Below are 121,896 nucleotides of genomic sequence, written 5' to 3'. Positions count from 1 at the left end.
AGCTTGCAGCCCTGGCTGCCCATCTGACGAGTTTGAGTTGATTTTTGCAAGCCATCAAAGGCCAACTATCTGTCCTCCTAGATCCAGGCTTGAGTGGGCCAAGCCCCAGTTGGCTGGTGGTCCCAGGGGCATCTCCAGGGCCCACTGTTGGCCACCGGGTATGGGGAGCAGGGGGCTGAGGCAGGAAAGTCAGTGGGGGAGTCTGTGTGGAAAGACGGGTGTATTTTCCAGGCCAGACACTGGGCTCCAGCCTTGGGTTGGCGGGGGAGGGATGGTCCTCTGCCTACCGTGACAGCGTTCCACACAACAGCATTCAGACAGTGTCCCTTGGGGGTCTGCCACGTGCGATCTGTGAACACGTCCCTCCCAACCGCCAACATGGGGGCGGCACCTGCATTCCCACTCTGCCCCTCAGCATTCCACAGGCATATGAGCCCCAGAACATCAGAGACATCACAGAGCAGCCCCTCCGGCACCCCCTACCCTCCTGTTCCTTCCTCTTCTGCCAAGAGGCAGCGGCCTGTGGACTCAGGCAGCCAGACCAGAGTTGTCAAGTAAGCAGGCTAGAACCATTGCAGGTCCTCTCCTGCAGCATGGGAGTTGGTCGCTGGGATGATAAAGTGGCAGAGGCCAGGGCTGGAGGAATCCAGCCTTCAGGCTAGAGATGAGGGAAGCAGATACCCAGGACCCAGGCAGAGGCCAGGAGCACCAGGATGCCGACAACGAGGCTTGAGGTTCAAGGGCAGTCCCCACCCCTGTGACTGAGGGGGCGTCTTCCACCCTTACAGGTCATGAGACCAACATACCTTCCCTCGGCCACCTGATGCCAGGTAGTGGGAGCATCCTCCCAACACCTGACGCTTGACGGTACCTTCCCCGTGATCTGGGCACTGTCAACATCTTTCTGCTGAATTGGGCATTGACACCTCTCCACATCTGGGGAGCCATGTCCCCCAACTTCTGGGTGGTGACAGAATCTCCTTCCAACCCCTATCTGCCTGGCACGCTGCCTCCCTGTGGGCCCCCGTGGGTGCTGCTTTTCTGTCCACTGTCCTTGGGCCACCGCTCTGGGGGAGAGGTGAGCTTCCCTGTCCCTCCTGCTTGGCGCGTCCAGACCGGTGTCTTCTTCACCAAAAAAGCCCCAGCTTTGAAAGCTCAGCTTATTAACAGACCACCCCTTGCTTAACAGACCACACAGACTACAGTCGACCGCAACCGTGGGGTCGACCCCGGCCTTCCTGAAGGGTTTACTCCTGGTTCCCCGTCACTTTCTCCAGACACTCTTGTCACAGTTCTTGGTGATTTCAAAATCCATACGGATGATCCTCCAACCTTCTGGACTTCCTCGCCTCCATGGGGTGTCCTGGTGTAGTGTCAATAACTAAGCTCCGGATGCCAGGTGCTGGGCGTTGACTGTAGCTCTCCGTTTCCCACCCACCCTGGAGGCCCCACCCACCGGAAGCCCCGCCCACAGGGGCACAGGTCTGGGCTGGAGCCTGAGGCGGAAGGTACAGCGCCCTTCGGCCGCTGTTCTAACAGCGTCGCCTGGGGTCCTGCCTCCTTCCTCCACATCCCCAGCCCTTTCTCTCAGGTCCTGTCTCCCGCCCCTCGTGACTCAGCAGGGCCCCAGCTTCTCCTCGTGCCTTTCAGTCCTCTGGTACTTGGGGAAGAAGTCTTCACACTAAGTTTTCTGTCCAGACAGCTGGAGAGGTCTCTGCCCGGTGAGGGAGCCTGACCGAGGCTCCAGCCTGCTCTGCATCTGAGCCTCTCCGAGTTCTCAGACCAACATTCTGCCAGCATCCTTGACCCTCGGAGTCCACTCCCAATGCTTCCCCATCGGGTCCCACAGCATCTCTGTCTCCCTGATGTGTCCGAACACCCACTTCTGACCTCTTGCTGTCTCACCGCCGGCTGCAAGCCTCCACCACCTTCGGCCTGGATTTTTGCAGAAGCTCTTTGCCACGGCAAGGAGGCCAGTGTTGGAGCCAAGCGCTTGGTGGGGGGAGGCAGGCAGGAGAGGAGATGAGAGGCCCAGCAGAGTCGCCAGACGAAGCCTAAGCTCCTCTGGTCACTCCGAGGGTGATGGGAAGCCATGGGAAAGAAGGTTGTGTGTAGGTCACTCGGCTAATGGGCCAACAACAAATTATGGGGGGCAGAATAGAAGCACGACCTCTGGGATGTATCCGCAGTAGCCTGGGCGAGAGGGGATTGTGCCCTGGATCAGGGTGCACGGGTGTGCGTGGTGAGGACTGCGAACTTCTTGGGAGGGTTTTTTGTTGTTACTGCGGCTGTTAGATCATTGAAGGGCTTAAAAATAAAAGCAAGTGTGTTAAAAAAAATAAAAAATTTTAAAAAAGCAAGCGGGGCTTCCCTGGTGGCGCAGGGGTCAAGAGTCCACCTGCCAATGCAGGGGACACGGGTTCGTGTCCCGGTCCGGGAGGATCCCCCATGCCGCGGAGCGGCTGGGCCCGTGAGCCATGGCTGCTGAGCCTGCGCGTCCGGAGCCTGTGCTCCGCAACGGGAGAGGCCACAACAGTGAGAGGCCCGCGTACCGGAAAAAAAAAAAAAAAAAAAGCAAGCGTGTTAAACATGATATAGATACTGTCTTAAAGGTTTAAGGAAGTTTAAGTTACTTTGTAAATGAAACCAAATATTAACCAAAGACCCCTTTATAAGTGGCTGTTGTAATTTCATAAATAGGATATTCAGGCAGGTTTGTGACTAGAACTTATATATTTTGTGGTCATGTTATTAGGTGCATACAAATTTAAAATCTTTTTTTTTTTTTACCGTTGAACTCAACCTTTTATTGCTATGCAACCTTCTGTATCTAATAATGCTTTGACTATAAGATTTCTTTGTTAATCTGTTAATAAAATTGTTAATGTAGCCACATTGGCTTCCTTTTAGTTAACATTTACCTGGTAGGTTTATTTTCATCCTTTTACTTTCAGTTTCCCATATCCTTATATTTCAGATGATTCGTGTCTTCTGTAAGCCACATAAAATCAGATTATTTTTAACCAGGCTGACAACCCTGGTCATTTTTTTTTTTTTTGCGATATGCAGGCCTCTCACTGTTATGGCCTCTCCCGTTGCGGAGCACAGGCTCCAGATGCGCAGGCTCAGTGGCCATGGCTCACGGGCCCAGCCGCTCCGTGGCATGTGGGATCTTCCTGTACCGGGGCATGAACCCATGTCCCCTACATCAACAGGTGGACTTTCAACCACTGCGCCACCAGGAAAGCCCCAACCCTGGTCATTTAGTCCCCCTGGGTTTCAGACCTCGGCTCTGTAGAACTGTGAGGGAATAAATTTCTGTTGTTTTAAGCCACCAGTTTGTGGTGACTTAAAAGCCACCAAGACACAGAGACACGTGCTTCCAGGTGCTATCACTATGCCTGCCTAAAGCCTTTGTGTTTAGTTTCTCTTGTCAAAAGCAGGTGACATTCAATGAGGTAACTAAAAGAAAATAAAGATTCTATTACTGTATGTCAGTAGTAAGAAATCAGGAGACATATATGCCATGTTTTTGTTTTCTCTTTTTAAATTTAAAAAAAATTTTAATTTTTTATTTCTTTTTAAAAAATCTTGTTGTATCTTTGCCATGTTTAATAATGGTCATCTGGGGACTTCTCTGGTGGTCCAGTGGTTAAGACTCCTAGCTCCCAATGCAGGGGACATGGGTTCGATCCCTGGTCAGGAAACTAAGATCCCGCATGCTACACAGCATGGCCAAAAACAAAAACAAGAACAAAATAATGGTCATCTGAAGGAGATTGAGAGAGTTTCACATTCTGTATTCTTTGTTATGCTTCTGGTTTTCTTTTTATAATACTAATATTATTTATGCAAGGAATAAGTCAAGATAGAAACTTAAAATAATATAAAGAAACAATTTTTTAAACTGTTTTGTGCATGTTAACAACTTTGGTGCCATATGAGATTATTTTGGGGGAGGGGAGGTGGAATGATCAGTTCATATGCAAAACAATTTGCTTTTCTTTCCAGTCTTTTACTTATTTATTTAAAAATTTATTTATTTGATTTTTAATGTATTTAAAAGTATTTATTTTTAAGTATTTATTTTAATTTTATTTATTTATTTACTTACTTACTTATTTATTTTTGCTGTGCCATGCAGCATGTGAGATCTTAATTCCCTGACCAGGGACTGAACCCATGCCCCCTGCAGTGGAAGCCTGAAGTACTAACCAGTGGACCACCAGGGAATTCCCTAAGTATTTAGTTTTACTTTTAGCTAACATATGCCTGTGATGTGCTATTTGTGATAGTAAAAACTTGGGAATAACCTACATATTCAACAATATGGAACTGGTTAACTAAATTACACTCTATTCTATAATGGACTCATTATACCATGGGTAACATATGCAGCCATGAAAACAACTTGCATAAAAGTATCTATTTATATGGAAAAATGTTTGTGATATACTTGTGAATGAAGCAGTTTACAAAATGGTGAGAGTAGCATGAGGGTTTCTTTTTTTTCAGTTTTCTTTTTTATTGAGGTGAAGTTCACGTAACATAAACTTAACCATTTTAAGGTATATAATTCAATGGCATTTAGTATATTTAGTACAACCATCACCTCTATCTAGTTCCAAAGCATTTTATCATTCCCAAAGGAGGCCGTGTCTCCATGAAGCAGTCACACTCCCCATGCCCCATACCCCCCAGCCCCTGGCAATCACTAATCTATTTTCAGTCTCTATGGACTTGCCTATTGTGGACATTTCTTTTTTTCTTTTTTTCTTTTTTTTTTGCGATACGGGGGCCTCTCACTGTTGTGGCCTCTCCCATTGCGGAGCACAGGCTCCGGACGCACAGGCTCAGCAGCCATGGCTCACGGGCCTAACTGCTCCGCGGCATGTGGGATCTTCCCGGACTGAGGCACGAACCCGTGTCCCCTGCATCGGCAGGCGGACTCTCAACCACTGCACCACCAGGGAAGCCCTAATTATTTTCTTCTTTAACTTTTTTTTGGCTGCGTTGGGTCGTTGTTGCTACGCGCAGGCTTTCTCTCTAGTTGCGGCGAGCGGGGACTACTCTTTGTTGCAGTGCGTGGGCTCCTCATTGTGGTGGCTTCTCTTGTTGCAAAGCACAGGCTCTAGGCACGTGGGCTCAGTAGTTGTGGCGCGCAGGCTCAGTAGTTGTGGTGCACGGGCTTAGTTACCCCTCGGCATGTGGGATCTTCCCCGGAACAGGGCTCAAACCCATGTCCCCTGCATCAGCAGGTGGGAAGTCCACCAGGGAAGTCCCTTAACCACTGCACCGCCAGGGAAGTCCCTTGTGGACCTTTCGTATCAGTAGAATCACACAATATGTGACCTTTTGTGTCTGGCTTCTTTCACTGAGCACCATGTTTTCAAGGTTCATTCACATTGTAGCCTGCGTCAGTGCTTCATTGCTTTTTACGGCTGAGTAATATTCCATTACAAGGATGCCACACTTTGTCTATGCATCCACCTGCTGATGGGTTTGGTTGCTCCCCCAGTTTCTACCATTCATCTCCTGTGAATAGAGCTACTGTTAACATTTGTGTGCAAGCATTTATCTGAACACCTGTTTGCAGTTCTCTCGGGCATATCCCTAGGAGTCGAATTGCTGGGTCACGTCAAAATTCTGTTTAACCTTTTGAGGAATGACTAGACTGTTTTCCACAGTGACTGCACCATTTCACATTCCCATCAGCAATGTATGAGGGTTCCATTTTTTCTACATCTTCACCAACACTTGTTATTATTCCCTTTTTTTTTTTGCGGTACGTGGGCCTCTCACTGCTGTGGCCTCTCCCGTTGTGGAGCACAGGCTCCAGACGCGCAGGCTCAGCGGCCATGGCTCACGGGCCTAGCCGCTCCGCAGCATGTGGGATCTTCCCGGACCGGGGCACGAACCCGTGTCCCCTGCATCAGCAGGCGGACTCTCAACCACTGCGCCACCAGGGAAGCCCATTATTCCCTTTTAAGTTATTATAGTTGTGCTAACAGGTGTGACATAGTACCTCACTGTGGGTTTGTTTGTTTTTTAAATAAATTTATTTATTTATGGCTGCGTTGGGTCTTGGTTGCTACGCGCGGGCTTTCTCTAGTTGCGGCGAGCAGGGGCCGCTCTTCCTTGCAGTGCACGGACTTCTCATTGCGGTGGCTTCTCTTGTTGCGGAGCATGGGCTCTAGACGCACAGGCTTCAGTAGCTGTGGCACGTGGGCTCAGCAGTTGTGGCTCACAGGCTCTAGAGTGCAGGCTCAGTAGTTGTGGCGCACAGGCTTAGTTGTTCCGCGGCATGTGGGATCTTCCCGGACCAGGGCTCGAACCCGTGTCCCCTGCATTGGCAGGTGGATTCTTAACCACCGCGCCACCAGGGAAGTCCCTCACTGTGGTTTTGATTTGCATTTCCCTAGTGACCAATGATGTTGACCATCTTTTCATGTGGTTGTTGGCCATTTATATATTTTATATTTTAAAATGTCTATTTAAGTCTTTTGCCCAACTTTTAATTGAGTTGTTTATCTTTTTGTCGTTGAGTTGTAAAAGTTCCTTGTATATTATGGATACTAGACCCTTATCGGACATGTGATTTGCAAATATTTTCTACCATTTTGTGTATAGTTTTTTTTTCACTTTGTCAATAGTGTCCAGGAGTTCATTTTTGTAGAAAATAAGATACATCTCTTTCATTGAAACAATCAGAACAGGGACTTCCTTGGTGGCGCAGTGGTTAAGAATCCGCCCGTCAATGCAGGGGACGCGGGTTCAACCCCTGGTCCGGGAAGATCCCACGTGCTGCGGAGCAACTAAGCCCACATGCCGCAACTACTGAAGCCCACACGCCTAGAGTCCGTGCTCCGCAACAAGAGAAGCCACTGCAATGATAAGCCTACGCACAACAACAAAGAGTAGCCCCCCGCTCGCCGCAACTAGAGAAAGCCCCACGCAGCAACGAAGACCCAAGCAGCCGTGAATTAATTGATTGATTGATTGATTAATTAATTAAAAAACAATCTGAACAAATATTGTCATAAACAAATGGTGGTTATCTCTGGGTAGTTCAGATTGTCACTATTTTATGTTATTTCTGAATTAACCCTGGCAATGATTTCCGAGTTTACTAATTTTGCAGATTGGTAAATGGAAAGTGAAAGTTTCCAATTGTTAGCTCATGTCATGATGTGTGTACGTCTTGCAAAGGACCCGAGGTGTTGGACATGCGGGGGGTTTCTGAACACACACCCCTGGAGGCCGGGACGCTGTCACAGTCCCCAGGCCCCGCTGGCCAGGTGGAAAGCCCCAGCTCACCCCTACCTCAGTTCCTTGTCATTGTCATTCTGTTTTGTTTCTGCTATTCACTCCAGGGCCCGCCTTGGGAAAAGGAAACCGAAACTGAAGCTGAATTCGGCTACTGTGTGGCTGGCTCCCCGACACCGCCCTCTGACGTGGTTGCTCAGGCTTTAAAAGGGCTGAGCTGCCAGGGCTGGAGAAGAGCTGAGAGCGGAGAGGCAGCCAACCAGCGTTTGCGGAGGACCTGGCGCCAAAGCCCACAGCCATGGTGAGGCGGGTTTGACAAGTGGGGCAGGTGGGCTCATACCCCTCTCCCTGGTGGCATCTCCCAGGGGCGGAACACCTACATGTGTGTGCAAGGCAGGCAGAGCTGCTCAGAACCCCCAGGTTCTAAAGCGTGAGGGGAGGGACAGGGCTCCTTCTGACAGCAGGGTCTGGGTCCTCAGAGGTGGGTTCTGCCCAGTGGCCAACCCTGAGATCCCTTGGGATCAGCACAGGGAGGCATCTTAGCAGGTGAAGGGAGGCAACATGATGGTTGTGGGTGGTGGCTATTCTTCTAGAAATGCCCGCATGCACTCTCCAGCACCTGGTGTGCCCCTCCCGGTGGGTGGGGAGGCTGGAGAGGAGGGAGCAGCAACCCCGGGGTCTAACAGCTTGCCCCACTGCCAGTGTCACACGTGCAGTGGTCCCAGAACTGGTGCCAGGGTCTCTGAGCCTGTGTGATGCCCACAGGGTAGGAACCTGAAGGTGAAGATGCTAGGGGGCCAGGAGATCCTGGTGCCCCTGAGGGACTCCATGCTGGCATCCGAGCTGAAGCAGCAGATCGCCCAGCAGATCGGCGTGCCCGCCTTCCAGCAGCTCCTGGCCCACCCGGACACTCGCAAGGTGCTACAGGACGGGGTGCCCCTGGTCTGCCAGGGCCTGGGCCCCGACAGCGTCGTCCTGCTGATGGTGCAGAGCTGCAAAGAGCCCCTGAGCATCCTGGTGAGGAATGACAAGGGTCGCAGCAGCACCTACGTGGTCCGGCTGACGCAGAGGGTGGCCGAGCTCAAGCAGCAAGTGTGCCAAAAGGAGCACGTGCAAGCCGACCAGTTCTGGCTGACTTTCGAGGGGAAGCCCATGGAGGACGAGCGCCAGCTGGGGGAGTACGGCCTCACCACCCTGTGCACCGTGTACATGAATCTGCGCCTGCGCGGGGGCGGGGCAGGGCCAGGAGGGCCGCGGGGAGGGCGCCCCATGGAGCACCAGGAATACAGTTGTAGCACCCTCTGTAGCACCATTCTGCACCCTTCTGGTGAGATTGGGGGAAGGGTAGAGGAGGGAGTGGTAAGAGGGGACCCAGGGTCGCTGGGGGAATCAGCAGGCTAGGGTGGCCAAGTTAAGGGACAAGCCTAGTGGGATCAAAATCATGACCTCCGCCTGCCCCCAGAGAAACTGAAAATGTGTCCCCACATCTTTGGGAAATTAACTTCTAGAGAAATAAAAAGAGGCATATCTGCTGGAGCCCGTCCCTGTCTTCACATTGAGCCATGGTCAGCCCAAATGGTCTGCACAAATGGTCCCCACTCCTCACATCTGGGTCAGCAGATAGCACAGGGAGGGGAAGGCCTGGCGAGGTCCCAAAGGCCACAAGGTGAGTGTCCCTGGAAGCGGTGAGTCCGTAGGGCCTGCCTGGGCCAGTTGTGAGGGAGGCTTCCGCACACCAGCTGGGGCCTGGGTGCCTCTTGACCCTCCAGGAACCATCAGCCTACACTGTCCAGCCTGCGTTGGTCTGGGGAAAAGTGGTGACAGGGCCTTGGGCACTCACATCACCATCAGGGCGAGCTGCTGAATCAGCAAATATGCCCTCCTTCAGGGTTGTTCACGGAGGGGCCGCAGCCAGTAGGTGGGGGGGTGTCTGGGATGGGGGTCCTCCCATCCACGTGGAAGAGTTTGTCCCAGATAAGGGGCACCTCATTTGGCAAAACTACAGCCACTTCCACACCGGATGCATCTTTCTGTGCCAGTTTTCCACATGAGCCACTCGGGAGCCAGGCTGAGTCAGCCCTGGACACGGGGGTGGGGGTGCGGGGGAGCATAGAACGTACACCTCTCTGGGCCAAAGTCCATGACTCTGGGGACACTCAGTCCTCCGCCTTCAGACTCTTCAGTGGCATTTGGCTGGAGACCCAGAAGCCCCCTTTCTGGTCTGTGGGGGTCCGTATCTGAGCTGGGGGACCCCCCAGGTCTGGCTTGCCTGTGGCAGATATGTGTAGACATGCAGGTGTGTGTCGGGGAGGGCTCCTGGCTCCAACCTCATTTCCTGGGCCCCCAACCTCACCTCTTTGTCATCCTGTAACTTAACAAGTGTAAGCACACCCCCTCCTTTCTTGAACCCCCCCCACCAGGGTCTAGGCGACGTAGGGTCCTCCCGAGGGGCCTCCGCTGCTGCTCACCCTTCATTGCCTCCGGCTCACAGATCTGGGGCTGGCTTGGGTGAGGGGATGTGCGGCAGGCCCGGCCCTGAAGGCACAGAGGGATCTCCTCTCCCTCCCCACCCCCACCATCTTCAGTTAGGTCGGGGTCTAATCTGGACCCTCTGGATCTCGGTTTACCGCCCTGGACCCTGCGGGAATGTCTGGAGAAGCGCCTTGGGGGAGCTGGGGAGGGGGCGTGGCTGGCCGTCCACCGCAGACGCGATCGCCGCCTCGGACAGCAGGGGGAGCCCGCAGCCCTGCAGAGGGTCCGGAGCTGACCCGGGACCGGGAGGTGGGCGGGTCTGCGCTCCGTTGCGACCAATCGCCGCAGCCCCCGGCCCGCATTGGTCCCGGCAGGCCGGGGGTCCCGGGCCGGCCGAGCTTCCGTCCCCAGTTCCAGCGAGGGGCTGGGGTCCCCCGTCAGGTCCCTCCTGCCGGGGGAGGGGCGCAGCCCTGCAGGGCTCGAGGGGCGGCGGGGCCCCGGATCTGGCAGCCCCTCCCCGCGGCCGGGGAGCCCCCGCCGCCCCAGCCCCGGCGCAGCCTGGAGCCCCTTGGAAGTCCCGTCACGTCGCTTCCAGATTATGCATTAACCCGATTTCAGCCGCATTTCCTGGCGGGGGTGGGGAACGTCCGCGCAGGCGGGGGAGGGGCGTCCGTGGGGGTTGCGCCGCAGCAGGGAGAGCACCCTCGATCCCGCCCCGCCCCCGCCCCTCGGCCGGGCCCGGCCCATCACGCACATTGTACCGACCCAGACTGGCCCTCTCCCTCCCCCAGCCAGGCCTCCGCCCGGCGCCGCCGTCCCGGCGCTTTGTTCGCGGCCGCCGCGGGTCGCAGGGCGCCGGGCGGGCCGGGGGCGGGGGGGGGGTGGTGAGGCGGGAAGGGGGTGGTGCTGCCCCCGGTCCCGCCCCCGTCCCGCCCCCGCGCCGCCCGCGCTCCCGCCGCCTCCCAGGAGCTGCGTCCCGTCCTGTCCAGTCCAGTCCCTGGCGCGGCCCGGCCCGTGAGCTTGCTCCGGCCGCTTTCCGCCGTCCTCCGCCCGCGCCATGGCCAGCCTGCGGCCGTCCGGCCAGGCTCCCCTGCAGCCACTGCTGCTGCTCTTGGTGGTGGCGGCGCGCGCCCTGCCCGGCGCCGACGGGACGTGCCCCGAACGCGCGCTGGAGAGGCGGGAGGAGGAGGCGAACGTGGTGCTCACCGGCACCGTGGAGGAGATCCTCAACGTGGACCCGGTGCAGCACACGTACTCGTGCAAGGTGGGCCCCCGCGCGACCCCCGGGACCCTGAGCCCCCTTCGGGCCGTCCTGGAAGCCTGGGTTGGGGGCCTCTCTCCCGCGATCCCGGCCCCCTCGCCCGGAGGTCCTCCCATCGCGACGCCGGCCGCCCCGCTGAGACCCCCGCCCCGGGCCGTGGGAACGAGCCCCAGACGCTCCGCAGCACCCGCGCCCGCTCCCTTGGCGACCGCCGACCCCCGCGTAGGGCGCCGGGTCTGGGAAAACTCGCGAGCGCTGGAGGGAAAGTTCTTGCGGTGCCGCTGCCATCCCGCCTCGCGGTGCCCAGGCCCCGGAGACCTGATCGTGTCTGCCCCTTCAACCCAAGCCCACTCCCTTACTGGAAACAAGTGCGCCTCCCCCCAGGGAGAATGTTCGGCTACCGCACCCCCTACCCACCGGCCAAAGAAAAGGAACAGGGGCGAGGGGAGGTGACGCTTTCTGCTTGGGGTGGAGGTGGGGTTTTGGCCTGTGGTCAGTGCTGTCGCCCCCCTCCCCCCAGAGGCGAGAAGGGGTGGTCAGGAGAGAGTGGAGGGGTGCACATCTTATCTCCCAACCCCAGGGCTCCTGGTGGGGCATGCTGCAGTGATGGGTGTGGGGGCCGGAGCAGAGAAGTGGGCGGGGCCGTTGCTGAGCCTCAAGTGTCGGGGTGCAGGGCAGGTGCCCCATCCTGCTCCTGAGAGACCTGGATCTCCTCCGGCCACAGGGAGGGGGTACTTCCCTGGCCTCTCCTTCAGTTGGATCTAGGAGCCCCCTAGGATAGGTCTGGTGGGGTTTTTCCCACAATCTGTTCCTAGGGAGGGCTCAAGGGACCCAGGGCCCTGCCCCCCCTCTGGCCCCTAAAACCACCTCCCGGACCAGAAATCGGATCATTCCTCTTCCTTGGAGATGGGGAGGGGTGGCAGCTTCTTTCAGCCTGGCCTGTGCGGGCTACAGCTGGGATCCCCCGCCGGGCCCCCTCCCCTCCACCACCGCCAGGGCACTTTGCCAAGTCCCTGCAGGATTTTCCCGACTTCCTCCCCGCTGCTCCTGGGTGTGGCTGGGGTGGGGGGAGGCGATGAAAGCCACCCAGCCCTCCCCTGCTAGTTGTCGTCCTTCTAGAGCCTACTGTGTGTCTAGGTGTGGGGGTGGGGAGTTGGCCAAGGCTCCCCCACCTCCCCTGAGCCACTGGAGGGTGGAGGGAGTCCCTGCAGATTTCTCAGACCCGAGGCTCCCAGCAGGGGCAGGCAGGTGGACGGGCCACCATTGTCTTTCATTCCCCATTCTGGAAGTCCTGGCCCCCCAGAGCTCCCGAGGAAAGGGGTGTCTTCCGAGGCGCAGCATGCATGGGCACGTATCCCCATGGACCTTTTCCTTTAGGGCCGCCTGTTCTGACTGCAGCCCCTGCGACCCTCCTCCCCCCACCCCCAGCAGGCCGTGGGCGTCCCAGGGCCTGGTTTGTCAGAGCAGGTACCCTCGGGGCCCCAAGAGCAGAGTGGGGAGGGCGGGGCTGCCCTGTGCTGCCCAGGCTTGATTTTGAGGTTCACAGGCTGCCTTGACCGCACTCACTGTAGGAGCCTTGCAGGAGGAGGGCGTTTCACCTGCTGGGGGGCATGGTGTCTTCGCCCACCCACAGGGCTGCACGGAGCCAAGCTGGCCCGGAGCCCTGAGCTCAGAGCTCATCACCCTGGAACTTCATCATCCACCTTAGCTGCTCCTGGCTCTGCCCAGGGGTGGGCCGGGGCAGTGGGTGGGTCGATAGGGAGAGTGGGGCATGGAAGGCAGGCACCCCAGGCCGGCTGGGTCCCCTTCCCGTAAGCAGCCTGAGCCGAGATGGACATTATTGGAATTGGGGTGGCTGGGGTCACTTAGACCTGGCGGTTGGGGGGCTGCTTCTTGAGGAAAGGGGTGTGTTTGCAGGCCAGGTGTCCTAGTGTGTGACACACATGGGTGGGCAGTGGCATCCATCGTGTGTGTGCTTCCCTGCAGCTTCCTCCTGGGGGGCTGACCCAAAGATCTCCACACATCTGCCCAGGGTTTGGGTCTATCTACTCTGGACATCTGGCCTGAGCAAGTGAGGTGGGAAGAGAGGAAAAAGCCCAGGTGCCAGTCTGGTGTTTGCCTCTGGCCTCTGCGGCCACCCCTCCCCAGTGGGAAGAGGATCACTGACACCTGTGCACCCCCCACGTCCACCCCAGGTTCGGGTCTGGCGGTACTTGAAGGGCAAAGATGTGGTGGCCCAGGAGAGCCTGCTGGACGGAGGCAACAAGGTGGTGATTGGCGGCTTCGGAGACCCCCTCATCTGTGACAACCAGGTGTCCACCGGGGACACCAGGATCTTCTTCGTGAACCCTGCCCCGCCATACCTGTGGCCGGCCCACAAGAACGAGCTGATGCTCAACTCCAGCCTCATGCGCATCACCCTGCGGAACCTGGAGGAGGTGGAACACTGCGTGGAAGGTGTGTGAAGGGGCGCAGGGCAGAGGCGGCGCCTGGGGGGCAGGAGAGAGTTTGCTGCAGGCGAGCACACTTGGCATCTTGTGGTCCAACCTCCTTTTCCGAGTCCCGGCTCCCTGGCTTCCCAGCCATCTCAGCTCCAGTCTCTGATCTAAGCAGCGCTCCCCACCCTGGCCCTGGAGGTGCCACCATTCTTGGTCTTGGAGCCAAGTGAGTCCAGCCCTGCAAAGGGACCGGCCTCCTCTTTCCTCCCCTCCCCCTCCGTAGTGCTGCATTGCCCCTTCCTGGAGTTCCCTGTTCTAGGAGAGAGGCTGGGACCAGGTGAATGAACATCAGTTGTTTGTGTTCTGCAGAAGCCCAAACATCTGTTTAGACAGGGCCCAGATGTTGAGCAAACCCGTTGGGGTGGGGCTTAAGGGTTGTGCTGGAGGTGGGGCTACCTCGCCATGTGTTCCAAGAGGCCTGTCATTTCTGGGAGGGGCAGTTATGTGGAGTGGGCTGCTTCCAGGAGTTTGAGTGGGGGTGGGATCCCCTCACAGAGGTACAGAACCTTTCCTTGTCCGCTCTCCCCACGTGTCCGTTCTGAATGGCCCAAGAGCATCCCTCCCCCACCCCAGCCTCTGAGAGGTGAGCAGGAATCACATGACCAGGGCTCACCCACCCACCTCAACCCAGGAGAATCCCAGTTGGGGGCTGAGATCCTTGGCTGAGGAATGTAGCAGGGAGAACAACGTAGGAACTGCCTGTCGCCCTCACATCCTGTCTGTCCCCTCATGGCTGCCTGGGAAGGGATGTACCGGGGAGGGTGGAGAGAGGAGAGAACGCTTCCTCCCAGGGCAGTGGGAAGGGTTCTTGACTTCCTGTCCTGGGAAGGTGACCCTGTCCCTCTGATTTGCTCTGTTGGCCAGCAGGGAAGTTCCATCTTCTACCCAACTTACTGCTGTGATGCTGGCTTGGCTCTTGCGGGGTCCTGGGTGGTGGACCCATCTGGCCTGGGGTGGACTGTGCAGGGCGAGGGGCAGGGCCTGAAGTGGGGAGCCCTATAGCATCCTGCTCAGCCTGTAGTCCGTTGCTCCTGGGGCTGTGTCCGGGGTCCCGGCCTGCAACATCATACAGAGAGGCTAGTGGGGCTGTGTCCCTGGTCCCTTGCATCACCAGCTTGGCTGAGGAGGTCCCAGCATGGCCCTCCTACCAGGCGAGGACTGGAGCCCCTGGCCCTGCTCTGGAAGCTTGTGGTCTAGGGAAAAGATGGGAGGGTGGCATGGAGATGGGGCAGGCTGTGGCGTGTGATGCCCAGTTTTGAAAGATGAGTTGGGGGCTAAGGAGAGGGGTCAGGTCCCTGTTTCTGCAAGATCAAGAAGGCGCATCATCAACTCTGCAGCTGGACGGGTCCAGCCTGAGGGTCCACGACTCAGTAACTGAGGCCTTCTGTGGGGTCAGAGGGCACGAGGCAGGAGGGCCACCCCGGGCAGAACAAGATTTGCCGTCTCGCCAGATCCTGCTCTACCCAGGCCGGGCCCTGGTTCCGGATACATCAGGCTGGGCAGAGGGACACCTGGGAAGGAGGGCCCCCAGGGAGAGCTCCCAGCGAGACTCCACCTACTGTATGCTGGCTGCCCAGGACAGGGACCAGGCTAGGCCCCCAGCTCCAGTGGGGCCGGTGGGGGGTGAGTGGTGCTGGGACCCACAGGCCAGTGTGTAGCAATGGGGTGAGCACCCAGAAGGGGCCGAGGCCACCAGACTCTTCTGGGGTGGGGCTGCCAGGAGGAGGGTCTTGGGGAAGGAGGTTCGTGGAGAGGAAAGGAAAGGAAGGAGCCTTGACTGGAGGCTGGAGCCTTGTGGTAGAGCCAGGGTGGAGGGGAAGCCCCCAGGGAGGGGCGGGGCCCAGAGTGAGAAGCTTGGGGTCCACTGTAAGGGGCCGGGGAGCCCTGGAAGTTTTGAGCCCATTACACGGATCCCTTCTTTGGAAGCAAACCGGGGCGCCTTGAGGGGCAGGGGCTGCGGGCAGGGTGGGTGCATCCCAGGGACCCCAGTTAGATGGGGGTGCCTCCCCCTGGAGCCTCCCGAAGGCCTGAGGAAAAAGGCCCCCTGGAGCTGGGGCCAGGCTTGAGGAAGAGACAGTCGTCTCCCCACCTCCCCCAGCAGGATGCGGCTGGGAGGAGGGAGATGCGGACCTCAGACCCCAGTCCAGGCTCTCCAGGGAGCCAAGGCCTCACCCTAGTGAGGAGTTAGGGTTAGGGATGGGCAGGGCTTGAACTAAGATGACCCCTCCCTGTCTGATTCTGACCCTGTTCTGTTCCTGGGAGCCCACAGCTGCCCCTGCCCCACAGGGCCCAGAGTGAAGGCTGGGCAGCCACTGATTTGTGGAGGTCACCCCAAGACCACCCAAGACCCCTGTCTCTAACACACCTCTCCCCGGCCCCCAAGAGGCCCACAGCCGCCAAGGTCAGGGGCACATCCTGCCAAGCCCGCCTCCCTGGATGCCCCCAGCTCATCCCCACCTGGGCCCCAGCTCTACTGGGACTGCCTTCCTCAGTTTCCCCCCCAGGGCCTGCAGGGTCTTCCTGGCTCTGGGCCGCTTCCCCAGCCTCCAGCCCCCAGGAAGCTCCTCCCCTGTCCTCCGCCTGGGGAGCCACATTCCGAGCATAACTGAGACAGGTATGTGTCCCTCCCTCTGCACTACCTGTGGGTGAGGGAGACCGCTGCTCTGCTGCAGAGCAGCCTCTTCAGGAAGGAGCCCCTCGTCCCCTGCCTTGTCAGGGAAGCGGCCTGGCCTTTTCCAGTGCCAGCCGCCCACGCACCATGAGCCTGCCCAGGCTGGCAGCTGAGCAGGCATCTCCTCCAGCCTTCAGCCACTTTGCCCTGGTCTGGGCAGCACCCATACACTCCCACCACCCTCCCCTCCCCCACCTCATGAAGACTGGGCCTGGGGCCCCCTGAAGCCCCCGAGAGGGACGCAGGCCTGGGGCCCTTTCCCAGGCCTTTCCCTGCCCACTAGAAGCCAGGAGCAGAGAAAGGAAGTGTTGTCTGCCCTCTCCAGGTCTGGCACAGGGACAGGGTCGGTGAGTCTGGCTCTGGCCCAGCTCAGCCCTGCCCAGCCCTGAAGCCCGGGGTCCTGGCGGCCGTGGCCTAGCCTGGCCAGCCTGATTCCAGTGAGCACCTTCCCTCCCTTCCTCCCTGCCAGGCCAGCCTTCTAGGGCCTTTGGGAAGGCAGTCCTATATAGCTCAGGCTGGAGAGGTGCTGGGTCCTGGGCCGCCGGCCCAGCACTGGTGCAGGCCCTGTGGCCTCGGAGCTGGATGTGGGCTGCAGACACCCCCAGACAGGGACTGGCTGTCCCTGAAGCAGAGCGGGGGCCGGTAGAAGTCCAGGGGGCGTTTCCTGGGCGGGCCCCCTCTGCTGTCTGGCACTTAGCTGCTGTACCCCAAGTCCTCTGAGCCTGTCCCACTCCCGCCACATTCCTCCCTGAGGTGGGAGGTGGCTGCTTCCTGTCCCTGTTTCCCTCTTCCAGACTGTAGGTTCTCACCCCACCCCTCCAGAGCCGCCTAGCGCCCTCTCGGCCCCTCCCCCAGGCAGGTCCTCGGAGAGAAGGCAGGCCCAGGCTGGAGGCTGCCCGCCCAGGCTTTCTCCTTCCTTCCAGCAGCCAGGGGTGGGGCATCAGCTCAGGTGGGGCGTGAACCCCCGCTGCCTGTCCTCTCCCCACCTGGGGGTCCGTGGTAGATAGTCAGCGCTAGAATGGACCTGTGCCGGCTTTGACTTCCCCTGGGCCCACGGTGGGCTGGCTGGCGTCCTCCCTGGGGCAGCCCCGGGGGCTTGGGTGGGGGGCTGCTCCTGAAACCAAAGGCCTTTGGATCGTGTCCCTTCACTGTGCCGGACTGAGCTAGTGGAAACAGCTCTTGGCTTTTTCCAGACCCCACCCCATCCCCCTGCTCCACACCCAGAGAACAGCCCTGGCCTCCATTCTCCCCTGCAGATTGGAAATGCAAAAAAAAAGTTGTTTTGAAACTGTCCTCCCCTCTCCTGCTGTCTATACTGGCCTCCCCCAGGGCGCTGAACAGAGTGGATTCCGGTGGGGCCTGCCTGTTCCCTTACAGCATCTCTGGGGGTGCTGGGACCCATGTGCACAGAGGAGAAATTAGATTCACCTGGTCAGGGATAGCTGACCCAGGTGTGGGGCTACAGCCCCCTGCCCCACCAATCCTACAGGCTGAGGTGGGGGGAGTGTAGTGGGTGGCATGGGGCTGCCAGGTAAGGTTAGCAGGGGAGTGGGCCCAGACTTCAGGGCCGTGGATCTAGCCAGAGGTCACTCTCACCATCACCCTGCTACAGTCAGGCCGGCACAGCCTCTTCCAGCCGGCTTTGCTTCCTTCCTAAAGGGTTAACTCCCCCCAGCCCCCTGAGAAGCAAAGCCTGCCCCCACCCCTATCACCACAGGAAGGTGGAAAACAGCTGCAGAAACAGGCCTCTCTCCTGCCCCTGCACCCGCCCCAGTCCTCTGCCTCCACCTGCGGGCTCCAGGCCAACTGCCCCCCTGCCGCAAGTGCTACCCTTGTCTAGAGGCCTGGGGCGGTGGGGGGAGGATGAAAAATGGGCTCCCTTTCCTGTCCTGTTCTGCTGGCCCCAGCCCCCCCTCACCATTGAGATAGGGGAACCATGGCTCCCCACGCAGGCCCCCAAGGCCCAGCCGGGCTGGGGGCTGCAGGCACAATCACTGAAATAGCCCCGGTAACCCTTGACACCCCAGAGTCCCAGAGAGTGCCCACCTCTCATTGAAGAGAAAAGGGGATCTCAGAGCTGAGACAGCGCCCTAGTGACAGTGACCCTGATGACAGTGAAGCAGCTCACGAGAGGGCCCTGTGCCCCCACGGGCTACACTGGGGCTCAGGAGGGATCACGTTCCAGGCCCAGGCTGTGGCTGGGAGCCGGGCAGGGGCGACCTAGGCCTCTGGTGGAGTTTCCAGTGGGGAGGGAAGCTCCCCTAGGAGGGGCCTCTCCTCCCAGAGCAGATCCTGAGAACTTCCTCTGAGGAAGGCCCCCTGCCAGGGGCTGCTTACAGCTGGACCTGGGAAGGGCAAGAGGGCCCCTCCCCACTCCCCTCCCCACCAGGGCACAGAGGCACGGGAGGGGCACGCTCTCTGTCCTCCCAGGCCGCCTGCTGTTTCCAGCTGTGTGGCCTGCACGTGCGCCTGCAGCCTCGGGTGTACCAAGCGGCACTCGATTCTGATTGAAAGCCCAGCTGGGCTGTGGTTCCTGCCACCCTTGTATCAGCCGGGGGAGGGGACCCTGCAGGCGCTCTGCCAGCGGGCTGGTAGCAGGCAACCTTGGCTTGGGCCCCAGGGGCCTGCCCTCCTGTGGCTCCCGGCTCCTGCCTCCTGCCACGCCCTCCCCCCACTCCCCGTACCCGGCCGAGGTCTGGGCCCCGCCTCCTGTGGGCTCTGCCTCTGGGTTCCTCGATGCCAGAGGTGGAAGGACTGTGGTAGGGACAGGAAGAGTCGCTGGGGCCACTCGGATTCCCTGTCCCATCTCGTGCCTGCTGGACCCTGAGTCTGGCACCGTTAGGGGTTAGGTGTGGCAGGTCAGGAGAGGCTGTCTGCCTCTGGCCTGAGGTGGGCCTGAAGCTTCCCTGCCCCTCCCACGGGCAGCTGCCTCTGGGCCGCCCCGCGCCGGCCCCGGCAGAAGCAGGCAGTCTGTCCCTCCAGCCACAGATGCGGGCTTCCCGTGTACACTAGGGCGAAATAAGAGCACAGCATCTGGGCCAGACTGTGGCCTGTCCCTGACCCTCCAGTGGGGAGCAACGTGCGTCCACTTCTCTCCCTGGAGGGGAGGCGGTGAGGGTCGCTAGGGTCCATTTGTGAATCCATCCGTGGGTTCCTTCCTCAGCCACCCGTCCGCTCATGGCCCAGCAGCAGATCCTCACAGGGCCCTTCGAGGTTCTGGACGGGCTTTCCAAGGAGGCCAGGTGTAGCTGTGTGTGGAGGAGTGAAGGCCAAGGGGGAAGGGTATTCCGGGCACAACAAGGTCTGAGATGCAGGGAACAGCAGGTAGTCCCTGTAGCTTGGCTGAGGGGTGGGAGAAGGCAGCTGCGGGCGTGGTGCGGGCCAGAGAGCTGGAAACCTGCACTCGAGAGCTACAGCCTACTGGCTGGGAGAGGGGGACCCTCCCCTCTGAGCAGGAGCCTTCCCACCTGACGCTGCGCCTTTGCTGCTGGTCCCGGTCACCCTCCCCCACGGGAGAAACTCCGCCTGCACCCTGGCTGCCTCTGCAATCTCCTGTCCTGCGTCTGGTCTTCCGTCTTTGCGGCTCTCTCCTGTCTGGCCGGTCTCTCTGCCCTTTTGTCCCCTGCCTTTCTGGTTCCAGTAGGTGTGTCTGTTTGTCACTCCTCTTCATCCTGACATCCAGCTGGTCAATACTTCTAGGAAGCACTGTCCCCCAGCTCAGACCGTTGTGCTGGACTGTGCATCCCTCACTGCCTGGCGTGGCCCTCAGCAGGACACAGGGTCTCCACTCACCAGGCACTGACCACACGTGGGTGCCACCCTGGCTCTTCCAGCTTTCTCTTTCCTCCCGGAGATGGGCAGGGCCTGGCCGAAAGAGGTGGATTTGGGGCTGTCCTGGAGGGGAGGGACCGAAGGCATGGATCAGCTCCACCGCGTCCCCCTTTTCTGCAGGTGCCTACCGTCCCCCTCCTCTGTTCGTCTGGCGCCCCCTGGTGGCTTCGGCCTATGTCTTGGCAGGTGTCCAGGTCCTGGACTGGGCTCCCTCCTCCCAGCGTTCCCCAGGCCGGAGGACCCGCCCATGGCCCCTGTCGGCCTGAGGCCTCACCAGGCTGGCCCCTCCTGGCCTCCTGCAGCCTCCTGAGCCCGTTCTCACCTGGGCCTCTGTAGTTGCCTCTGTCCGGAGGTGCAAACCCCTCTCCCCATCCTTCGGGTTTCTGGACAGATAACCCCGCCTCCCCCGACCCTCCGATCTCTAGTGCACCCTCTGTCCAGGGTAACCTCCCAGGGTGCAGAGAGCCGACCCGACTCGGGACACACCTCCTGCACTGAGCCTACCCCCGCAGGAGCTCAGACGGGCTGCTGAGGGAGGCTGGGCCCCGGACAGGATGAAGGCTGAGTAATGAGGGAGGAGGGGAGCCAGGGGTCAGCGGCCGCAGCTGCCGTCCAAGCAGCCAGCGGTCGCCACCCTACGAGCTGGTCCTGCTGAGCCCCTTCCCCAAACTCTCACTCAATCCCACCGCCCGGCGGCGCCGGCTAACCGGCAGAGTGTGGGCCCTGCCCGGGGGGCTGGTGGGTGGGCACACAGCCAGCGGACTCAAACCTGGGCGCCTCCCGGCCTCGGCCTCACCTGAGGCGGCGATCGGGGCCCGGGCTGGACGCCGGCTCCTTCCCAGCGGCGGGCCCGGGTCCAGCAGCGACGTCCCGCCGTGAAACGCCCATTGTCTGCTGAGGCCGAGGGGGAGGGGACGGCCGTAGCCTGAGACCAGACACCAGGAGGCCGGGGCTGGGGGAAGGGGCCGCCCTGCCCCTTCCTCTTCCCCTCCCCCACCGGGACGGCCAGACACCTGTGACTCCGGGCCGCCTGGCGGCCGGCGCTCGACTGTTCGATGCGCTTCACACACAAGCGGGGTACCCTCGAGGTCCCGGCGGTGGGGACAGGCGGACCCCGCGCTCCGCGGGATCAGCCGAGGCGCCGCCGGCCGCGAGGCCCGACATTAAAGGTGTGTGCGCACGCGCGGTGTGTGCTCGCCGCCGGGAGGGCGGTGCCGCCCCACCCCCACCCCCTCCTTTCGGGGGGAGCTAGGCCCGGCCCCTCCGGTGTGAGGGAGGGGTCATCTGCGTAAGAAAGGGGTCGGCGGGGGGGGGCGGGCAGTAGGTAGGACTTCCCATCCTCTTTAGACTCCATTCCCCATCTTCCTTCTCAGGGAAGCACCTGGAGGGGCGCAACCACACCGTGTGCTTGGGGGCACACCCAGTGTGTTGTGTGACTGAGGGGCAAGTTTTGCATTGCATGAGGGCGTGCAGTGTGTATGCACGCAGGTGAGTGTGTGACACCCAGTGCCTGTGCAGACTTTAGTGAGTGGGTGTACATGTATCTGCGTACGTGAGACCTGGGACATCGAGTGTGTGTGTACACATGTGAGCAGTAGCATGTTGCTGTGTGTAAGCCCAGAGGGGGGCCGATTCTTGGCTCGGAGCACCCTCTGTTCCTGGGGTCTGAGCCTGCTGTGGCCTGGTCAGGGCTGAATGATTTTGAGTCTGAAGATCCCAAAATAGCCCGGGTAGCCTGAGCTCCCCTCCCCCAGCTGGCTCTGAGGCCTCAATGGCCCTTTGTCTCTCTGAAGGCATCCAAGCCCTGTGGGGGCTCAGGCTCGGGCTGAGGCTGGGAGGGACCGGGCTGCATGCGGGTCCCCTTTCCAGGCCAGACCTGACAGGCCTTGAGCACCGCCGCCACCACCACCACGTGAGCCCTAAGGCCATCCCATTTGCTGGCAGAGTCCAGGGTCTCTGCCTGGGGGAGGCCTGCCCTGCCAGCACGGGCTCCCCCTGATCCCAGGGCTTGCCCCTCCCACACTCTGGTCCCCTTGCCTCCCCTCCTCCAGCAGGGCCCACCCATGATGTCCCAAGCTGCATTGACAGCAGACAGGGCTCCTGTGCGGGCGTGTGCCCAGTGCGTACGTCTGTGCTTTAAACCCTGGCACTGTCCGCGGGCCCCTCCCTGAGTCAAGGGATTCAAACTGCAGTCCTGGGGGCTGCAGTGAGAAGTAAATGGGAAATGTGTCACTGCCTGGGCTCACCACACCAAGTTCTGGGCTGTGGGCCAAGCTCTGCCCGGAGGAGATAAAAAGTCAGACCCTGCCCTGGGTGCTCCAAGTCCGGGGCATCGCCACTTTCAGTGTGGTGTGGGCAGTGCCAGGGTGTGGTGAGGTGAGGTGAGGGGGTGGGAGGCTCCCCTGAGGAGAGAGTGAGGCCAGCCAGGGGCCGGGTCTCCAGGAGGCCTGACAGATTGCTACTCTGGGTCCATCGCAGCCCAGGGTTAGGGGGGACCACTTTGTGTATTGACTTTTCCTGCAAGGTTTCAGTAGACCCTCAGGTTCCAGGGCTCCAGGAGGTTTGAAGACCTCCGCTGTGGGTGATGGGGGGCCCGGACAGGGTGGGCTGACCCTGCTGGGGTTTGGTACTAGTGTGCCTGGGCGCAGAACTGAAAGGAGTCCAAGGAGATGGGCCTGAAGAACTGGGTGCTGGCTGGCAGGTGGTTGTCCCAGCCAAGGAAGGGCGGGGGAGAGCCCACCCGACGGGCAGGGAGTGAGCGAGGCGTGTGTGGGAGGACCCCAGGGACAGGTTTGTGAGGCAGCTGCACTCGTGACGGGGGAGGACGGGAGTCCCAGGTGGGCCGCGCGCCCTGGCCCGCTGTGACGTCAGGGTCTCGACGTTCCCGGAAGGCCTCTGGGGGGCGCTCCAGGCTTGCGGTCGGCCTGGAGCCCCGCGACTATTTGCATAACGCTCATTTACATGGGGCTCATTTGCATGAACCTGTCACCTCGCGGACGCGAGTTGGGGGCGCGGATGGTGTGAGGTGCGGCTGTCAGTTCCTAGGGTGGGGTGGCGCACCCTCTGAATCGAGCCCACTCCCCACCTGTGCGTATGTACCTGGAGACGCTACCCCCACAGTGCCTGGGTCGCGCCAGCAGGAGCAGAGACATTGACACGCGCACGCGGTAACACGCAGACCGCAGCCCAGAACCGGGTCCTTCGTGCAGGCCGATCCCCCCTGCGGGGACACAAACAGACCCTCGGACACTCCGCCGCGCCGCCGCTCACACGCACAGCCCAGCCCAGCCCGGCCGGGTGGGAGCGGGAGGGGACCCTGTCCCGCCCACCTACTCGCCCCCACCCCGCAGACCCCCACCCCGCCCTCACACCTGCCTTCTCTCCAGCGCCAGCCTCCGCTCCCCCTCATCCCCGACCCCGGCCCCCATCCCGACCTGCGCCCTCCCCAGCCCCAGCGCCCACCTCTGCGCCCTCCCCGGTGCCCCCAGCCGGCCCCCAGCGCCCGCAGCCCCTGCGCTCTCTTTTGTGCCGTCGCCCTCCCGTCCTCATCCGCCCGATCCTCCTTGCGGCGCGAGCCGCGACTCCCCGCGGACGCTGGGGTCCCCGGAGGCGTCTTCCTTTGTCTCTGCTCCCCGCCCTCCCTCCGCGGCGCCCCTCGCCCCTCACTCACCGCCTCGGCCCCGGCCTGGGCGCGCGGAGCGGGCGCGGCCCTCCGCGGCCGGCTCTTTCTTCTCTCCCTCCGGAGGCGCGCTCGCCCCTCCCGCTCGCAGCCGTCGCCGCTCCCGCCTCTGCCGGGGACCGAGCAGCCGGGACCCGCCGAGTCCCGGGCGAGGGGCCGCTCGCCGCCCTTCCCACTCCGACCGGCTTCTCCTGGGCAGCCGCGCGGGCAGGATCGGGGCTGCGGGACTCCCCGAGGCTGGCTCCGGGAAGCCCGAGCCCCGCGGGAGCCCCGCGGGAGCCCCGCGGAGAGCTGCTGGCGCCTCCGGCCCAGGCCCTGGCCGGTGTGGACGGCAGGGGCGGTGCTGGCCCTCGGTTCCTCGTCCGCCTCCCTCCGAGCCCAAACTTGGGATTTCTACTCCAGGAGAATTCTGCACACCTCCCTTTATGAGCCTCAAGGGCTGTGGAGGGGGCCTGGCGCCCCCCCCTCCCCAGCTGTGACTGGAGCTGAACTTCGAGAATATAGCGGCTGTCAGCTGGCCCAGGGGTCCAAGAATGGGGCGAGTGGCACCGAAGAGGCCCAAGGGCGCCCCGTGAGGACCCCCACGCCTCAAGAGTGGGGGCTGAGGATCCCGGGCCATGCCTCCACTGCCGCTGGAGCGGGATCCCCGGCGGCGCGGGGTCTCCCTGCTGGTGCGATATTTCATGATCCCCTGTAACGTCTGCCTCATCCTCCTGGCCACCGCCACGCTCGGCTTCGCGGTGCTACTCTTCCTGAACAACTGTACGTCTGTGGGTGTGGCAGCCTCCTGGGCCCAGGTGACCCTGCCTCTCTGCTCGCTGAGGTCCCCTGCCTCAGCGACCAAAGATGAGGGGACAGGCAGGGTCACAGAGAGGCCACCAGCTGTGACGTGGCTCAGATGGGCCACTGCATCTTCTGGGAACACCATGGGTCATTCTCTGGACGCCTGGGCCCCCCGAAGGCTGTCTGTGGGCTGGCGGGGGGCAGGGGCCGGCCCTCATCCTGAGCTACAGAGACAACTTTCATTGGGGGGTTGGGGACAGCTGGCTACGCTGGGAATGGGGGCTTTGGCAGGGCCTGGGGCTCATCTCGGGAATAGGTGGCCGCCCACACCCCTGCCACTGGGCCTCCCTGACAGGTGTCAGACCACGATGGTGCAGCTGGAGGGGCAGAGAAAAGCCAGGGCCTCTGCCGTCTTTGTCCACCTTCAGGGCTCAGAGTGGAGCCAGGGAAGGGATGTGTGCAGGCAGGGGTGACCCTTCCAGGCTGGACAATGGGACAGACTATGGAAGGACTGGCTCGGCCCGGGGAGGGGGCGGCGCCTGACTTGGAGATTTGTTTTTTTCCAGACAAACCTGGGACCCACTTCACGCCAGTGCCCCCAACGCCTCCGGATGGTGAGTGAGGGCTCAACTGGTGACAGACTGAGCTTGGCAATCTGTGCCTGGAGGGGCGGTGGCACTCTTGGTGGTCAGGGGATCATTCTTGGGGTGTGTACATCAGACATGTTAGCAGTGTCTGGAGCAGGAGGAGGCTGGATGAGGGAACCTGGGTCCTTCCTGGGGAGTCCACAGTGGTGGACGGCAAAGGGAAAGTGGGGTCCGGAGTCCCTGGGCCTGGCCCCATCTTGGCCTCAAAGTTGGGACTGGCTTAGTCCTGGAGCCCAAAGGTTGAGAGATGGGTCAGAAGATGTGTACAGAGGGCGTGGGCGGCCAGGGGCTCAGGGAGAGGGCCTCAGCAGGACCAACGACAGCTGCCTGAGGAGGGATGGGCGGGTCTGTTCCTGGACTGAGCAGGCTGGGCCTGGCCTTCTTGACCTGCTTTGTGGGCTGGGGCCTGGCCTCCCTGGGGGGCTGCTGTAATTAAGCTAATGTGAGAGGGGAAGAGAGGAAGCTGTCAGTGCCTCAGGAGGGCAGGGGAAAGGGGTGGCCTGGGGTCCTCTTGGGAGAGGAGGCTGCTCCCAGTTCTGCTTTCAGTGCCTGGGCCCCCTGCTCACAGGCACGGCGCAGGTCCCTGGAAATACACAAAGGGCCGTCCATACATGGGATGGGCCGCGGGAGGGGGCATGTCTGCACTGGGCTGGGGGTTTGGGCCCAGGACTGAGCCTCTCACAGGCTGTGGACAAGAGGCCTGGAGCTGGCTGGATTTAAACACCTTCCTCTCTCCCGGCGTCCTCAGCCTTCTCTCCTCAAGCCCCAAGGCCTGCTGTGTCTCTTTTCCTTCACACATGCGTTGGCTCGCCCCACAGCCTTCCGCATGGGCCCCACACCTGCCCTCTGATCCCACATGGGCCCCACACCTGCCCTCTGACCCCATCACACATTTCGGGACAGCTACCCCACATGACCATCGTCAGCCCTCCCAGGCGCACACACAGCACACATTCTTGGTCACAGGCAGGGCTCAGGGCATGCGCTCCACCCTCCAACCTACCCAAGTCTGGGGAGAGAGTTAAATATACCCACTCCAACCGGCGGCGGAGGCTATAAAAAGCCACCACCGCCTCCGGCATCGCACATTTTGAGGGAGCCTTGGGCCAGGAAGGAGCGAGGCTCCTTCAGGAGGCCAAGCACGGCAGAGCCCCAGAGGTGACGCTCAAGGGCCGTGAAGCTGGCAGGTCTCCGGGCGCCCCACCTGCGCTAGGGAGGGGCAGCCTGCATGATGCGGGTGCAAGTCTTGGGGGATGAGGAACCTACTGGTCATACAGGAGTAGGTGTCCTTGGCCCAGGGGTGAGGACCTTGGGTGGTGTCCGGCTGGACCAGGGTGACCAGAGGGAGAGAGAGGCTTGAGCCCCAGGGCACAGACAGAGAGCAGCTAGGCAGGGAGCCCGAGAGGCTGTGCGGTGACCAAGTCCTCGGCCGTGGGGTCATGACCCTGGGAGAGACCTTGCTCGGCAGGTCCAATTGAAGCCAGCTAGAGCAGCCAGCCAGACGGGGCAAGTGCCCCTGGGTTTGGCCGGGGGTCCCCAGGGCCTTGGGCAAGTGAGGGCTGAAAGTGAGAGGAAGTGCTGACGGGAGAGAGAAGGAGACCGCGGGAGACGGAAAGTGAGGAGCGGGGCTACGAGTGGACGAAGGGTTGAGCCAGGACGGAGGGGTGGCCCGGATGCTGGCAGCACTCACTGCTCTAGCCATCGCAGCGGCTGACCCCCCGCCCGGCACGGGGTGGAGTGCTGGGCCTCTCCAAGCCTTTGCAGGTAGTGGCCCATTTAGCCTCACAACAACCCTGGAGGGTGGGTTCTATTGTCCCCATTCACTGGAGGAGATGCTGAGGTAGGGCGAGGCGATCACTTGGCGGGTGAATGCAGGTGGGGCAGCCTGGCTCCAGGATCTGATGAAGCATCTGCGTGGGTGCCCAGATGAGGTGGGGGGAGGAGAGGGGGGTCGCAGGGAGTTCAGGCTGGGGTATCCATGCTGGCCCCTCCCTTGCCTCCAGCCCCAGTACACTCAGCCCATGGTGGGTGGGGGCGGGGATTCCCAGACAGACTCGCGGGAGCCTGGGCTGGGCTGTTGCTATGGTGACAGCGCCAGCTCCCTGTGCTGCTCCACGCCCCTCGGAGTTGAGGCTGCTTCCTCCTGCCCCACTGCCTGAGCCTGCTGGGAGGCGATGGGGGGGCGCCCCCCGACCCCCATAACTTATTCATGATAAGTGGACCCAATTAAACATTTATTGGATCCAGACAGCCGCAGCCCGTAAAGGGCCTGACCCGCCTGTAGGGATGTCACCCTGGGTGGGAGTCCTGAGGAGTCAGCCTGCCCGCTGCCCTGACACTGTGCCCAGGAGGGCCTGTCCTGACGGCTCTGCAACTCTGAGCGGGTGTGCTCTGGCGACACTGCAAAGTTGAGAACTAAAATGTTTAAAGAAGAAAACAGTCGGGTCCGCAGGGCCCGGTGTGCTAGGGTCCCTGAGGAGGTCATGCTGAGTGTGAGGTGGCGCGGCAGGGCCTGGGGAGGGGGTGGGGGTGGTGACATTTCCTGAGGTGGGGGCCCAGGAGGATAGGTGAGGAAGGATGAGGTGTGTGGGTGCCCGCGGGGCCCTAGCGAGGGATTGCAGCTGGGAGGCCTAGGAGGGAGGGCAGGCCACGAGCCACGGCAGAGCATGGACCTGGGGGAGGCTGGCTGTGGGCACGTGGAAGGTGGGGGAGTGGGCAGACAAGAGCCCAAGTGGGGACAGGCCTGAGGAGAGGGGAGGCCTCCAGAGAAGCAGGAAGGGGAAGCAGTGAGAAGAGAAGGGTGGGGGCCGCAGGGCACTGGGCTCTGGGCCGAGGGTGGAGCATGTGACCCGACCTCAGATAACCCCACCCCCTGTCCTGCAGCTGTATGACCTCAGGCCGGTCCATGAAAGGCAGAGGAGCTGGTCCTTGGGGAGGTGGCAGGGGCCAGGTGTGGGTGGGGACACTGGAGCAGCTCCCAGGGAGGGAGCGGGGGTTCTGAGGGGTAGGTCACAGTCGGAAGAGGGGCTTTGATTCTGAGGTGGGGATGCTGATTCCCTGTGATAGAGTCGGCCTGGGGGCTGTCTGTCTGTCCTCTGTGTGGGGAGTGGGTCAGGAGCAGATGCAATGCCCCTTCCGCAGTTGTGGGGCTGAGGGGGGCGGGGGCAGAGAAGGCTCTGCGCGGGGGGGGGGCGTTGTTGAGAGGGGGAGGGCATGAGGCCCTGGCTGTGATGGGCGCACCCGGGGTTCCGGTGAGCTCCAGCACGAACGCATGTGCATGTGTGACCGTCCGTGCAAGATCCTGGCAGGTGTGCGGACGTTGGACTGTGTGCATGATGACCGTGGGCCTGGAGGCGGCAGGGGCCGGGCCCCTACCCACCCCGCCGCGTCTTCCGCCCCACCTGCAGCGTGCCGAGGAATGCTGTGTGGCTTCGGCGCCGTCTGCGAGCCCAGCGCGGAGGAGCCGGGCCGAGCCTCCTGCGTGTGCAAGAAGAGCGCCTGCCCCAGCGTGGTGGCGCCCGTGTGCGGCTCGGATGCCTCCACCTACAGCAACGAGTGTGAGCTGCAGCGGGCGCAGTGCAGCCAGCAGAGGCGCATCCGCCTGCTGCGCCGGGGGCCCTGCGGTGAGTGCGGGGCGGGGCCTTGGTGAGAGGGATGCGGGGGGCGGGGACTGTGGTGAGGGGGGTGGGGCCTGCAGTTGGTGGGGGCGCGGCGGGGGGAGGTGCTGGAGCGGGCCTTAGGAGGGATGAGGAGGGCGGGGCCTGCGGTGAGGGCGTGCGCGGAGGGCCGGGCGCCGGCCAGTGTGACCCCACCCTGCTCCGCCCACAGGGACCAGGGACCCCTGCTCAAATGTAACCTGCAGCTTTGGCAGCACCTGTGCGCGCTCCGCAGATGGACTGACAGCCACGTGCCTGTGCCCTGCCACGTGCCTGGGGGCCCCCGAGGGCCCCGTGTGTGGCAGCGACGGCACTGACTACCCCAGCGAGTGCCAGCTCTTGCGACAAGCCTGCGCCCACCAGGAAAACGTGTTCAAGAAGTTCGATGGCCCTTGCGGTGAGCGCTACTCCTGCGCGTGTAGCATGACCTCAGTCAGTGTGTGCGCACAGCGGCAGTGCCCTGACCTCCGCCTTCCCGCCCCCAGACCCCTGCCAGGGCGCCCTCAACGACCTGAGCCTCATCTGCCGTGTGGACCCACGCACGCGGCACCCTGAGATGCTCCTACGGCCAGAGAGCTGCCCTCCGAGGCAGGAGCCCGTGTGTGGGGATGATGGGGTTACCTACGGCAACGACTGCGTCATGGGCCGAACCGGGGCCACCCGAGGCCTCCTCCTCCAGAAAGTGCGCTCTGGCCAGTGCCAGCCTCGAGGTGGGCGGCTCCTGGGGGAGGGCCCCGCCCTGGCACTCTGCATGACCCAGGGCCCTGCCTGTCCCCACCCTCCCCTGCATGCCTCATGGGTCCCCACTCATCACCTCATGTGCCCGTGGATCCCCTGCACATCCCAGCGTGGGGGCTGGCGTGGTACTCTGGCTCTTCTGACCTCCGTGCCCCCCCAGACCAGTGCCCAGAGGCGTGCAAGTTCAGTGCCGTGTGTCTGTCCCGCCGAGGCCGCCCCCGCTGTTCCTGCGACCGTGTCATCTGTGATGGGGCCTACAAACCCGTGTGCGCCCACGACGGGCACACATATGACAACGACTGCTGGCGCCAGCAGGCCGAGTGTCAGCAGCAGCGCAGCATCCCCGCCAAACACCAGGGCCCGTGTGGTGAGCACTGTGGGCGGGCTCCATGCTGCGAGCAGGCTGGTCCGGCAGTCCCTGCTGCCTGTCATCACATGCCATCTCCATCCTGAGTCATGCTTCTCCTTCCTGGGGTTGTGGGCGACAGCTGGTCACTCTGGGGAGCCTGGGCAGGGCTGTTGTCCGTCAGCGGGCTCTGGGGTGCTGGGATCCGTCAGGAAGGTGCTGCAGCGCTGGGGGGATGGGGGCAGAGGCAGGGGTCCGTGGGCAGGCTCCCTGGGACCTGCCCGACAGCCCTCAAGTCCTCCGGGTCCCACGCTCTTGGGACACACAGCCCCCCTTAGAGGCAGCGTCTCAGTCGGGCTTCGAGGGACCAGGAATGGGCAGAGACGGCGTGTCCTGCGTGGACTGGGGCTCTGCCCACCTCTAACTCCGTCCCCGTCGGCCGGTCTGTCTGTCTTTCCGGTCTCTCTTTCTGCGTCTGTTTCCTCTCCTCTGCTCTCCCTTCCCTCTTGGCTCCACCTCTTGTGTCTTCCAGCCTGACCTGCTGGCAGGATGAGGTACCGCGCCTGCCGCCAGGAGCCCACAGCCCGAGGTCTGCCCCCCCGCGCGGCAGGGGGGGGGTGGCTCGCTGCTGCCTGGCCTTGTGGTCCTCAGAGCAAGTGGACAGACACCTCCTCCCCCGTGTGGCCCTGGGTGTGGCTCTGGGTTGCAGACTCCTCCCCCCACAGAGAGAGCACCCCCCCACACCCACGCATGGGTGTCCCAGGGCTGCTGGTGGTCAAGGGTCAGTGGCCTGGGTGGGCTGGTAAACCTGGCCCTCCCACCAGCCCCTGATATCAGTCCAGAAGCTCCTGTGTCTAGAGGGCAGCCCCACCCCACACTCATGCAGGGACCTGGGGCCGTCTGAGTCTGTGTCCCTGTCCATGTGTGTCCTGCGTCTGTCCCTTTCTCTGCTGTGTCCTACGCATCCCGCCCTTCTCCTGGTCCACTCTTCCTACACCATCCCCACCCTGGGAAAGGGTCTGCTGCGTGGGGCTGGGGGCTTTGCGCGTTGCCTGGGAGAGCAGGTGGGGACCCTGCTGAGTACCCACATTCTCCCCAGACCAGCCCCCGTCCCCATGCCGCGGGGTGCAGTGTCCATTTGGGGCGGTGTGTGCTGTGAAGAATGGGGAAGCCGAGTGTGCGTGTCAGCGAGCGTGTTCAGGCATCTACGATCCCGTGTGTGGCAGCGATGGTGTCACGTACGGCAGCACGTGCGAGCTGGAGGCTACGGCCTGCGCCCTTGGGCGGGAGATCCGGGTGGCTCGCCGAGGACCCTGTGGTCAGTGGTGGATGAGTGGGTCTAGCCGGGGGGTGGCCATCCTCGTCACCGTGGTGATGGAGCCTTCTCCCCAGACCGCTGTGGGCAGTGCCGCTTTGGAGCCCTGTGCGAGGCTGAGACCGGGCGCTGCGTGTGCCCCTCCGAGTGCGTGGCCTCGGCCCAGCCCGTGTGCGGCTCTGACGGGCGCACGTATGCCAGCGAGTGTGAATTGCACGTGCACGCCTGCACACGCCAGATCAGCCTGCACGTGGCCTCGGCTGGACCCTGCCGTGAGTGGGGCTGGGGACACCCGGCGGGCTGTGGTCCCGTGCCTCCTCCACCCAGTATCAGCTGACCCCCACCCGGCCCCGCCTTCTGCAGAGACCTGCGGAGACACAGTGTGCGCCTTCGGGGCCGTGTGCTCAGCGGGGCGGTGCGTGTGTCCCCGGTGTGAGCGCCCTCCGCCCGGCCCCGTGTGTGGCAGCGACGGCGTGACCTACCGCAGTTCCTGCGAGCTCCGCGAGGCGGCCTGCCAGCAGCAGATGCAGATAGAGGAGGCCCGGGCGGGGCCGTGTGAGCAGGGTAGGCTCGGGGGCAGCTGGTGTGGGCTGCTGGGCGCCAGCCTCAGCCAGGACCCCGAGATGACCTGGCCTCCTCCCCGCAGCCGAGTGCGGCTCGGGAGGCTCGGGCTCTGGAGAGCCCGGTGAGTGCGGGCAGGAGCTGTGCCGGCAGCGAGGCGGCATCTGGGACGAGGACTCGGAGGACGGGCTGTGCGTCTGCGACTTCAGCTGCCAGAGTGTCCTGAGGAGCCCGGTGAGGCCCCCCCTCCCCTGACTCCTACTGGGCAGTGAGGCAGGGGCCGTGGCCGCCCACACCTGCCCTGACACCGTTCCTCCAGGTGTGCGGCTCGGACGGGGTCACCTACCGCACCGAGTGTGAGCTGAAGAAGGCCAGGTGTGAATCGCGGCCAGAGCTGTACGTCGTGGCCCAGGGAGCCTGCAGTGGTGAGTGGGCGTGCGGGCGTGTCCGGCTGTGTGTGGGCACACGTGCCTGTTCAAAGGTACGTGTGCCCACGGGTGTGAGGCTTGTGGGGGTCCATGTCTTGTTCGAAGTTGTTGCGTGTATGCCATGGTGGGCGTGTGTGAACACGTGTGTCGTGTTTGCAGTGTGTGCTGTTAGTGTATATCCGTATTTGTGCAGCTGTGGTGCGTGGACACGTGTGGCTGCCGGTCAGCAAGTGTGCACTAAGCACCTACTGTGTGCAGGGGGGCATCAGTGAACCAGCGAGGCCCATCCTCCGGGCACTTTTTCTTCTGGGAGGAGACTGATGGTGACTGGCAATCGTTGTATCTTTGTGCACGCACAAGTGCTCCTGTGTGTGTCTGTGCGCCGGGGAATGTGATGTACATGTGTGCCTGCCACCTTGCAGAGGCCCATTAATCTGAGCGTGCGGCTCTGGTTGTATGCGTGCGCACGGGGCTTCACGTCCACGATCTGTGGGCGTTTCACATGTTGCTGGTACTTGGCGTGCAGACACATTATCGTTCTCATGTGTGGTATGGGGTTCCCACCTGTGACCCGAGCTGCAGACCCCCAGGCCCTGGTGGGAGCCGGCATCAGGAGGGCTGAGTGGTGACAGCGGGGGTGGTTGAGGCAGAGTGGCTGTGCCCAGGTTGAGCGTCTGGCCCTGCCTGGCATCTCAACCCCTGCCCCTCCCTGCAGCCCCCACCTTGGCCCCGCTGCTGCCTGCGGTTCCCCTGCACTGCGCTCAGACCCCCTACGGCTGCTGCCTGGACAACATCACTGCTGCCCGGGGCGTGGGCCTGGCCGGCTGCCCCAGTGAGTACCCGAGCCTGGCCCTGACCCGCAGCCAGGCAGAGCCACGCAGCTGCAGTGACCCTGTCTTGCCCTGGCCTTGCAGGCTTGTGCCAGTGCAACCCACACGGCTCCTACAGTGGCACCTGTGACCCGGCCACAGGCCAGTGCTCCTGCCGCCCGGGCGTGGGGGGCCTCAAGTGTGACCGCTGTGAGCCCGGCTTCTGGAACTTCCGTGGTATTGTCACCGATGGCCGGAGTGGCTGTACCCGTGAGTGACAGGGCCCATGATCGGTCCCCAGCTGAGCACTGCTGCCTGTCCACCCTGTCCCTGTTTTCCTCATCCCCCCTGGCAGGGGCTGGGCCAGGCTCTGGAGCCCGTGGGGAAGCCAGGCACAGGTCTCAGCCTCCTCCCCTGCCTCCCAGCCTGCAGCTGTGACCCCCAGGGGGCCGTGCGGGACGACTGTGAACAGATGACCGGGCTGTGCTCCTGTAAGCCCGGGGTGGCCGGACCCAGGTGCGGGCAGTGTCCAGACGGCCGTGCCCTGGGCCCCGCTGGCTGTGAGACAGGTGAGGGCCAGACCTGGCACTGCCCCTGGCCCCCTGTGCTGGGGGTGAGGCCGTCATAGGGACGGGGTTTCCTGAGCCAGTGGGCTCTCCCGTGTCTGTGCCCCAGACTCTTCGGCACCCAAGACCTGTGCGGAGATGCCTTGCGAGTTCGGGGCGTCCTGCGTGGAGGAGGCTGGCTCTGCCCACTGCGTGTGCCCGACACCGGCCTGTCCAGGGGCCAATGCTACCAAGGTGAGGGACGGGTAGTGTGGAGGGTAGCAGGGGTGCGGAGGGGCCTCCTCCCAGCATCCGTGCCCTGTGCCCCAGGTCTGTGGGTCAGATGGAGTCACCTATGGCAACGAGTGCCAGCTGAGGACCATCGCCTGCCGCCAGGGCTTGGACATCTCTATCCAGAGCCTCGGCCCTTGCCAGGGTAAGGCCTTACTCACTGCCCCAGACTGACCAGGAAGGCCTGACCCTGCTCTGACCACCAGCCCCGCCACCTGGAACCTCCTCTCCTTACAGAAGACATCACTTCCGGCCCCCGTCCGACATCTGCATCTGTGGCCACCTCAGGGCTTGACCTGAGCAAGGCACTGCCGCCTCCACCCAGCGCCCTCTCCCTGGCTCCCAGCGGTACCCCTCGACCCGCATCGCAACCTTGGACCACTGCCAGCATCCCCAGGACCGCTGCAAGGCCCGTGCTGACCATGCCTCCCACCGCCCCCTCCCTGGCAGCCAGCCTCGCCACATCTGCCTTTGGCGAATCTGGCAGCGCCGATGGGAGCGGCGACGAGGAGCTGAGTGGTGACTTGGAGGCCAGTGCGGCTGGCTCGGGAGGTGAGCACAGGCTCCGGGACGTGGGGGCAGGAGGGCAGGGCCCAGGAGGGCTGCGCCTGGGGCTGGGCTCAGACGGCACCTCCCCAGGACTCGAGCCCCCTGAGAGAGCGAGCGCTGGGACCCCCGGGCCACCCATGGAGAGGGCTTCCTGCTACAACTCGCCTATGGGCTGCTGCTCAGATGGCAAGACAGCCTCACTGGACGCAGAGGGCTCCAACTGTCCCGGTGAGTGGGCGGCCGGGGGCCAGGGGGGAGCGTGAGGAATGGCCTGGACACATCCAGAGATGCTGTCTTTCCTCCCGGCCACAGGCCTGTCAGCAGGTGGGCACCCAGGGTTTGTGATCTTCTGATTTTAGCACACAAGTGCAAGCGGTCTTGGGGATTCAGTACATGCACACAGAACATGTGTTCTCGGCCCCCGCGCACGCGTGGGTGCCCAGGACCCCGTGGCTAACTTGTTTTTCCTGTTGCAAAGCCGGCCTGGGGCACTGCTCCAAGGAGTCTGTCTGGTAACCGATGCCAGCCCTGCCCCGGGGTCCCCACTAACCTCATGACCATCTGACTAACCGCCACCTGCCCTGCACCCCGCGTGGCTTGCTGCTGGGGCCTGTGCCCATGGCTGGCCCAGAGGCCAGGCAGGTGCCAGGCAGGACCTCACTGCTCCCTCCCCCGCAGCCACCAAGGTGTTCCAGGGTGTGCTGGAGCTCGAGGGGGTCGAGGGGCAGGAGCTGTTCTACACGCCGGAGATGGCCGACCCCAAGTCCGAGCTGTTTGGGGAGACGGCCAGGAGCATCGAGAGTGCGGTGAGCGTGGGGCCGTGGCCAGGGTGGCAGCCCCTACCCAGCCACTGGCCTTTTTCCCAGGACAGACCCAGAGAAGCGCTGGGCGGGGGCGGGGTGGGGGAGGGCCCAACGGTCCAGCCCGGGCAGCTCCCTGGAGCCCAACTCACTCTCCACCCGCAGCTGGATGAGCTCTTCCGGAACTCGGATGTCAAGAAGGACTTTCGAAGTGTCCACCTGCGGGACTTGGGGCCCGGCAACTCCGTCCGAGCCATCGTGGATGTGCACTTCGACCCCAGTGAGCCCCCACCCCGGTCCCCCCGGGAAGTGGGGGGGCCGCCCTGGTCTCCACCACACTCAGGGTCCCTCCTCCCCAGCCACAGCCTTCAGGGCACCCGATGTGTGCCAGGCCCTGGTCCGGCAGATCCAGGCATCCAGGCGCCGGTCCCTGGGCGTGAGGCGGCCTCTGCAGGAACACGTGCGGTTCATGGACTTCGGTGAGAGCCTGGTCTGGCCGCCAGCCACGGCTTGTCCCCACCCTCCGTCCCCCACGCCGCGCACTGTGCTTGGGATCCCTGCTCCTCGCGGATCCTGACAGCTTCCCCTACCCCCAGACTGGTTTCCTGCGTTCTTCACGGGAGCCACCCCTGCTGCAGCCACGGCCAGAGCCACCACTGTGGCCCGCCTGCCACCTTCAGCTGTGACCCCTCGGGCCCTCTATCCCAGTCACACAAGCCAGCCCGTCAGCAGGACCACAGTGCCCCTCACCGCACGCCAGCCCCCCACCCCTGCCCCTAGCCGTATGCCTGCACACCGGCCCCCGCCCCCAGGCATCCAGCAGATCCCAAGGCCCTGTGACTCCCAGCCCTGCCTCCACGGGGGGACCTGCCAGGACCAGGGCTCAGGTGGAGACTTCACCTGCCACTGCACAGCGGGCAGGGGGGGCGCTGTCTGCGAGAAGGGTAAGGTCATCCACGCGGGGGAGGGGCAGGGAGGCAGAGGGGGCCAGGTTGGGGAGGGCCGGGCCGCCGGGAGTGGGGGGCCGGGCAGGGGGGCCAGGCTGGGGTGGGGGACCGGTTGGACTCCCTGGCCCAGCGCCGGGGAAAGCGCTGGGGGTTTCGGACCGGCAGTCAGAGCCCGGGCAGCCGGGTCCTCTGTGCCCTCCACTGCCCCTCCGTCTCCTGCAGCACCGCGCCCCTCCGTGCCGGCCTTCGGGGGCCACTCCTTCCTGGCCTTCCCCACCCTCCGTGCCTACCACACCCTGCGCCTGGCGCTTGAATTCCGGGCGCTGGAGCCCCAGGGTCTGCTGCTCTACAACGGCAATGCCCGGGGCAAGGACTTCCTGGCACTGGCGCTGCTGGGGGGCCGCGTGCAGCTCAGGTGGGTGGCGGGCGGTTGGGGGGTCAGGGATGAGGGTGGGGGTTGGGGGGCAGGGCCAGCCTGTGGTCCTGGCTCCGTTTGGCTGTCCCGAGCGCCTGTTCCCGCCCCCCAGGTTCGACACAGGTTCGGGGCCCGCGGTGCTGACCAGCTCAGTGCCCGTGCAGCCCGGCCGGTGGCATCACCTGGAGCTGTCTCGGCACTGGCGCCAGGGCACTCTCTCGGTGGACGGTGAGACTCCTGTCCTGGGCCAGAGCCCCAGTGGCACTGACGGCCTCAACCTGGACATGGACCTTTTTGTGGGTGGCGTCCCGGAGGACCAGGCTTCCGTGTGAGCATGTAGGAGGGGGGCGTGGCCCCGACCGCAGACCCCCGACCCTGGCCCTGATCCCTGACTCTTGGGGTGGCATCCAGGAGGTCCAAGCTCTCTGTGGATAACAAAAGGGTTGGAAGGATGGGTGTGGACCACGGCTGTGACCCTGGCCTCAACCCCAGCCCTTGACTGCGATCCTGATTCTGTCCTGATCCTGAGGACCAAGCTGCCATGTAATCACCAAGGAGGGGCTGGGCTGGCCCTGACCTTCAGTCCCGACCCTTGACTCTCAACCCAACCCGCCTCCTGATTCTGTGGGTTGACTGTCCATCTTGTGAGGATGGGACTGTCCATCTTGTGAGGACCAAAAGAGGGGTTGGGGACGGGTAGCAGCCCTGACTCACGACCCTGGCTGACTGAGGGACGCCAGTGTCACAGTTGGTTGTGAGAGAGGACAGACAGCTCTGGCCTCTGACCCCGACCCCTGACCCTCTCATCTTGGTGGCAGGGTGCTCGAGCGGACCTCTGTCGGCGTCGGGCTTAGGGGCTGTATCCGCTTGCTGGACATCAACAACCAGCGGCTGGAGCTGAGTGACTGGCAGGGCTCTGCGACACGAAGCTCTGGAGTGGGCGAGTGCGGGGACCACCCCTGTGTGCCTAACCCCTGCCTCGGCGGGGCCCCGTGCCAGGCCCTGGAGGCTGGCATGTTCCGCTGTCGGTGCCTCCCCGGCCGCTTTGGTGAGGGCGGGCCCTGGGCCGGGTGCTGGGGGGACTTGTGTGTCTGTGCTTGGGACTCAGGCCTCCCGGGATCCCAACCTGCCTCCCTCCAGGCCCGACCTGTGCTGACGAGAAGGACCCTTGTCAGCCGAACCCCTGCCATGGGGCAGCCCCCTGCCGCGTGCTGCCCCAGGGCGAGGCCAAGTGCGAGTGCCCCCGGGGCCGGGAGGGCAGCCTCTGCCAGACAGGTGGGGACAGCGGCGCTCAGGGCAGGGAGGGTGGTGGGGGCTCTGGGGCTCTGGGGTCAGGGCCTGGCACGCTGTGTGATCCTCTCTTGTCCTCGCAGTCTCAGAGCGGGAGGATAGCCAGCCTTTCCTGGCCGACTTCAACAGCTTCTCCTACCTGGAGCTGAAAGGCCTGCACACCTTTGAGCGGGACCTGGGGTCAGTTGGGCAGAGGGGTGGATGAGGGGAAGCAGCCCCCAACCCCATCCAGCCATGGGGTGAGGGGGCATCGAGACACCCCCGCCTGCCCTCCTGTGACCCCAGGGAGAAGATGGCGCTGGAGGTGGTGTTCCTGGCCCGGGGCGCCAGCGGCCTCCTCCTCTACAACGGGCAGAAGACAGACGGCAAGGGCGACTTCGTGTCGCTGGCACTGCACGACCGTGTCCTGGAGTTCCGCTACGACTTGGGCAAGGGGGCAGCGGTCATCAGGTGGGCCGCACGGGGTGCAGGGGGCCGGCCTGGGCGCCTGTGCAGTGTCCCTCAGGCCCCTGCCGGGCAGGCCAGCAGAGCCCCAGTGCGCTCACGGCGCCCCCCCTTCTCCAGGAGCAAGGAGCCAGTGGCCCTGGGCGCCTGGACCAGGGTCTCCCTGGAGCGAAACGGACGCAAAGGAGCCATGCGGGTCGACGATGGGCCCCGTGTGCTGGGGGAGTCCCCGGTGAGCGAGTGTCTCCTGGGCTGCGCCCCCGCTCGCCGCCGCCCTCCCCCTCCCGGGAGGCGCGCGGCCCCGCCCCGTAGCCCGAGCTCACTGGACTCTTTTCTCTCCTCCGCCCTGGGCCTCTGTCTGTCTCCTCTCTGCTCCCACTGCTCCCCGGCCCTCGCTCTGCAACCCCACCCTGCTCGCTCTTCGCTCTTCGCTCTTCGCTCTTCGCTCTCCGCTCTCCGGATGCCAGAAATCCCGCAAGGTACCGCCTCCTCTCCTCCTGCCTCCCCCTTCTTCTGCCGCCTCCGCCCCTAGCGTAGCTCCTCCCCTACTCAGCCCGTGTGGCGCGTCTGTGCTGAGCTCTCCTTCCAGCAGGCTGGAGGGCGCGCGGTGGGTCATCACCGGCGGGCGGGCCCTGGCCTGGGGCTCGGCCTGTTCCTGCCCGGTGGGTGGGCTCCACAGCCCCTCACCCCGCCGCCCGTCCCCCCAGGTGCCCCACACCGTCCTCAACCTGAAGGAGCCGCTCTACGTGGGGGGGGCCCCTGACTTCAGCAAGCTGGCCCGGGCAGCCGCCGTGTCCTCTGGCTTGGATGGTGCCATCCAGCTGGTGCGTGGGGCGGGGCTGGGGCCCTGGGGGGGGGGGGCGGTGCCCTGGTACGGTGTCGAGGAAGGGCCCATCCCAGAGGGGGCTCGTGTCCTCCTGGGACGGGGGCCGTCCGCGCAGCTGGACAGAGGCTCTTGCTCCCCGACCCCAGGTCTCCCTGAACGGCCGCCAGCTGCTGACCCGGGAGCACGTGGTGCGGGCGGTGGGTGTCTCGTCCTTTGCAGACCACCCTTGTACCCAGGCCGAGGGTCACCCTTGCCTCAACGGGGCCTCCTGTCTCCCTCGGGAGGCCTCCTACGAGTGCCTGTGTCCTGGGGGCTTCTCGGGGCTGCACTGCGAGAAGGGTGAGCGCTTCCGGCACAGAGCCAAGGCTGGACGGGGCGGGGGGAGCCCGCCCGAGGCCGCACTCACCCCGCTGTGTCACAGGCCTGATTGAGAAGTCGGCCGGGGACCTGGACACACTGGCCTTTGACGGACGGACCTACATCGAGTACCTCAACGCCGTGACGGAGAGGTAGTGTGCCCTCCGGAGCCAGGCGCCCCTCCGCCCTCCGCCCTCTGGTCCTGTCTGCGCAGCCGCACAGGGCTAGACGTGGGACCCCCCACTCCTGCCCCCGGCTCTGTGCCCACCTCCGCCCCTCGTCCGCCCTCCTTCCTTCTCACTGTCTCTGTCTCTTTGATTCCAAGCGAACTGACCAATGAGATCCCAGCGTAAGTAGCTCCGCCTCCACCCTCACTGTCTCCACCCTCTGCTCCCCACCCACCAGGCAGCACATCCCAAGGGCGAGGGCATCCCCAGTGGAGGAGGGTGGGGCTTTGGGGGAGCTGTTTGTGCTGCCCGGGGCTGCTTCCCAGCTCGGAAGTGGGGAGTCACCCCTTTCCCAGATGTGTGTTGGATGCCAGGCCACCCCTCCACCCCCTGCAGCTGCTCCCCTCGCCACGGGGCACCGGCACGGCGTGCGCACGTGTGCACACTTGTAGACGTGCACATTCATGCCCACGTGTCTGTGTGCATACACGAGCACGTGCGTCTCGGTGTGCACATGAGTCCATGTGCTCCCGTGTGTGCGCACACCCACGTGGGGGGGGGCCATCCAGGGGTCTCTCCCGACCAGGGGCCCTCGGTCTTCGTTCCGTGTCGCCCATGCCCCAGCTGTTCCGTCTGCACCTGGCCTGGGCCGTGCCCACCAGCTCTGTGTCTGCCCGTGTGTGTTGCACGTGTGTCATGGCCAGGGCTCTTGGTGGGTGGAGCCGACGTCCCAGGGTCCTGTGTGTCTTCCGTGGATGCTTGCTCCTCCCGCCTTCCACTGGTGGAGACGGGGTGTGGGGAGGGGCTGCTGCTGGGTCCCGCCCCACCCTGCACTGCAGCCTGTCTGTGCCCCTGCTCACCTGCCTCCCTCTCTTCCTGCATCTAAGCCCTGAAACTCCGGATTCCAGGGCCCTTCCCAGGTGAGCAGCGGCCCCTGGCCCCTGCTGTCTGCCTGTTGCCTTCCCATCTCTCTGAGCATCTCTCTGCCGAGCTGTCCCTGTGTCTGTCCACCTCACTCCTCTGATTGCCCGTCTGGCCCCACCTCCCACCACCCATCTCTCGGCCCATCTGTCCCACTGGTGGTGTCCACCACCTGCCCATCCAGCTGCCCCGGTGGCATCACTAGCCCTTATGGCCTCTATAGTCACGCCCCTCACCTTCCTACCACCCCTACCCCGTCCCCACCACCCTCCCAAGAGGTCCTGACCAGCCCTCTGCCCACCAGCGAGAAGGCGCTACAGAGCAACCACTTTGAGCTGAGCCTGCGCACCGAGGCCACGCAGGGGCTGGTGCTGTGGAGTGGCAAAGCCACAGAGCGGGCCGACTACATCGCACTGGCCATCGTGGACGGGCGCCTGCAACTGGCTTACGACCTGGGCTCCCAGCCCATGGTGCTGCGCTCCACCGTACCAGTCAGCACCAACCGCTGGTTGCGGGTCAGGGCACACAGGTCAGCAGGGATCCTGGCGCCACCAAGAATAGCAGCGGGCGCTGCCTGGACTTGCCCGGCCAGGGCGTGCCTGGCCACTCGTGGCTAGGGTAGGAGTTTGGTAGAGGAGGAGGGTGAGGAGGGCTGGTGGCCCGACCTGAGGTCACTGCCAGTGCGGGAGGAGGGAGGAGGGGGTCCAGGAGCAGCAGTGATGGCCAGGGAACCCCTGATCTGAAAGGGGTTTCCCTGCTCTACCCAGACGCCGGTTGGGGACACGTCCCTCTGGTCTGAGCCTTGGCCATTCCCTCCAGCAAAGCTTGACCCCCAGGAGGTCCCCCTGCCCTTGGCCACCTGGCACTCTCCTGGGGTCAGTGCCACTCCATCCTGGCCCCCAGGGGTGACACTTGGTGACGGCCCCCAGGGTGTGGTGTTGGGGCGAAAGGGATGGAGGGGTCAGGACCTGGAGCCACCTGATGGCCTCACCCCATCCACCACGCCCCCAGGGAACAGAGGGAAGGCTCCCTTCAGGTGGGCAATGAGGCCCCTGTGACTGGTTCCTCCCCACTGGGTGCCACGCAACTGGACACAGATGGAGCCCTGTGGCTGGGTGAGTGAGTGGTGGGGGGAAGCCAGGGGAGGGACAGCGAAGGGTCTCTGAGGGACAGGTCCCATCCCCTGGAGCTGGCAACGAAGAGTGGCACCCCTGTCAGCGCTATCCAGGACAGCAGATGGGCCAGCTGGGGTGGGGCCCTCTCCCCTCCTGTCTTAGCCCCTGCCATGCCCTGGGTGGTGTGGGGCCAGGAGGCTGGAGCTCGTCTGCTGGTCCCCTGGTGACCCCCAGGCACTGGCAGGCTGCAGGTAACTCACCTGATCATTCAGATGCAGTGGGCCTCTCTGCCCGCCAGTGTCTGGCCTGCCTGTCACTGAGCCCAGTGACCTTTCCTCTGTGTTCCTGCAGGTGGCCTAGAGAAGCTGCCTGTGGGCCAGGCCCTGCCCAAGGCCTACGGCACGGGCTTCGTGGGCTGCCTGCGGGACGTGGTGGTGGGTCGGCGCCCGCTGCACCTGCTGGAGGATGCCGTCACCAAGCCGGACCTTCGGCCCTGTCCTGCCCCGTGAGCCACAATGCAGCCACGACCCACCCCGCTGTAATTATTTTCTATTTTTGTAAACTTGTTGCTTTTTTGATATGATTTTCTTGCCTATGTGTCAGCCAGAGGGACTGCTGGCCCGGCCTCCCTCCCATCCAGGCAGGCGCGGCGCTGCAGAGACAGACTTGGTGCCAAGGGGCTCCAAGGGGTTGGGGGAGGAATGCTGCACATGGAGGGCTTGGCTCACTCAGCAGCCTTGGGACGTGCCCCTCTGCCTTGGGACACCGTGTCCTGGCCTCTCAGGCTGCGCCTGCCCCGAGTATCCACTTGTGCTGGCCCCCGTGTTCCCCAGCCTGTCGGCAGGCCCTGCATACACACACGGCCCATGTTCCATCTGGTGAGGCCTGTGTCCCCAGAGAAGGTAGGCACTGTAGGGTGTATGGGGCCCTTCCTCTGTGCAAGCCCCACAGGGCCTCTCTGGGTTCCCGTCTGAGCCGCCCCTCCTCCCTGCCTGTGCTGGGCAGGACCAGCCTCACCAGGGCCCGCCGAGCCCAGGCCTCTCGAGCCAGTCCTGTGAAACGATGTCACTGTTGAGCCCATGCTGCGCCCCTCCCTCCAGCTGAGTCCACCTGTCCCAGGGCACTGGAGAGCAGAGGCCGGGCACAGGCCTGTTCAGGGCACCCTGGCCCGCAGCTGGCCCTGCCCATCCACCCAGCCACCCTGGGCATGGCTGTGTCCCCCCGCCTCCCCCCAAGGCCCCACGAGGAGCCTGAGAGGGCGTGGGGCCACTTGTGACGTGGTGGACGTCACTGCCTGCTTGCCTGGGGGGGCCAGCATCCCCTCTTGAGGATGCACGTCCAGGCCTGGCCACCAACTGCAGAGTCTTTATGTACTGATTTTATTTGACAGCTGGGGTGGCGGGGCTGTTGTCTTTCCTATCCTGGCCCGAGGGCAGCTGAGGACACCGCACAGCAAACCTGTCCAGTTCTGGTGTGAGGAGTGGCTGTCCTTATCCAGGAGTGACCGGGAGCGGGCTGGGTGTCTAAGCAACACCAAGGGGCAGGTGCGGGGTGGTGGAGACGGCTGCAAAGCCAGAGACGCCTTAAACTGCAGTGTTAGGTCTCATCTGGTCCTGTCCCCCCAGCCGCCCTCATCTGTCCTGGTGGGGGTGGCAGCCCCTCCCCCAGCCCGGCTGGGCTGTCAGGCTCAGAGGCTGCAGGAGCCTCAGAAGTCCTGTTACTAACTCCCATCTGTGTTTGTGTCAATCACCGTGAAATAAAGTCTGAACACTTGCAAGAGGTGCTTGCGTCTGTTCACACCAACACCACTGCTCTCGGCCCCACCTGGCCCTGCGCTGCCCGCCCGCCCGGCCGGCTCCTGCCCGGGAGCGCCTCGCTGAACTTTGTGGTGGATGCAGGCTTCAAAGCTCCCTTAGGTGGCTCTGGATGGAGGAGGGGGTCCTGTGCTGGGGTGGGGGCTGCTTTTGGCGAGGAGACCCTGAGCGGTGAGTGCGCACACTGTGGTGCGAAGGGCTGGCTGGGTGGGCCTGTGAGGCCTGCACCCCAGGTCGCCTCCTTAGGGATGGCGGGCCTTGCAGGCGGGCCGCCGCCCCCGCCACGTGTGCGTGCGTGTACGCGTCTGCACGTGTATCAGCCTACGTCTGGGTGTCTGTGAGCACAGGATGGGAAGAGGGGCTGCGAGGAGAGCGGGCTGGCGGTACTAAGGGCAAGGAGGGCCTCGGGGGAGCCAGGATGGGGCGGAGGTGAGGCCTGGGGGGAGGGAGCCCTGGTGGGCCGGTGTGGGCTGGACACGGGAGAGGAGGCACTGACTGAGGCGCAGGGGCACCTGGGCAGGCCGCCTACTGCGTCTGGAGTGGCTGGGTTGAGGGGCTGAGGCCGCCTGAGTGGAGTCCAGGAGGCCGTGGGCTACCAGGCAGAGGGGAAGCTGGGCAGTGGCCTGGCACAGGAGGGAGTAGGTGGGCTCTGCTGAGCGAGGGGAGAAGAGACCCCCATGGTGGGAGGACCAGGAGAGGGCGCTCTGGGAGCTGATGCTTCCAGAAGGAGGGGCTCTCGGGGCAACCAGTGCTGAGGGTGCAGGACCCTCCCGGTTGTCAGGACCGTGAGGAAGAGGAAAAGCCAAGGAGGGCAAGGAGCACCCTCACCTGCTCTCAGCACCGGTGGTGGTGATTTGGGATCAGGGCTTGCAAGCAGCAGAAGGTTCCAAGCTGGTGGTGTACCACTCCTGAAAAGGTGGGGGGCGCTGGGCAGGCCCTGACAGCCCTAACGGGATCCCAAGGTTAGGAGCCCAGGCAAGGAAGGGTGGAACCCCCAGGCGATTGGCCAGCGGGCCCCAGGGACAAGCCGGCCTGGTGGGGGCAGTTGTAGCAGGAGCAAAGGCCCTGAGGTCAAGGGGGTGTCAGCATCACTTAGGAAGTGTGGCGACTAGGCGGGTGGCAGAGGAGGGGAGGAGGGGAGCCGGCAGCCCAAGCTAGGACGGCTAAGAGGGAAGAGCTGGTTATCACGTGGGCTCCCAGCTCCGCCCCTCTGGGGTCCCCCTCCGGGCCGCGGGGCGGGTGGGACCCGTTCCACCCGCTTCTCTAGCTCCGAGCTCCTCCCCCCAGGGTGCGGGGAGTGCAGCCCCTCCTCCCCCAGGACGGAGGCGGAGCTGGAAAGGTTCTTGGGAGGAAAGCACCCAGACGAATAGGACACATAATCAATCACTTTCCGCGCCGCTCGGACCAGGGCCGCCTGGCGCCTTCGCCCTCCGAGCCCGTGATGTCGCGTGAGCCCCTCGTCCTGAAGCCCGGCGCCCTGTGGAACTGGTGCAACCTCCCAGCACCGTAGCGAGACCTGAGGGCGCGGCTCCTTTTAAGGGAGCTCGGGAGGGGCGTGGCCTCTAGGGTGGGCGGGGCGGTGCCCCGGTGGGCGGGGCTCCGGTGGGCGGATCCTCGAGGTGGGCGGGGCCTCCTCCGTGCGGCCGGAGCACCCTGAGCCCAGCAGACATGACCTCGCGCAGGTGAGCCCGGCCGCCCGGTGGCCAGAAGCCGGGACCCCACCACGTGCGGTTCCGGCCGACGGGCGCGGACAGGGGGTGCGGGCGAGATGCTCCCCGGGGCGCCTCCTGCTCCAGATCGGTGGCGCTCAGGCCTGACCTTCTGACAGCCGCCCCCTTCCACGCGTCCCGGGCCAGCGAGGCCCAGCCTCACCCCGGCGGGTGGATAGGACTCTTTCCGATTGGGGCCTGGGTCTGGGTGGGGGGGTCAGAGGTACCCTGACCCTACGGAATGGATGGTGCTCTCGGGTGGCAGTGGCTGGAGCCTAGAGTGGGCAGCACGTGTCAGGTCAGTAACAGACCCTCTCTCTCTCACTCCCCTGGACTCCTTGCCTTGTTCCAGGCTCGCTTTGGGCCACCAGAGATGTGTTACACCTGGCGGGGTCCCCCCTTTCCCCAGTCCTGAAACTGGGGCCATCCTGGAGGCTCTGGTCTCCCCCTCTAGTCGTGGCCCCTTGACCTGCAAGGACCAGCCCTCCCTTGACAGGCTCACCCACCCCCCGCCCCGACCCTCCTAAGGACCAGGTTTAGGGGTGAGCTTCCTGGCAGGGGTGTGTGTGAGACCCGGGACAGGGCTCAAGTCAAGCCAGCTTCTGGCCTCCGTGAAGAGGGAAGACAGGACGTGTACAGGAAGGGGCCCTTCCTGCCCTTTCCACCAGCCCCCCCACCCACCCCGGGGTGTGCACACACTCCTGTGAGCTCAGACCCCAGCTGGATGTGGACATCAGTGGCGAGCCGCAGTTGTGAGACGCCTGTCGCCACTTCCTGGCACATCTGGAACACCCCCCTCTGGGGCTTGGTGAGGCTGGAGGTCACAGGGAGGGTCGCCCTAAGACCCCGAGTGACTCCCTAGATCAGTGAGGGGGCTGGACAAGACCCGATCTGCGGGGCCAGGGCAGCGCGGCAGCGGTGGGGGCTCCAGAATCCCTAAGGGCTGTGGTGTGGCTGGCACGGCGGCCTGCGGCAGGGCCGAGGGCCTGCTCAGGCTCAGGAACAGTGGAGGTGGGTTGGGTCTCCAAGAACCTGTCAGCCCCAGAGCCCTGTGATTCCCAGGTTTAACATCCAGCTGGAGCTCAGGCAGGAGGATGTTTCGGGGTCTGCCTGGAACCACCCCTCCGGCTCCACGCGGCCTCACTCCTTCTTGTCCCCCAGGCAAGTTCTGGTGCTCAGAAAAGGTCACGTCCGTGTCATGTGCATGTGACCCTGGGCCAGCCTGGGAAAGCCCCGGGTGCGGCTCTGCCCGCCCTCGCCAACCCTCCCCGCCCCACCCTGTGATGACCATCTGGACTGTCACTCCTCTGGCCCCTGGGTCCCTGCCCACACCCCTATCAGGCCTGGGCAGGCCCAACCAAATCCCAAGCGAAGCCCATCCCCCTACACCTGCCCCCACCCTGTGGCGCCTTCCCATCGCCCTGTGGTTTGTGGGTCAACGGGCCCCGTCATCGGCACCACTCGCCCCAGGACTCCAGCGCTGTGGGCAGGGCTGGGCGCAAGTCCTGCCTAGGGCTGTTGTTTGATGTGTTGATACTGGTGCTTGGGAAGGAGCCGGGTCCTACGGGGAGCTGCTGCGCACCCTCGAGCTCCCGCCCGGTTCCAGATTCGGTTCTGCATAGACAGGACAGGCCTTGGTTCAGGTTCCTCTGGGACCAGGAGGGGCTGGGGGCGGGGGGATGGAGAAGAACACTGACTGTGCTCTGGGGTCCCCAGCCCCGGAGTTCCAGCCTGGGACCCTCCCCACTTGTCTGTGTATCTCCCACCATCATGACAATGTCTTCCCTGCAGGTGTGTCCAGCCCCTGTACCATGTGTGTAAGCATGTCGACAGGCCATTCATGGGTCTCCCAGGGTCCCAGGGTTGGAGCTGTGCCATCTACATTTGGGACACCAAGGCCACACAGAAAGCTGGACCAGACAGTGGCCAGTGGGCTCAGGCTGGGCTGTTCTTGGGCTCCGGAGCACTGACTGGACTCAGCTTGGCCTTGACAGGCCCAGGCTGTTAGACCCATGGGGAGCCCAGTGTGCCCTGCCCACCTCACCTGCCCCTCTCCCAGGCCTGCCTGACCATGTGACCAGGGCAGAGCTGAGTCACCGACCTGCCACCGAGCAGGGAGCCCTTTGGCACAGAAGTGACCCTGGTGTGGAGACTGGAGATGGGACCACCTCGTCCCACCCCTCAGCCAGGGGCCGCCGGCTGCGCCAGCCTGTGGACAACTGGCTCCACCGCTGGGCCTGGTCGGGGGAGCGAGGCCTACCTCGACCTGGGGTTGCAGCTGCTGTGGTGTGAGCTGCTGTGGCCTCTCAGGATGCCCCCCCCACCCCGGAGATTTCCACCCGATAGACCCGGGGCGGCTTTCGGGGAGGAGAGCGGGACGGAAAGTGTGAGCGGGAGCCCCAGAAAGGACGAGCGACGCGCCCCTCCCCCCGCTCCGCGGCTCTGCTGCGGGGCCTCCCCCCTCTGCCCCTGGTCCCACGCTCTGGGCATCGCCCATCTTGGACTGGCGTCTGAGGCTGCTGGGACTGGGGGAGGCGGCATCTGGGCACAGGATGTGGTTCAGCAGAGTGGGTGGCCCCCGGGTGGGGGGGTCGGAGGCCTTCCTTTGGGTTCCAGTCCCCCACACACACACACTGCCATGTCTCTGACGGCACGAGGCCTTCGCCCTTTTCCTGGTGGCCTCGCCTCCTGTCCTGTGATTGGCCCCGGAGGGCATCATGTGGCAGCTCCTCCCCATGGAAGCCTTCCCTGGCAGCTTCATCTGCTGGACCACTCGACCAAATCACCCCCAGGTCCCACTCCTCTAGAGCCAGCGCGGGAGGGAGCTTGAGACCCCAGGCCCAAAAAGTGCCCAGGAAGTGCCTGGCTGGTGGTATCCCTCCTTCCCCCAGGGAGAGCTGGATAGGAGCTCTGGGTGGCCCTGGGCAGGTCACCTGAGCTTCTGGGCCTCTCTGAACCAGTACATGGACCCTGGGGAGCCACAGAGGTCAGAACAGAGCCTGTCCTCCCCGGGGCTCACGTCTGGTGATGAAGACACCGGGAGACAGGTAAACGCAGAAGCCTGTACGTGCCCGTCTGCTGTTGCACGTGCCACACGTGGAAGGTGGGGCAGTGATGCAGCTGCAGTGTTGATGGCAGGGGCAGCGGGATGGTCAGGGAGGGAGTGTGAGCCGTGCCCCGTAGGGCCGGCTGGAGGTGGCCAGGTGAGGAGTGAGGTCAGTGAACAGAGAGATGGACAACGGGGGGAGGGGCTTTCTAGTGGGGGGTCCTTGAGGTGTGTGTGAGCGTCCTGGCAGCCACGCAGGACCACTGGCAAGGTTTAAACGGCTCTGATGTGCATTTTCTGAGAACCCTTCTGTCTGCCATGGCTCTGCTGAGGGTGAAGGATGAGGCCTCGAGGCCTGGAATCGATCCTGCTGTCCAGGCAAGAGCCGGTGGGCACTGGTCCCAGGGCGGTGGGAGAAGTGGTTGGTTCTGGGGTGTTTGGAAGTCAGGATAAGAGGGCACAGCGTTGGGAGAGTGCTGGGGAGTTGAGGGCAGGGACCTGAGTGATGGGCGGGCGGTGACCCCCTTCACTGAGTGAGGACTGCATAGAAGAACAGGGCTTCAGGGGCCCTATGAGGAGTTTCGAATTTTGCAAACGTTAAGATAGAGATGCTGTTACCTTTCAGACAGAGATACTGGAAAGAGTTGTGTCTATGAGCTTGAAGCTCAGAGCCCAGGTGGGGCTGGAGGTGTAGACAGTGCGTGGACGTGGAGACACGTGTAGGGCACAGGTGGTGGGGCTCCAACACCGCGGGGTCAGAAGAAGGAAGAGGACCCAGGCCGGCTGAGGTGGCAAAGCAGAGGAGTGTGGGGAACTCCCATGTGGAGTGCGTGCTTCTGGAAGGAGGCCTGACCACTGGTCCTGGGAGGCCGGGGGAGACCCTGAGAGCCCAGGGAGACAGGTCTGTGGGGACTCAGGCGCAGATGGGCAGTGTGGACCAGCATAGGCCACAACTTTCTGTGATGCTGGAAGTATTTCTTTCCCACCCGCAGTCGACAGCCTCCAGTGGCCACACATGGCTTTCAGCAGTGAAATGTGGCCACTGTGACCCAGGAACTGGGATTATGATTCTGCTGAATTTTAATCCATTCACCTGCACACCCCACGCCTGCCATGGACTGTGCATCAGACAGTGCGATGTAGACTGAGCACAGTGGTTCCTTGGAGGGGTCAGGAAGGAGCTGATGGCAGGGACGAAGGGGGCCCAGGAGAGGCAAGGGAGCGGCAGGAGGACCGGAGGAGGCGTGCAGGCTGGCTTTTACGCAAGAGATGTGATCTGATTCCCATTCCAGAAAGATCTCTCTCAATGGGGCGAGACGGTACTGGGTCAGCTGTGGGGCGGGGCAGGGTCTGCCCAGGGCACAGCAGCCCCACCCCATTTGTGCGCGGGTTATGACTGTGAACAACTGGGCGGGGCCTGGGGGGTCGCAAGGCAGCAGAGCTGGAGTCGGGGGCCCCAGTTTCCCACTGGATGCAGGATGGGGCAGGACTACCCCCAACACCGTGTGTCACCTGCGCAGTGAGCCAGGGACACACCTCTGAACCAGAGATCCCAAACCCTTCCTGCAGTGACCTTTGGGAGACACAGTGTTGCCAATGGAAGGCCAGTTACTGTGTCACAGTGTCCCTCTGGGGGATCGTGCAGGGACCCTGCTCTGAGACGCTCTGGGCCCACCGCACGAGTATGATTTAATACCAGGCCCAGAAATTCCTGGGAGACGCACGGAGACAGAAGCCACCGGGGTAAAGTTAACAGCAGTCATGACCTCAGCCGTGGGCTCATGTGCAATCCTGATGAGGTCCCCCTGCCCCGTCCCCCCATCTCCTGCGGGAGGCTGTGAAGGTCAGTCCCAGGGCGGTGGCAGCGGCAGGGGTGGGGTTGAGTCCCTCTCAGCCTGGACCCCCAGCAGAACAGATGGTGACTCTCTGGGCTCGCCCAGCACCCACCACCCGTTCGTAGGTCACTCACTTCTGAATTCAAGTATGTTTGTTAATGCCCAGGCTCTGTTTTCAACCCTGCCGTACACACTGCCCTTGTGGAGCTTAAATCAAGGAGATAGACTACAAGCCAATAAATATGTAACATATGTCCAGAAGGTGACCAATACTGTGAAGAAAAATAAAGCAGAATAAGTGTCTAAGAGTGAGGGGAGAGGGTCCCTCTGTCACTCAATGTGGGCCGGGAGCAGAGAACAGCTGGGGCAGCGGCCCTGAGGGGCACGGCCTGGTGGGGGTGAGGGGCCGGGACTGGCAGGCGGCAACGGGGTGGGGGGCGCTCTCGGGGGTGACGGGCCTGTGGGCTGTGCTCTTGTTCCGGGGGTGCTGACCCAGTGACTGGCGTGCCATGCTGGGGTCCCTCGGGAGAGGGTGGTGGCCAGGACCGGGAGGGGCGGTGAAGGTTGGGGGGGGCCACCAGGGTCTGCTGCTGGGCTGTAAAGGGAGGAAGGGAGCCCTGGGTGGCTGTGGGGGGTCCCGAGTGCCTTCAGCTGAGCTGGGACGCCCGGTGGGCGGTGGGCGGGGGGAGAGACGGCCGAGGGCTTGAGCTGAGGTTCCTGCTGGTGTCCTTGTGGGGGCTCTGGAGGGGGTCTGCCCTCCCCACCTGCCACTGTGGGACAGTGTCTGCCCGTCTGTGTCCCCTGTGCCCCCCCAACGCCCCCTCCTTCCCCACGGACCTCAGACCCTGTGGTCACGGCTCAAGGACGGTGGTGAGTGCAGGGCAGCCCCAGCAGCCATTGTGGGTGTGGTCAGGACTGCCCAGTGATCCTGGCTCTCTCGTCACCAACTTGCTGTCCTCATTCCAGGTGGTTTCATCCCAACATCGGCGGGGTGGAGGCGGAGCAGCTGCTCCTGTCCAAGGGCCAGCACGGGAGCTTCCTGGCAAGACCCAGCAAGAGCCGCCCGGGGGGCTTCACACTGTCCGTCAGGTGGGTGAGTGGTGCTGCCAGGTGTGGACAGGTCCCGAGGTCCCGCAAGACTTCAAGGGGTTGGAACACCCTCAGCTGGGGGCACAGCTGGGGATCAGGCTCCCCAGTCCTTCCAGAGGGGGTGGGCAGTGAGGACCCCTGCTGGGGATGAGATCTTCGGGGGGCGTCTGGCATTCCTGGCCAGGTGGCCTCTGGGCAGGAGGGGACTTAGAGAGGCCCTCAGGGAGGGCTCCGTGAGGTGGGCTTCGGCAGGGCCTCCCTCCCACCCTCTGAGGGGCCTCAATGGCCGGGACTGTGCCCCCATCTCCTGGGGATGCCGCCCACTGGGGGTCTCACTGGAGCCCTGAAAGGGCCAATGTGCGGGGAGGATGGGCAGGAGGGGTCGCAACCAGCAGAGTGGACAGCCGGATCCGTGTCCACCTGGGTGAGGCGGGTCAGTCTGGGGTCTGGGGAGGGGTCTGCCCGAAGGGCTCCAGATCCTTCTGGGTTTTCTACTAAACCTGGGCAGCAGGCGGGATGAGGTTAGCCCTCAGGATGGACTTCCCTCACCTTGGAGACACGGACATTCTCCCCTGGGGCCTCCCAGGCCACACTGGGACACCTGGGGAAGCAGTCTCGGGGCCCCAGTCCCCCATCCTCTGGAGCCCCTGGGCAGGTGGTCTGGAGTAAGGCAGAGTCTGTCTGGAGAGGCTGCCCCAGCCTCAGCCTCCAGGCCAAGGGAGAGTCAGGCCTGTGATCGACAAGCCCAAGCTTGGCTGCCCCGGGGCAGTGGGGGTGGGGTGCCCACCACCCAGGGTGGGGCCCGGACACTGGCTGGACGGGGAGCTGCAGAGGGGAGGGGCCTGGCCTTGGCTGTGCTGTTCGTGGCAGGGGGACAGCAGAAGCTGAGATCTCAGGGCAGGAAAACCCCAGGGACTGTTCGGGAAGCTGAGGGTGGTGATGGGAGCTGCAACCCCCAACGGCGGCTGGCGCACCGGCCCTTCCAGGCGCCACAACGAGGTGACCCACATCAAGATCCAGAACACAGGCGACTACTACGATCTGTATGGAGGGGAGAAGTTCGCGACGCTGGCCGAGCTGGTGCAGCACTACACAGGCCAGCGCGAGGGGCTGCTCCGAGAGCGTGGCGGGGCCCCCGTGGAGCTCTGGCACCCGCTGAGCTGCCAGGACCCCACGTCGGAACGGTAAGCAGCTGGGTCTGCATCTAGCCAGGCATCTGTGTCTGCACAGGTGTGCGTGCGAGTGACCGAGGGGGCAGGGGCCGCTGGGCATGGCCTCTGGGTATCCTCTGCCCCCAGGACTCAGGGTCAGGCTCGGGCACAGCTGTGGCAAAGCGGAGGGAGCGTCCTGCACCCCCTCCCCTGGGGCTCTGGCCTCGTTCCTTCCAGGTCCCAGGCACCAGCCACAGGGGTGGGTGCGGGGTGGGAGGGCTGCAGACAGCCTGCCCCCTGCCCTCCTGGCTGGTGACTTGGGGAGAGCAGGTTCCCCCAGCCTCGGTTTCCCCATGTGCACTGCGGAGGTCTGAGCCAGCTGCAGCTGCCGAGGAAGCAGGGTGGGGCTGGCCTGGGGAGACCATCCTGCCCCTCCTTGCTGAGGACGAGGCTGCCACCTGGTGGTCAACGTGGGGCACTGCAGAGCCCGCCTGTCCTGCCTCCTGCTGCTTTCTGGGTCGGAGGAGGGTCGGAGAGGTGGGCAGGGCTGACGGAGGCTGGCCTGGGTGCGGGTGCTGCCTGGGCCCCCGAGGTCTGGGTGGGTCTGTGCCTCTCTCGGTATCTGTCTCAGAGCCTTAGGCTACATGTGGGTCTGTGCCCCTCACCTGGCCAGGCCAGGGCCCCTGGTCTCACCTGTGCCGTCCCGGGCCAGGTGGTACCACGGGCACCTGTCTGGCAAGGAGGCCGAGAAGCTGCTGATGCAGAAGGGGCGTCCGGGCAGCTTCCTGGTTCGGGAGAGTCAGAGCAAACCTGGGGACTTCGTGCTCTCAGTGCTCACACAGCAGCTGGGCAGGGCAGACCGCCAGGCACGCGTCACCCATGTCATGATCCACTTCCAGGTAGGAGGCAGTGGCCGGGGTTGGGGGGTGACCCAGGGGAGGGGGCACCACCGGCCGCTCACTGCCGCACCCACAGCCAGATGGGAAGTACGACGTGGGAGGTGGCGAGCGGTTTCACACCCTGGGAGATCTGGTGGAAGGCTACAGGAAGAACCCTCTGGTGGAGAGGTCGGGGACCGTAGTGCACCTCCAGCAGGTACGCCCCTGGGCACCTGAACCTTGGGCTCTGAGGGGGCTTCTCCACCTGGGGGGGCAAGGGATTCTGGCACGGCCCCACCCGGGAAAAAGGACACCAGGCTGGCGCAGGGTGGCCGAGGGCAAGGGTGTGGGGGCCGGGGCACTGTGGGGTCCACTGGACCCTGCTGAGCTTGGACGCGGGCCTCTCCCTGCCAGCCCCTCAAGACCACGAGAATCAGCGCCACAAGCATTGAGAGCCGTGTGCGGGAGCTCAGCGAGGCCATGGATGCCAGCGAGAAGGCCAAGCTGGGCTTCTGGGAGGAGTTCGAGGTGCCAGGCTGCTGCCCACTCCCCCCAACCCGGCCCCGACTCCCATCCTCTGGGGCTGTGGCAAGGGCCAGCAGAGGGGTGTGGGTCAGGGGGTGTGGGTGTTGAGGGCTCCGGGGAAGGGTTGGGGCCACGGGCCAAAGCCCCACTTCCCCCAGATGCTGCAGCAGCAGGAATGCCGGCTCCTGTATCCCCGGAAGGAGGGCCAGCGGCTGGAGAACAAGCCCAAGAACCGATACAAGAACATCCTCCCCTGTGAGGCCAGGGCCTGGGGCCACATGGGGGGCCAGGGCTCCATTCACCACATTCACGGGCCCATCTGGCAGAGGGGTCCTGGGGGGTGAAGGCAGGGGTCATTCCCCATCAGTGGTGTGATGCCCCCTCTTGCCCTTTTGTCCTTTGTCTCTGCTCACCACGGGTCAGCGGGCCAGGAAGCAGGTGGGGTCCACGAGCATCCCCTCTGCCCTGGAGACCGAAGCAGCTTCTTCCCTTCCCAGTTGATACCACCCGTGTCATCCTTCGTGATGTGGAGGACAGCGCGCCTGGAGCCGACTACATCAACGCCAACTACATCAGGGTGAGTGTGCATGAGGTGTGGGTGGCCAGCTGCATGCGTGGCCCCGCGTGGATCAAACACCAGTCACCCCATCCCCCAAAATAATGAGCCTGGAGCTCGTGAAGTGATCTGTGGACCTTGGCAAGACAGTAGATATTCAGGGGCACAGTCAGATATTCAGGGTGCAGCAGTCCACAAGGGGTACTCAGAAGGGTCCTCAGAGCCTGCTGGACTAAATATTGGTTCTAAGACCCTCCCACCCTCGGCAGACTGGGTGTGAGCCGCTGGGCTACTTTGCATATCATTTGCATCAACTTGCATTGGTCCTCTGGCACTTTAATTCCTGGAAACAGCAGGCAGTTGACCCTACCTCCTTTCAGAGTGACCCAGAGGAGAAGCCAGGCCGTGGACCAGGAAAGGTGTACATCGCCACCCAGGGCTGTCTGCCAACTACGGTGGCTGCCTTCTGGGCCATGGTGCACCAGGAGAACACGCGTGTCATCGTCATGACCACCAGAGAGGTGGAGCGAGGCCGGGTAGGGGCTCAGGATCGTGTTCCTCCCCTCCTCCTGCCGTTTGCCCCACTGGACCGGTGCTGGTGCTGGCCCAGCCTTGCTTCTTCAGTCTTAGGGGTGCTGGGGGAGCAGGGAGGGCACTGAAGAGACCCCGTGTGTGTCCCACAGGGCAGAGGGGCAAGGGTGCTGGTGGTCTTCCAGTATGGCTGATGCCATGCCCCCACCCTCCCAGAACAAGTGTTTCCGATACTGGCCAGAGCTGCATGGCAGCCAAGAGTATGGCCGCCTGCGTGTGTGCAACGTTGCTGAGCACCAGGCCCAGGGCTATTGTGTGAGGGAGCTGCAGGTGTGGCGGGCAGACCAGGTGAGACTGGAGGGCAACGAGACCTGTGGGGCCAGGGTCAGAGTGGTCGGGAAGTCCCCGGGTCTGCGCTGGGGTGAGGAGGCCCTGGGCTGGCCCTGCCTCCACCCGACCCCACTGGCCCTGGTGGCTTCCACGTCCCTCAGTCCAGTGGGCACAGGCTTGGCGTGGGCTCTGCTGGGCAGTGTTCCCAATCGGGCACGTTCTCAGCCACAATTGCCTGGCTCCAGGGCGGCCTCACACCCACATGCACCTCTCCCTCCGGTCCTTCCCTGGGCCGTCTCAGCACCTTCGGCCTCCTTTGTATGTTAGTGGCGCCCATTCCTGTCCCAGGCACAGATCCCTCCTGGCCAGTTCCCTTTGTCTAACCACCTGGGGGGTCCTGCCAGCCTCTGCATTTGGCCTTTCCCAAATAGAATTCACTTCCCAGAAAGCTGCTCCCTCCCCCAGACGTCTTTCTTCCTTTCCCCGGGCACCTGAGCCTCCTGGGGGCCATCTGGGGGTCCCCCAAGCCCTGAATCCCATCTTTTCCTCCCACTCCCTCTTGCTCTGTCTGGGCCCCGCTGGTCACTCCTGGCAAACCCCACCGCGCCACAGCCTGCCTCCTCCCGGTTCAGTCCCTGGGCCCCTCCCCACCGAGGGTCACAGCAGCGTCAGTCCCCGACACTGCGCGGGGCGCCTGGGACCTGCCCAGACCCCCCCCCCCCCGGTTGGCGCTCACCAGCCCGCCCTGCCCAGGAGGAGTCACCGCGCACAGTGACGCACTGCCAGTACTTCGGCTGGCCGGACCACGGGGTCCCGGCCGAGCCCACCGGCGTCCTTGGCTTCCTGGACGAGGTGAACCGGGCCCAGAGCAGCATGCCAGGGGCCGGACCCATGGTAGTGCACTGCAGGTGCGACCAGGGACGGGGCGGGGCTGGCGGCACAGGTGCCACCGGGGAAGGGGCCACGGCTTTGTCCCACCAACTGGCCACAGGCCTCCTGGTCCGTCCCCACAGCGCCGGCATCGGACGCACTGGCACAATCATTGTGATTGACATCCTGGTGGACGTCATTCGCAGGCAGGGTGAGCCACCCCAGGCAGGCCCCGCCCCGCAATCGAGCCCCGCCCCTCCCATCTAGCCCCGCCCCGGGTACCTGCCCCTCCCCTTCCATCTAGCCCCGCCCTCCTGCAGTTGCCGGCCCCGCCTATTTCATCTGGCCCTCCCACCTCCTCCCTGCCTCACCGCCCCGCCCTGAGCTCGCTCATCCCCAGGGCTGGACTGCGACATCGACGTCCCCAAGACGATCCAACATGTGCGGCGGCAGCGCTCGGGGATGGTGCAGACCGAGGCGCAGTACAAGTTCGTGTACCTGGCGCTGCAGCGGTACATCCGGGGCGAGCAGCTACGCCTGCGCGAGCAGGTGGGGGCAGGGCCGGGCCGGGGCGGAACCTGCGGGGGCATCACCATGGTGACCAGCGGCCCCTCCCCTCAGCGCGAGCCGCACGAGGAGCGCGACTCCCTGAAGGTGGGCGCCTCGCCCTCCGACCCCGGCTGTAGCCCCGGACCCGCGCCGTCCCGGGCGCCGGCGGCGTGAGTGGGGCGTCGGGGACTGGGGTTGGGGGGGGCGGAGTCCCGGCAGGGAGGCCTCGGGGGCGTGGCCCGGGCGTGGGGGCGTGGCCCGGGCGAGGGGGCGGGATCGCAGGTGGCCCCCAGCCGAAGCCCGTCTCCGCCCGCAGCACCCCGGAGGCCTCCGGCCACGTATACGAGAACCTGCTGCGCCTCTGGCCGTGAGGGCCCCGAGTGCGCGCGCCCCGAGTGGGGCTGGAGCCGTGCAAGAAGGCGGGAGCCCAGCAAGGTCGGCCCTCGCGTTCCTCCAAAGGACTGTGTTTAGGACTGTGCAGACCGGCGCCCAGCCCGGATAGTTGCGGGGTTGGGGGGCGGGGGTCCCGGGTCTAGCCCCTCAGACCCTCCCTGACCAGGTCTGCACGTCCAGAAATGGTGAGGGAAGGTCAGGAGATCCGGTGTCCCTGCCCCTCCTGGAGGAGAGGAGGCAAGGCTGCAGGGCTGCGGTTTGTCTCAGTGTGGGAGGCTACCAGTGACGACCTGCACGGCGCAGTGACTATGTGTGACCTTGTGTGTGCCACACGTTTGAGTGTCAGCCTGTATGTGGGACTCGAGTGACCAGCAAGTGAGTGCCAGTCTGTGGTCACCAGCGTTTGTGCCCCTCTCCCCTGCATCCTGCATGCCCCCCACCCCTTCAGAGCTGCTTTTCAGCCCTGCCCACAGCTGTGGTCTAGGACGTGGCCCAGGCAGTGGCTCAGTCCCTGCCGTGTCCAGGCCTAGCCCAGACCGTCACATTGCGGTCACGTGTAGACATGTTTGTTGAATGAGAGAATATGTGACGTGCTCGTGTGACCACGGTGATGAGGGCGAGGTTCCGTGTGTGCCTGCCTGGTTTGTGATGGTGTGATGTCACTGGCTTGTGGTCCACCACAAGCTGCACCCTCCCATCACGGATGTCCCTGTGGCTTTGTGGTCTCCTCAGTAAAATGCCTTCTTCTCAGTTCTGCGTCTTTGTCGGGGCCTGGAGAAAGGGAGCATGTGGGTCCCCACGACTGGGCCCAGCTTCCCCAGGGTGTCCCTGAGCCAGAGGCCCAGCTGGTAGGAGCAGGAAGTCCTGGGCTTTGGGGTGAGGGGTGAGGAGGCTGGACCTGTGCGAGCCGGGACCGGCCTGGCCTCTCTGCCATGCCAAGCTGGTGGTGCAGGATTCCTGGGGCTAAGGGCAGAACCGGGTGGGGGAGGGGTGGGGTTTGGCAGGACTCCTGCCCGCCCTTGCGACACTCGCTTCACCAGCCAGGCCTGGCCCGGGAGGGTCTGCTGGAGGAACCTGAGGTCTGTGGGTCTTCAGGACACGCTGGTTGTCGCCAGCCCCGCTTCTGTGCACACTTGGGCTTCGGTTCCCGGGGCCACGGGGTCCTGCGGCCCTCCAGTCAGGGTTCCAGGCAGGACTGTGGGGCCGTGACTTCTGGGGGATGCGGCCTGGTGTGACCATGGTTGGGGCTGGGGAGGAGGGCTCTGGACCAGGCCAAGGCCCCACACCAGTCCCGCCTGCCCCAGGTGCTCCAGGCCCTCCCCATCTCCCTGGGAGAGCCTCACGGCCCCGGGGGCAGCCAAGTCCAGAAGCACCACAGCCCATCCACAGCCCAGAGGGGACCCTCTAGAACCTGCGGCCATCCACCCTAGGTGCTGCTGGGAGTGCAGTCCAGTGGGGGGTGTCCTCTGGATTGAGGGTCTTTGCGGAAGGGGCAGACTGGGGGCTTTTCTGGAGGGAGAGGCTTAATGGTGCAGGAAAGAGGACACAGAGGGTGAGGACCCGTTACCACTGCGAGTACAAAGTAATGTATTTAAAACTGTACAGTTCAGGAGGGTGGGCTGGGCTCCCCGCCACTGCCCTCTGTCCCCCTGGCCACCCAAGGGGAGGGGCCAGCCCTGCCTGGGGAAGGGAGGAGCCGTGGGCGAAATGTGAAAATAAAAGAAAGATGGCGAGCCCGCTCCCTTTTCAGCAAGGGGCTGGTCTTGCGGGCGATTCACAGTGTGTACGGGGAGGGGGCCTCGCCAAGCTCCCTCCTGGACCTCAGTCTCCCCATCTGCAAGATGGAAGTTTGGAGGGCGGCCTCTGGGGCCCATAGGGATCTGTGATCCCTGGGAGCTCGGGGGACCATTTTGTCCACCCGATAGGAGCCAGGCCCAGAGAGCGGGGGGCAGGTGTGCCGAACCGGGTATGGGTTCCTCAGAGATCCCAGGGGGCTCCTCTGGGATCCCGGGGGTGGGGGTGGTAACCCTAGTTGTCAGCCAGGGACCCAAGCGAGAAGGTGGTGGCGGCTGTGGCGGCGGCGGGGGGCGGCCGGGGGAGGCAGTGCAGGCTCCCGGTCCTGAGCGCGCACTGCACGGGCCAGAGCACCACGCAGAAGAGCACAAACAGCAGCACCGCGATGAGTGCCGCGCGCTTCCAGTCGCTGCGGTGCGCCCAGCAGCGGGCCAGGCAGCCCCGACGGCGGGCAGGGCCCGGGGTGGGCACGGGCGCTGTGGGCGTGGCGGGCTTGCTCGGGCTCACGTCCACATACACGAAGCCAGGCGCCGCAGGGCCAGGCGCAGAAGGCGGCAGGCGGCAGCACAGCTTGGTGCCCTCCAGCCACACGGGCTCTTCCCGCCGCAGGTGTGCCGGCATCCGAGCCTGCAGCTGGCGGCTGGTGTGCAGCGCGGGGGCCCCGGCAGCGGGCATGGCCGTGGGCCGCCGGCAGAACGGGCAGGGCACGGCCTCGCTACCCGGCTGGCCTGTGGGCTGGGTGGCTGCCATCCGTGCAAGGCACTCCAAGCAGAAGACATGGGTGCAGGAGAGCTCCTTGGGTGTCTTGAAGATGTTGTCGTAGCCCGAGAAGCAGATGGAGCACTCCAGAGGGGAGGCCACTTTCTCTGATCCAGGGGTGCCAGGGGACCTGGGGCTGCCGGCCGAGCCGGGGGACCTGGGCACTGTGGCTGTGGGTCTGCTCCTGCCGGCAGGCGGCGTAGCCGTGTGCCACACCTGCGGGCCTGATGACATGGTTCTGGGCTGTGGGACAAACAGAGACCCCTGTGAGTGACCTCGATTGCCCCTTTCCTGCAAGGTCTGTCTGTCGCTGTCTCCCTGTCCCTTTCTTGCATCACCCAGAGATTCCGGGAAGGACACTGCCCATCTGCAGGCACCCCCACCAAGTCCCACCTGTCCCTGGCTCAAGGTCTTTCTGCTCAAGTTGTAACCCTGCGCTCCCCAGCCCCTCACCTGCTGAGTCAGGGCTCAGCATCCTGGGGTGTCCCAGCCTGCCTGGGCCCTGTGGACCACTGCTCTGTAGACTCCTCCCACCAGCCCTGGCCTACCTGGACGTGCCACTGGGCAGAAATAAAGGTGATGATGACAATGGCCCACAACAGTTACTATTTACATCGGGGCTCTGCCGGGGTGGGCCCTGGGCACGTGATACAGAACAGCCACGGTGCAGAAGAGGCAGCTCAGAGGCTGGGGTGACAGCCAGTGGGACCCGGGCTCTCACGGGAGGAGTGTGGCTCTGGGTCAGGTGGAGTGGGTTTGAACACAGATCCCAGTGTGGGCGGCCGATTTGGTTGGCGCGCACCCGATCTGCGGGCAGTTGTGTGAGGGTGGGTGCCAGGCCTGGCTGGGTGAGGGTTGGGACTCTGGATCTAGAGCCGGCCTGAGCTGGATGCGCTGCGGGAGACTGGAGGGCCTGAGCAAGCCTGGTGGCCGTGGCCCGAGGAGGCGGTTTGTCTCCCAGCTACGGCCTGAACCTGCAGGGCCACCTGATGCTGGCCCTCAGGGCCTGGAAGTGCTCCTCAGCCTGTGGCCAGGGGAGCGGGGGGGCGGGGTGCTGGACGAGCCCCAGCCACCGTCTCTAGGCCGGCCCGCCCCCGGGGAGGGTCACACCAGCCACAGCTGCCGTCGGGAGGCAGTGGGACGTCCTCCCCCTCGCCTGCTGCCCCTTCACGGGGCCCAGGCCTCCTCCCCAGGCGGCCACGTGGCTCCCGCTTGGGGGAGGGCAGGTAAGGGGCTGACTCGCCCTTCACCTTCACGACGGACAGGGGAGGCCAGGGCCTTGGGAAGACGCCGGCCACGTGACCCCATGGAGCCCGGGAGGCCCCCCAGGGGTGACCTGACCCTGACGTGCTGGTCAGTCCAGGAGGGATGGTGGGGTGACTTCGCAGGGACGTGCCACGAAGGCTCAGGTGTTGCTGCCTCCTGACGGGGACTGCTGTGAGTCACGGTGACATCACCGTGATGTCACCAGTGCCCCGGCATGGCAGCATGAGATGTCATCACGTTTGGTGCCAGCAGTTGCCGCAGGCCAGGCCGCAGCCTCAGCAGGGTCTGGGGGTGCTGCGGGCTGTCCTCCCCCAGCCAGCTCACCCCACATAACCGGTTCCTTGGCATGGAGGCCCCACCCCTCTGAGGAGGTGCCCCACCCTGAGCCTGTACAGGTGAGAGGTGAGTGCCAGCTGAGCCGGCCTTACCTGGTAGCCGGGGTCAGCGGGGCCCGGGCACGACCCTCTTGGCTGGCACGGCCAGGTTGAGGCCCCGAGCTCACTCGTCCGGGCAGCGCTGGGTCCTTCCCCTCCAGGCCAGGCCGGCCTGTGCACTGCCTGGCCGCTGTTCCTCACGAGGGCCGCCGGGGGGCGGGGGGGCGGGGGGCGGGTGTGTGTCCTCCTCCAGGTGTAGAGCGCTGTCTGAGGCAGGTGTCAGTCCTCTGGGCGTGGGCTCCCGGCAGGTGTATTTATACGCTTGCTCGGGATCATGCTGGCCAGGGGCGCGGCCCGCTTCCAGGATTGGCTGGCCTCCTGTCCTGTCCCTGGCAGGCTGGGCAGCCAGCCGAGGGCGGGGAGTCAGAAGTGAGAGGTCTGGGGTGGAGCCTGGGGTGGGGCTGGGGGTCAGTAGGGATCTGTAGTCTGGGCAGGTCTGGGGGGGTGGCTGGATGCCTGGTTGAAAGCTCTCCCCTACCCCCATGGCCCCTGAGATGCTGGAGCAGCCCCTCCGGAAACAGATCTGCTCACCAACCCTGTTCCAGGTGGCGGCACCTGAGCTCCTGGGTGGGCCCCCCGGAGGGTCCCTGCCCCTCGCCCCAGCGCCCACCTCATCCGCGCGGCTGCCCCCACCGTAAGCAGCACCACCCGAACTGGGGCTTCTGCTGACCCCGCCCATCCCTCCCCACTTACAGCCTTTGGGGGCCTGGAGGGAACTCCCTGCTCTGGGTCCAGAGAGTGGGGTGAGGGGTCAGGGCTGGGAGCACCCAAGGGCTGAGCCAGGGGTGAGGGCGGGCCAGGCGCCAGGCTGGCCACAGGAACTTGTTTCAGGGGAGCCAGGTCTACTGGGGCACCTCAGTTACACACGTAGGGCAAGGACTCCAGGGAAGCGCCCACTCAGCCAGGGGAGCCGGAAGTCTCCCCGGGGGACGGGGAGCAGTTTCAGCCAGTAGGTACGGGGTCCCAGCAGCCCGCAGGGCCAGCCTGTGCAGAGGCCTGGCTGGAGGCCAGGATGCAGGGGGTGAGGCTGTGCCAGAGGGCCCTGGGTCCTAGCCAGGGGCTCCCCCATCTGACACTGGATCCTGGCCCCAGGGTCACAGCAGGCTCTCCCCCATGCCCCGTGGCTTCCCTGCCCCCACCCCCCAGCTGCACGCAGCACACCTCAGTGTGCAGGTCTGATCTAGACTTGGGGCCCAGCCCACCTGAGATGGGACCCCAATCACGAGCCTGTGGGGAGGGGATGCTGGGCTTGGTGAGGCTGGGAGCAGTGGTCCACCCTGGTGGGGGACGGCCCACCTCATCCCCGCCCACCAGGTAGGGGCCCCCTGACTCCTCAGTGGGTAGTCCAGGACCCCCGGAGGCTGCCCAGGCCCAGTAGCACTAGGAGAAGCACTGACAGCCAACAGAAGTCAGAGGTCAGCAAGAGGAAGACCCTCCCTCAGGGTTAGGAAGTGGGTGCACAGAGCAGGCTGCCTGGGCCAGACCCCAGGAGAAGCCACAGCGGGATGGGAGGGCAGCCAGGCCTGCAGCCCCAGGGAGGCTGAGGTGTGGGGTGGCTGCGGGAGGGGAGGGGACCTGGGCTTAGGAAGGGGCTGGGGCTCCCCTGTGTGCTCCAGGAAGGCGGAGGAGCCTCAGCCAGGGGCTTGACGAGGGGGTGGGGCTCAGAGGGGGAGGGTGGGGACTCGGAGAAGGGGTGGGGACTCAGAGAAGGGGTGGGGGCCCGGAGAACGAGGAGTCTCTGTGAGGGGCGGGCCAGTCCGTGTGTGACGGGGCTCTGGTTCCCACGAGCGTCGTGACTCAGGGTCGGTCACATGCCGCCTCCAGGAAGCGTCCTCGGTGCTCTGAGGACACCTTCCCAAGGGTTCCTGGGAATCTCCGAGCTCCTCGGTGGACAGTCAGTGCCCAGAGGCAAGGGGACAGGAACACCTGAGGGATGTGCCATCTGGGGTGGTGGCCAGGGCTCACCGCACGGGATCTCAGCACATTTGGGGCCCACCTGGTCCCCACACACCTGCTCGCTCTCCACCTTCACGCGGGAAGAGCAGCTGCTCCAGGTGTGAGCGTGGGCTTCGCCTGAGTGGCCGAGCTGTTCACCAACCCACCCCGGCTGGGTGTGCGAGCGCACGTGTCTGCGTGTGCAGGTGTCTGCGTGCGTGTGCACGTGTGAGGGGAGCATGGCGGCCGGCACGTGACCCCGGGGCTGGGACTCACTTGCCGGACCGGGCAGAGAACGAGGCCCACGGCGAGCACCCCCATCCAGTCGCGGCTCTCAGATGTGGGGTCCCGGAGCCCTCAGGACACCTGGGAGTCCTGGGCTGGACACAGAAGCTGTCCTTGGCCAGAGGGGCAGGAGAGAGGCCTGCCCCCCGAGGCCCCCGCTGGCCACGGCCCCCCTGCCCCCAGGACTGGGGTGAGGACCGGCTTCAGATCCCTGAGGGCTGCCGGGGGCACACGAAACAGCCAGTGTGGGGAGGTCCCCACACGGGCGTAGATTCTGGTGTCCCCCACAGGTCAGAGGCTGGGCTGAAGCAGGGGCTCGGGGGGCGCACTTGCGCCCGGCCTCCCCCACCGCCCCCCCGTCCCCACACACACTCTGGGCTCCCGACAGGCTTGGTGAGGCCCTCTGGCCTCGAGGGGACTCCTCCGGTCCTGTCCCTCCAGCATCCAGCAGTGAGCTTGGTCCCCAAAGTCGGCCTGGCCTTGGAAGCCAGCTCCTGCTGGGGCCCGGTGCCCAGGCCCCTGCCAGGCCCTCTGCCCTCGGGTCACCCCCCCAGGCCCCGCTCGCCCTGCCCTGTGCTCCCACCTCCCACCTCTGCAGTGGGTGCGGCCTCTTGCTGACCTCTGACTTCTGACAGCTCTGGGTGCTTCTTCGGCGCTGAGTGAGCGGATGAATGAACGAGCAAGCTGCAGCGTGACCCCAGGGCCGTGCCCACCACCCGCCCCAGGCCGGGCTCACCTCCCGGGGCATGGGGTTCCCCGTGGTGGTTGACACAGTGGGGCTGGGAGGGGACGGGTGCCCCACCTGCCTGCTTTGGCCTGAACTGATTACCCCACACATTGGCCTTATCTTGGCTTCTTACGTGAGGGCCTGGAGTCCGAGTGAGGAACGGGTGACGGAGAGAAACTGGGGAGGCGGCTGTGCATGGTGCCCGGCCCAGACGCCCTGCCCCTGCCGGCTGCCCCACCCCCATCTCGGGTGCCCCCCAACCCTGCCCACTGCTTTCTGGCCAGGATGCCCATCAGGGTCATGGGTTCACGAGTCCAGTGATGCCCCCCCCCAACTATTTGGGGGCCTGAGACAGCCGCACCCAGGCCCAGGGGTCTCTGGCAGCTGAGAGCCCAAGGGGCCAGGCCACACAGGCCTGGGAAGTCAGGAGAAGCATCTCAAGTGTGGGGACCAGAGGGCTGCAGGTTCAAATTCAGAGTTGAGTTTTGCCGCCGGGGATGGGGCACAGCTGAGGCTGGGGGCTGCAGGCAGGGCCGGGGACAGGACATTCGAGAAGAGGGGCTCTGGGGGGCCCTGGGGAAGCCGAGGGTCATCTTGTGCCCACAGGGACCCCGTGGGCGACCCACGGCCCCTTAAAGCTGTCAGCCTGGAGGCAGGAGGTTCTCGGGCAGCCGCCCCCCAGAACAGAGGGCAGAGCCTCCCCGCAGCCCTGACTGTGCTGATGCAGCACCCAGGGCCAAGCAGACGCCCCCCGGGTGCCCCGATGGCTGCAAGCCTCAGACGGGGCGGGCCAGGCTCTCTGCCCTGCCCCGGCTCTGGCTGGGACGCCCGGGATGAAGCCTGCTGCCAGTCGGCAAAGGTCCCTCCAAGGGCCACCCACCCACGGGACCCCACCTCCCCAAGGTGCCGCCAGCCTGCACTCTGTACCCACGTGTAGCTTCCTCCTGGGGGCTGTGAGCCGGGCACCACGGTGACCTCCCCGAGAGGCCCCATGGGTGCCCTGGCTGCACGGGGGCCTGCAGTCACTCGTGACTTCACATCCCCCATGGGCCCAGTCACTTTACAGAAAAGCCCCCCTAGGGGGCACCCACACTCTTTCCCATCTCAGTCCTGACGGCTGGGGGCCACCAGGGAGTCCTGCTCTCATGAGGCATCTTGGGACAAGCCCCGTTCTCCCAAGGCTAAGGTCCTGAGGGCTGAGGGCTCTCCGCCCTCCCCAGTGCAAGGCAGGGCTCGGCAGCAAGGCTCCCCCCGCGCTGAGGAGCAGGTGAACCTCGGGCCAGCGAGAAGGGCCTGAGTGGTTTATTGACGCTGATCTCAGCGGCCGCCCCTCTCGGCTGCCGGTCAGTCATCGTTCACGTCCTGGCGACCGAGCTCGTGTCCATAAACCACAAACACCCCAGTGGGAACCCCAATGCAGAAAGCAGGAGGCTGGCCACACAGGCCCTGCCGTGGGCCCCGCGGACGTGGACCAGACACCGGAGGAGAAAACGTCAGTCCCCGTGGAGGCTCTGGGGAGGTCAGGCAGCACCCTGCCCATGCTCAGTGGGCACCCCGACGCTCCCCCATTTCCACAGGAACCCAGAGCCGTCCCTCCGCATAGGGCCGAGGCAGGGAACACGGGCTGCTGCCTTGGGGCGGGGGCGGCGGGACGGGACTGCCGGCCAGGGCGGCCCCCAGCAGGTCCAGCGAGACAGCCAGTCCAGGCGGCAGTCACAGGTCAACGTGGCCCCGGGTTGACACGTCCCTGGGGGGCCTTGACCTCCAGCAGCTTCAGGCCAGTGTCAGTCGCAAGGTGGATGAGGACCTGCAGTGCCTGGGGCCCAGGCGGGGTGCAGATGAGGGCAGCGTGCCTCTTGGACTTCTATACAAAATGCTTTCTGCTTAAACACAGAAAAGAGTCAGCAGGAGACCAGACGAATCACTCCTGCAGTGCATGGAAACGGGCAGCTATGGCCGTGCAGGACAGCCCTGCGGGCGCCTGAGCCCAGGGGCCGGTTTGCAGGCCCCAAACTGCCTGTGTGTGGATGCGGCCGGACCCCCCGAAGGCCTCGGCCTCACTGCTCCCAGAGCGGGTGCAGGGGGTCTGCCCACCACGGGCTCCAAGGCGGAGGAGCGCCCGGGTCCTGCAGGTTGTCTCTCCAAGGAGCCTGGACCCCACGCGGCTCAGGGACGGAGGCTGGAGTGATGCCCCGGGTCCGTCACGCTGAGCAGCTGTGCGCGGTGAGCAAGGCCCGCGGGCAGGCGGCTCGCACTCCACATCTGTGGCCGGAGAGGGACGAGCCAGGGCCACGTGCAGGCCTGTCCTGAGGCCTCGCTGGGCAGCGCCCAGCCTTCGTGTGGGCACCCCCTCAGCAGCACGCGGGGCTGTGGCTGGGCCACGGGATCAGACGTTGCTCACCCGGGCCTCCACGGAGGAGACGGCAGTGGGGCCCACATCCCTGTCCGAGGGCCGCTCGCGCCGGACGTAGCGCGGCTTCCGCACTGAAACGGGGTCAGAGACAGGCGGGATCAGAGTGGGGCCTGGGGCGGCAGAGAGGGCCTGAGGCCGCGGGCCTCCCTGGGGCTCCCGGGAGTGGGGCTGGAGCAGCCACCAGGGAGGAAGCCCGCCGGCTCCAGCTCCCGGACACCTGGCGCCCCTCGTCCCGGGAGAGGGCCCGGCTCTCCCAAACACAAAGGCACAGGTCATGTGATGCGCTGTAGGGTGGATGGTATCCCCCCTACTACAAACGCGTGTCCATGTCCTAAGGCCCAGAACCTGCGGGTGCAACCTTACTTGGAAAAATGGTCTCTGCAGATGTGATTATGTGATGGGCCCTAAATCCAGCGACCAGTGGCCTCGGGAGAGGGAGGGAGACACAGAGGGGAGAAGCCAGCTGAAGATGCGGCCCCAAGCCCAGGGACGCCTGGAGCCCCAGAGGCCGGGAGAGGCAGGAAGGACCCGCCCCAGAGCTTCCGGAGGGAGCAGGTGGCCTCCAGAACCGTGAGAGAAGACACTTCTGTTCTCCCGAGCCCCCTGGTTGCATACTTTGTTATGGCCGCCCCAGGAGACTGACGCAGGCACCTTGTGCTTGGACATGGCGCCACTTTGGAGAGATCAGACAAGTGTCTCACTGGACAGGGCAGATCTCGCCTTGACCGAGGGACTTCTCTGTCCCCAAGGAGAAGGATGTCCTCACCTGCCCCCACTCCAGACCTCCACACGGTGGCAGGAACACGGTCTGGGGAAGAGGCAGGTGGCCTGTGTGATGTGACCTCTGTGCTCACAGGGTCACCTGTGACACAGCTACTGCTCAGGAGGGACCACAGGAGGGCCCCGTGCTGGCCACTGGCTCCCTGCTCAGGCAGAGCTGGGACCTGGTGGAGGGCTGAGGGCGGCAGGGGTGACCCCTGACCTGTGTTGGGAACACCCCGCCCCCTCGACAGACACAGCATCTCAGGAATAAAAGGGAAAAGGCACGAAAGCTGTGGTTGATGAAGGGGGGCTTGGCCGGCACCCCTGCAGCGGCCACGGGCCTGGCGTTTTGAAATTCCCACCAGAGACGAGGCATCCCGACAGGGCGAGGGACAGGAAGCACTGACGCACCTGAGGATGGAGGTGGGGGAATCATCGCGGCCTTGAAAAGGGGAAAAGGCACAGTGAGAACTGCAGACGGGATGGCCCCCAGCCCAGACACAAAGACACCCAGACGCACACACACACACACGGGGCCTCAGCCCACCCATCAGGTACTTACAGCTTCGCCAGGCTGCAGGCCGGGGGCTGTAAGGGAGAGCACAGGTGTCACCTGGAGGCCACCCAGCTGCCTCAGCCTGGGGGGGCCCTCAGCCTTGGGGGGGGTCCCTCAGCCTTGGGGCAGGGGTCTCTCAGTCTGGGAGGGACCCTCAGCCTCTGCTGCTGGGCCCTCAGCTTGGGCAGGGGTCCACAGGCCTGAGGTGGGGGTCCATCAGCCTGGGGGCTCCACAAGCCTGCAGAGGGTCCCCGGCTCCAGGCTCACTCCAGTCCCTCACTCCTGTGCCCAGCGGTGCCCTCAGCCTGCCCGGCCCCATCTCCCACCACACGCTGGTGGTCCCGCCAGCGCTCTGGGGCCAGCCGCCCCCACCCCCAGCAGACAAGCCGGCCTGCAGAGTGTCTGCCCCCATCACCCTCCACACTGAGACCCCACGACATCCACCCAGAGCACTCCCAGGACGTGACCGCCCCTCTTATCCTCAGGCCCGAGAGCCACATGACAACCCAGTCCCCTCCAGGGTGCCGCAGATGCGGCCTCGCACCGACACGTGCATCTCGGCCCCAGCCCCGCTCCGTGCCCCCGGGCACACCCCGGCAGGAGGGGTACCTTTGTTTCTTCCATAGAAGACATCAGGCAGCTTACTGGCACGCTTGAGGTAGAAGAATGCGGCCACGGAGAGGATGAGGCCCGAGCTGATGAGAAACGTCCCCAGGAAGAGGGAGGCTGCCACCTGGGGGCCCCCTGCAAGCAAGGTGAGGGCTGCCGGGGTGCACACCTGGGCTCCCGCGTGGGCCAAGGGGTTTACACACAGGGGTGTGGGTCCCCCCTGCACTCAAACTGCCCAGGCCTCAGGTTCCCAGGGGCGTGGGCTGTCAAGACGTTCAGTGATCCTGGCCCCCGAGCCCCCCGTCTCCTCCCTTGACACTCAGTGCAGACTCTGGGGCCCCCACGGCCCTGGCGCGCAGATACACCCCACCTCGCCTCTCTGGAGCTGGTCAGCTGTCACCCGGGGTGGCCCTCCCAGCACCAAGATGCCCGCCGTCTTCACCTCCACAGGTTCAGGCGGGCCGGCGGGTGGATGCCAAGCTGGAGGCTCTGCGTTTAGGTGACCGTGGGAAGCGCCTTTCTGACCCTGACACACAGGCACAAGGCCGGCCACGCTAGAGCCTCAGGAGGGACAGGTTCCAGCTACACTGCCCCAAACTTGCCAACTGGAAGCGGGCTCAACACTGGACTGCAGGGGCCTCATCTGCCACCCTCTGCTGCAAGGCCCAGGCCCACATCACAAGAAGCTGGGGCTGTCTGGGCCCACCCTGCCCCAAACACTGCTGGTCGGCCCACGCCAGCACAAGGCCACTTGCTTCCAGTCCTGAGACTCACAGGGAAGGCCTAACGTGTCCTCTACTGAAGGACCGGGGTCTGGGGGGTCATGACCCCCATCGCAACCCAGTCACCTCAGAAGAGGTGGCTACACCCTGGGGCAGGTCCCGCGCCGTGACTGCAGTGGTCACTGGTGGCCTGGGCACCACACCCCCGCAGCCTGGCCACTCCCTGTGGCTCGGCCAGCATCTCAGGTACGACAGGACGCCTCGCAGCAGGAACAGGCGGGGTACCAGGGCGTCTCCCGTGTCTGCACCTGAGGACCAGGTGGTGTGGAGGGCACGTCTGCCTGCCTGAAGCGTCTACAGTCCCCTCCAAGACCTATGTCCTAGAAGAGCCACCGGGAACGGTGCAAGGGGACCTCAGATGCCCTCCCACCTTGGAGAACTGCACATCCTGAGCTCCCAGGGACCAAGGGGCTGGGGGGCCTCTGAGCCAGGCAAAGGGTTAAGACGTGCAGCCCGTTCAGAGGCACGTGGGGGTCCACACCAAGCGACCCCAGCCGCATCCACCCTTTTAATTAATTAATTAATTTATTTATTTATTTATTTTTTGCCGTGCGCGGGCCTCTCACTGTCGTGGCCTCTCCCGCTGCGGAGCACATGCTCCGGACGCGCAGGCTCAGCGGCCGTGGCTCACAGGCCCAGCCGCTCCGCAGCATGTGGGATCTTCCCGGACCGGGGCATGAACCCGTGTCCCCTGCATCGGCAGGTGGACTCTCAACCACTGTGCCACCAGGGAAGCCCAGCACCCACCCTTTTAAATCAAGCCCAGACCCTGACTTCAAAGCCGGCCGAGCTTCCATACCGTCCGGGGTCCTGCTCCGTGACCAGGGCTGGGTCCCGGTACAGAGCTCTTGGCTGGGGTGGAGCCTGCCCTTGACTGTGGACGTGGCCCTGCCATGGCCAGCACTGGTGATTGGGTCTGCGCTGGGAATGGCTCTGATGGTGCCCCCGTGTCCCCCCAGGACTGGTCCGGTGAGCCGAGAGACTTACCGAAGCTCGGCCGCCCGGGCATCCCTGCGCGCCCCGGGCAGCGACTGCGGGCAGCAGAGCAGTCAGTGCGGCGGCTCCACAGGCCGCCCAGACCCACGTGAGGTCCTGGACCAGGCACAGGGGCCCCGCGGAGGCCCCCTGGGGAGCCAGAGGTGCAGCCCAAGTGTGCCGGAAATGAGACAGGGAGGTGGCCGTGGGGGCAGGGCAGCCCCCAACCCACAGCTGTCCTGGGGGCAAGAGGACTCGGGGAGAGGGCTCCCGGGAGGTGTCCACCGAGGGACAGTGGCCCAGGTGTGGGGATAACGACGAGAACTCCCACCCTTTCCTCCAGAACTTGGAGGAGGTGTGGACTCTTGGTGAGAAGCAGGCAGGGGGAGGGGCGGGGGGACATACAGCCTCTGCACTCGGAGCTGTTGTGAGTTCCGTTCCTGCAGCGGACGCAGCTGACGGTCCCGTCCTCGGCCCAGTGCCCGTAGCAGCCTGTGCCGGGAGACAGGAGGCTCAGCTCAAAGCAAGGCCACGCCAGCCGGCTGCCTTCGGGGAGCGCTATGCTTTGAGTCTGTAAAACCACATTTATTCCAGGACGCTAGTTTACCCACTCTGGAAGCTTGGATGGATTTCAGAACAAGAACCGCCTCCGCGGGAACCGCAGCCAGCCCTCTCTCGCACAGGGATTCCCACCGGCCCCTTGCCAGATGTCTCGGAAAGGGTTGCAGAGGCCCGGATGGGGACCCGAAATCGACAGGTGCCGAGTATACACGCTGAGGGGACCAGAGGCGAGCCCCACCTCCCACGTCCACCAGGAGCTGCAGCGCACTCCCCTCGGCCGCCACGAGGGACAAGGTCCGTCTGCGCCAGTGCGCTGCTGCCCGCCGGCGGCCCAAGCACATTCGAACCGCATTCCTGCCCTGACCAGCACCGCGGCCAGCGGCCTCCCCACAGCCTGCGGCCCGCCCTGGAGCTGGGAGTGGTCCAGCTCTTGCCAGCCAGCGGTCTGCAGACAGTCCACCTTGCCAACTGCGCCCTTTAAGGGCAGAAATTGTGTCTTACGCCTTTATTCCTTCTCAACACCCCGGCACGTAGCACGGGCTGAGAGAACGTACTGGAGAAATACTGGTTGCAGGTGCTGGAGGCCAGCACAGACTTGACCAGCACGCAGTCTACACACCAACGGGTCCCCTCCGAGGAAGGCCTTCCTGCTGTGACGCCAAGCAGATGGCAGGGTCTGAAGAGTGATGGGGGCGGACGGGCTGAGCGCCGTGCCAGGAGGCCACGCCAGACCCAACGTGGAATCGTACAAGTGTCAGGAACAGGCCTTCGTCTCTCGTGAGAACAGGGCTTCTCTTCCGAGGTAGTTGCGCTCCTTCCCTTCACTCGGCATTTCTTGGGAGGGGCTGACCTCTGGGGGGCTGCTCGAGGAGGCCTAGGAGCACGGGGTCCTGGGTACAGACCTGTCGCCAAGGCAACGATTCTCCCGAGAGCTCCCTCCGCCAGCCCCAGGGTACCTGGGCTCCCTGGTGAAGCTGCCAGGGCTGCCGGCCACAAGCAGGCCCTGCGCTGTGTGTGCAGAGACAAAGCACAGCTGCGGGCAGGACCAGTAACCAGATCTAAGGAGCGAAGGGTGACTTTGCTGAGCCTTAAAGCCCCGTGAAAAACAGCCCAGGGCCTGGCTCACTGGGTTCCCTGCCTTGCCCAGTGAGTAAGGAAGGTCAGCGCCTGGCAGGGCCAGGAACCTCAGGATGTGGGGACCTCAAGAAGAGGGGAATTCACCCAAACCTATAGGTACTGCAGGCAAAGTCTGGTGCTGAGTCCTTGGCTTGGCTTCCTGGACTCAAGAGGCCCTGTGAAAAGGCCAGCAAAGCAGACTTAAAAAGGGCCTATGTGGTCAGTCGCTGTTGTGGCTAAATTTCCTTAAACAATCAGGCCAAGTTTAGTGAGGCCAGGCTTATTTTTAAGACAATTAGTGTCACTGTGATTCTCTTTGGTAGAAAGGGGGATGGCTGCAGAGAGAAGTGACCTTTCAGTAGGAAACTATGATCTGCCTGTTGGAGCAGATTCCAGTCCTGCTCATCTGGGCCTTGAGGCCCAGCCACCTGTAAACTGGACCGGGTGCTGAAATCTCCCAGTCTCCCTCACTGTCTGGCTCTGACTCTCCATACTATCGTTTCCGCTTCTCTCCCCACCTTCTGACTTGGAATCACAAGGACCAAAACTGCTGTTTCCCAAAGCCCTGCAAACTTATGTGAACTTCGGGCAGTCACCTTGACAGGTTGCGGCAATGGCGGGCCACGGGGAAAGTTCCTGAGAGACCAGGGCTGCGTCGAGGGTCTCCACGCTGCCCCCTCCCCACCTACTGCCCACACACAGAGGCCTCACGGGTGGGGGCCCACCCACAATCCTCCTCCTGAACCGAGTCTGATGGGACGGCCTGTCCCAGGACTGAGGGTCAGTGAGACACGGGAGCTGGTGCTTATCTGGTTCTTTTCTGCTTGTTCCATCTGTTTCCTCTCCCCTTTGCCGACCTCCTATCCCACAACTTCTAACCCAAATCTCTCCACGGCTACCAACTTGGCTTTTTTTTTTTTTTTTTTTTTCTTTTGCGGTATGCGGGCCTCTCACTGTTGTGGCCTCTCCCGTTGCGGAGCACAGGCTCCGGATGCGCAGGCCCAGCGGCCATGGCTCACGGGCCCAGCCGCTCCGTGGCATATGGGATCCTCCCAGACCGGGGCACGAACCCGTATCCCCTGCATCGGCAGGCGGACTCTCAACCACTGCGCCACCAGGGAGGCCCCACCAACTTGGCTTTTAATACGTGAAACTTTCTGAAGGTAAAGTTTCCAGTGGGGAGGGGACGAACCCCATATGGGAGCTGCCCCCGCCCCCAGCCAGGAGGAGACGGGAGTCGGGCGACCGTGTTACAGTCACCCCCGTCCTCCTCAGCCGCCCCAGTGTTTCAGCCACTTGCCCACAATCGCCTCCCTGTTCAACCTGATGTGTAAGCGCCGAGATTCTGCCACTTACTTGGGACTCCACTTCCTCTCGTGTCCCGTAAAACTTGTACACGTTTCTGTACTTTGCTGCTCCTGTCTTACGTCAGCTTATCTCAGGCCAGCTGAAGCTCCCTGCGAGGGAACAGGCAGTCCTACCTGCCCCCACCCCGCAGGCCTGGAGCCACCGTGTCCTCCTGGGGTCCTGCCCCCACCTCCCAGGACGAGGCCCCATCAGCCTTGCTGCCTCTGCCCACACCTCTGGCCCCTCCTTCCCGAGGCCATCTAAGCTGGCTTATGCCAAAGCTCACCTGGGCCGCACAGGCTAGTGCCTGGGCAGGTGGCGTTGGTGTCCACCACGTCCACACAACACTTGGGCTGCTGGCCCTAGAGGGGAGATAGTGGTGAGTTTCCAGACCCTGCGGCCGGGCAGCTTGTGCGGGCCAGGCCCAGGGCGGTATCCGCAGAGGGGCTCCCAGCAAGCTCACCCCAACACCTGGGGCTCTGGCCTCTTGTAGTCAGCGTCCGGTGACTTGTGCCTCGCTGACCCAGAGCAAGGTGAGGACGCACGGCCACACCGCACGGACGCTCCCTGGGACAGTACTTGGTGTCCAGCGAGCGTTTGGTGACTGAACCAACAACCGAAGGGTTGGGCTGGGACCTGCCAGGGCACATTCCGTGGCACCTGGACTCCCAAAGGCAGGAATCCCTCAGGGGATCCCTCGGGGCCCACCCAGAGATTCAGCTGGGGGTGGGCTGGAGCAGCCTGGTGGGCAGGGGGTGGTCCTCTCCTCCACTGCCCACCCACCCTCCCCTTGGGGCCTCCCTGCAGCCCTTTCTTTTCTCACGAGGGTCTCCTGGGTCATGGGAAGAGCCGCCACCTCTTGCCTTGCGGGCCACAGGTGGGCACAGGGCAGGCATTTCAACCGTGGAGTTATATTTATATTAGTCGCCACTTGCAGCTGGTGGCTTTGAAAATCAAATGATGAAGCTGCTAAGAAAGGAAGCACATGTGTTTCTGGGCAGTGGTGAAACAGGAAGATGAATCCAGGCCCCCTTGGCCTCCCTAGTGAGAGGCCTGTGCGGCCCTCACAGGGTGTCTGCCCGCGCGCCCGAGCGAACAGCCCACGTTCCTGGACGCGTCTGTGATGCTTCTGCAAGTCTACAGGCACCTCCATCGGGGGTCCAGCTCGGCCCCCACAAAGGGAAGCCCAGGCCCACGCGCAGGAGTGGGCGCTGCGGGCACTGCACTCACAGACTGGGTGGCGGCAGGGGCCTCGGGGGGCGTCCGGGCAGCTCCGCTCCGTGTGCTCATACCAGCCGAGCTGGTTTCCCAAGACTGGCACACCGTGATTTGCAAGGGGCACCTCAGGGGAGGAATGGTGGGCGCGTCCTGGACTCCAGGGGGCCGAGGCCAAGCCCGAGAGGGATGCCTGGCCGTCCTGTCCCACCCAACCCAGCAGGGGCAGAGTGGCTGGAAGGCTCACCATCCTGGAGGACAAGCAGCTGCGTGTGTGCAGACATGGCCGGGCACCTCCAGAAACCACAGCCTGGCACACCTGTGTCACCGGCTTGGGAGAGCCATGACCTGGCCGAGTCTGAGCCTGAAGTGGGCGTCTCTGTCCGCCCCACTAGCTGTGGCCAGTGCCAGTGGGGGCAGCTCTGTGGAGACCCTATTTCAGCTCCAGAAAGAGGTCTAGTTGGGCAGAGGGAAAGGAGGTTCTAGCAGGCAGAGTGGAGCGGGTGCCGGGGCGGGGCTGTGCGTCTGCTGCCCGCCCAGAGGCACAGGCTCCTCTGACCCTGGCAGTGGGCACAGCCAGCATCTCGGGGGCCGGGACAAGGGTGGCACCTAAAGGTGGAAGGGCGAGCCCCTGGGTGAAGAGCCCACGAGCCATGTGACGGGTGCTCACCGCACTTCCTGAGGATCTACTGGCAACTTCCACCAGGAGGCTGGCCAGGAGGACGGCGCGCTGGAGCGCCATGTCCCGGAGCTCAGGGTCTGCGAGAGAGAGGGGTGCTGTGTGGCCACAGGCGACGCCTGGCAGGGCAGGGCACCGGGCGGGGGCCAGGGCGTAGGATGCTTACCTGGCCCTCCTGGAGCCCGGCAGACCCTCGGTCCGGGGCCTGCAAATCGAGGTGGACAGGTGAGGCCGTGCTGCTGGTCAAGCACAGCCAAACCACGCCTGGGGCTCGGGGTCCAACTGGACTTTTCATCAGGAACCCCCACGGCTCAGCCCACCCGGACCAGGATCCGACGGACTCACTCCCTCCTCCACCAGTTTCCCACCGTTCGCTGCTGCTTCCGGGAAGAAGGACTGAGCAGAGGGGGTCTGGGTGAGCCAGTCCTGCCCCCGAGCTCGGACAGCCCTCCCACCCGCCATCTCATCCTGTCCTCATAAGACCCAAATTCGATTTCCAGTATTTTCACCCAGAGACGGAATGGCAAGGGTGCCTCTGGGGCGGCCAGGCTGGCCAGAGGCCCTCGGTCTTACAGTTTTGTGCCATTTGCCCTGTTGTCATCGTGGAAGGGTGTGTGAAAAACATCCAGCTGGGGCAATAAAAGCCATGACACAGGCAGTACTGGGTACAGGTGCTTCTGGCAGGGTGATGGATCCAGCGAGCAAACAGACAAAATACCACCACAGACTGCAAGTAAACTTCCTGACACTAAAAGCACATGAAACGTGCCAGCCCACGTGATTCAGTGCTCACGGTGCCACACTTCTAACGTAACCGGGGAAACACACCAGCCTGCACAACCCCGGAAGTAATCGTTAGTCGGGTTTTTATTCTGAAAGGTGGGAACCACAATTATAATCTGTGCCAAACACATAAAAGTCACCTCTAAAAAGACTTTTTTCTTAACAAAAACAGCTGCAGGGTGGAGCTGCACGTGAGGGGGACTGGTTCAGGTTCCAGAGAGGGCGCACTTGGGGCTGGGGGACGAGAAGCCCCTCCGGCCACTGGCCCAGGGCCTGGGGGTCCCGGGCTGGGGTCTGTCCTGCCATTCGTTCTGTGCTGCCTTCAGTCCAGGCTGATGGAGCAGACGCTGCCCCGCTCCACCCCACGTCAAGTCCCCCCATTAAAAACACCTGCTCTTGGGCTTCCTTGGTGGTGCAGTGGTTGAGAGTCTGCCTGCCGATGCAGGGGACATGGGTTCGTGCCCCGGGCCGGGAAGATCCCACATGCCGCGGAGCGGCTGGGCCCGTGAGCCATGGCCTCTGAGCCTGCGCATCCGGAGCCTGTGCTCCGCAACGGGAGAGGCCACAGCAGTGAGAGGCCCATGTACCGCAAAAAAAAAACCAAAACCAAAAACAAAAAGAACACCTCCTCTTCCCTGCGGCACCATCCCCTTTCTAGAACGTGAAATCCCCTCAGGTGGCAACTACTGTTGCCATGTCACAGCTGCATTGACACCTTTGATTCAGGAATCAGGTCTCAGTTGACACCTCTGTCTGCTAGTCAGTGGACACGACTGAGCACAGTGTCCACACCGCCCGGCCAAGCCCGGCCGCTGCACGTGGACTGTGTCTTCTGGAATTTCAGGAGAACGGACCACACTGTCCACGCACCTTGTGTCGGGCTCCTGCCCTTTAGCATGGCCACAGCGATCTTCAGATTCCTCCGTACTTTGCCCTCTCGTGGCTGAGTGGCATCCATTGCAAGGACACTTCCCTTGCCCACTGCCTGCTGATGGCCATGTGGCTGTTTCCACATTTTAGTGGCTGTTTCCACATTTTAGTGGCTGTTTCCACATTTTAGTGGCTAACGCTGCTGGGGATGTTCTTGGGCCCGTTCCTGCACAGTCGCTTGCTTTCCTTCCTCTTGGGTAAATACTTGGAAGCACCAGGTCAAGGGAGCTCTCTGGGAAGCTGCCCTGCTGTTCTCGGGCAGCAGCTCTGTGTGCAGTCCCAGCTGCCCTGGGCGGCTCACCTGCTCTGGCCCTGCCAGCTAGTGGCCTTGCACCGGTGGGCGGGCAGCGGTTCTCCTGCTGTTCCAACCTGCGCTTCCCTGGTAACTAGCGATAGTCAGCACCTCTGTCCTGCTTGTCAGCCATTCACACATCTTACATCTCTCATAATGTGTCTATTCACATCTTTGGGCCACGTTGTTCGGCTGGGTCATCTGTCTATTATTATGTGCTAACTCTTCATGTATTTTGTCAGATATATGTACTGTAAATATTTTCTCCCATTTTGTGACTTGTCTTTCATTTTCTAATGGGTATCTTTAGAAGAACAAATGTTTTCATTTTGATAAAATCGAATGCATCCATTTTTTTCTTTTATGGTTCTTGCTTTTTGCATCCTAAGAAATCTCTGCCTTGACCTCAGGGTCATAAGGATTTCCTGTGTTTTCTCTGAGTTACTTTTGTGTCATGGTGTGAAGTAAAGATCAAGTTCATTTTTCTTCCCTATGTATATCCAGTTGTTGTAGCACCATGTGTTAAAAAGACTTTCCTTTTCATATTAAATTATCTTGACATCTTTGCTGAAAATCAATTGTCTGTGTGTGGGTCTACTTCTGGACTTTCTATTCTGTTCCATTCATCTGTGTGTCACCAGTACCACACAGTCTCAACTACCGAAGATTTACAGAAAGTCTGAAGTCAGGTAGAGTGAAGCCCAGCTTTGTGTAATTGCTTTGGCAAATCCAGGTCACCCGCATTTCCATGTTTTAGAATCATCTTGTCAATTACTACAAAAAGCCCTCCGGAATCTTGACTGGGATAACTGACATTTTAACAATATTGAGTCTTCTAATCTACAAACGTGCTCTCTCTCCATTTCTTCCAGTTGTCTTTGTTTATTTTTTAAAATATTTATTTATTTATTTGGCTGCGCCGGGTCTTAGTTGAGGCATGCGGGATCTTGTTTTAGTTGCAGCATGTGGGACTAATTCCCTGACCAAGAATTGAACCCGGGCCCCCTGCACTGGGAGCACAGAGTCTTAGCCACTGGACCACCAGGGAAGTCCCTTCAAGTTGTCTTTAATTTCTCTCAGCAATGTTCTGTGGCTTTCAGTGAAGAGGCGCTCTTACACATCTTTTGTTAAACATATTACTAAATATTTTGTCTTTAGGTATTATTGTAAATATAATTAAATCTCTAACTTATTTCTTTTTTTTTTTTTTTTTTTTTTTTTTGCGGTACACGGGCCTCTCACTGTTGTGGCCTCTCCCATTGCGGAGCACAGGCTCCGGACGCGCAGGCTCAGCGGCCATGGCTCACGGGTCCAGCGACTCTGCGGCATGTGGGATCTTCCCGGACCGAGGCACGAACCCATGTCCCCTGCATCGGCAGGCAGACTCTCAACCACTGCGCCACCAGGGAAGCCCTCTAATTTCTTTTTTCTTTTTTTTTTTGAACACTTGAATGACCTTTAATGTGCTTAGAACAAATCACTTTACAAAAAGCATGAACACTTTTTAAAACATAGCTTTGGGGACTTCTCTGGTGGCGCAGTAGTTAAGAATCCGCCTGCCAATGCAGGGGACACGGGTTCGAGCCCTGGTCTGGGAAGATCCCACATGCCGTGGAGCAACTAAGCCCGTGAGCCGCAACTGCTGAGCCCGCATGCTGCAACTACTGAAGCCCACACGCCTAGAGCCCGTGCTCCGCAACAAGAGAAGCTACCGCAATGAGAAGCCCATGCATCACAACAAAGAGTAGCCCCCGCTCGCCACAACTAGAGAGAAAGCCCGCACAGCAATGAAGACCCAACACAGCCAAAAATAAATTAATTAATTTTTTTAAAAAGTAACTTTGGGGCTTCCCTGGTGGCACAGTGGTTGAGAGTCTGCCTGCCAATGCAGGGGACACAGGTTTGAGCCCTGGTCTGGGAAGATCCCACATGCCGCGGAGCGACTAGCCCCGTGAGCCACAATTACTGAGCCTGCGCGTCTGGAGCCTGTGCTCCACAACAAGAGAGGCCGCGATAGCGAGAGGCATGCGCGCCGCGATGAGGAGTGGCCCCCGCTTGCGGCAACTAGAGAAAGCCCTCGCACAGAAACAAAGAGCCAACACAGCCATAAATAAATAAATAAATAAATAAAAATTTTAAAAAAAAAGTAACTTTGGCCACTACACAAATTAAAATAATAACAACACAGTCGCATGGTCTGATCCTCTAAACTGGACTTTAGGAATCTCTGAGCCTAGGTATGTTTCTACAGATTTGAATGTTGCTCTGAGAACAGGTGCTCAAAGACGAGTTCCCTCTGTCAATCTCCACAGTTTTCCAAGGTCAAGCTACCTGTGAACCCATCTGCAACCTCACTCCTTAAAAGTGTCCTATGAAATAAACCAGCAGGAAGTATTGGGCAGAAACTGATTCCCAGGAGACATACGGATAAGCAAGTCAAACATTAAACATTCTATTTGAAAGAGAATAAAAGCAAAGAAAGATGCACCAATACACATCATTCAAGGAACAGAAGTTTCTACTAAAAGGCAAAAGTTGCACAGCAGCAGTTACAACTTTTAATGGTATTTTGTTACACTGAAAGACATATCCTGCCATCTATCTTGCAGAGAAACTTTCAAGAGGGGTCATGCCTAATCTATCCCATAAACTTAAAAATGGCCAAATTGGAAACTCACCAAGTCGTTTTAGGGATGAGAAGCAGGGCCACAGGCGTTAGGTGCCATCGCTTATGGCCGTCGGGAGTCAGCGTTTTGTTCACTAGCCCCCGGCTGAAGCACTCTGTCCTTTACTAAAGGACTTCATCCTCTTGCTAAAAACCCGCGCCATCAAATGTCCCCCTGTTCTAACCACAAAGTGGTCTGCAATGTAAGCCACCCGCTCCTTTGTTTTCCTTGAGGCCAGATTATCACCGGCCAGGACTTCTGTATAAGGACCTTCCCCACGCTTGAAGTGGTATATTAGTCAACCGCAGGCCAGGCTCTTTAACGTTTTCTCTGTTGGGATTACTTCTCTGCCCCGGATGAGCAGCTGCTCCGCACCCCTTGGGCTGGGCAGCCCCGGATGTGCTAACTGTCCTAACAGAGGTATGTCCACAGGGTAACCCGAGCCAGTGCTGACTGTCATGGTGACGTGACATCAGAAAGTTTGAAAAGCAGAGTGGGAACTGCAAACCCACGTGAACGGTTCAGGTTAAAACAGTCAAGTTCAGAGTAATACTGGCAGACAGGGGAGGAAAAGAGCATGCGAAAAAATGGTCTAATTCACCTGCGTGAGTCGATCACACTTGGTAAGGCGGTGCGACTAGAAGTGAAGAACGGAGAGGAACACTGAGGGGAAAGGGACCGCAATGGGAAGCAACGGTTAACTCAAGGTCAGAGGGACAGAAGCACCTCAGTCTGTGCTCCTGCAAAATATACACAGTGATCTGCTAACTGTCATGCTTCATACGGTGTGTGTTGCCTCTGGAGTCCTTAGGAGGAGGCGGTGAAGGGCCCAGCATTTCGGAGGTTTACCGGGGTCATTTCCAGCTCTGTAGCCCCAGCTCTCAGACAGCGGCCGTCTGATTCTACTATGTCTTGTCCTCCTCTTGAACTTTGTCCACTTGTCCCGCTTCTGGTGGCCCCTTCTCCTTCTTGCTTTCATTCAGCGTGGCTGGTGCGGACCACTGCCAGCTCCTCGCAGCAGCAGCACCCCACCCCCACCGGCCGCTGCCCCCCGGGGACTGAGCCGTTCACTCACTCGCAGTTCCCCTTTTCCAGGCTCCCAGGGGCTGCCGTGGCCTCTAATTGCATTTCATACCAGTTGGCTGTTAGTATACAAAAATACAAGTAAAATTTGCATATTAACCTTGAGTTCTGAGATTTTGCTGAATTCACTTAATAGTTCTAGCAGTTTTTCACAGATTTCTTAGTGTCTTCTATATAATCATGTCCTATGCAAATAAATACAGCTGTACTTTTACTTTTCTTAGAAACTTGTTTTAGGGCACAGCAGTTGGTCTTTGTTAGAGAATATGCACTTAGAAGGAATTTGTGTTCTGCTTCTGATGGGTGTGGCTTTCCACAAATATCAATCAGGTCAAGATGCCTGGGAGCACTGTTCAGATCCTCTATGTCTTTACTGATTTCTTTAGGTCTTTTGTTCTAATAACTGGTGAGAGAAAGATGCTAAAATTGCCTACTATGATTGCTTATTACTCCCTTTATTGGGTGCATTCATAATTGATGTTTTCCTGATAAAACAACCTCTTTATCATTAGAATTTCCTCGTTCTCTTTAGTAATACTCCATATTATGGATCTACTTTATCTGATATTAATATAGCCACTCCAGCCTTCTTACGCTATTTGTATACATACACATTTTGCATTCACTTATTTTCAACCTGTATTTTTGATACTTAAAGTGAATCTCCCATAGACAGCATGTAGTAGGGTCTTGCTTATTTACCCCTTCTGATCATCTCTACCTTTTAAGTGGAGAGTTTAGTCCATTAACATTTAATGTAATTATCACTGTGGTTAGATGTAGGGCTACCATTTTATTACTTTTCTACTTATTCCTTGGTTTTAATACATAAAAGACTTAATTTGTTTAGAGCAGTTTTGGTTTCACAGCTAAACTGAGCAGGAAGTAAGAGAATTCCCATACACCCCCTGCCCCCACACAAGCAGAGCCTCCCCCACTGTCAACATCCTGCCCCAGACAGGTACTCTGATGAACCTACACTGACACATCACTGTTGCCTCAAGTCCATATTTACATTAGGATCACTCTTGGTGCTGGGCCTTGGCAAATGTATAATGAGGCTATGGTTGGATTTAAGGCTACCGTTTTATTCTTTGTTTTCTGCCGTCTCTCTGGTGTTTTCTCTGTCTCTCTTTCCTGTTTTCTATTATTTGAATATTTTTAAAAATCCCCTTTCAATTTATCTTTTGGTTCTTTAGTTATGATTCTCTGCATTATTTTTATGGTTATTGCTCTAGGACTGCAACACACATCCCCACTGTTTCACAGCCTACTTAGAATTAATACTGCAGCACTTCATGTAAAGGCAGAGCCTGCAGGTCCACAGATCCCCTTCACTGTTCCTTATGCTACGGTTATCATACGTATTTCTTCTGTATGCATTACAAACCCAAGACATGTTCTGATTTTTTCTTTAAATACATATTTTAAAGAAAACATTCCCCCCAGATATGTACCCTTTTTGATGCTCATCGCTCACTCATAAAGATCTGAGTTTCACTCTGGTATAATTTTCCTTCAGCCTGGAAAGACTTTCTTTAGCATGTCTGGCAGTACACAGATGATGGCAACAAATTCTATCAGTTTTCCTCCTTCTGAAAATATTTGTATTAAACACACACTCCTGGAGGGTTGACTATCTTTCTTCCAGAACTTTATAGATGCAGCTCCACTTGCCTTCTGATGATAAGTTCCTAGTCTTTGCGATGCTGTGTGTATGTAGTCTTGTTTTTCTCTGGCTGCCGTCAAGATTTTTAAAGTTAATTTTAAAGTCTTCAGTAATCTGAAAATGATGTGCCTAGGCATGGTTTTAGTCATATTCATCCTGTTTGGGACTCACTGAGCTTCTTAAGTCTATAAATTTATGTTTTTCACCATATTTGGAAAGAGTCTGATCGTTGTTCTTCAAGTACTTCTCCTGCCCCACTGTGTGTCTCGCCTCCCCTCTGGGCTCCATAGTTATCCTGAGTGAGACACTTCACACTGCCCCATGAGTCCCTAAGGCTCTTCATGCTTTTCCCTCAATCATTTCCCCAGTTTTTCTTCAGACCAGATGACTTCTACTGATTTGTCTTTGAAGGCTGACTACTTCCTGTCATTTCCATTCTATTATGCCCATTCAGTGAATTTTTTATTTCGGGTGTTTATTTTCCAGTTCTAAAATTTCCAACTGGCTTGTTTTGAAAAATACTTTCTACTCCTCCACCGCGATTTCCTATGTTTTTGTTCATTATGAGTGTATTTTCCTTTACCTCACTGAACACAGTTACTAAACCAGCTGTGAAGTGCTTGTTTGATTACCCAACACCTGGGTCATAACACGATTGGTGTCTGTTGACTGTCTTTTCCCTGAGGATGGTTCACATCCCCCCGGCTCTTTGTATGTTGAGTAATTTCAGATTGTAACATGTATATTGCAAATGTTATGTTGTAGAGACTCTGAATTCCATTATATTCCCCTGAAGAGAGTTTATGGTTTTGCTTTAGCAGGCGATTAATCTCGTTAGATTCAAACTGCAAACTGTGTTGCTGTCAATTATGTGGTAAGCGGTGGCCTCGCTCTCACTCCAGGTGGCTTCTCCCCCTGCCCCGTGTGTGTGCACGGTTCAAGGCTTGGCCAGAAATCTGAGCAGAGTTTATTTGCAGAAGTCCTCGTTCCAGGATTTCTCCCCAGCAGCTGTGGATACCAGCTCCTCCCCTTAGTCTAACGAGGAAGGGCGCGGTCTTTCCACCAGAGTTTTAGCCACCACACCACCCCTGCAGGGACTGTGCTGCCCTCAGAGGAAAGACGTGCAAACAAGAGACACACTGTGTGCCGGCCATGCCTCTAAGTCTAAGCTGCCCTCAGGAGCTGCCTGCTGTCCTCTCTTCCAGAGTCCTCAGGTAGCTGCTTTTTAATCCTGTCCAGGGCTGGTAACTGCCATCTACGGGAGAGTCATTTGTTGGAGCTGATTCTTCTATGCTGGGAATGACTCCACTGCATGGCTTTTCTATTCAGAAACACAATGGTAGGCACAGAGGTCAGCAACAGGGCACTCGGAGAGAACTGCAGTACCACCAGAGCCTCATCTCCACTGGGCAGTTGGCCTCAGGGAAGCAAATGGGGATGGATGCTAAAACACTCTTCTTGGTTAACAACATGAATCCAGTTGCAAAAAGATAAATTTAAGATAATAAGTTATACTTAACATTATTTTAGTAGCCCCTTTCATCTCTAAAACATTCCCCAAAGAATGATCAAATTAATAATCTGAGGTTTATTCTCCTATGAAAAGTAATTTCACACCTTAGAGGTTTGTCACGTACACAGCTCGGGCTGGACTTTCATGCCCATGTTGGTTTGTGAAGGATGAAAAAGTCCCTTTTTGCTGCAGATCCTGGATCTCCAAGGGATGTGAACCTGCTCACTGTGTAACAACAGCAAGAACAGCAATTATATAGCACTTGCTGTGTGCCAAGCACCACTCTGAGTTATTCACTCATATTAACTCATTTTACCCTCCCAACAATGTCTATTATCGACCCCCTTTTTAAAAAATTATTTTATTTTATTTTATTACTTATTTTTGACTGCATTGGGTCTTCGTTGCTGCGCGTGGGCTTTCTCTAGTTGCAGCGAGCGGTGGCTACTCTTCATTGTGGTGCGCGGGCTTCTCATCATGGTGGCTTCTCTTGTTGCGGAGCACAGGCTCTAGGTGCGCGGGCTTCAGTAGTTGTGGCACACAGGCTCAGTAGTTGTGGCCCGCGGGCTCTAGAGTGCAGGCTCAGTAGTTGTGGCGCACAGGCTTAGTTGCTCCACGGCATGTGGGATCTTCCCGGACCAGGGCTCGAACCCGTGTCCCCTGTATGGGCAGGTGGATTCTTAACCACTGCGCCACCAGGGAAGTCCCTGGACCCCTTTTAAGAGGAGAAAACAGGCTTGCACAAGATCACACAGCAAGTACATGGCACAGCGAGTACACGGCAGGGTGAGGACTGGCCAGGCCCCTGGCTCCAGAGCCTCTACTTACCCCCAACACTGACCTGGGGTCTGAGGGTTTTCTACAGGGGCCAGTGTGTACTGCTTGTTTTACAACGTTCAACTAATACATTTAGCATGTCTAGCCAAGTACAGTGCAGTTCTACAGAAATTCTCTCTTTCTTTTTTTTTTGGCTGCACTGGGAGGCTTGTGGGATTTTAGTTCCCTGACCAGGGATTGAACCCGGGCCCTCGGCAGTGAGAGCACAGAGTCCTAACCACCGGACCCAGAAATTCTCAATTTAGTAAACAAAGGCATCCAAGACTTTAACAATTAAATGTAATATAACTCTAACTATTTTTAAAGACTATTAGCTAAAGTAAAGATAAAAACTGTGTTGTAGAATTTTCTAGCACAAGAAGTAAAATATATGTGGCCAAGAGCACTAGAAGTAGAAGGTGATCACTGGGACCCTCTGTATTGTTTGTGAAGTACAGGATTAACTTTTAAGGTAGACCATGATAAATTAAACACACATATTTAATCTCTATAGGAACCACTATAATACAACACAAAAGGGCAGAACTAAGAAGTCAATAAAGGACATAAAACAGAATTTTAAAAACTTGATTCACCAAAAAAAAAAAAAAAAAAGGGAGGAAAGGAGAAACAGATGGAAAAATAGAAATCAAACATCAAGATGGTAGATTTAAACCCAAACACTCTAATAACCGCACTAAATGTAAACAGACTAAATACTCCCTCAAAAAGTAGAGATTAACATCACTAATCATTAGGGAAATGCAGCAAATATACTACTCCACACCCATGAGGATGGCTACTATCAAAAAAACAGAAACAACTGGGACTTCGCTAGCAGTCCAGTAGCTAAGACTCCATGTTCCCAATGCAGAGGACCTGGGTTCAATCCCTGGTCAGGGAACTAGATCCCACATGCCACAACTAAGACCCAGCACAGCCAAATAAATAAATAAAATAAATAAATATTAAAAAAAAAAACCAACCCAGAAACAATGAACGTGGAGAAATTTGAACCCTTGTCTGCTGCTGGTGGAAATGTAAAGCGGTGCAGCATTACCATATGACTCAGCAATTCCACTTCTGATTATTACTCAAAAGAACCAAAAACAGGGTCTTTAAGAGATACTTGTACACCAGTGTCCACAGCAGCACTATTCACAACAGCCAAGAAAAAAAAAAAAGTGGAAGCAACCCAAATATCCATTGACCAATGAGTGAATAAACAAAATGTGGTCCATCCATACAATGGAATGTTATTCAGCCTTAAAAAGGAGGAAATTCTGGGCTTCCCTGGTGGCGCAGTGGTTGAGAGTCTGCCTGCCGATGCAGGGGACACAGGTTCGTGCCCCGGTCCGGGAAGATCCCACATGCCACGGAGTGGCTGGGCCCGTGAGCCATGGCCGCTGAGCCTGCGCGTCTGGAGCCTGGGCTCCACAACGGGAGAAGCCACAACAGTGAGAGGCCCGCGTACCGCAAAAAAAAAAGGAGGAAATTCTGACACCTGCTGTAACATGGGTGACATTATACTAAGTGAAATAAGCCAGTCACAAGAGGACAAATAATGTATGATTCCACTTATATGAGGGCCCTAGGGTCGTCAAATCCATAGAGACAAAAAGTAGGAGGGTGGGTGCCAGGGCTGGGGAAGGGGATGGGAGTGAGTGTTTAATGGGGACAGAGTTTCAGTTTGGGAAGATGAGAAAGTTCCGGAGGCGGATGGTGGTAAGTGTTGTACAACATCATAAATACACTTAATGCTACAGGCTATATATTTTTAAATGGTAAATTTCATGTTATGTATATTTTACTACAATAAAAGAAATCTGGAAAAAATGAAATTACATAATGCTTATAAAGTGCCTCAATAAATGGTAGTTATTATAGTTATTTTTTGGAAAAGTAGAGATTGTCAGATTGGATAAAAAGCAAGACCAAATGATATGCACTTTATAACAGACAAGCTTTATACATAAAGACACAGAACATTGAAAGCACAGGATGGAAAAGATAGACTATGCAATTACTGAGTATGAGAACACTCATGCAGATATACTGATATCAGACAAAGTAGACTTCGGTCTTTCACAACAATAACAGAGTAAATTCATCAAGAAGATAAATCAATCGTCTTGTATTGATTTGTATGCACTGAATAAAACCTTGCAAATACATGAAGTTGAGAGAACTAAAAGAAAAAAGACAAATCCACAACTGTGATTGGAAACTTTAATACCTCTCTTTCAATAATTGATTGAAAAAGTAGACAAAAAAAAGAAAGAGTAAGGATATAAAAGATTTGGGCAGGGCTTCCCTGGTGGCGTGGTGGTTGGGAGTCCGCCTGCCGATGCAGGGGACATGGTTTCGTGCCCCAGTCCGGGAAGATCCCACATGCCGTGGAGCGGCTGGGCCCGTGAGCCATGGCCGCTGAGCCTGCGCATCCAGAGCCTGTGCTCCGCAACGGGAGAGGCCACAACAGTGAGAGGCCTGCGTACCGCAGGAAAAAAAAAAAAAAAAAAGATTTGGGCAATATTTGACTCAACTGACAATTACAGAATATGACACTCAAAAAAAGTGTAATACACACTCTTCTTAAGTGCAAACAAAATATTCACTAACAGACCGTATGTTTGACCATAAAACAAGTATCAACAAATTCAAAGGGTGAAAATCATACAGAGTATATTCTCTGACTAAATGGAATTACATTAGAAATCAGTAACAAAAGATATTTAGAAAATCTCCAAATACTTGTAAATTAAACAACAGACTTCTAAATAACTCATGGATCAAACATAGGAAATTTTAAAATATTTTTAACAGAAAGATAAAGTGCGACCTATCAGATTTTGTGTAGGAGACTAAAGCAGCGCTTAGAAAAAAATTTATAGTTTTTAATGGTTGTATAAGAGATGAAGACAAGTGTGAAATCACTGACCTGTGCTTCCGTCTTAAGACAGAAAAACAAGAGTGAATTCAACCGTATTAGGCAGATGAAAGGAAATAATTTGAATTAAGATGAAAGGAAAGAAACTGAATTAATATTTGTAAAACTTCCCACAAAGAAAACAGTGAACCCAGACAGCCTCACTAGTGAAGTCTAGCAAAAAACTAAGAACTAATACAAACACTAAACAAAGTCCTTTAGAAAACAAAGGGGAAGGGGACCTGTCCTAGCTCGTTTATAAGGCCAGCAAGCAAGACTCAAACACAGGCCAGCATAACCCCGACAGAAATCCAGACAAGGACATCACGAGGGAAAAAATGCAGACTGACATCCCTCGTGAATACAGACCCCAAACCCCAACAGAACATCAGCAAACTGCATTCAGTAAAACACAGAAACGTGACAGAACACGACCAAATGAGTTTCTTCCTGGAACATAAGACTGACTTAACGTAGGACTTCCCTGGGGTCCAGTGGTGAAGCATCTGCCTTCCAACGCAGGGGACACGGATTCAATCCCTGGTTGGGGAACTAAGATCCCACATGTCGCGGGGCAACTAAGACCCAACGCAGCCAAAAATAAAATTTAAAAATAAATAAATAAACATTTTTAAAAAAGTCTTTGTAACTTCGGGGAAAAAAAAAAAGATTGACCTAACGTACAAAAACCAGTCAATGCAATCAACCACTTTAAGAGATTAAAGAGGAAAAAAAGCATGTAACCATTTCAGCAGATGCAAAACGAGCGTTTGACAAAATTTCAGACCCATTCATGATAACTCTCAGCAAACTGAAAACAGGAGACACCCTCAGCGTGCGGCAGGGCATCTCCAAAAACCCCACAGCTGATGCCATAGTAACAGTGAAGAGGCCAAGGCCACCCAGCCTTAGCAGGTCTAGTCAACAGTGTCCTGTGGCTCAAGCCAGTGCAGTGACGACAGAAAACAAAGCAAAAGCCACAAGGTTAGAGAGAGGAGTGATCGTGCCTCTGTGCACACGGCCTGGCTGTTCACATGGAAAATCCTAGGAAATCTTAAAAACCTACTATAATTTGTAGGTGAATTCAGCAATGTTGCAAGAATATAAAGTCAATATACAAAACCAACTGTCGTTTCTATATACTAGCAACAAGTAATTGGAAAATGAAACCTAAATAAATGTCATTTACAATGGCATTCAAAACAGTCTGTTTGTGGGGATAAACTTAATAAAAGATGTGTACGACCTGAACACAGAAAAAGATAAAACTGCTGAGAGTTGTTCAAGATCCAAATAATAGAAAGACATACAATAAGGGTGTATATATATCAACATGAACACACACACACATATATGTGTGTATCTCCATTCATCCACATGAATGGATTAGAGGACTCAATATTACTAAGATTAATTTCTCCCCAAATTGACCCAATATTTAATATAATCACAATCAAAATTACAGCAGAGTTTTTTTTTTGAGGAACTGACAACCTGATTCTGAAATGTGTATGAAAATACAAAGAATCTAGAATAGCCAGAGCAATTTTTAAAAAGAAGAGCAAGTGGGACTTCCCTGGTGGTCCAGTGGTTAAGACTCCAAGCTTCCAATGCAGGGGGTGCAGGTTCGATCCCTGGTCGGGGCACTAAGATCCCACATGCCACGGGGTGCAGCCAGAAAGTAAAAAAAAAATAAAAATTAAAAAGAATAAAAGCACAAGCATGGAGGATTTACACTGCCGTACCTGAAGACTTATTATAAAGTCACAAGACAGTGTGGATTGATGAACAGATAGACCAATGTAACAGAATAGAGAACCCAGAAATAGATCCTCACAAACACAGTCAAATGATTTTTGATAAGATGTCAAAGCAATTCAATGGAGAAAAGAAAGTTTTTTTCAAGAAATGGTGCTGGGACAGCTGGTTACTTACATGGAATAAAAAGTGAAACTACTAGACTCACATCATAGGAAAAATTAATTAGAGATGGCTCACGGAGCTAAACACAAAACTGAATCTATAAACCTTCTACAAGAAACTACAGGAGACTATCTTTGTGGCTTTTGGTTAGGCAAAGACTTTTAAATAGGACACAGAAAGCATGAACCAAAAAAGGAAAACAATTGATAAACTAAACTTCAGCTCATGAAAATACACCATTGTGGTGGATGTAAACTCTATGCATTTGCCAAAATCCATAGAATGATATATCACAGAGAGTAGACTTTAATACATGCAAAAAAATCAACAACACCCACCAGAATGTCAGGGATGTCAGGATGGAAAGCAGACTGTGACCACTGAATTTAACTGTATCACAACGTGTGACACCAACACACTGAAGGGGACAGGAAGACAGTGTTTTGACTGGGAACTGTAAGACCAACGATAAGAAGAAACCAAATATAAACATGGTACTCAAGGTGATAAATTTGTTTCTCAGAGTGGGGAGGTATATGGGTGAACAATTCTGAAACTGCTTTCTATGTACACTGGGGTGGGACAAATAAGAAAATGATGGCGATGGCAGTGAGAAGGTTACATATAAGCACTTTTGTTACAGACACACAGGTGAACAGATACACAGATACCCATCTGCTAAGAGGACGACAGGCAATGGCACCCCAGCAGCAACGCCCACATCCGCTGCCGGGCCCTGGTTGCTTTCTTTTTTTTTTTTTTTTTTTTTTTGTGGTACGTGGGCCTCTCACTGTTGTGGCCTCTCGCGTTGCGGAGCACAGGCTCCGGACACGCAGGTTCAGCGGCCATGGCTCACGGGCCCAGCTGCTCCGCAGCACGTGGGATCTTCCCGGACCGGGGCACGAACCCATGTCCCCTGCATCGGCAGGCGGACTCTCAACCACTGCGCCACCAGGGAAGCCCTGGGCCCTGGTTTCTAAATCCCAGTCTCCCATGAAACGCACCAGCGCTGCCCGGAGAACTGGGTGACTCTAGGGCTGAGGCAGGAACACAACAAGAAGAAGTGAAGCTGGACTGGCTGGCAGCGCAAGAAGGGAAGGAAGCGCTCACAACCAGGGGCGGGGTGTGGGAGGGGAAGGCAACGACGAGGTCCTGGCGGCCAAGGCTGGAACGAGGTGAGCAGCCAGACCAACAGCGCGGAGCTGCGTCCCCGCCAAAGTGCAGACAACACCCACGAGTCCAGCCTCCTTATGGGACTCCAGACCACACGGTGGTCTTCCCCTGAGCTTCGCTCCCACCCCCGGGAGGGAGGGCTGCCCCTCTGAGTGGCTGCCAAAGAGACGGGAGGACAGGACAAGGAGCGACACTCCTGGGCAGATACCCCCGAGCCAGGTGACCAGGCCCACAGCCCCCGTGATGTCGTGCGGACGTCAGGTGCCCTGAGGTGATGTGACGAGAGCGCCACCTCACCTCTGGGGTCTTCTTTCCAAAAACCACAACCCCTGTCTAACCAGGAGAAAACCCAGCAGACAAACCCCAAATCAGGGACATGCTACAAAACACCTGAGCAGTCCTCCTCAAAACCGTCAAGGTCACGAAAAACTAGGCTCCCGGATGGGACCCCGGGCAGAAAGAGGACCCTGAGGCAGCGCGTGACCTGCAGCCTGGAGCGCGGGGAACAGTAACGGAACACCGTCGCGTCTCTGTTTCCACAAGTGTGCCTCGGTCTGCATCTTTCTGTAAACCTAAACCACTCCAAAAGAGTTTAATTTTAAAAAGACGCTATTAATAACGCGAATAGGCAAGTCAAACAATGGGAGGTAACACTCTCTCTATATATATATACATATATCTGACATGGCTTGTATCCAGAAGACCTAGAGGAAATTACAACTTGATAATTTTTATGATTTTGTTTTATTTATTTATTTTTGGCTGCATTGGGTCTTCGTTGCTGCGCGTGGGCTTTCTCTAGCGGTGGCGAGCGGGGGCTACTCTTCGTTGCGGTATGCGGGCTTCTCATTGTGGTGGCTTCTCTGGAGGAGCACAGGCTCTAGGCTCGTGGGCTTCAGTAGTTATGGCACGCAGTCTCAGTAGTTGTGGCACATGGGCTTAGTTGCTCCGCGGCATGTGGGATCTTCCCCGACCAGGGATCGAACCTGTGTCCCCTGCATTGGCAGGTGGGTTCTTTATCACTGTGCCACCAGGGAAGTCTCTACAACTTGATAATTTTTTTAAAAGGCAGGGGACTTTCCTGGTGGTCCAGTGGTTAAGAATCCACCTTCTAATGCATGGGACGAGGGTTTGATCCCTGGTCGGGAAACTAAGATCCCACATGCTGCGGGGCAACTACTGAGCACATGGGCCACAACTAGAGAGCCCGCGTGCTGCAACTACAGAGCCCATGCGCTGTGGAGCCTGCGCGCCACAACTAGAGAGAAGCCCACGTGCCGCAGCGGAGGATCCTGCGTGCTGCAAGGAAGATCCCATGCGCCGCAACTGAGACACAGTTTAAAATAAATTATAAAAAAATAAATATTTAAAAAAATTTTTAAATTAAAAAAGGCAAAAAACTTGATCAGATGCTTCAAGCGGGTGTCGCAGACGGATGCATGCCCAGCATCACTGCTCAAGGAGATGCAGATGGAAGACACTAGTGAACACCGCCCTGCCCACCAGGCCCCACACAGCAGTCTTACGCCCACAGAACACAAGTGCAAGAATGTGAACGATCCCATCACCCAAGACAATGCCAGCAACCCACCCAAGTGCCGTCCCAGGTCGGGCATTGCGCTGTGGACAGCCAGGGCACTCCACAGACCATGGAGTCTAACACAGCACCATGAAGGAATGTGCCAGAAATCAGAACCATGCCGGATTCTGGGGGGCAGGGCTGGGAAGGCTTATGAGGTCTCAGTCAGCCCAGGGCAGCTTAGACAGACACTGTTCCTCACAGAACCGGGGCTGGGAGGCCCAAGGTCCAGGTGCCAGCAGATCCGGCCTCTGGTGAGGGCCCTTCCCGGCCTGCAGACGGCCGCCTTCTCACGGTCCTCCTGGCCTTGCCTTGGTGTGTGAGCAGGGAGGGGGGTCTCTGTCTTCCTCTTGTTATCAGGGCACCGATCCCCTCATGGGCCCCCCTCACCCTGATCACCTCCCCGAGGCCCCACCTGCAGACAGCATCACGCTGGGGGTCAGGGCTTCGACACAAGGATTCAGGGGACACAACATGAGGGAACCTTTAGGGATGACAGAAATATGCTCTATCATGCCAGTGTGCAAGTTACACAGCTATATACATTTGTCAAAACTGGGCAAACTGAACCTATGCACTTCACTTATGTGGATTATATGTAATCACGAACTGAATAAATGCAATTCATTTTCTACTTTGAAAATCTTATTGAAGCCAAAAATCTAAGGAATTGGGTCCAAAAATTTCTACAAGGTAATGAAAAGTTTGGTGAGAATTTAAATTGTACCATGTGTTCTTTCATGACTCTCATTTTTCCTTAGAAGCATTGGTTTCAAGGAAGAAGTCACTGTGATTCTGAACAAGTAACAAGTCAGGTACCAGGGCGGGGCGGGGGGAGAATTATTCAGGTCCATCAATAGCTGTTGGGTGCTGGGCCAGAAAACCACATAAACAGCTCTCCGACAGGAGGCCCTGCCCGGGTGACCATGGCAGGGGGCGGACGCGATCTTCCAGCCTTGCGGGCAGCTGTGGCTGGAGAAGGGAGAGGGGCAGGTGGTCACCAACTTCACAGTTCACGTGTGCTGCCCTTTCCTTCTCCCACCGTCGAGCACAACGCAGGAGGGCCCGCTGCATTTCCAGCGCCTCCGTGCGGGTACCTTCAATCAGCCTCTCAGCGAGCAAAGGGCGCCAACGGGCAATATGAGAACCGCGGACCTTCTCATTCTCCTGCTTCCCATTCTGAAAATCCCCCCACGATCAAGGAAGATCAGCGCAGTGAACGATCTGACCGACGTAAGGGACACACTCCCGGCTGCTGACACTTGGCTCGGGGGCCTCAGCAGCCCCGAGACGGAGCTGCCGGTTGGACCCTTGGAGCCCACCTGGGGGGGTCCTTGGCCTTGGGGACGCGGGATTCCCAGTGCTGTGGTGACCAGAGGTCGTTCTTCAAGTGAATTACGCGACAAATCACAGCTTACCTCGCGGCACAGGGCGATGCAGGGAGGGGCGGGCGGCGCCCTCGGGGTGCGGGGGTGAGCACCCTCGAGCCGCGGCTGCTCCGCCTTTGGGAGGAGCGCCCAGGGCCAGGTGGGGTGAGCGTGTGCCAGGAAGAGAAACTTTCCGGAAAACCCAGGTTTGATTTCCTTCTAGGAGCTCCTGAGATCACCGTGGCCGTTCAGACTCTGGCTAACCCAGGCTGCTGCGGAGGTGCGGGGAGGAGCAGAGAATCACGGGGCCCAGCTCTGCCCCCGGCCCCGCAGGGGCCCGGGGAACAGGACAAAAAGGCCACCCTGGCGCTCGGGCACCAAGGAGCTGCGTTGGCTCGAACGCTGCTCCTTGAAACGCTGTGATACGCGCGTCCGAACCCCGGTCTCAATTAAACCGAAACTAAAGCATCAATTAAATCGTCCTGGTGACGACGCACACAGACCCTGCTAGACCAGACTGGACACTGTGGGGGCGATATATCCACCCGCGGGCCCTCCCGCGCGGCCGGGGCGGCGAGGGGCGCGGAGGAGCAGGGCGGCCGGACCCCGCGCCCTCCGCCCCTCCCCGCCGCTACCGCCCGGCCCAGGGTCCACACCCCGAGGGCCGCCCCCCGCCCTCCCCCCGCGTGCCCGCCCCCGGCCCCTCACTCACCCCCGCGCCCTTCGGGTTCCTCTTTCGTACCCCCCGCCCTCCAGGCGGTCGCGCTGCGCCCCCTGGGACTTGTAGTCTCTCCGCAGCTCGAGCCTGGGTGCAAGGGAGCGTGGCTCCCAGCCCAAAACTACACCTCCCGGCGGGAGACGCGAGAGCCCGCCCCCTCCATGTAGGTGCCAGGCCAGGGTTCTCGCGACATCTGCAAGCGCGCGCGGAGCGGCCTGGGAAGTGTAGTCTAGGGCCCTGAATAGGGCAGCGGAAGCGACGAGAGGCCTGTGCAGGACGGGAGGCCAGCTGTTCGCGGACGCTCGGCGAGGCTGCCCGTCGGTGTCCGGCGGGGCAGCGATTCCGGAGACAGCACGGGGCTACACAGCCGCGTCTCGGAGGGCGGCGCCGCGCTGCGAACAGCGTTCCGGCTGCGCCTCTGGAATCGGCCTGGGGGCCGCTCCCGGCGCCCGGGGGCCCGGCCCGCGCTCGGGCGCGGTGGACGGCGGGGCCGGGAAAAGGCCTCTGTGGGGTTTGCATCCTCTGTGCGCGGTTCCCCAGGAAGGACGCTGTTCCTGGGCTGCCCCTCGCCCAGCTCTGCCAGTTTCGGGACCTCAGGCGGAGCCCTTCTCACGGGGTGGGGTCGGGGTACGTGGGATCCCCGGGGCCTCGTCCGCAGCAAGGCTGCCTCTGGGGAAGGCTGTGACGAGGAGCTTGGAGAAAAGAGAGTAAGACCGACCACCGCCCTTGTCGTGCTTTCTGTGCCGTTGGGCGGGGGCCGACTTTCCTCAAGGGCGGCTACTCGGAGAGCAGCGTCTGGGCCGGTTGCACCGGGACGGGCGCCCACGCCGAAGACTGCGGTCCGCATGGACGCCTGTAACACGGGCATTTCGCGTCTCTCCGGAACTTCCTCATTCAATATGAAGAGGGGCGGATGGGAAAGACGCGTGGTCTCGGGTTTCTTTGAACTGGTGAAGCTGGTCGGACTGGTGTTTCTTTCCACGAAAGCTCCCACCCCGTGGCCTTGTGGTGCCTCCCGGGCGCTGGGAATGCTCCCCAGTCAGCCCCGAAGACCATGGGGTCTAGGTGACAGGACTGTTGCATCCCAGGCTGGTTTGTCCCGACAGGATGACACCGGAGGACGTCCGCCTTGGGGTCTCAGGCTCTGCCTCTGCTCTGTGTCCTGCACGCTCCTCGCTTCTCAGCACGTGGGGTCGCATGTGTGCGATCAAAGGGCCGGGACCCCGTCGGCCTCGGTGTGGGCATCGGAGTGAGAGTCGGGTGCAGGTTAGGGTCAGGGTCTACAGGTGTACGGAGTGCTGTAGAACAGCTGGCACCAGCCTACGCCTGGCCCCTGGACTCCCAGTTGGCTTCTGCACCAGCTGGCCATCCGGCCCGAATTCCACAGGTTCTCTTCCCCTTGGGAGCCGCCTCAGGACGTTCAAACCAAGTTTGAATGTCCAGAGTTTTCAACAGAAATAAAGCATCTTGCGGTGTGAGGTTACTCTCCAAGTAAGAGTCCTGGGGCCGAAGGACAAGTCGCATTTGTGTCTTCTCTTCCCAAGGACAGCGGTAGCTGAGTTTCTTTAGTTGGAGGCGGGGGCTTGACCCCAGGGTGGCCCTCGGGGGCCTCCGTGGGAGGAGCTGATGTCGGCTCCAAGAGCGATCTCGTGGCACTGCTTTCCCGTCTGTCAGAGATGGGGGGGGGCGCTCTAGGCATGCAGGCTTCAGTAGTTGTGGCTCACGGGCTCTAGAGCGCAGGCTCAGTAGTTGTGGCACACCGGCTTATTTGCTCCACGGCATGTGGGATCTTCCTGGACCAGGGCTCGAACCCGTCTCCCATGCATTGGCAGGCGGATTCTTAAGGACTGCGCCACCAGGGAAGCCCAATGGTGTGACTCGATGGCGATGGTAAAGTCTCTCAAGGACGGAATTGTGCCTGGGAATGTGACAGCTCTCGTGGGCCCGTGCGGTCGGGAGGAACCTGCACGGTTCCTGCACTGGGATGTTTGAGAAACGTCCTTGGGCAGCAGAGCAGCATCTCTGCCGCCTGGGGGCCCCGCACCCGCCCGCCGTGCCTGTTGCAGAATCATTGCTCCGTTGGACTTAGTCCACTTCCACTTTCTTGGTTGTTCTCTGAAGGCAGGGGAAACAGTGTTCTTCACTGCCTGCTTCAGCCCCACGTGCCCCTAAGGTCAGGCCATCCGTTAATAACAGATCATTTAATATCACGGGGTGACCTTCTCACTCCAGCGATTCTCAGTCCTGTCAAATGTGGGTTTCCTGAAAATGCTGCCAAAGAAGCCTGCAGACAGACGAAGTACATGCATCCTCGACTGACTGACTCCCTGCAGAGTCCCCAACAGGTGGCTGGAGTCTGGGTCAAGGTGGGCGTTCAGTGGGGAGGAGGCTTGGTTCAGGTTGGGTAAAGGGTCCCCAGGCTGGTGACACAGCAAGGCAAGGGCTCTGAGGCGTCTTTTCGTAGGATCTATTGAAAGCCTCGTGTTTACATTTTTTTTTCCCATAAAGTTTCTGAAATGAACAATAAAATTATCTGCACCTTTTATCTTTCCTTGTAGGAGTTTCTTGAAGGCTCGTGTAACCCGCTGTCCCCTCGACACCTCTGCTTGGAAGTCTCATCCATACTTCACACCCGTGGGCCCACAGGGAACCCCCATCTCTCTAAGCTGAGGAAGTTTCTTCTACTTCTACTTGGTTTTTCTGTTTGTTTGGTAACCGGGAATGGATGTTGGGTTTTGTCAAAAGCTTTTTAAAAAAATCTATTGAGAAGAGTCTGTTCATGTGGTGAATTACATTGATTCTCTTAACGTTAAACCAACCTTATGTTCCATCTGGTCATGATATGTTACCCTTTCTATATATTGCTGTGTCAATTTGCTAAGATTCTCCAAGTTAAGAATTAATTTGCTAAGAATTTTTGTATCTGTGTTGCGAGGGACATCGGCCTGTGGTTTTCCTGTAAGGCCTTTTTTTGATATCAGGGTCATGTTGGCCTCATAGAAGGGTTAGGGTTAGCCTCCTCTTGAATTTTCCGGACCAAGTAACAGAGAATTGGTCTTGACTCTTCCTTAAATGTGTGGTAGACTTTTTACCAGTGAAGCCATCTGGGCCTGGAATTCTCTTTGTGAGAAGGTTTTTAACCATAATTTCAATTTCTTTAGTGAAGTTATCTACTTATGTCTGAGCAAGCTTTGGAGATCTTTGGTTGGTTGCCAGATGTGAATTGACCTTGGTGTTGGACAGTTTTGTATTCCATCAGTATTTGAGCTTTGTTCTAGGATGCACAAAAGTTACTTGGAAAGAGTTTGACCCTTTTGGATCTTTCTTTTGAGCTTTGTGAGGAGATTCTGGGCAGCACTCACTGTTCCTCACCCCTGAGGCCGGCCCATCTGACTGCCCTCGCAGCCCCCGCGGGTCCGAGTGTGCACGGGGGCTCGCCTGTGCCTGCCCCTCTGCGGCTCCGTCCTGGGCACTCCAGCCGCACTGGGCCCTCTGGGCCATCAGCTCCATCTCCTGATTCGGGGGTCCCTGGGCCCCGCATCTTGGGGGTCACTGTCCTCGGTCACCCGATGTCCAATACCTTGAGGGCGGTCGTCCCCTGGATCTTGCCTGCGTTTTAGCTGGTTGGGGAAGGGGTGATCGGCTCTGTGGCGCCATCTAGCTACGAGCAGAAGTCTGTTTCTATTTTTGTTTTTATCTCCAGCTCCACCCTTTCCTTCCAAACTCCCAGTTCCTGCTCCTCAGAGAAAACAGCCCTCTGAGTGTGTATCGTGGTTCCCCCCATCCCCAGCAATACACGTGAAAGTTATGCTGGCTTTCTGGGTCAGCTTCCAGTGTTAGCTGTCAGGTGTTTGCTCTGGGCAGCGCCGTGTTGGACTCGCCCCCAGCGGCCCCCCGCACAGGCCTGTCTCCGGGCAGTGGCATCCAGGGCCATGTCGTCAGGGGTGTAGAGTGTCAGGGCTCAGCCAGCTCCCTGAGTGCCAGCCCCTGCCCTGTAAGGCGGGCAGGGGGTTACCTGGCCCCCTCCAAGGGCAGGGAGAGACCCGGCAAGGCCTGGGGAGCAGTGGGCGGCGGGGGCGGGACACGTCATGGACGCGAGGAAGAGTCTGTGTCAGGTGAGTGGCTGCTGGGCGGTGGCCCCGTATGGTCCAGACGAGGCTGAGAGAGCTGTTCTGAGACCTTCTGAGGATCCCCAAGAGCTGCACAGTCCCAACTCCATCAGCTTGGTGGGGAATATGAGGACGTCTCTTAGGAGCCCATCCGGTTGAAGAAGAATTTGCAGGCTAAAATGGAAAATATATTTACTGTCTTAAGGACCACAGAAATGCCAAATCCCTTAGAGCAGTCACGTGGGGGGGGGCTCCCTGAAGGCCACAGGGAGCAACGTGGGATGCGGGCCGGCTGCCAGCAAAACCCGCCAGGGTCAGTGACTGGATCTAGCCAGCATCCCGCAGAAATCTCTGCGGTCGAGGTTTCCGCCTGGGCCTGTGTGCAGACTTTCCCTGAGTGGGCGCCTCCCCAGCTGGGGCGGGGGGGTTGATTCACTGTGGGGAGGGCTAGGAGAAACAAAAAGGCGCTAATATTTTTGTGTGTTGAAGTGGGATCAGTACATGTTTTGTGTTTGTCGTGCATATCCTGTTGAGATGGTGAACTTTGCCACCAAATCATCGTTCAAGGGAGGACATTATTTACATTTGTTGCTTTAAGATGAAATCCTACTAAACTTATATAAGTAAGTGTTGAAAATTTAAGAGAATTTTTGAAATAACCTACATATAAGTTTAATTAAAATAGGTATCTGGCAGTTATTTAATTGGGAGGATTTTGTTGGTTCAGATAAAGTTGAAAAGGAAACAGAATGTCAGGAATTCCCTAGCGGTCCAGTGGTTAGGACTCAGCATTTTCACTGCCGGGGCCCAGCTTCAGTACCTGGCCGGGGAACTAAGATCCCACAAGCCGAGTGGCGAGGCCAAAAAAAAAGGAAAAAGAAAAAGAAATAGAATGTATTACATTTGTAAATAGTTTAAAATATTAGAAGGTGGGCAAGAGACATGAAGAGACGTTTCATTGAACAAGGTCTACAGATGGCGGATGAGCGGATGTAGATATGCTCAGCGTCATTTGCCATCAGGGAAATGCAAGTTAAAACCACATGAGGGGGCTTCCCTGGTGGCGCAGTGGTTGAGAGTCCGCCTGCCGATGCAGGGCACGCGGGTTCGTGCCCCGGTCCGGGAGGATCCCACATTCCGCGGAGCGGCTGGGCCCGTGAGCCACGGCCACTGAGCCTGCGCGTCCGAAGCCGGTGCTCCGCAACAGGAGAGGCCACAACAGTGACAAGCCCGCGTACCACAAAAAACAATTAAATTAAATTTAAAAAAACCACATGAGGTACCACCACTCACCCATCAGAATGGCTAAAATTAAAAATAGTGACAACACCGAACGCTGTCGAGGCTGCAGAGAACCCGGATCACTCTTGCATTGCTGGTGGGGTGTGAAAGGGAACAGGCCCTGGAAGGCTGTCTGACAGTTTCTCATAAACCGAACATCACCTACCGCATAAGCTGGCAGTGGCACTCCCGGGCATTTATTCCAGAGAGACGAAAACTGATGTCCACACAAAAAACTGATGTTCACAGCGGCTTTGTCTGTAAAACCCAAACCTGGCAACCACCCAGGTGTGCCAGGTAGCAGAGCAGGTCAGCCAGCTGTGGGGCACCTGCACCAGGGGGGCTGCGGGCACTGGCTGGGTGAAAAACAGCCAGTCTCGAAAGCACCCTTATTCCTGAAATGACAGAGTTATGGAGCTGGAGAACAGACGACAGTGGGTGGGGGCAGCTGGAAGGCTCCTTGCGGGGGCCACTCTTCACCTGACTGCGGGGGCCACTCTTCCCCTGACTGCGGGCTGCTCCCGGGATCACACATGGGACCAGGTGACAAGTAAGCACACAGCGAGCAACGCACGGTTTTGGGAAGATGTTCCCGTCAGGGAAACGGGGTAGCTTGTCTGCCCCGTCTGGACTTGACCATCTCAGGGTCTTTGTTTCTGTCCCGTCTCCTGAAACCCAGTGGCCTTTCTCATGCTCAGCTTTTCCTGTAAGATGGCTGCTCAGACAAAGGGTTCCCAGCCCCTCCACATCCTGCCGCTGCAGAAAGGGGGAACCCTCTGGCTGGGCCAGGGTCGCCCAGAGGAGCCTGAGGCACAAACAGCCCACACCCCCGACCCAGGTCTCCCAGAGTGCCTGTGGGCATTTCTGTTGCGTCAACCCAGGAAGGAGGTACCCCAGGCGCCCGGGGAGCAGGCGTGCCCAGGCTCGCCTCCCACTGCTTCCCGCTCCTGGAAGGGGGTGGCAGGCAATTATCCGCTCTGCACTGGGTTCCCTGGGGGCTGCCCTCCCCGCCCCCACAGTAAGAGAGTGTTCTCTGCGGGTACTCAGAAGGTGATGTGGCCTGGGCGGGAATGGGCAGGCTCAGGACCCCCAGCCCCACGGAGCCCCTCGGGCCTGTCCCCCACTCCCACCCGCGCTGGGCATCTGCACAGCCCAGGGAAGAGCAGGTGAAGGTCCTTAGCTCTTCCCAAGCAGCCCCTTACCCTGGGGGAGGCCAGTCACCAGCTAATTCATTGCCCACAATTAGAAGGTGGCCTTAATTGCTCTTTACAACCCTAACCCCCACCCGGCCCTCCCCAGCCTGGCCCGTTTCCCTGGGCTGTGGGCTGCCTGCAAATGTCCTGCAGACCGATGGGTGGGACTGTCATCTGAAGACCAGCAGGAAGCCGTGCCGGGTGCCCAGACACTCCACCCAGAGCTTACATTCCAGGCTCCTCACCGCGTGGGGACTGTGTAGTCACCGGTCACCTGGTGAAGGGCTGGGTGGGGACAGCAGCTTGGGGGTGCCGGCCTCCTGGACGCCATGCCTGCCAGGCGGACCTCTGGGCCCCACGTGCGCCTGGCTCACAGCTGAAAGACCAAGAGCACGTTTAACCTTTGCTGGAAACTTCTCAGAGCTCCAGGGACCCAGCCCAGCAGGGAGGCCAGTCCCCTGCTTGTCATTAGCAAACCTCTGGGCTGGGCTGGGCTGGGATGACCTGGGTCTGGCTGCCTCTGGGGCTCAACCGTCCCTGGCTGGGGCCCTGGGGATGGCGCGTTCCCAAGCCAGCCTGCAGGTGGCGCCCTTGTGCAGCAGGCGGCCAGCGCCTCAGCTGCCCCAGGCCCTCGGACTGCAGAGGGAGCCGGCCTGGGCCTGGACCCTTTCCTGGAGGCACAGAAATGTGTGTGTGTGTGCTCCTGGGCTGGCACTGAGGCCCCCTTCCCTGGGGAGGAGAAGGGGACCCCGCCTCGACCAGCGACACCCAGTGCCTCCCTGTTCCAGGAACCCAAAAACCCCCCACCATGGCTGCCTGGGGTCCCCAAAACTGGGAGCAGTGCTGGGACAGCCCCAGCAAACTCGGGCTGTCAGGCCTGCCCAGCACACAGGGCCCCGCCCTCATTTTCTGTGTCGTCCCTGGGACTTGGAGGGACTGTTCCTTCCCCTGCAGCCGTGTTCCTGTACCTGGTCTCAGACCTCAGACCCCCCTTCCATCCGATCACACGGCCCCTCGCCCTCACCATGGGAGGGTACCGGTCGGTTCCTGGGCCTGGACGCTGGGACCCCCAGTGGCCCACCTCCTCCCTGACCCACACCCAGGCCGCCCCCACCCACCGAGGCCCACGTGGCCACAGCCACCCATTCACCCAGACACACGAGTCAGGGTCTCAAGAAAGAGACCAGCAGGACACACATGGACAGACAGAGATTCATTATGAGGACTTGGTGGTCATGGAGGCTGAGAGCCCCAGGGTGTGCAGTCGGCCAGCTGGAGGCCCCGAGAGCGCGGGGTCACGCTGGGCCAGAGGCTGGAGGCATCCCCTTAGTGGGGAGGGGGCCATTCAGGCCCTTGACATATCAGCCGAGGCCCACCCTCACAGGAGGGCCATCTGCTTTCCTCTGCCCACCGATTTGTGTTAATCTCATGGAAAAACGCCTGGGACGAGGTCTGGACACATACCTGGGCTCCCCGTGGCCCAGCCAAGCTGACGCAAAATCAACCCAGACCCTGGCTTGCTGTGGGAACTTGGGACTGCGTCGGAGCTGCTGCAAAGAGTGACAAATGCATAGGATGAATGCACACATGTGCCCGTGAAAAGCAGATTGAATGCTTGGAAAGCCTGGTGGAGGACACGTGTCCCCACGATTCCCCGGACGGCAGGAACCGCCGCAGGGCCGGCTGCGCGTGGCCGGCGTTCCTTAGAGTCAGGTTGACTCCAGATGTGCATCTTTTCAAAACTCCTCCCACTTTATAGTCTTATCCAACCAACCGCCAGCCCATCAGCAAAAACAAACGAACGCCCACCAAGGGACGAGTGGCTTCCAGGACACAAACCAAATGCACTGATCCTGACCAGTGCCCCGGGATCCCACGGCCCCGAGCAGCCCTGCCCTCCGACTCCCGACTCACGGCTCACTGGACGCAGCGCAAGGAAGAGGGAGGCGGTGCGTCCAGGGCTGGTCATCAGGCGGCTGCGGGACCCTCCCCGTGGAGCCTTGTGCCACACCAGCCACTCTGGTTTCCCAGCCACAGAAAGGCAGAGATGCTGCTGTTTCCAGGCACCGTGCTGGGGCCACCTGTTATGCAGCAGCACCTGACTGACACGGGGTTGGTCTGGAAGTGCCTTTTCCTGCCTCGTCCCCCGTTGCTCAGGACCAGCCACGTCCTGCCTGACCTCTGGGTGGACAGAGCCTCCCCTGCACCTCGATTCCCGGGATTTCCCCTGCCTCTGTCCTCCTCGGTCCCTGGGCTGGCCTTTGCCCCGGGCCAGGGTCAACTCTGCTTTCCCATCTGGACAGGGTGGCTGGGAACGCGGCCGGGCCACATCCCCACGCCCTGCGGGCCCTCCAGGGCGGCCATGGGGTCCTCCGACTTTCAGCCCACGTAATACTTAACCCTGAGCACTGAGCACCAAGCCCCACCCTGGGCAAATATTTATTTGGCAATTAAGGGCTCACCGGGACGAAGGCCACGGAAGGTTCTCACAGCCGCAGAGGCACAGGAGTAAACCGCAGTGGCCGGCTGGTGGGGAGGGGGGAGGGGTCATCGGTGTGGGGGCCCCGGCTGTGGGAGGGGAGCTGGCTGCACCTTGGGGATTTCGGGCCACTCCACAGCAACGCACCACCCAGCAGGAGGCCACGCTTGAGGGGCTTTGGACATCCATCCCCAGTGCAGGGGGCGTGGGCAGCCCGCACAGGATGTGTCCCACAGTGTACTGATGCCCCAATAGCAGGACCGGAAGCGCCTGTACCCTGCGGGGGCCGAGGCCTGGAGACACACCCGAGGGTGGCAAGCCCCCAGCCTGGGGGTGGAACGGTGCCCTTGCCCCAGAGCTTGGATACAGCATTGGGACTGCTGCAGGCCGCTCCTGACGGCAGCACCCCCAGCCCTTGCTCACCGTGGAGGGGCCGTGGCGGGTATGGCATGTCCTGCAAGGCCTCAGCTGGACAGGCTCGAAGGCCAGGAAGGGGGCTGTGGCCTGTCTCCTGACCACAGCGGCAGTGTGGACAGGGCTGGGCAGGGCTGGGCAGGGCTGGGCCCAGAGCTGGCTTCCGCCTGGATTCCAGCCAGGACACCTCCTGCCCAGGCCCTTGGGGTGCCCTGGAGGGAGAAGCTGGGTGGGGGCTGTGTCCTCGGTCTAGCCTCGGTCCCCTCGCCGACCCCCAGGAATCTCCTGGGCAGGTGCAGGTGCCACCCAGGCAGACCCTGTTCCCCTCTGCTCTCTGGGCGCTGGGCCTGCGGTCAGGTGCATGGAGGGGCCACACGCCACAGAGCCCAACCCACATAGAGCTGAGCCATCCAGGGAGTGATGGGCTTTGTCCCAGTCAAGGGCTGGCCGCCAGCTGAAAGAGAGCCCCAGGGTCCCAGGCAGAAATGTGAAGCATCACCGTCGCAGATCCTGGCAGGGCGCCTCAGCCCCCGGGGGCAAGAGCACACACATGCAGCTGGTGAGGATGGACAGCAAGGGGGGCGGTGGGAGGGGAAGAGGGGGACACAGGCCAGGGGGGCCGGGGAAGCCCCACAGTTCTGACTGGGGGCAGCCCCCCTCTCTGGCCACCCTGGAGTGTTGGCCTGCGGTGTGGTCCCAGTGTCCCCAGGGAGCAGCACCAAAGGGACCACGGTGCCCGGCCTTCCGTGTGGCTCAGGGTGCAGCCAGCCTGCAGAGCCTGGGGGCCGGTTCTCCACCTACTTCTGACTGGATCTGGGAGGAGCCAGGAGGCGTCCCTGTGGCTCATCTGTAGAGTGGACGTGAGCCGGGGACACCAGTGGGGCAGCCACCTACCAGGCCGCTGGCTCTCTGAGCTCATCCCTGGAATTCTGATCAGAAACAGGCATCAGGTCGCTCACCCGATGCCCCCAAAACCAACTTGTTATGTACAGATAATACAGGCCGACCTCTGCGGGTTCCGTTCCAGACCACCCAACACAGCGAATGTCACAATAAAGTGAATCACGCATTTGCTTTCCCAGAGCATATGTTATATTTACACTGTACTGTAGTTTATTAAGTGTGCAATAGCATTATGTCTAAGAGAGCCAATGTGCACTCCTTAATTTAAAAATACTTTATTGCTAAAAAATGCCAACTGTCATCTGATAGTGCAGGGTTGCCACACAACTTCAATTTGTGAAACACACGGTATCCGCGAAATGCAATGAAGACCACAGTGTGCCTGCATTCGGTTGTGCGGCTACCGCGCCCCATCAGGGAGGTGTCATAACAACAAAGTGAGAAGATACAACATGGCCTTGGATGGAGCGAGTGTAATTGGGTTTTTAACCCAGTGTTTACGTACTTGGATGTACTTACATCAGTGCACAGGAAAACGTTTGTAAGGAAGCGTACGGAGATGCCAGCGCCTTCCGTGTGCAGTGGCACTGCTGGCGGTCCCCTCCCACAGTCCAGCACACCGTCCCCCACGAGTACTGGCTTCGTCGCCAGGGAAAACTGTGCCGCGTGCCGGCGATCTCCTGCCCGCGGTGTGGCTCCACGGCTCTTTCTGCGTGAGTGGGGCCCGTGGGCACCCCGCAGTTGCCTCCCACTGCCCGGCTCACTGCCAAGGGCCCCTTGGTTAAACACGGGAATTGCCGACCACTTTTAAGAGCTGGTGCCTCCCACCCAGGGGCCCACCGAGCCCCCCACCCCGGGGCAGGCCTTGCAGCGGGAGCCACGGAGAACACAGCACTTGTCGAGCGTTTCTGGCGGCAGCGAAGCGCTGGGCACGGCGGGCTCTCTTCTCATCTCCCGCGGCCTCGGATCTGTCTCGCAGTCCCAAGGCCTGGCCTCCGGCTGCTGCACTGCCCAGCGCCTGCATGGGCTGGAGGGCCCGGCGCCTCACCGTTCTTCATGGAGAGCTGGGGGTGGTCGCAGGTTCCAGCCCGTAGGCTTCTCGAGGCCACATTTCACCCCAGAAGGAAGCCCTGCGGAGCTGATGCTACATCACTGCATCCCTCTCACCCCGGGGACAAAGCCTGGTGGTTGGCCTTCTGAAGTTGCAGAAACTCAGCTCACGGGGCCTCGGGGGAAAGGCCTTCTCCATCACCAGAGTCCTCGGCTGCTGCTCCAGCCTTGCAGGCCCCTGCCTGGGCCCCGGGACTCGAGGTGGGCTGGAGCCTGGTGGAAGGGGCACCCCACTGGCTGGCATGGGCCTGGGAGCTCCCCAGACTTTGGATTCTAAGGGTTCTGACCCTGGGCCGACCCCAGGCCCCCTGAACTTCTGACAGCCTGGACCTGGACATGCCTCTCCAGGCCCACCTTCCCAGCCGAGGGCCGGGCTGTGTCCTCAGCAGCCACACAGCAGGGCTGGACCTGGTCCTCCTGTCACTTCCCGCTGGGGGGTGGGGTGACACGGGCACACGCACACATGTGCACACGCTCCGAGGAGGTCCTGCCAGCCGCCCGTCAGTGCCCTGCCACCACACACACTGGTGGACACGGGAAGCCGTCTCCCAGTGCCCCCAAGGGCTGAAAGAGCCTCACGGTGGGCGCTGCCCTTTTCTACTCCGGGCATCTGAGCCACCCCTGCAAGCAGAGGTGATTGCCCCAGAGGCACAGGACAAAAAGCTGGACGTGGAGAGGCTGTCACCACGTGGAGGCTGATGGGGGGCCAGCTCTGACACCAGCCCTGGCGCAGGGCAGGCCCGGGCTCCCCTGTCTGGGGTCAGACCCTTGTCCCCCTGTCTGGCGTCAGACCCTTGCCCTGACCCAGTGCTTTGCTCCAGGGACACCGCTGACCCCCGCTATTGGGGGTCGTGGTCATGGTTCCAGCACGGTGGCCTCCCTCCCACCCTCCCTGGCCTGGACCAGCTGGCCACCCCCATCCTCAGACCTGCCCCCGGGCAGCAGGGCCCCTCCTGGTCTTTGTCTGCTGCTGCTACTTGTCACTCCTTCCCGGGCGAGGGCACCTCATCCTTCGCCAACTCCCATACACGCGTGGTTTCCCCGCAGATCTGATCCTGCATTCCACCAATGGTCCCTCCAGTTCCGGCTGCCCCGGACATAAATTTCCCCCAAACTGGGTGAGAGGAGCAAACACACACTCCGAGATCCTGCAGCTGCACCCCTTGGGTTTGTGCTCTTCACCTGTTTCTCTGGTGGTGCCCTGGCTCCCCCAGCAATGTTACGAGTCTGAGCAAAATTCACCCCTCGATGCTGTTTTTCATGTTTCTCTGATTCTTGGTGCTGGATACTTGCCTAAGCACAGCTTCCTGGAGGTGATTCCCCTGTGAAAAGATGTTACCTTGAGGCCAGAGGATTCTAACGTGTCAGTTCTTCAAATATCTTTTTTTTTTTTTTTTTTGGCCAAGCCACGTGTCTTGTGGGATCTTAGTTCCCCAACCAGGGATTGAACCCATGCCCTCTGCAGTGGGAGCATGGAGCCCTAAACACTGGACCGCCAGGGAATTCCCTCAAATATCTTATATGTCGGGACAGTAAGCTCTTTTCCTGTCATGTTTTCCATTGGAAATGATGAGACGTGCTCCTTGTTCCTGCATATGATGATTTGTTTCCTGATACGCTGTCTCCACTCCCCTTGCCTGGATTCTCTGTCTGAGAACTGCGTGAGCATCTTAAATGCCAGTAGAATTCACATCCTACAAAAAGCTAACACCTGAGTCCCTGTGAGGACTCCACCAATGGTCCCTCTAGTTCCAAAGGGGCCTCATGATGCAGCCGGATGTCAAGGAAGGGACCTGCCCACTGTGTCCACTGCTGGACCCCAGCGCCCAGCACAGAGAATGTGGACAGCAGGCAGTCTTCCTCGTGTTTGGAAGCTTGGTGCTCAGTGTGCTGTGTCTTGGGCCACCCCTGACTCCTGTGCATTGCACACCTTCCCATAGATGAGCAAAGGCTAAGGGAGGTCAGGGCTGAGGAAGGTCAAGCAGCTCTGTGGGAAGGTGCCCTGCTGTGCGGACTTGCAGCGAAGGGGCATCATGTAGGGTTTGCCTCTTAACATCAAGATCCTCTCTGTAACCAAGGAAATGCAACAGTGCATTAAAAACAGCACATCATGAGCAAATGGGCTTGTAACAGGAATTCAATAGATTAAGGGAGAAAATGTGGTTACCTTATTTGATTCAGGAAAAGCTTTAAATAAATTTCAAAACCAAATCGTGATTTTTAAAATACCTTTTTAAAAACTTGCGTTAAAAGTGAAGTTCGGGGGTTTCCCTGGTGGTGCAGTGGTTGAGTCCGCCTGCCAATGCAGGGGACACGGGTTCGTGCCCCGGTCCGGGAAGATCCCACATGCCACGGAGCGGCTGGGCCCGTGAGCCATGACCGCTGAGCCTGCGCGTCCGGAGCCTGTGCTCCACAACGGGAGAGGCCACAACAGTGAGAGGCCCGCGTACCGCAAAAAAAAAAAAAAAAAAAAAAAGTGAAGTTCAGGACTTCCCTGGTGATCCAGTGGTTAAGACTCCACGCTCCCAATGCAGGAGGCCCAGGTTTGATCCCTGGTCAGGGAACTAGATTGCACACACTGCACCTAAGACCCGGCAGAGCCAAATAAATTTAAAAATAAATAAATGAATAAATAAATAAAGTGAAGTTCACTAACACGATCAAGTTCACACATCAAAACCTCATAGCAAACTTTACACTAACTGGAGAAACTTCCAACGCATTCTCTTTAAGATCTGGATGAAGTCAAGGCTGCCCCCTTATCATGGCTACTGCCTAACATAGGACTGGCGATCATGGCCAACATGATAAGGAAAGAAAAACAAATGAGGCATATGATTATAAGAGAAGAGATAAAAAATCAATATTATTTGCAGAAGATACAATCATCTATCTAGAAAAAACAGTAGAACAGATGGGAAAACTTTAAGAGTCCAATAAGATTGCTGAATAAACGACCAATCTACAAAAATCAATAGTATTGATTAGAACATTAGGCTGAGTGAGAGATAAACCAGTCACAAAAGGACAAACAATTATGATTCCACTCATATGAGGTCCCTGGAGGAGTGAAACTCGAAGACTGGAAGTAGGAGGGGAGGTACCAAGGGCTGGGGAGTGAGTGTTTAGTGGGGACAGAGTTTCAACTTGGGAAGATGAAAAGGTTCTGGAGGTGGATGGTGGTGATGGTTGCATGACAGCGTGAATGTGCTTAATATCCCTGAGCTGTGCACTTAAAAATGGTTAAATAGTAAATTTTATGTGAGGCGTATTTTATCAAAATAAAAAAACAATAGTATAGGAATGAAGCCAGACAAGTCACAAAAGTCACATATTGTATGAGTCCATTTCTATGAAATATCCAAAATAGGCAAATCCATAGAAACAGAAAGCAGATTGGTGGTTGCCAAGGAGCACAGGCAGTCACCATGTGATGGGGACAGGGTTCCCTCGCAGGGGAGACAGTGCTAAGCAGCTGCGTGTAGAGGGGCTGTAGCTGCACAGCATTGTGAGTGTACTAACTGCCACTGGGACGTACACTTTAAAACGGTTAATTTTATGTTATGTAAATTGCACCTCAATTTTTTTAATGAAAAAAATCAATAATATTGCTCTATACCAGCAATAACCCGTTAGGAAAAAAAGAATTCACAATAGCAAGGAAGAAAATAAAGTATCTAGGAATCAACTCAGGCAAGAATATACACAACCTGAATGGAGAGAACTGTAAACTGAGATAAAGCCTGGGGTGCTGACCTGGGTCAGTGGAGAGGTCTTCTGCCTTCTTGGGCACAAGAACAACGTTACACACAGACATTGCCTCTTCCTAATTAATCTGTAAGGTCCATGCAATCCTAGTCAAAATTACAGTTGGAGTTTCACAGGGACTAGACAAGTTTACTCTAAAATCTATGAGAGAAAACGTCATGAATAATGAGGTAAACATTTTAAAAAAGAGGGAAGAGGGGAGCTAGCTCTTCCAGATGTTGGGGCGCATGGCAAGGTGACAGTTACACAAACCAGGCAGAAATGACATGTAGGCAGAGGGACGGGATGGGTTGCAGGCACAGACCTTACAGTCATGTGTGTTTAGTGTACGATGACAGGGCTAGATGGAGTAACCGGGATGGGGATGGGAAGCAGGCTCACGGTATAGAGCACGTGCAAGACAGGTGGTCCAGGGAGAGCCCGTTGGTGACACCCGGTGGCCTGGGAGAGCCAGGGAAGGAGGCCTTAGACACAACCTCAAACGCACGAACCCTCGGGCAAACAAGGGATGCATTTGATTATAAAAATCAGGATTTCTGATCAATGGATAGGCAGAACTGGAGAAGATCATTGAATGTGCCCATCCGTAGGGACTGTTATCTAGGTACACAAGGAACTCTGCAATTTAACAGGAAAGGAGAGGAAACCTACCCAAAAAGTGAGAAAATGATCATGTTTCAGAAGACCTCGTGTGAGGACACCTTCAAGCCCGTTAACAGAGAAACACACGTGAGTCACCAGGAGGGGCCATCTCACCATCAGACTGTCTGACATGGAGCACTGGAGTGTGTGCGGGCATGGAACCCATAGGTGAGTGTAGACAGGGTGGGCAGGTGTGGTGGGGCAGCCCGGCTGGGGACGTCGCCAGCTGGGTGAGGGCATCCCCAGAGAGCTGTATGGGGGTGGCAGGCATGTGTGGGTGGGCAGCCTGAGGAGGGCGACTCACAGGATCTGGAAGCTCAGGGCTACACAGATGCCCCCTGAAATCCAGTGCTGAGTGAATGGGGGGATGGGAGGAACGTGGGGTCAGCAGTGCCGGCGCCCAGAACAACCAGTTCAGCCTGTGGGGAGACCCCTACAAGCAGGATGGGGCGGCGGGGGCGGGACCGGCACCCCTCATCTGAGGTTGGAAGGACCGAAGCCCTCTTGCCCGAGGAGCCCCAGCCATGCGCACCCAACCGGCTGCACCAGCGGTCGGGTTCCTGGCCGTGCAGTCTTGCCCAGGTCCCCTCTTTCCTCACTGCCCCCTGGGTGACCACCATGCCAGCAGGCAGGCCCTGAAGGGCCTCCCCGGCATGTGTGTCCCTGGGGTTTATTCCCAGCATGGGCTTGTGGCTGCCCAATCCACCCTCGTGATTGCCTGCTGTCCCTGAGTAGAGCCTGCGGTGTGCAGGGGTCACACGCTACCAGAGGAATGTGGGGACCCCGGTCGGGCGGGGTGGCGGGAGCCCCTCTCCTGCCCCACCTGCCCAGGCCCCTCGTGTCCGGCCTCCCTGCTCAGCCTCACCTCTGGTTGCTGCACGGGCGCCTCACCCCCAGCACCCCACCAAGCTCAGCCTCCAACGCGCAGGGCTCCCTAGGGCGGGTCCTGGGGCTCTGAGCCCAGGGCCCACGTGGCGGCACAGAGCTGGGCCGCCTGGACCCGTCCTTTGGTGGTGGTGATCCCGTGTCCTGGGGAGGCCAGTGCCCTCCCTCACGGGGTCAGTGGGCCTTGCCTGGGCCACCTTGAGCATCAGTCACTCCTGTCCCAGAGCTGGAGAAAATCGAGGTCTTTTTAAAGGAAAACCCTGGTTTCCCAGCTCACTGTGTGAAGGCCATCCAGGGGGGCAGGGGGGCGGCCAGACTGCCCCTCCCCCGTCGTGGCCACAGGGCCCACAGGAGCTTGAGCGGCCCCTGCCACGTGCTGCTGCAGGGTCACGGGTCCAACCTTGGACGCGCACAGAGCTAACCCCAGGCTGGAAGCGGGCGCGCAGGGTGCAGGGGTGGCACGGCTCGGCTCCAGCAGTTTGAAATATGAGGCTGTTGGAAGGAATCACAGAACCGGTGTGGGGTTAGAGGCCAGGGAGGTGGGCGCTGCGGGCAGGAGAGCTTCACATCCAGAGAACGAGGTGAGACCAGCCGGCTGCTCGCCTGACCGCCAGCAGGCTCCCCGAACCCTGAAACCACTTCTTCTCTTCTCTTTCTCTTTTTTAGCCAAGGCAGGTTTCCCTGGTATTGTTGAGGGCTTTGCTCCTGAGCGAAAGCCCCCTGGCATTCTGTGTAGACAGGCACTGCACACAACCTTGGTTTTCTCCCAGGCAGAAGTTAAAAATTATTCAAGGCAGAATTCCTGGGCTGTGTTGCAGAGGCCGGTTGTACCAGGCAAAGGCTTCCACCGCATCCCCCGGCCAGGCCGCGATAAGGCAGCCGGGGAGCCAGCCTCGGCGACACCGCCCGCTGCCCTCGTGGGGACCAGGTAGGACTGCGGCTCCCAGGCAAGCGCTGGGGAGAGCTTGTCTCGTGGGGTCTGTGGTTCCCCCGTGGCTTCTGAGCACAGCTGGCTCGAAACATCCCTTCCCCCCAACTCTAAAGCTTTTCCTTCTGAGCGGCCGTCCAGCCCTCGGTCTCTGGGGCGTCCCGGTGGGGCCACTGGGGACGTCCCAGCGGTGAGCGCAGGAGCCATGCCCTGGGCCGGGGGCGCCTGTGGGGAGAGTGGGGGTCTCTGGGAGAGCGTTTTTCGGCTGGAGGGGTTTTCCAGAGAGCCGTCTGTCTCTGCTGTTTGTTGGGTGATGGGGTGGGGATCGTGCCCTCTGCACACATCCGGGGGAGGTGGAAATAGCTGGGCAGGCTGGAGCCCCCCAGCAGGCCACGGGGGACGTTCTGCCGCACTTGAGGAGATCCCTGGGCTCCCCCAGGAGAAGTTGGGGACCTCGGTGACGTTTGTGGGTGTTTTCGAGCTTCCAGCGGGCAAAGGTGACTGTTAAGGCCCTAAACTGTTCAGGGGGCCTGCCTTTGACCAGCCACCTCTGAGAACAGCCGGAATCCAGGGCCCAGTAGGAAGGGGGCAGGTCTGAGACACCTGAATTTACATGACAGTGGCCAGAAGTTTCTTTCAAGGGAACTAAATTTATTCCACTTAACAAGATGCCTGTGTCTGTGAATTACCCCAGAGGTGTGGAATTCGGAACCGGCTAGAGCAGGACCAGCTTCCTTCATCAAAGCTGAAATTCAGTCCTACCCTGGGGGTCGCCGTAACAAGAGGGCACAAAAGAAATAAGACGTGGGCCTAAGACCTGGGACCGCCCCACCACAGCGCTCACCCCGGGGGTCTCCTGCAGGATGCGGTGGAGGCAACAACACCTGACTGGGAAGGTGGACTCGGGGTGGAGGTGCTGGACCCCACGTGGCCTCATGATGGGAAAACCCAGAGACACGGGCTGTGTCCCAGCAGAATATCAACTGTCAGAGAAGAGGCGGGGAACGTGGCGAGGTTGGGGATGCAGAAGAATCGGGCAAGGTGACGAGAGACACTACCCAGAAAACACAGTGAAAGCAGACAGGTCCACAGCCAAGTTTGATTACAGGTCCTTCCAGCATTATGGAAACAGTTCCCAGGCCACAGAGGGGGGTTAGGGCACCAGATGAGTTTTAATTTCATTTTTGTCAAAGTTATACTTGCATGTGGTTTAAGAGTCAAGCATTTCTGCAAGATTCGGACAAATGCAGTCCCGCCACCCACCCACGCTGGCCACGGGGGCCACCGTTTCTGTCTCCCAGATAATTCCTGCACTCTTTACCAGCATCTATGCAACAGCATGATTGAATGACAACTTATCGGGGTTTCAGATTTCGGTATTGTCTGTTGAATTCACCCCAGGGAAGTTGGGTTTATTTCTTCTTCCCCTCTCCCCCACATACTCGGGTCCCCCTGTTTTTCCAAAGGAATGATGTTATAATTTTAGTTAGCTCTGAATTCAGCGGTTAGATTTGTGTTCCCGCCAGGCCTGTGACAGGCCATGGTTACTGTTCCAATCAGAACATGTGTTGTTTTCAACACATGTTGAAACATGTGTTGAACACATGATGTTAATCATCGCCTTCCTTTTTCACGCTTGCTGAGTTTTCTCTGCACTCATGACTAATTCATCCTCAGACTCTCGCCAGTGGCTTAAGTTCAAACCCACGGGTATTTCTGAAGTGGTCCGTCCAGGAGCCTCCACCCTTTGCCCGTGGTGGCCCGTCCTCCTGGGTCTACATCAGGGCTGCTCCCTCCACCCCTGAGATCTCCCCTGGCCTTCACCCAGAAGATTCCCTTTGCTTCTCCTGGTTGGATTTTCCTGGCCCCCACACCCTCCTTTTTCTCAGTTCACTCCTGCCCTGGTGGAGCACGTCCTTGCTGAGAGAGGGCGCCTGGCAGACACGTGGCTTTCGGTGCCATGTCCCTCCCCCGACGTGGAGGCGCGTTGCTGGGTGTAGAGCTCCAGCCCAGAACCACGTCCCTCCAAAGTGGGACCCCAGCTTCTGAATTTACCTGCTGCTGTGGGTAAATTCAACCCCACTTTAACTCCTGATCCGTGGTGTGAAACTGGCTTGTCTTTTCTTTTTATTTATTTATTTATTTATTATTTTATGGCTGCGTTGGGTCTTCGTTGCTGCCCACGGGCTTTCTCTCTAGTTGCGGCGAGCAGGGGCTACTCTTGGTTGTGATGCGGGGGCTTCTCATTGCGGTGGCTTCTCTTGTTGCAGAGCACAGGCTCTAGGTGCGTAGGTTCTAGTAGTTGTGGCACGTGGGCTCAGTAGTTGTGGCTCGCGGGCTCTAGAGCACAGGCTCAGTAGTTGTGGCACACGGACTTAGCTGCTCCGTGGCATGTGGGATCTTCCTGGACCAGGGCTTGAACCAGTGTCCCCTGCATTGGCAGGCGGATTCTTAACCACTGCTCCACCAGGGAAGTCCTGACTTGTCTTTTCTTCCTGGAAGTTTCGGGGCTTCTTTTTGTCTTTGGTGTCCTGACAGTTCGCACAAATGACCTTCATGTGGGTTCCCTTTCACCCTCTGCCAGGTGCCCCTTGGCTCCGCCAGTCTGGAAATTCTTGTTCTTTATTTCCAGGAAATTTTCTTTAATTATTAATTTTAAATTGTTTCCTGGCTTCTGTTTTCTCCATTCCCTCTTTCGTGGTAAATATCACTGAGACGTGGGACCTCATAGGTGGGACCCAGGGACCCGATCTCTTTTTCTGGGTCTTTCAGCTTTACTTTACAACTCCTTTATTGAGGTTCATGTTTGAATATTTATTTCTAAAGCATTCTGATCTTTTTCCGTGATCACAATACTTTCTCTTATTTCTTTGAGGAGATTAATAATAGTTGTGTGGGTTTTTGTAAGTTTTCTTCTCCTTGTACAGACTCTGCCTAGAGAACTGCAGTAAATAGATTTTTCCCCTGTTTCCTTACAGTCACACTTACTATATCAAAGTTAAAACTTGAACATAGCAAAATAATCCATAAGCAAAGTCAGCATCAATTTGAGAAAATATTTTAATGCATATGACACATGGTTAAAATAAATATTATATTAAGAATTTATAAACGGTCAAGAAAAAGACAAGAAACTCTGTGGAAAGATGGGTGAAGGCTATGACCGGGCGATCCACTGAGCAAATCCAGGAGCTGTTAGACTTGGGAACGTCCAGATTCGCTGGCGTCAGGGAAGCGATAATCACAGACACCGGGTCAGTGTCCAGGGAGCGGAGCCTGGGACAGGGTCCTTGTGAGAGAGGCACGTGGAGAGGGGACCCAGGAGACGCGGCCTTAGGGAGCAGGGGGCAGCCAACCTACCCCACCTCAGTATGGGTCACCGCCCCAAGGGTGACCTCCCAGGAGGCCTCAGAGAACCCTGGGCAGCAAGGGCCGTGCACCTACCAGAGGGGGCCCGGGGAGGGCACCTGGCTTCTTCAGAGGTGAGATGTTGCCGGGGATGCGTCACACTGGCAAAAATTAAAAAGCAAAAGCACGCATCGCTGGAGGGGCCAGAGTATGGGCAGCTGGCTCTCACTTGTAGACAAGCTCAGGGCTAGGCCGTCTGGTCACATCACACAATTAGAAGCATCTGCAAATCCCGACTCTGTGGGATGCCTTCAAGGACACCAAGCAGGGGTGATCCTGCGGCATCTCATGGCCTCTCTTGGGGTGGTGGGTGCAGAGCGAGCGCCGGGTGTGCAGTTGGCCTGGGGCGGCCGTAACAAAGCGCCACAGACCCGGGGCTTATACAACAGAAGTTAGTTTCCTCCCAGTCCTGGAGGCTGGAAGTCTGAGATCAGGGTTCCTGTGCGGCCTCTCTCCTCTGAGGGCAGAGTGCTGTCCCCCCACGTCCTCCCGAGGTCTGTGTCCTGATCGCCTCTTCTTACAGGGACCCCAGTCAGATTGGATCAGAGCTCACCTCACTGGCCTCATTTTACCTTAATCCCCTCTGTAAAGGCCCCATCTCCAAACACAGTCACATTCCGAGGTTCTGGGGGTCAGAGTTTCAACATATGGATCTGGGGAAACAGCTGAGCACACAGGGGGTTAGTGTGCAGCCCCTCCAAGGAGGGGAGGCGTCCAGGTGACCTGGAGGGGTCAAGGCACCGGTGAGAAGTGGGACGTTTCTACAACCCGTCGCTCTTGCAAAGGCCCCAGTAAAAATCCACAGTGACAGAAGCGTACGCTGCAGACCACACGCACTCATGTTCTATGTGTAAGTGTCAGAGTTTTGTGCACAAGGAGAAAACACAGAGGAGAGTGAGCTGGAGTGACACTTGGGGACTCGGGACATTGGTAGAGGGAGGGGGCAGTACGGGCCACCCACACGGTCACGCGAAATGATTTAGGCACACGTGTCTCTGCGAAGAACAAATACATTAAAATACCTTTCACAGGAAGAGAGAGGGCACATGCATGGGGTCTGAGGGGTGACCGAGGTGGGGGCCCTGGTCTGTGGGTGGAGTCCCGGTGGGGGTTGGTCTGTACGTGGGGTCACAGTGGGGGTCCTGGTCTGGCTGTGGGTCCCGGTGGGGGCCACGGTCTGAGTGTGGTCTCCCGGTGGGTTCCCTGGTCTGTCTGTGGGGTCATGGTGGGGACTGGCCTGTCTGTGGAGTCCCGGTGGGGGCTGATCTGTCATGGGGTCCCAGTGGGGGCCGTGGTCTCTCCTTGGGTCCCTGTGGAGACCCTGGTCTGTCTGTGGGGTCCTGGTGGGGCCTGGTCTGTCGGTGGGGTCCCGGTGGGGCCCTGGTCTGTCTGTGGGGTCCCGGTGGTGGCCCTGGTGTGTCTGTGGGGTCCCAGTGGGGACTGGCCTCTCTGTGGGGTCCCGGCGGGGGCTGGTCTGTCTGTGGGGTCCTGGTGGGGGCTCTAGTCTGTCCTTGGGGTCCCGGTAGGGGCTGGTCTGTCTGTAGAGTCTCGGCGGGGGCCCTGATCTATCCGTTGGGTCCCGGTGGGGGATCGTGTGTCTGTGGGGACCCGGTGGGGGCCCTGGTCTCTCCATGGGTTCCCGGTGGGGGCTCTGGTCTGTCCATGGGGTCCCGGTGGGGGCCCTGGTCTGTCCGTGGGGTCCCGGTGGGGGCCCTTGTGTGTCCGTTGGGTCCCGGTGGGGGCCCTGGTCTGTGTGTGGGGTCCCGGTGTGGACTGCCCTGTCTGTGAGGTTCTGCTTGGGGCTTTTCTGCCTGTGGGGTCCTGGTGGAGGCCCTAGTCTGACTGTGGGGTCCCAGTGGTGGCCCTGGTGTGTCTGTGGGGTTCTGGGGGGGATTGGCCTTTCTGTGGGGTCCCGGTGGGGGCTGGTCTGTCCGTGGGGTCCTGGTGGGGCCCCTGGTCTGTCCGTGGAGTCCCGGTGGGGACTGGTCTGTCTGTGCGGTCCTGGTGGGGGCCCTGGTGTCTACCTGGGGTCCTGGTGGGGGCTAGTCTGTCCTTGGGGTCCCGGTAGGGTCTGGTCTGTCTGTAGGGCCCCGGTGGGGGCCCTGGTCTCTCCGTGGGGTCCTGTGGGGGCTGGGCTGTCCGTAGGGTCCCGGTGGGGGCCCTGGTTTGTCCATGGGGTCCTGGTGGGGGCCCTGGTCTGTCCGTGGGGTCCCGGTTGTGGCCCAGGTCTGTCTGTGGGGTCTCGGTGGGCACTGGTCTGTCTGTGGGGTCACGGTGGGGGCCCTGGTCTCTCCATTGGGTCCCCGTGGGGGCCCTGGTCTGTCTGTGGGGACCCCGTTGGTACTGGTATGTGTGGGGGGGTCCTGGTGGGGGCCCTGGTCTGTCAGTTGGGTCCCGGTGGAGGCCCTGGTCTGTCCGTGGTGTCCCGGTGGTGGCCCTGCTCTGACTTTGGGGTCAAGGTTGGGGCCCTGGTCTGTCTGTGGGGTCCCGGTGGGGACTGCCTGTCTGTGAGGTCACATTGGGGGCGGGTCTGTCTGTGGGGTCCCAGTGGGGGCTGTGGTCTGTCTGTGGGGTCCCGGTGCGGGCCGTGGTCTGTCTGTGGGGTCCTGGTGGGTGTCCTGGTCTGTCCGTTGGGTCCCGGTGGGCTCCCTGGTCGGTCCGTGGGGTGCCAGTGGGGGCCCTGGTCTGTCCCTGGTGTCCCGGTGGGGCCCTGGACTGTCTGTGGGGTCCCGGTGGGGGCCCTGGTCAGTCTGTGGGGTCCCGGTGGGGGTTGGTCTGTCTGTGGGGTCTCCGTGGGCACTGGTCTGTCCGTGGGGTCCCGGTGTGAGCCCTAGTCTGTCTGTGGGGTCCCGGTGTGGACTGACCTGTCTGTGAGGTTCCGCTGAGGGCTGTTCTGTCTGTGGGGTCCCGGTGGGGGCCCTGTTCTGTCTTTTGCATCCCGGTGGTGGCCCTGGTCTGTCTGTGGGGTCCCAGTGTGGACTGGCCTGTCTGTGAGGTTCCGCTGGGGGCTGTTCTGTCTGTGGGGTCCTGGTAGGGGCCCTGGTCTGACTGTGGGGTTCCGGTGGTGGCCCTGGTCTGTCTGTGGGGTCCCACTGGGGGTTGCTCTGTCTGTGGGGTCCCTTTGGGGCCAGGTCTGTCTGTGGTGTCACAGTGGGGGCCCTGGTCTCTCCGTGGGGACCTGTTGGGGGCCCTGTTTTGTCTGTGGGGTCTCAGTGGGGACTGGTCTGTCTGTGGGGTCCTGGTTGGAGCCATGGTCTGTCTGTGGGATCAGATGGGGACCCTGGTCTCTCTGTTGGGTCCCTGAGCAGGCCCTAGTCTGTCTTTGGGGACCCACTGGGGGCCCTGGTCTGTCCGTGGGGTCCCGGTGGGGGCCTTTGTCTGTCCGTGCGGTCCCGGTGGGGTCCCGGTGGGGACCCTGGTCTGTCCATGGGGTCTCGGTTGTGGCCCTGGTCTGTCTGTGGGGTCCCGGTGGGGATTGGACTGTCTGTGGGGTCTTGGTGGGGGCCCTGGTCTGTCCGTGGGGTCCCAGTTGTGGCCCTTGTCTGTCCATGGGATCCCGGTGGGGGCCCTGGAGTGTCCGTGGGGTCCTGGTGGGGGCCCTAGTCTGTGGGGTCGTGGTGGGGGCGCTGGTCTGTCTGTGGATTCCCGGTGGGGGCCCAGGTCTGTCTGTGGGGTCCCGCTGGGGACCTGGTCTGTCCGTGGGGTTCCGGTGTGGGTTCGTCTGTCTGTGGGGTCTTGGTGGGCACTGGTCTGTCTGTGGGGTCCCAGTGTGGATTCGTCTGTCTGTGGAGTCCCGGTGGGGGCCCAGGTCTGTCCGTGGGGTCCCGGTTGTGGCCCTGGTCTGTCCGTGGGGTCCCGGTGTGGGTTCGTCTGTCCGTGGGGTCTCGGTGGGCACTGGTCTGTCCGTGGGGTCCCGGTGTGGATTCGTCTGTCTGTGGAGTCCCGGTGGGGCCCTGGTCTGTCCGTGTGTTCCCGGTGGGGGCCCAGGTCTGTCTGTGGGGTCCCGCTGGGGCCCTGGTCTGTCCGTGGGGTCCCGGTGGGAGCTGGTCTCTGTGTGGGGTCCCGGTGTGGGTTCGTCTGTCTGTGGGGTCTCGGTGGGCACTGGTCTGTCTGTGGGGTCCCGGTGGGAGCTGGTCTCTGTGTGGGGTCCCAGTGCGGGCCCTGGTATGTCTGTGGAGTCCCGGTGGGGGCCCTGGTCTATTCATGGGGTCCCGGTGGGGCCCTGGTCTGTCCGTGTGTTCCCGGTGGGGGTCCTGGTCTGTCTGTGGAGTCCCAGTGGGGACTGGTCTGTCTGTGGGGTCCCAGTGGGGAACCTGGTGTCTCCCTGGGGTCCTGGTGGGGGCTAATCTGTCCTTGAGGTCCCGGTATGTGCTGGTCGGTCTGTAGAGTCGCGGCGGGGTCCCTGTTCTATCAGTTGGCTCCTGGTGGGGGATCGTGTGTCTTGGCTGTGGGTTCCCTCACCTGTGAGAAACGAGGGGTCAGGAGGGCTGACGTCTTCTCTCCGTCCTGAGAGAGGCCTGGTGTGAACCGCAGGGGGCCTCTGCCTCACCGCCCGCCGCCCACTCCCCTTCCAGGGCCACGGTGGGCACCCCCCACCCCTCAGGCTGGCTCCCCACCAACCCATCCCCCTCCACCAAAACCAGGACACCCCAGCAAACCATTCCTCACGTCCTGTTAACACCAGCAACACCGGAGGGGCCGCTGGGCTCCCCGGGACAGTCACACGTGGTCCCCAGCAGGCAAGGTGACCTCGAGGGAGCAAGGGTCCCCAGCACTGCATCCCACACGGGCAGGCAGGCTTCGGGCCAGGGAGTCTCACCCTGTCCTGCGGCGGTGCCTACAGGACCCCAGGTCCTCCGTGGGCGGGGTGCCAGCGTCTCCCAGGGTCCTGCTGAACAGGTGTCCAGACCGTGGCCACACAGAACCCCCAGAGGAAGCAGCTACACCAGGGGCCTGCGGCAGGACCCACGTTTGTGTGGGCAGAGCTGTCCCCCAGGAAAGGGGCTGAGGTGGGGGGGCCACTGCAGCCCTCGGCCTATGGCGGGGGAGGGGCCAGCCGCGCTCTGAGAATCGGGGGTGGGGGGCCGGAGACGCCGGGTGGAGGGGTGGCCCTGGAGGGCTCTGGGCTGAGAGTCTGGGGGCCGGTGAGTGGAGGACTGCGGGGCCGGCTGGGCTGGCAGGTGTTGGGCGGCTGCGGCCGCCTGGCAGAGAAGGGCGAGCTCAGCCGTGGTCTCACTGGGAAGGCGGTGTGGAGGGGCTGCCGTGGCCTGTGGGGCTGGGGCCTGGGGGGACGGTCAGCCTGAAGCCTCAGAAGCAACGTTTGAGCTCCAGGCCTCACTGAGCGGGTTTCTCCCTAGAGGCGGCTCTGGTCACGCCCAAGGACAGAGCACGGGGTGGGGGCCTCAGCTCTTGGGGTGCAGCTCGACCCCGGGGCTCCTGGCAGCACAGGGAGAGGCCGCTGGGCAAGCACCCCAACCTGCCCCAAGGTGGAATGGAAACACAGAACTTTGGACGGCTCTGATGTAAGCAAACAGATGCCCACCTTCCACAGCAGGTTGGAGGTGGTGCCAGGGCTCTGGTCCCCGGGGGTCCCCACCCGGGCAAGGCCTGTGGGAAGACAGGAGAGGGTCCTTCTTCTGGTGGGACGCATGCAGTCCCGCCTTCCTTTGCCTGGTGGATTGGAGCACAGGTGCAGATCTGCAAACAAAGGTGCGGTCGGCCAGGCCGGCTTAACCCTTCCCTGGGGCGGGGCAGGGCCGTGGGGGCAGAGGCCAGCGGGGCCAGCGGCGCTCTGCCCTGGGCGCCCTCAGTGGGGATAGTGGAGCTGCACCCGAGCCCGGCCAAGCAGCCGTCTGCCACCCCCACCCTGGCCCACCCCGGTGGTCCTGCCGGCAAACAATGCCCAAATGCAGGCGGGAGCCAGCGCCCCTGCAGTGGCCTCCCTGTGGGGAGCGCCCCTCCCAGGATAGGGAGGGCGCGGCTGGGCGGGGAGCTTTGTGTAAGGAAACCCGAGCCCAGCCAGGTGCCCAGGTGCCCAGGTGCGGGGGCGGGGCTGGGTCTCCGCTCAGGCTGCGGTCGGAGCTCACAGAAGGGGTGGGAGGGGAGGGGGGCTTTCGAGCGGCCAAAGTCCCCCCAACCCCTGAGAGGCCCCCTCCCTCGAGCGCAGTCCCGCACCCGTGAACTGCAGGGGGCTTGGAACAGGGCAAGCAAACATTTGCT

General features: G+C 60.3%; 5 protein-coding genes across 8 annotated transcripts; 3 read left to right on the top strand and 2 right to left on the bottom strand.

The window, feature by feature from the left end:
• The first annotated feature begins 7,462 nt into the window (after positions 1–7,462).
• Positions 7,463–8,793, top strand: ISG15 (ISG15 ubiquitin like modifier). Its single transcript, XM_081225859.1, has 2 exons — positions 7,463–7,567; positions 8,032–8,793. The coding sequence occupies exons 1-2, from the start codon at positions 7,565–7,567 to the stop codon at positions 8,665–8,667; spliced, it is 639 nt and encodes a 212-aa protein (XP_081081985.1). The 5' UTR covers positions 7,463–7,564; the 3' UTR covers positions 8,668–8,793.
• Positions 8,794–10,671: 1,878 nt separating this feature from the next.
• AGRN (agrin) lies at positions 10,672–57,719 on the top strand. 3 transcript variants are annotated; one of them, XM_081218046.1, is made up of 43 exons: positions 10,672–11,002; positions 13,195–13,456; positions 25,028–25,075; positions 28,516–28,731; positions 28,937–29,161; positions 29,250–29,474; positions 29,663–29,869; positions 30,948–31,166; positions 31,241–31,435; positions 31,527–31,727; positions 31,810–31,958; positions 32,044–32,149; positions 32,868–32,984; positions 33,067–33,231; positions 33,387–33,530; positions 33,637–33,761; positions 33,837–33,942; positions 34,035–34,349; positions 34,437–34,574; positions 35,025–35,152; positions 35,312–35,426; positions 35,506–35,625; positions 35,743–36,090; positions 36,316–36,508; positions 36,621–36,836; positions 37,327–37,556; positions 37,649–37,783; positions 37,882–37,978; positions 38,084–38,248; positions 38,363–38,474; positions 38,950–39,066; positions 39,215–39,407; positions 39,490–39,577; positions 53,642–53,678; positions 53,834–53,930; positions 54,173–54,252; positions 54,612–54,767; positions 54,979–55,110; positions 55,846–56,000; positions 56,106–56,173; positions 56,363–56,474; positions 56,584–56,681; positions 56,828–57,719. In XM_081218046.1, the coding sequence occupies exons 1-42, from the start codon at positions 10,796–10,798 to the stop codon at positions 56,612–56,614; spliced, it is 6,495 nt and encodes a 2,164-aa protein (XP_081074172.1). In that variant the 5' UTR covers positions 10,672–10,795; the 3' UTR covers positions 56,615–56,681; positions 56,828–57,719. The 3 variants fall into 3 exon arrangements, with proteins under 3 accessions (XP_081074172.1, XP_081074171.1, XP_081074170.1); XM_081218045.1 differs by lacking the exons at positions 53,642–53,678; positions 53,834–53,930; positions 54,173–54,252; ... (5 more) ...; positions 56,584–56,681; positions 56,828–57,719 and adding exons at positions 40,818–41,042; positions 41,525–41,628; positions 41,980–42,166; positions 43,019–43,405 and having other exon boundaries at positions 10,681–11,002; XM_081218044.1 differs by lacking the exons at positions 53,642–53,678; positions 53,834–53,930; positions 54,173–54,252; ... (5 more) ...; positions 56,584–56,681; positions 56,828–57,719 and adding exons at positions 40,818–41,042; positions 41,525–41,628; positions 41,980–43,405 and having other exon boundaries at positions 10,681–11,002.
• LOC308612721 (tyrosine-protein phosphatase non-receptor type 11-like) lies at positions 45,111–52,463 on the top strand (the record flags this gene model as incomplete). Its single annotated transcript, XM_081225371.1, has 3 exons — positions 45,111–45,124; positions 50,999–51,121; positions 52,108–52,463. The coding sequence occupies 3 exons, from the start codon at positions 45,111–45,113 to the stop codon at positions 52,307–52,309; spliced, it is 339 nt and encodes a 112-aa protein (XP_081081497.1). The 3' UTR covers positions 52,310–52,463.
• A 792-nt stretch (positions 57,720–58,511) lies between the features above and the next one.
• RNF223 (ring finger protein 223) lies at positions 58,512–61,307 on the bottom strand. The gene is made up of 2 exons (XM_081218074.1): positions 61,152–61,307; positions 58,512–59,700 (listed from the first exon to the last, which is right to left on the bottom strand). Exon 2 carries the CDS (start codon positions 59,689–59,691, stop codon positions 58,933–58,935), a length of 759 nt encoding a protein of 252 aa, XP_081074200.1. The 5' UTR covers positions 59,692–59,700; positions 61,152–61,307; the 3' UTR covers positions 58,512–58,932.
• A 4,084-nt stretch (positions 61,308–65,391) lies between these two features.
• LOC308612166 (uncharacterized protein C1orf159 homolog) lies at positions 65,392–94,591 on the bottom strand. Of its 2 annotated transcripts, none has more exons than XM_081224501.1 (11): positions 94,552–94,591; positions 75,286–75,324; positions 75,111–75,199; positions 73,512–73,587; positions 70,214–70,693; positions 68,445–68,579; positions 67,842–67,867; positions 67,691–67,721; positions 67,169–67,325; positions 66,506–66,588; positions 65,392–66,366 (listed from the first exon to the last, which is right to left on the bottom strand). In XM_081224501.1, the coding sequence occupies exons 3-11, from the start codon at positions 75,180–75,182 to the stop codon at positions 66,026–66,028; spliced, it is 1,401 nt and encodes a 466-aa protein (XP_081080627.1). In that variant the 5' UTR covers positions 75,183–75,199; positions 75,286–75,324; positions 94,552–94,591; the 3' UTR covers positions 65,392–66,025. The 2 variants fall into 2 exon arrangements, with proteins under 2 accessions (XP_081080627.1, XP_081080628.1); XM_081224502.1 differs by having other exon boundaries at positions 70,607–70,693.
• Between the last annotated feature and the right edge of the window lie 27,305 nt (positions 94,592–121,896).

This window comes from Mesoplodon bidens (genome assembly GCF_964165515.1).
Source record: "Mesoplodon bidens genome assembly, chromosome: 2".
Classification (NCBI taxonomy): Eukaryota; Metazoa; Chordata; class Mammalia; order Artiodactyla; family Ziphiidae; genus Mesoplodon; species Mesoplodon bidens.
This window is presented reverse-complemented; position numbering and strand designations above follow the sequence as displayed.

Bases quoted from the DNA above. Each gene is read 5' to 3' on its own strand.
- AGRN (XM_081218046.1), top strand. From the start codon at position 10,796: ATGGCCAGCCTGCGGCCGTCCGGCCAGGCTCCCCTGCAGCCACTGCTG. The intron at 29,162-29,249 runs GTGAGCGCTACT...TCCCGCCCCCAG, and splicing joins GAAGTTCGATGGCCCTTGCG to ACCCCTGCCAGGGCGCCCTC. The intron at 37,557-37,648 runs GTGAGGGCGGGC...GCCTCCCTCCAG, and splicing joins GTGCCTCCCCGGCCGCTTTG to GCCCGACCTGTGCTGACGAG.
- RNF223 (XM_081218074.1), bottom strand. From the start codon at position 59,691: ATGTCATCAGGCCCGCAGGTGTGGCACACGGCTACGCCGCCTGCCGGC.
- LOC308612166 (XM_081224501.1), bottom strand. From the start codon at position 75,182: ATGGCGCTCCAGCGCGCCGTCCTCCTGGCCAGCCTCCTGGTGGAAGTT. The intron at 73,588-75,110 runs GTGAGCACCCGT...TCTCCCCTCTAG, and splicing joins GTAGATCCTCAGGAAGTGCG to GGCCAGCAGCCCAAGTGTTG. The intron at 68,580-70,213 runs GTAAGTCTCTCG...CCTTGCTTGCAG, and splicing joins GCCCGGGCGGCCGAGCTTCG to GGGGCCCCCAGGTGGCAGCC.